This window comes from Lepisosteus platostomus, chromosome 22 (genome assembly GCF_059453375.1).
Source record: "Lepisosteus platostomus isolate fLepPlt1 chromosome 22, fLepPlt1.hap1, whole genome shotgun sequence".
Lineage (NCBI taxonomy): Eukaryota > Metazoa > Chordata > Actinopteri > Semionotiformes > Lepisosteidae > Lepisosteus > Lepisosteus platostomus.
This window is the reverse complement of record NC_142632.1, coordinates 18,168,657-18,311,061: the sequence shown is the minus strand read 5'-3', so window position 1 is coordinate 18,311,061 and position 142,405 is coordinate 18,168,657. Positions and strand designations below refer to the sequence as shown.

The following is a 142,405-nucleotide window of genomic DNA, read 5'->3' as shown; positions in this document are numbered from 1 at the left end:
GGGTCCCCAGCACTGCTGTCACCTCTTCTGTACTCCTCCTATGCTAACAACTGTGTATCTACTGCTGTGAAAGGAATCAAGTCTGCAGATGATCCCACCGGAATAAAAAAAAAATCTGTAGAGGAAGGAGGTCACTGTTTTAATCAACTCCAAACAGACAGCACCCCAGGAACAAGACCCATGAGAACAGGGGCAGAGTATGCAGACTCCATACAGACAGCACCCCAGGAAACCAAACCCATGAGAACAGGGGCAGAGCATGCAGACTCCACACAGACAGCACCCCAGGACACCAGACCCATGAGAACAGGGGCAGAGCATGCAGACTGCACACAGACAGCACCCCAGGAACCAGACCCATGAGAACACAGGCAGAGCATGCAGACTCCACACAGACAGCACCCCAGCACACCAGTCCCATGCGAACAGGGGCAGAGCATGCAGACTCCACACAGACAGCACCCCAGGACACCAGACCCATGATAACAGGGGCAGAGCATGCAGATTTCACACAGACAGCACCCCAGGAAACCAGACCAATGAGAACAGGGGCAGAGCATGCAGACTCCACCCCAGGAAATCAGACCCATGAGAACAGGGGGCAGAGCATGCAGACTCCACACAGACAGCACCCCAGGAAACTGAACCCATGAGAACAGGGGCAGAGAAAGCAGACTCCACACAGACAGCACCCCAGGAACAGGACCCATGAGAAAAGGAGCAGAGCATACAGACTCCACACACACAGCACCCCAGGAAACCAGACCCATGAGAACAGGGGCAGAGCATGCAGACTCCACACAGACAGAACCCCAGGACACCAGACCCATGATTACAGGGGCAGAGCATGCAGACTCCACACAGACAGCACCCCAGGACACCAGACCCATGATTACAGGGGCAGAGCATGCAAACTCCACACAGACAGTACCCCAGGAAACTGAACCCATGAGAACAGGGGCATAGCATGCAGACTCCAAACAGACAGCACCCCAGGACACCAGACCCATGATTACGGGGCAAAGCATGCAGACGCCACACAGACAGCACCCCAGAAAACCAGACCAATGAGAACAGGGGCAGAGCATGTAGACTCCACACAGACAGTACCCCGGGACACCAGACCCATGAAAACAGGGGCAGAGCATGCAGACTCCACACAGACAGCACCCCGGGACACCAGACCCATGAGAACTGGGGCAGAGCATGCAGACTCCACACAGACAGCACCCCAGGAGACCAGACCCCTGAGAACAGGGGCAGAGCATGCAGACTCCACACAGACAGCACCCCAGGAAACCAGACCAATGAGAACAGGGGCAGAGCATGCAGACTCCACACAGACAGTACCCCGGGACATCAGACCCATGAGAACAGGGGCAGAGCATGCAGAATCCACCCCAGGAAACCAGACCCATGAGAACAGGGGGCAGAGCATGCAGACTCCACACAGACAGCACCCCAGGAAACTGAACCCATGAGAACAGGGGCAGAGCAGGCAGACTCCACACAGACAGCACCCCAGGAAACCAGACCCATGACAACGGGGCAGAGCATGCAGACTCCACACAGACAGCACCCCAGGAACAGGACCCATGAGAACAGGGGCAGAGCATGCAGACTCCACACAGACAGCACCCCAGGAAACCAGACCCATGAGAACAGGAGCAGCGCATGCAGACTCCACACAGACGACACCCCAGGACACCAGACCCATGATTACAGGGGCAGAGCATGCAGACTCCACACAGACAGCACCCCAGGACACCAGACCCATGATTACAGGGGCAGAGCATGCAGACTCCACACAGACAGCACCCCAGGACACCAGACCCATGATTACAGGGGCAGAGCATGCAGATTCCACACAGACAGCACCCCAGGAACAGGACCCATGAGAACAGGGGCAGAGCATGCAGACTCCACACAGACAGCACCCCAGGAAACTGAACCCATGAGAACAGGGGCAGGGCATGCAGACTCCATACAGACAGCACCCCAGGAAACCAGACCCATGAGAACAGGGGCAGAGCATCCAGACTTCACACAGACAGCACCCCAGGAAACCAGACCCATGAGAACAGGGGCAGAGCATGCAGATTCCACACAGACAGCACCCCAGGAACAGGACCCATGAGAACAGGGGCAGAGCATGCAGACTCCACACAGACAGCACCCCAGGAACCAGACCCATGAGAACAGGGGCAGAGTATGCAGACTCCATACAGACAGCACCCCAGGAAACCAGACCCATGAGAACAGGGGCAGAGCATGCAGACTCCACACACACAGCACCCCAGGACACCAGACCCATGAGAACAGGGGCAGAGCATGCAGACTCCACACAGACAGCAGCCCAGGTAACACACCCCAGCAGGAGGAGGCGCCGACGGACTCGCTCATGGTGCAGTGAGCCCAGCGGTGTGAGGCTGGTGTCCAGCGCTGATGTGTCCCTGATAGTCCTGTCCCACAGCCTGCGAGTCACCGTTTCTTCCACAAAATACTCCAGCCAGCGCTTTTTAGACTCAAGTTTCTTAGGTTTCTGTTTTTCTCGCAGATTAGATTAAAAAAGCCGCCTGTTGACCTGCTGGAGGTCAGACCCGCTCCGGCAACAACTACTGCAGCTCCGTTGCCCCGGCAACCACGTTTTATTTAACAAAGTAAAATAAACACCGGAGAAAAGTTTGCAAACAAGACAAGAGAGCTCAGAAACCCACAGACACGACGGCAGTGGGTTTTGTTTCTGTGTCGAGTGGATAAACCAGGCAGGACGAGCGCTGCAAACACACTCGAGTACACATAACACAATCAGGGGTACACAAGACTCCTGCTTTTTACACAAACAGGTTCAACAGGTCAATAAAGAGCAGGTCGGCACAGCTGTCATGATGTCTCATTTACAAAGAGTCTGAAGATTTGCTCGTCTCTTCCCAGAGCAGCTTCACTCCGGAGAGCAAGGAACAGCTCCTGCCGAGTCCGTCTTGTAAGACAGACATAGAAATCCGCGACACGGTAAATACACTGACATTGTATAATTAATTCTGATGCTCAATCAAATCTGCGGAACACGTGCGGAGCGCAGTCCAGAACACTATAAAGACTACATTTCCCACAAGCCCTGTGGCGACTTCCTTTTGACGTAATCGATTCGCGTCTTTTTATTTTTAATTATAACAACAATACATGCCGTAAAAACAAGAATACATATAACACAGAGTATAGTCAGGGGTACATACGATAATACATGTACATGTTATGGAAAAAGATTAAACAAGTAATCTTGTTTAATAGTAAACAAAAGCAGATGAGGTCCGTACATGTTTCAAATTGTCTGTACAGACGCATTTCCATCCGTTTTAAAGTGTTTAAACATGGGTCTCCTCTCACAGCATTTCGTTAATTATTATGAAGTATCATATTTTTTTAAATACAAACGATATTTTCATATTACTTTCAATAGGTTTAAAATGTAGTATTATTTAACTTCTTTAAAAGTAATGTCAATATTAGTTTCCTTCTTTACGTTTTCTTTCAGAGTTGCTGTCTCAAACGTCACAGTTATCATCTGTATTGATTTTCAATCTCTGCACAACGAGGATCTGTACAGAGGCGCTATTGGACTCGCCGCCATAGACTCGTGTATCTCTGTCGCCGCCCAGTGGACATTTCTCGAAAGTGCAGTTCTTTTTAACTTTTTATGGTAGCAATAAAAATAGATACAATACAAACAAGAGTATATTTATAGCACATCAATAATACCATCAGGGGTACATAGTATAATATATTTACACTTCTGAAAAAAAGATTAAACCAGGTTAATAAAGATAAGGGCTGATATAGTCTGTAAATACACTTTTACATCTATTTAAAATGTTCTAACGAAGCTGCCTGAGGAAAGAACTTACTGTTTTGATTACATGAATCAGAGATTGTGACTCTGCCTTTAGCTTCCCATTCCTTCCAAACAATTTCAATTTCACACCTCTGGTTGTGCCAGAGGGTCCTCAGTGGAAGAGATACCAGGGTCCCCAGCACTGCTGTCACCTCTTCTGTACTCCTCCTATGCTAACAGCTGTGTATCTACTGCTGACTCCGTGAAAGGAATCAAGACTCCAGATGATCCCACCCAAATAAAAAAAAAATTCTGGAGTGGAAGGAGGTCTCTGCTTTAGTCGGCTGGTGCCGTGAAAACAACCTCTAACTCTATATAACTCCAACTGCCTGTGTCTCAGGAAGCCCTGGTCCGTTTGTAATGGAAAACCATTGAGAGCACTAGAATGACTGATTTCCATCTTCACTCTAGGTCACTGTGCTGAACAGCACATTACTGTATTCTGCATATGATATATCTGTTATTTACACCTTTTCTTTCTCACTTTGTCTCTCTGTCCGTTTGGATCAGGTATTTGGAGAGCACCACCACACCAGCCAAACTACCCAAACAGTTGCTTAGGCACTCAAGTGGACTTGATCAAATTAAACTTTCCAACCTAAACAGGAAAATGACAGTTTAAATGGATTCTGCTGCCTTATTAATCATATTTCTCTTCTAAATTCTTTAAAAATAAAAACAAATATTCCTGACATGATACACACAAATAGCTATTTTTATACTTTCTGGTTATATTTCAATCTTATAAATGAAGCATTTCTTTCCTGCGGTTTGAGGTTGTTAAAGAGAAAGACCCCATACTATCACAACCCCCTTTACAGGCTGGTGAAAGAGGTGAAATGAGGTAGCGGAGGTGTAATTGAGTCGGACAGCAAACTGTCACCTGCTGCTTGCCAGGACAGGAATCTTACAAAGGTCCACTCCTCCCAGGAGGGTCACAGTAACAATGATGATGAGTAACACGAATGATTACAGTTCAGGGCCCCAGCACTGCCACCCACTAAAATAAACATGACACACAAGAGAACCCACAAGACAGTCATGGAAATCCATGACACGATAAACACGCTGAAATGGTACAATATAATTAATTCTGATGTTCAATCAAATCACCGAAACACGTGGGCAGTGCGGGCCAGAGAACTACAGAAACTACATTACCCATACGCCCTGTGGGCGACTTCCTTCTGACGTCATCGACTCGCGCCTTTTGAATGTTATTTTAATTTTGGGTTTATTGTATTTATTTTGTATTTTGTATCCATGTACAATACATGCTTGCAGGAATCTAATTACTGTTGTTATAAACTCATTACAAGCTAATTGTCTCATTTCTTTTTTTTCTTTCTTCTCTTTTCAGCAGCAAATAAACCCATTACTTGATCCCTTACATTTCAAAACGCTCTGTATCAAACCAACAAATCGTTCATAAATTTAAACCATGTTTTTGAGAAACTAGCCTTAAAATCAAAATGACTACATTCATATGAAACACACTCAGAAACAATATCAAATGGTTTGATACAGAGTGCAGAAACAACTGAAGAGAACTACCAGAACTAAAACAACACCACACCACTCTGAGCTGCGCCTCAGATACTGTGAGATGGTTAGACACTACATGCACACCCTAAAGAAGATAGGCACATACACAAACAGACAACTCTCAGACCACAAAAGGCCTGTAGCCAAGACACAGTCAACAACGCTTGACCCAACTGGAGCTCAGACCTGCAGCAAAGCCTGCTCAAACTCCTCAACCTCGTCCTGACGGCCGGCTGTTTCCCTGAGGCCTGGAATCAAGGACTGATCACGCCCGTCTGTAAGAATGGAGACAGACTCGACCCCAACAGGTACCGGGGCTTCAGTCTTGAATATCTGATAACCGGCCCTCCTTACTGAGCACAATGTCCTGCATTAGAGTCAGACTGGCTTCCTACCAAACCGCCACACATCCCATCACATTCACACCTGGGCTCTGATGGCCCATCTGGACCCAGAACAGCAGAGCCTGGCACTGCTGGAGCAGCACTGTCAGACCCGGGCACTGCCAGCCCATCTGGACCCAGAACAGCAGAGCCTGGCACTACTGGAGCAGCACTGTCAGACCTGGTCACTGCCAGCCCATCTGGACCCAGAACAGCAGAGCCTGGCACTGCTGGAGCAGGACTGTCACATCTGGGCACTGCCAGCCAAACTGGACCCAGAACAGCAGAGCCTGGCACTGCTGGGGCAGTACTGTCACACCTGGGCACTGCCAGCCCATCTGGACCCAGAACAGCAGAGCCTGGCACTGCTGGAGCAGGACTGTCAGACCTGGGCACTGCCAGTCAATCTGGACCCAGAACAGCAGAGCCTGGCACTGCCAGCCCATCTGGACCCAGAACAGCAGAGCCTGGCACTGCTGGAGCAGGACTGTCACACCTGGGCACTGCCAGTCAATCTGGACAAGACCAGAGTTATGGTTTTCCAGGAGAAAGCCAGACCTCAGGGAAACGGGTACAAATTCACACTGAACAACAACACATTGGAGCACACATCCAGCTACACATATCTCGGTCTCACCATCAGCTCTTCTGGGAGTTTTGACCTGGCAGTGAAGGCACTGAGGGAGAAGGCACTCAGGGCTTTCTACGCAATAAGAAGGAGGCTCTTCAATGTCAACCCACCAACAAGAATTTGGCTCCAAATATCTGAAAGTGTAATCCAACCCATTGCCCTATACGGCAGTGAAGTGTGGGGTCCCCTCACAGACCAGGAGTACACTCTGTAGAAACTCCTCCTTGCGCAGAGAAAAACAGCTAACAGCGAGTGCAGGGCTGAATTAGGCCAGTACCCACTATTGGTAAACATACAGAACAGAGTAATCAAACACTTGTTACACCTGAGAAACAGAGGCCACAATTCATACCACCACTAGGCCCTGCTGATCCCAGAGTACAGCTGGTCTTGACACCAGTCAGTCTCAGGACAGCACAGCTGCAGCAACACCAATCACAATCATCCAAATGCGGAGGGGACTGCAGTCCAGAGAAACCCAGCATTTGACAAGGACTGGAGGCCATTTCGCACCACAACTGTAGAACAGGATTCTTTCTGCACACCCAGTACTGGGGGCTGTGTCGGAGGCTCCTCACCAGAAGAGACTTGCATTCCTGTTGGCTCCTCTCGTTCTGTGATGATTTTAGACGTCGCATCGGGCAGGAGGCAGGCGCTCTTCGGGAGCTCTGGTCCCGTGCTATAACTCGGACCACGTGTTGGCACAATTGCTTCCTACATCGAAACAGAAACTTCAAACAACAAACCCCAACAAGAAATCTGTGCACACTTGGACTCCTGCTGCAGCTGAGGAGCTGTCACGCACACACCTCCTGTGTGGGTAGTGTTGGCCGTAGGACGTGTTGTTCACAGAGAGAAAAAATACACCATAGCAAGTCAGCACTCAAACAAACCAAAAGGCCAGTTTTATTGAAGTTGACGCAGCTGGCCACACAAACACTCACTGCGTCTCTTCACCAGGTATCAGAAACAAAATAAAGGAACAATCTTTTTATCATATCCACTCGCACCTTGCTCTCATTTCCAGACTCCTAACTTACCACTCCCAACAAACCCCAGTGCTCGCAACACCCTTTAAATAGGATTTGGCCCGTACCACTATGGATACAATAGGTGTAAAACAGAAAATTCACAAGACAAACAACACATAGCACAGCAGTCCGGACTACTTGGACACACAATTACATGAAACCCTTAACAATTCACAGGACAGACATTCATCAGATCTTCTATACCTAGTTGCCATTTTTCGCAATAACATTAGGCTCTGATAACCTCCCCTCTCAGCATTCCAGCAATGTTATGTTCCTCTAGCTAAGCTTCAGGCATATAACCAGTCTCCTATCTGTTTGCAACCTTTTGACCTTTCTGAGGACCCCTCAGAACAAATAGACACTGGCTTCTCCTCTCATGCAGTGCTGTTAAGACTTAAGCTAGTGGCATCCTACACTATGCTTTGTTCCTTTAGGGCCATTTCTCTAAGAATAGTGTTCTCTACCTTTTGATTCCCCTCCTGTCCACAGCTAGAACAACTGTTTGCTAACAAAGACTGTTTATCTGTCTGGAAAGGTCTCCAAACTGTTACCAATTCCAAAAGAAAATCCCCTCAGATACATCTTGATCACTCTCTACCAGATAACACATTTTACAGCAGGTCTGAAACACAAAGGATCTCCAACGACCTTGTCCATGGCAGTCTCGCAACTCCTCCAAATAATTCACATCCTGGGGATGAGCTATTGTCCCCCACTCAACTGGAGTGCCACACCCACTCACACTCAATCTCTCACGAAGACTTGACGCCGTTTACAAGTCTTGAGAATGCCCTGTGAAGCAAAGAACAGGATGTGTTAAGGCTATTCAAAAAGCAAAACTGTAAAAAGGCAGCAGGACCTGACTGTGTACCTCCAGCCACACTACAGCCCTGTGCTGGCCAACTCGCTCCAATCTTTACAGACGTTTTTAAGCAATCATTGTCCCAGTGCACAGTGCCAGACTGCTTCAAATCTTCTGTTATTGTTCCTGTTCCAAAAAAGGACACAAGAACCTGCCTTAATGCCTACAGACCCGTCGCACTAACGTCAGAACTGGCGCGTCTTCCCAACACGTTCGTGTCACAGTGAGGTGACCCCTCAAACAAGAATTATTTCCTGCCTCATATATGACTACGGCACCTAGCAATGCAAACAGGGTGCTAGGGCCCCTCTCCATTACCACAGGTTCTGTTGATCTCCCAGATCCACCAATGCCCACACAGACCAGCGACAAGCATGTGTATCGTATAAGTGACCTTTTTATTTTCTATCCATATTCACCATCAGCCAAAGACACAACGAAAACAGCAGCAACAAAAGGTCCTTCCAAGGGTCATAATGAATCCAGAGGGACGGCAGTCTTTTCTGTCAAGTACCGAAGAGTGGCCACTCGAACGATTCTTCTTCGTACCTGTAAGTAAAGTCTTTGATGGCCCCAGTGAACGAGAGGCCGGTCCCATTTCCCCAGACTCCGTTCAGGTTCCACTAGAAATCCTCCCGCGAACTGTATTCCATTCCCCTCAGTTTGGAGCGGCTAGCCGGGCCGGTTTCTCGCTCCTTGCCTTCAGGTATTAAAAGTCTCTGTACAGTACCTCTGATCCGATGCCACTGTCTCCCGTGGTCGTCAATCGGTCCTTGCCTCCGCGAACTCGCGCTCCGCAGCTTCCCTTGTGCTGCCTGTGTCGTCTCCCAGGTCTGGTGGGAATCGGGAGCCCGCTCCGTTCCGGCTCAGATGGTTTTATTCCTCCCCTCAGCCCATCTCCCTCAGGGGGTTTTCCACTGTCCCTGTCAGAAAGGGGCTTGCCCAGTATTTTACCAGGAGGAAGCTCGTGTGGCTGAAGAGTGTGAGAGTGCCGAGCTTAGGTGTTATGGGCCCTTATCACTTCTTTGTTCACTCTCCGGGTCGGAGAAACCTGAAAAGAGACAAACGTTGTGAGACCATTTATAAGCTCGGTGACCTCGAATTAAACAGAACAATAGCAACACTGTTCTACAAACCTTTCATTGAAAGGGTTTTCAAACACTGTCCCACTTGCTGGTTTGGCAACATCAGTAGCTGGAATTGAATATGCAGCCATTAGTCTGCCTGGCAAAAAACAACCGGTCTCTCCAGTGGTCTGCATACAAGTGAACACACAAACCCCATACTATTAAAACCCCCTTTAGGGCACACTCACACCACAACACAATCAACCCGACAGACTCACCAACACTGGACTGCAGAAGCAGCAGGAAACCCTTGAGAACATGAGCAGAGCATGCAAACTCCACACAGACAGCACTCCAGGAAACCAGACACATGAGAACATGTGCAGAGCATGTGCGCCGTCTCTCAGCCTTTCACCTCCACATGCAGATCAGGACGCGACCGGAGACCGGAGACTCCTCACTCCTGCAGGAGGAGGCGCCGACGGACTCGCTCAGCCCAGCGCTTACATTTCCCCGACAGTCCTGTGCTACAGCCTGCGACTCACCGCTTCTTCCTTTTCTTCTGCGAAATGTCCACAAAATACTCCAGCCAGCGCCGTTTAGACTAAAGTTTCGGCTTTGCCAGCTGTCTCCCTCCCGGAGGTCAGATCGAAACAACTTCTGCAGCACCGTTTCCCCAGCAACCACGTTTTATTTAACAAAGTAAAATAAACACAGGAGAAAAGTTTGCAAACATGCATGCAGGATGAGCGCTGCAGACACATGCTGCTGCCCGGGTCCGTCTTGTGAAATAAACAGAATTTTGCACCCCAGGAACTAGACCCACGAGAACATAAGGAGAGCATGCAAACTCCACACACACAGCACCCCAGAAAACTGGAGCCACGAGAACATGAGCAGAGCATGCAAACTCCACACACACAGCACCCCAGGAACTAAATCCAGGCTCCCAGCGCTGCCACCCACTGCGCCGCCGTCTCTCACCTCCACTTGCAGATCATGACGCGACCGGAGACCGGAGACTCCTCACTCCTGCAGTAACACACCCCAGCAGGAGGAGGCGCCGACGGACTCGCTCATGGTGCAGTGAGCCCAGCGGTGTGAGGCTGGTGTCCAGCGCTGATATTTACCGACAGCCTACGACTCACCGTTTCTTCCTTTTCTTCTGCATAATGTCCACAAAATACTCCAGCCAGCGCTTTTTAGACTAACGTTTCTGCTTTGCTCGCTGATTAGATTACAAAAGCCGACTGTTTACCTCCTAGAGGTCAGCTCGCACCAACTTCTGCAGCACCGTTTCCCCGGCAACCACGTTTTATTGACAAAGTAAAATAAACACAGGAGAAAAGTTTGCAAACAAGACGGGAGCTAAGAAACACGAGGACAGTGGGTTTGCTTTATGTGCCGGGTCGATTAACCAGCGCCGCAGACAAGTGAAATACAAGAAAACATACACACAAGGGAACACATAAGAGAGACAAAGAAATACAAGACACGATAAATACGCTGAAATTGTATTAATATAATTCATTCTAATGTTCAATGAAATCAGCGAAACACATGGGCAGGGCAGCCCAGTGAACTATAGAGACTACATTACCCATAAGCCCTGTGGGCGACACCATTTTGACGTCATCGACTCATACTTTTGTATTTTTTTAGACCAAAAACTACAAGAAAACGTAACGTAGCAGTCGTATTGTCAGGATACATGCAATAATACATGTACATTTTATGGAAAAAAAGATTCAACAAGGTAAATGCAGATAAGGCCCGTCCATGCTTCAACGTTCGTACAACACAGAAACAGACACATTTCAGAAAGACATTCTGAAATAAAATGTCTTTACATCCGTCTTAAACTGTTCAAACGCGGTCTCCTCTCACACCATTCCCTTAATAATTATGTTGCGCAAGTATAATAATGTTTTAAAATACAAACGATATTTTCATCTTCCTTTTCAATGGGATTAAAATGTAACAAATTTATTTCTTTCCGATTTCAAGTCTTTCCGATAGCGCTTTGAGACTCAGCTCCGTGGACTCGTGTATCTCTGTCGCCACCCAGTGGACATTTCTCGGAAGTGTCACCGCCCGCCGGAATTCGGAAAAGTCCCGGGACTGAAGCTGTGTGACTGGACAAGAGCCTGTCTCCCGCCTCCTGCTGAAATCTCAGCGCCGATTGGACAAAAGCTGCTCACAGTCCGGATCCAGTGGAAGGCCGATCCACTCCGGGTTTTCCTTAGCCGGCAGTCCGGATCCAGTAGAAGGCCGATCCACTCCGAGTTTTCCGTAGCCGGCAGTCCGGATCCAGTGGAAGGCCGATCCACTCCGGGTTTTCCGTAGCCGGCAGTCCGGATCCAGTGGAAGGCCGATCCACTCCGGGTTTTCCGTAGCCGGAAGTCCGGATCCAGTTGAAGGCTGATCCACTCCGGGTTTTCCGTAGCCGGAAGTCCGGATCCAGTGGAAGTCCGATCCACTCCGGGTTTTCCGTAGCCGGAAGTCCGGATCCAGTGGAAGGCCGATCCACTCCGGGTTTTCCTTAGCCGGCAGTCCGGATCCAGTGGAAGTCCGATCCACTCCGGGTTTTCCGTAGCCGGAAGTCCGGATCCAGTTGAAGGCCGATCCACTCCGGGTTTTCCGTAGCCGGAAGTCCGGGTCCGGTGGAAAGTCCGATCCACTCCGGGTTTTCCGTAGCCGGAAGTCCGGATCCAGTGGAAGGCCGATCCACTCCGGGTTTTCCTTAGCCGGCAGTCCGGATCCAGTGGAAGTCCGATCCACTCCGGGTTTTCCGTAGCCGGAAGTCCGGATCCAGTTGAAGGCCGATCCACTCCGGGTTTTCCGTAGCCGGAAGTCCGGGTCCGGTGGAAAGGCCGATCCACTCCGGGTTTTCCGTAGCCGGAAGTCCGGGTCCGGTGGAAAGGCTGATCCACTCCGGGTTTTCCGTAGCCGGAAGTCCGGATCCTTTACGATGCACGCAAGACTACGTTACAGATCACCGGAGTACATTACACAGGCAAATAAAGATAAGGTACGCACAGCTTTCATGTTGTGATACTTAGACATGGTTTGGAGACGTTCCCTCGTGTGTATTTTGAATTATTCAAATGCGTGTCGCTTCAATTTGGAAGCGCATCATTTCAGTGCATGAGCTTACCCGTTATATTGGGCGAGATTTCACACGGATAATCAAACAAGAACGAGTTTGCCCTGGAATCCATTCCACTGCCCAACCTGAAAGTCAGAGCATGAGAACGGACGGATTGTATGGCGATTGTGGTGTTGCTCGACCACATCAATTAGGCGAGAAGTACAATCTGCTACTACGACATACGGTCTAATTATTCAATTTTCGATTATTTCTCATCTTTAGGCTATTTATACATCTAATAACGAGCAAGTATAATGATTAAGCCAATGATACATTATATTTTAGATTCGGTTCAGCAGTATTGAGCAGTAAAATAACATCAATTTGTCTACAGGAAATGTCAGAATTAGAAGCCTTCTTTACACCATTTTGCCGATCTGTTCAGAGTGTTTTAACAACAGAACAAAACAAAAACAAACGTAAGGTTTCTGGGCTGCTTTGAGAAAGACAATTATCATCTATATTACTTTTAAATCTATGCACACTGTGTATCTTTATCGGGTCGATTCAATGTACAATTTTGTACTGATGCCTTAACCTTATTATTCATACAAAATCTGTTTGACAATAGTCATGTTTGATTCCACTCACTTTCCCCAAAGAGGTGCTCCAAAATAGTTTGACAAGATATTGTGAGATTGCGAGAAGGATCTGAAGTATTTATTAGTACAAGTATAACTAAATTGTTTTCCTTGTAGTCTAATAAAGGTTGTAAATTCTTCCATAGTTTCTGATGGTATACTGTTAGTTTCTTAAAAGCATCAATACCTCTCTAGGAGTAGCTCTGGTTACGACGGATTGTTATCAGACGTATCACAAACATTATATCTATTCATAAAATCTGCTTGATTCTACATTTCATCATCCACACCAGTTAATTTGTTGACCCCGCTTATACTATTTTAAACCCAGTTTTCAAAGCACAGGTTTATTTTTTTCTCTGTATTCTAGATGATGTATCTATGGGAGGTATGTTTATCTATAAGAGTCCACGTGAGGATAACTTCTTCATGGAAGCTGGCAAGTTTCAGGGGGGTTTCCAGCATCCAAATGACATTCAAGTAAAAAGTCTATACCCGCTAGTTCCTGAATGATTAAATTAGGGAAACATACACCACCTACTTTGCTTAATTTTGTAAATAGTACTCTGTCGGTATCGGTATTAGATGCTCTAAACCCTGTAGCATTTAGGCCTCCTTCTGCCCGTGTTTGACAAATAACAACCATGAATAAAGTTTTTTTTTTTATTTTACTAAGGTAGAGAACATCAAATCACAAAATCACCTTTTTGAAAATCTTAATACCAAGATATTTAATCACATCTTTTACATGTATATTACGTACGGAGCAGACACTTTTCAACAGCCACCAGTTCACTTTTCTGATATGTAAAGAAAGACCAGATACAGAGGAAATGACTTGTAAACGCATTTAATTGCTTTGTCCACCTCTGTGTGCTTTCTCAGAGAGAGAGTTGTATCCTCAGCCAATTGGGAACACCTGTAATCTCTTTATCCTGTACTTGAATACCCTGAAACTATTTGTTATAGGGGTGTAAGCAGTGGGAAGAGGAGTGGGCTCGTGTCGAATTGCCTTACCCGTTCCCAATCTGCAGGAGGTCCCACGACGGCAGGTAGCTGCTCCAGTCGCTGGAGCTCAGTTCGCTATCGAGGGAGGACGAGGGCTGTGGCTCGGGGGAATCATGGCTCCACAGCTCCTACCTGTTGCAGAGTGTTTCTGCCCTGCCGATGGCCTCTGTGTTTTAGAAGGATCTGTCTCTTTTCGCTTGCTTACACCACAGGTTTCATCGACGATAGTGTGCATCCTGAAGCAGTGAGTTATCGGTCTTATTTCTACTGAGAAACAGTTCAAGCACTCACAAAACAATAACCAGGAGACGGTGTATGAAAAAGAATTGTAAGACTTGCAGAGTAGATTTGAATAGACAGTAGACGTCACACTGCGTGCTTGAATATCAGAGATTCAATTCATTCTTTCCTGTAGGTTAACTTCCTGTTTGACATTGTTCCGCTGTCACTTCTTCACAAACTCATAACTCGCCGTGTTCAATTTTGTGTTGAGTTACAGGAACCTCAGCATCAGATGAAATCCTCTTCAGCGCCCCAGGGAGACTGGGGGACTTGCCAGATTTTCAGCTTTATCACTGGGTCCTTCGGCTCAGGGCTGTTGAGCAAAGTGCTCCCCTCTGCTGGAGAGCCACAGGGGCACTACAGAGCGGCCTTGTGTTCCCTGCTCCTGCCCGTGCCTGTGGACGGCCAGTGTGACCGCGCGCGAGACAAAGTAGTGCATTCGTGGTGTAAATACAGAATGTTCACTAGCTGACTGAGGAAAGTTACAGAGACGGGAGTATACGTTCTGAAATAATGTGAACCACTGTTACTACACACAGACAGACTACTTAAAAATCATGTGGCTTTTTAAGGTCGTTTTGTCTGCCTAAAGTACGTTAGATTTGTCACAGCAAAGAGTTTGAATACTTACAGAATGCAGCAGCTAGAATTGTTACTTGGAGCAGAAAGAATGACCACATAACCCCCATACTTCTCTCTCTTCATTGGCTTCCTCTCAGGCACAGGGCGGACTTCAAACTCCTTCTACTTACTTACAAGGCTCTCAGAGGTCAGGCACCTGTCCTGCCTCGCAGGGATGCTGCAGAGGAGAAATACTGTACACAGCATAGTTTCAGAGGCCTGTCTGTCCTGGGCTGGGCACCATGTGAGTTGAATGCTGCATCAGTGCCATGGATCCAAGAGGGGCATCATGGATACAGCTGTCGTTTAGGAGGATTCTGCTGGTCTGCAGAGACCTGCATGGGGTACTGACATACAGACGACGTGATGGATGGATGGATTAATACCCGCATTCATTTCTTTCTTTTTTTTTTAATGATATAATGTTAGCATGCCCAAAGGGGTTGGGCAGCCAGTTGACCTTGGACCCCTAGAGGATTTTATTCTCCTTACTGAGGAGTCTTTGGTTCCTTTCCTCCATTGTCTTCAGTTCTGTATTCACAAAATGTATATTTACCTGCATTGTTCAGCGCCTTGGGGCAACCTTGTTGTGAAAGGCGCTATATGAAAATAAATTGAATTGAATGGAATGACAGAGTCACGGCTTTTCCAGTTTCCTCTCCTATTATCTTCTTTATCTGCACTCTAAAACACAGTGAAACCTTGAACCTTTCAACTGGACCACTGCCGTTCTACATCAAAATGACTTTAACTAGGACGGAGACTTGAATGGGATGAAAAAGGAAAAGGCATTATTTGCAGGAAGAAATTAAACTGTTCCACCTGATCACTTGCTAAACAAAGTGATTCACTGGAGTGGAGGCGGTGAAAGCTTTGTGAATCAACTTACAAAAGGATACATGTAAGAAACGTGGCTCCCATATTTAACCCTTGAAAAATCTATGAGTGTTATGTGGAGGTGAAAGTATTGTTCAATTATTCTAATAAAGCTCACTCAACTAAGACCCAGAAAAGTACCAGAGTATTCTCACCTAAGAGGAAATACTAACAAGTAGGATGCTAAAATGAAAAGCATTAAAAACTGAATGATCTTCAGTAGCTGAAATGATTATTAAGCTCTGGGTCACAGTGCTCCTGAAAAAAAATCAAATTTCAGCAGACACCCAAGGACAGCAGGTGAGCACCATGCTGAGCCAGTGTATAAGTGTATGAATCACAGTTTCAAGGAGCTTTTTTCAGTTTCGTTCCACTGATCGGCCAACACGGGGGGAACTTCAGTCTTACTCGCCCTATTGCATTAAGAAACTGTACAACATTCTCCAATAAGAACTTGCGACCTCACCTAACGAAAAGCAATTTGCGTAGCAGGGAAAGACTGGACTCCCACTGGGGATTTTTGTTTTTCATCCCGATGGTGATGTGCACTATATAGAACGTTGCTGGACCCATGTGCAATTGGTGTCATTTCTAATCTAGAGGTCAAAGCTGTGAAACTTTCAAAGAGATGGAAGATCTCTTGCGAGACACCAATTCACAGAAGGGGCTAATGAGATCTTTGCTTGAAGTCTCATTGTGCTGCACTATTTCATTTTTCAGTGGGCACGACTCACAGGCATCTAAAATCATCTCAGTGACAGACTAAACAGGCCTCTCGCAAAGACTCGGGAACAGACACAGACCTTATCATCTCTGCTCCTCGGGAAGCGTGCAGAGATCACATTAGATGTGTTGCTCAAGCTCTTTATTGTCACGTACAGTAAACCCAGCAGTGTGGTCAGTGCGGGATGTGTTCTGTCCTGACGGCAGGGTCAGCAGCCAGAGGAGACCTGAAACACAAGACGGAGAGGTAAGACATTGATTCCGACAGAGAGAGCTTTCACACCGGATTACTGACAAGAGGAGCAATAAGAGAAGAGTTGTAAAGACACGCCGAAGAGAATATTCTCATCTAAGAGGAAATATTAAGACCATTTATAAGCTTGTGACCTCAAATTAAACGGAAGTCAGACATTTTCAAAGGGAGCAACACTGCGGCACAGTGGTTAGCATCGCTGCCTCATAGCACCGGGGCCCTGGGTTTGATTCCAGGGGTGCTGTCTGTGTGGAGTCTGCATGTTTGTTCATACAAACAGAAACTTCAAACAACAAACCCCAACAAGAAATCTGTGCACACTTGGACTCCTGCTGCAGCTGAGGAGCTGTCACGCACACACCTCCTGTGTGGGTAGTGTTGGCCGTAGGACGTGTTGTTCACAGAGAGAAAAAATACACCATAGCAAGTCAGCACTCAAACAAACCAAAAGGCCAGTTTTATTGAAGTTGACGCAGCTGGCCACACAAACACTCACTGGGTCTCTTCACCAGGTATCCACACAGACAGCACCCCAGGAAACCAGACCCATGAGAACGGGGCAGAGCATGCAGACTCAACACAGACAGCACCCCATGAACAGGACCCATGAGAACCCAGGCAGAGCATGCAGACTCCACACAGACAGCACCCCATGAACAGGACCCATGAGAACACAGGCAGAGCATGCAGACTCCACACAGACAGCACCCCATGAACAGGACCCATGAGAACACAGGCAGAGCATGCAGACTCCACACAGACAGCAGCCCAGGACACCAGACCCATGAGAACACAGGCAGAGCATGCAAACTCCACACAGACAGCACCCCAGGAACTAAATCCAGGCTCCCAGCGCTGCCACCCACTGCGCCGCCGTCTCTCACCTCCACTTGCAGATCATGACGCGACCGGAGACCGGAGACTCCTCACTCCTGCAGTAACACACCCCAGCAGGAGGAGGCGCCGACGGACTCGCTCATGGTGCAGTGAGCCCAGCGGTGTGAGGCTGGTGTCCAGCGCTGATGTGTCCCTGATAGTCCTGTCCCACAGCCTGCGAGTCACCGTTTCTTCCACAAAATACTCCAGCCAGCGCTTTTTAGACTCAAGTTTCTTAGGTTTCTGTTTTTCTCGCAGATTAGATTAAAAAAGCCGCCTGTTGACCTGCTGGAGGTCAGACCCGCCCCGGCAACAACTACTGCAGCTCCGTTGCCCCGGCAACCACGTTTTATTTAACAAAGTAAAATAAACACCGGAGAAAAGTTTGCAAACAAGACAAGAGAGCTCAGAAACCCACAGACACGACGGCAGTGGGTTTTGTTTCTGTGTCGAGTGGATAAACCAGGCAGGACGAGCGCTGCAAACACACTCGAGTACACATAACACAATCAGGGGTACACAAGACTCCTGCTTTTTACACAAACAGGTTCAACAGGTCAATAAAGAGCAGGTCGGCACAGCTGTCATGATGTCTCATTTACAAAGAGTCTGAAGATTTGCTCGTCTCTTCCCAGAGCAGCTTCACTCCGGAGAGCAAGGAACAGCTCCTGCCGAGTCCGTCTTGTAAGACAGACATAGAAATCCGCGACACGGTAAATACACTGACATTGTATAATTAATTCTGATGCTCAATCAAATCTGCGGAACACGTGCGGAGCGCAGTCCAGAGCACTATAAAGACTACATTTCCCACAAGCCCTGTGGCGACTTCCTTTTGACGTAATCGATTCGCGTCTTTTTATTTTTAATTATAACAACAATACATGCCGTAAAAACAAGAATACATATAACACAGAGTATAGTCAGGGGTACATACGATAATACATGTACATGTTATGGAAAAAGATTAAACAAGTAATCTTGTTTAATAGTAAACAAAAGCAGATGAGGTCCGTACATGTTTCAAATTGTCTGTACAGACGCATTTCCATCCGTTTTAAAGTGTTTAAACATGGGTCTCCTCTCACAGCATTTCGTTAATTATTATGAAGTATCATATTTTTTTAAATACAAACAATATTTTCATATTACTTTCAATAGGTTTAAAATGTAGTATTATTTAACTTCTTTAAAAGTAATGTCAATATTAGTTTCCTTCTTTACGTTATCTTTCAGAGTTGCTGTCACAAACGTCACAGTTATCATCTGTATTGATTTTCAATCTCTGCACAACGAGGATCTGTACAGAGGCGCTATTGGACTCGCCGCCATAGACTCGTGTATCTCTGTCGCCGCCCAGTGGACATTTCTCGAAAGTGCAGTTCTTTTTAACTTTTTATGGTAGCAATAAAAATAGATACAATACAAACAAGAGTATATTTATAGCACATCAATAATACCATCAGGGGTACATAGTATAATATATTTACACTTCTGAAAAAAAGATTAAACCAGGTTAATAAAGATAAGGGCTGATATAGTCTGTAAATACACTTTTAGATCTATTTAAAATGTTCTAACGAAGCTGCCTGAGGAAAGAACTTACTGTTTTGATTACATGAATCAGAGATTGTGACTCTGCCTTTAGCTTCCCATTCCTTCCAAACAATTTCAATTTCACACCTCTGATTGTGCCAGAGGGTCCTCAGTGGAAGAGATACCAGGGTCCCCAGCACTGCTGTCACCTCTTCTGTACTCCTCCTATGCTAACAGCTGTGTATCTACTGCTGACTCCGTGAAAGGAATCAAGACTCCAGATGATCCCACCCAAATAAAAAAAAAATTCTGGAGTGGAAGGAGGTCTCTGCTTTAGTCGGCTGGTGCCGTGAAAACAACCTCTAACTCTATATAACTCCAACTGCCTGTGTCTCAGGAAGCCCTGGTCCGTTTGTAATGTAAAACCATTGAGAGCACTAGAATGACTGATTTCCATCTTCACTCTAGGTCACTGTGCTGAACAGCACATTACTGTATTCTGCATATGATATGTCTGTTATTTACACCTTTTCTTTCTCACTTTGTCTCTCTGTCCGTTTGGATCAGGTATTTGGAGAGCACCACCACACCAGCCAAACTACCCAAACAGTTGCTTAGGCACTCAAGTGGACTTGATCAAATTAAACTTTCCAACCTAAACAGGAAAATGACAGTTTAAATGGATTCTACTGCCTTATTAATCATATTTCTCTTCTAAATTCTTTTAAAATAAAAACAAATATTTCTGACATGATACACACAAATAGCTATTTTTATACTTTCTGGTTATATTTCAATCTTGTAAATGAAGCATTTCTTTCCTGCGGTTTGATGTTCAATCAAATCACCGAAACACGTGGGCAGTGCGGGCCAGAGAACTACAGAAACTACATTACCCATACGCCCTGTGGGCGACTTCCTTCTGACGTCATCGACTCGCGCCTTTTGAATGTTATTTTAATTTTGGGTTTATTGTATTTATTTTGTATTTTGTATCCATGTACAATACATTCATTCATTCATTACTCTTGTTTGCAATGCAATGCAATGTATTCTTTGCATTCTTTGCTGTTGAAAATGCTTAAATATATTTAAAATTAAAATTAAAATAACGTATTAATACGAACATTACTAACGGTATTTTAATTAAAAAAACTTTCGGTGAAATTTTGCTGAATGACCACCAAGCGGCGCCATTGGCACATTATTGTAAGAATAATCAATTCTAAGAAATTTTCCAGTTTAATTCCACGGACCAGCCATCAGAGGGGCACTTTACTCGTCCTGCTGCTTCTGTTGAATTAATAATTGCTTAAATTATTGTCTGGTGGTAAGTATTTGTAATATAGGATTGCTCATGTCTGATCTGGAGCACGAGATGGAAGTTTAACATGTGTGATTCACTGAGGTGGAGGGGTGGGAAATGACTGAAAGAAGTCTTGCCATGCTGTATTATTAATAGTAGTAGCATTGTATTGTATTGTCATATTGTCATATTGTCATATTGTAATATTAACACAAATCCTCAGACTCACTAACATCTCCAATAGAACGACAATCTCACACATCAAATATTAGAGGACCCTTCCTTTATACCTAAAAGCTTTCAGTTGTTGGACAATGAAAAGAGTGCTTGCAGGAATCTAATTACTGTTGTTATAAACTCATTACAAGCTAATTGTCTCATTTCTTTTTTTTTTCTTTCTTCTCTTTTCAGCAGCAAATAAACCCATTACTTGATCCCTTACATTTCAAAATGCTCTGAATCAAACCAACAAATCGGGCATAAATTTAAACCATGTTTTTGAGAAACTAGCCTTAAAATCAAAATGACTACATTCATATGAAACACACTCAGAAACAATATCAAATGGTTTGATACAGAGTGCAGAAACAACTGAAGAGAACTACCAGAACTAAAACAACACCACACCACTCTGAACTGCGCCTCAGATACTGTGAGATGGTTAGACACTACATGCACACCCTAAAGAAGATAAGCACATACACAAACAGACAACTCTCAGACCACAAAAGGCCTGTAGCCAAGACACAGTCAACAACGCTTGATCCAACTGCAGCTCAGACCTGCAGCAAAGCCTGCTCAAACTCCTCAACCTCGTCCTGACGGCCGGCTGTTTCCCTGAGGTCTGGAATCAAGGACTGATCACGCCCGTCTGTAAGAATGGAGACAGACTCGACCCCAACAGGTACCGGAGCTTCAGTGTGAACAGTAACCTGGGGAAGGAACTCTGTCGTAACTTGAATATCTGATAACCGGCCCTCCTTACTGAGCACAATGTCCCGCATTAGAGTCAGACTGGCCTCCTACCAAACCGCCACACATCCCATCACATTCACACCTGGGCACTGCCAGCCCATCTGGACCCAGAACAGCAGAGCCTGGCATTGCTGGAGCAGGACTGTCACACCTGGGCACTGCCAGTCAATCTGGACAAGACCAGAGTTATGGTTTTCCAGGAGAAAGCCAGACCTCAGGGAAACAGGTACAAATTCACACTGAACAACAACACATTGGAGCACACATCCAGCTACACATATCTCGGTCTCACCATCAGCTCTTCTGGGAGTTTTGACCTGGCACTAAAGGCACTGAGGGAGAAGGCACTCAGGGCTTTCTACGCAATAAGAAGGAGGCTCTTCAATGTCAACCCACCAACAAGAATTTCGCTCTAAATATCTGAAAGTGTAATCCAACCCATTGCCCTATACGGCAGTGAAGTGTGGGGTCCCCTCACAGACCAGGAGTACACTCTGTAGAAACTCTAATCAATCTGTAGAAACATCCGCCTTGCGCAGAGAAAAACAGCCAACAGCGAGTGCAGGGCTGAATTAGGCCAGTACCCACTATTGATAAACATACAGAACAGAGTAATCAAACACTTGTTACACCTGAGAAACAGAGGCCACAATTCATACCACCACTAGGCCCTGCTGATCCCAGAGTACAGCTGGTGTTGACACCAGTCAGTCTCAGGACAGCACAGCTACAGCAACAATAATCACAATCATCCAAATGCGGAGGGGACTGCAGTCCAGAGAAACCCAGCATTTGACAAGGACTGGAGGCCATTTCGCACCACAACTGTAGAACAGGATTCTTTCTGCACACCCAGTACTGGGGGCTGTGTCAGAGGCTCCTCACCGTTCTGTGATGATTTTAGACGTCGAATCGGGCAGGAGGCAGGCGCTCTTCGGGAGCTCTGGTCGCGTGCTATAACTCGGACCACGCGATGGCACAATTGCTTCCTACATACAAACAGAAACTTCAAACAACAAACCCCAACAAGAAATCTGTGCACACTTGGACTCCTGCTTCAGCTGAGGAGCTGTCACGCACACACCTCCTGTGTGGGTAGTGTTGGCCGTAGGACGTGTTGTTCACAGAGAGAAAAAATACACCATAGCAAGTCAGCACTCAAACAAACCAAAAGGCCAGTTTTATTGAAGTTGACGCAGCTGGCCACTCAAACACTCACTGCGTCTCTTCACCAGGTATCAGAAACAAAATAAAGGAACAATCTTTTTATCATATCCACTCGCACCTTGCTCTCATTTCCAGACTCCTAACTCACCACTCCCAACAAACCCCAGTGCTCACAACACCCTTTAAATTGGATTTGGCCCGTACCACTATGGATACAATAGGTGTAAAACAGAAAATTCAAAAGACAAACAACACATAGCACAGCAGTCCGGACTACTTGGACACACAAATACATGAAACCCTTAACAATTCACAGGACAGACATTCAGCAGATCGTCTATACCTAGTTGCCATTTTTCGCAATAACATTAGGCTCTGATAACCTCCCCTCTCAGCATTCCAGCAATGTTATGTTCCTCTAGCTAAGCTTCAGGCATATAACCAGTCTCCTATCTGTTTGCAACCTTTTGACCTTTCTGAGGATCCCTCGGAACAAATAGACACCGGAGTCTCCTCTCATGCAGTGCTGTTAAGACTTAAGCTAGTGGCATCCTACACTATGCTTTGTTCCTTTAGGACCATTTCTCTAAAAATAGTTCTCTACCTTTTGTTTCCCCTCCTGTCCACAGCTGGAACAACTGTTTGCTAACAAAGACTGTTTATCTGTCTGGAAAGGTCTCCAAACTGTTACCAATTACAAAAGAAAATCCCCTCAGATACATCTTGATCACTCTCTACCAGATAACACATTTTACAGCAGGCCAGAAACACAAAGGATCTCCAACGACCTTGTCCATGGCAGTCTCGCAACTCGTCCAAATAATTCACATCCTGGGGATGAGCTATTGTCCCCCACTCAACTGGAGTGCCACACCCACTCACACTCAATCTCTCACGAAGACTTGACGCCGTTAACAAGTCTTGAGAATGCCCTGTGAAGCAAAGAACAGGAAATGTTAAGGCTATTCAAAAAGCAAAACTGTAAAAAGGCAGCAGGACCTGACTGTGTATCTCCAGCCACACTACAGCCCTGTGCTGGCCAACTCGCTCCAATCTTTACAGACGTTTTTAAGCAATCATTGTCCCAGTGCACAGTGCCAGACTGCTTCAAATCTTCTGTTATTGTTCCTGTTCCAAAAAAGGACACAAGAACCTGCCTTAATGCCTACAGACCCGTCGCACTAACGTCAGAACTGGCGCGTCTTCCCAACACGTTCGTGTCAGAGTGAGGTGACCCCTCAAACAACAATTATTTCCTGCCTCATATATGACTACGGCACCTAGCAATGCAACAGGTTCTGTTGATCTCCCAGATCCACCAATGCCCACACAGACCAGCGACAAGCATGTGTATCGTATAAGTGACCTTTTTATTTTCTATCCACATTCACCATCAGCCAAAGACACAACGAAAACAGCAGCAACAAAAGGTCCTTCCAAGGGTCATAATGAATCCAGAGGGACGGCAGTCTTTTCTGTCAAGTACCGAAGAGTGGCCACTCGAACGATTCTTCTTCGTACCTGTAAAGTCTTTGATGGCCCCAGTGAACGAGAGGCCGGTCCCATTTCCCCAGACTCCGTTCAGGTTCCACTAGAAATCCTCCCGCGAACTGTATTCCATTCCCCTCAGTTTGGAGCGGCTAGCCGGGCCGGTTTCTCGCTCCTTGCCTTCAGGTATTAAAAGTCTCTGTACAGTACCTCTGTTCCGATGCCACTGTCTCCCGTGGTCGTCAATCGGTCCTTGCCTCCGCGAACTCGCGCGCCGCAGCTTCCCTTGTGCTGCCTGTGTGGTCTCCCAGGTCTGGTGGGAATTGGGAGCGTGCTCCGTTCCGGCTCAGATGGTTTTATTCCTCCCCTCAGCCCATCTCCCTCAGGGGGTTTTCCACTGTCCCTGTCAGAAAGGGGCTTGCCCAGTATTTTACCAGGAGGAAGCTCGTGTGGCTGAAGAGTGTGAGAGTGCCGAGCTTAGGTGTTATGGGCCCTTATCACTTCTTTGTTCACTCTCCGGGTCGGAGAAACCTGAAAAGAGACAAACGTTGTGAGACCATTTATAAGCTTGGTGACCTCGAATTAAACAGAACAATAGCAACACTGTTCTTCAAACTTTTCATTGAAAGGGTTTTCAAACACTGTCCCACTTGCTGGTTTGGCAACATCAGTAGCTGGAATTGAATATGCAGCCATTAGTCTGCCTGGCAAAAAACAACCGGTCTCTCCAGTGGTCTGCATACAAGTGAACACACAAACCCCATACTATTAAAACCCCTTTAGGGCACACTCACACCACAACACAATCAACCTGACAGACTCACCAACACTGGACTGCAGAAGCGGCAGGAAACCCTTGAGAACATGAGCAGAGCATGCAAACTCCACACAGACAGCACTCCAGGAAACCAGACACATGAGAACATGTGCAGAGCATGTGCGCCGTCTCTCAGCCTTTCACCTCCACATGCAGATCAGGACGCGACCGGAGACCGGAGACTCCTCACTCCTGCAGGAGGAGGCGCCGACGGACTCGCTCAGCCCAGCGCTTACATTTCCCTGACAGTCCTGTCACACAGCCTGCGACTCACCGCTTCTTCCTTTTCTTCCGCAAAATGTCCACAAAATACTCCAGCCAGCGCCTTTTAGACTAAAGTTTCGGCTTTGCCAGCTGTCTCCCTCCCGGAGGTCAGATCGCAACAACTTCTGCAGCACCGTTTCCCCAGCAACCACGTTTTATTTAACAAAGTAAAATAAACACAGGAGAAAAGTTTGCAAACATGCAGGCAGGATGAGCGCTGCAGACACATGCTGCTGCCCGGGTCCGTCTTGTGAAATAAACAGAATTTTGCACCCCAGAAAACTGGAGCCACGAGAACATGAGCAGAGCATGCAAACTCCACACACACAGCACCCCAGAAAACTGGAGCCACGAGAACATAAGGAGAGCATGCAAACTCCACACACAGCACCCAAGGAAACTGGAGCCACGAGAACATAAGCAGAGCATGCAAACTCCACACAGACAGCACCCCAGGAACTAAATCCAGGCTCCCAGCGCTGCCACCTCTCACCTCCACTTGCAGATCATGACGCGACCGGAGACCGGAGACTCCTCACTCCTGCAGTAACACACCCCAGCAGGAGGAGGCGCCGACGGACTCGCTCATGGTGCAGTGAGCCCAGCGGTGTGAGGCTGGTGTCCAGCGCTGATATTTACCGACAGCCTGCGACTCACCGTTTCTTCCTTTTCTTCTGCATAATGTCCACAAAATACTCCAGCCAGCGCTTTTTAGACTAACGTTTCTGCTTTGCTCGCTGATTAGATTACAAAAGCCGACTGTTTACCTCCTAGAGGTCAGCTCGCACCAACTTCTGCAGCACCGTTTCCCCGGCAACCACGTTTTATTGACAAAGTAAAATAAACACAGGTTTGCAAAGAAAAGTTTGCAAACAAGACGGGAGCTAAGAAACACGAGGACAGTGGGTTTGCTTTATGTGCCAGGTCGATTAACCAGCGCCGCAGACAAGTGAAATACAAGAAAACATACACACAAGGGAACACATAAGAGAGACAAAGAAATACAAGACACGATAAATACGCTGAAATTGTATTAATATAATTCATTCTAATGTTCAATGAAATCAGCGAAACACATGGGCAGGGCAGCCCAGTGAACTACAGAGACTACATTACCCATAAGCCCTGTGGGCGACACCATTTTGACGTCATCGACTCATACTTTTGTATTTTTTATGAGACCAAAAACTACAAGAAAACGTAACATAGCAGTCGTATTGTCAGGGTACATGCAATAATACATGTACATTTTATGGAAAAAAAGATTCAACAAGGTAAATGCAGATAAGGCCCGTCCATGCTTCAACGTTCTTACAACACAGAAACAGACACATTTCAGAAAGACATTCTGAAATAAAATGTCTTTACATCCGTCTTAAACTGTTCAAACACGGTCTCCTCTCACACCATTCCCTTAATAATTATGTTGCGCAAGTATAATAATGTTTTAAAATACAAACGATATTTTCATCTTCCTTTTCAATGGGATTAAAACGTAACAAATGTATTTCTTTCCGATTTCAAGTCTTTCCGATAGCGCTTTGAGACTAAGCTCCGTGGACTCGTGTATCTCTGTCGCCACCCAGTGGACATTTCTCGGAAGTGTCACCGCCCGCCGGAATTCGGAAAAGTCCCGGGACTGAAGCTGTGTGACTGGACAAGAGCCTGTCTCCCGCCTCCTGCTGAAATCTCAGCGCCGATTGGACAAAAGCTGCTCACAGTCCGGATCCAGTGGAAGGCCGATCCACTCCGGGTTTTCCGTAGCCGGCAGTCCGGATCCAGTGGAAGGCCGATCCACTCCGGGTTTTCCGTAGCCGGCAGTCCGGATCCAGTGGAACGGCCGATCCACTCCGGGTTTTCCGTAGCCGGCAGTCCGGATCCAGTGGAAAGGCCGATCCACTCCGGGTTTTCCGTAGCCGGCAGTCCGGATCCAGTGGAAGGCTGATCCACTCCGGGTTTTCCGTAGCCGGAAGTCCGGGTCCGGTGGAAAGGCCGATCCACTCCGGGGTTTCCGTAGCCGGAAGTCCGGGTGCGGTGCAAAGGCTGATCCACTCCGGGTTTTCCGTAGCCGGAAGTCCGGATCCTTTACGATGCACGCAAGACTACGTTACAGATCACCGGAGTACATTATACAGTCAAATAAAGATAAGGTACGCACAGCTTTCATGTTGTGATACTTAGACATGGTTTGGAGACGTTCCCTCGTGTGTATTTTGAATTATTCAAATGCGTGTCGCTTTAATTTGGAAGCGCATCATTTCAGTGCATGAGTTTACCTGTTATATTGGGCGAGTTTTCACACGGATAATCAAACAAGAACGAGTTTGCCCTGGAATCCATTCCACTGCCCAACCTGAAAGTCAGAGCATGAGAACGGACGGATTGTATGGCGATTGTGGAGTTGCTCGACCACATCAAGTAGGCGAAAAGTACACTCTGCTACTACGACAGACGGTCTAATTATTCAATTTTCGATTATTTCTCATTTTAGGCTATTTCTACATCTAATAACGAGCGAGTATAATGATTAAGCCAATGATACATTATATTTTAGATTCGGTTCAGCAGTATTGAGCAGTAAAATAACATCAATTTGTCTACAGGAAATGTCAGAATTAGAAGCCTTCTTTACACCATTTTGCCGATCTGTTCAGAGTGTTTTAACAACAGAACAAAACAAAAACAAACGTAAGGTTTCTGGGCTGCTTTGAGATAGACAATTATCATCTATATTACTTTTAAATCTATGCACACTGTGTATCTTTACCGGGTCGATTCAATGTACAATTTTGTACTGACGCCTTAACCTTATTATTCATACAAAATCTGTTTGACAATAGTCATGTTTGATTCCACTCACTTTCCCCAAAGAGGTGCTCCAAAATAGTTTGACAAGATATTGTGAGATTGCGAGAGGGATCTGAAGTATTTATTAGTACAAGTATAACTAAATTGTTTTCCTTGTAGTCTAATAAAGGTTGTAAATTCTTCCATAGTTTCTGATGGGCTACTGTTAGTTTCTTAAAAGCATCAATACCTAGTTCCTGAATGATTAAATTAGGGAAACATACATCACCTACTTTGCTTAATTTTGTAAATAATGCTGTCGGTATCGGTATTAGATGCTCTAAACCCTGTAGCATTTAGGCCTCCTTCTGCCCGTGTTTGACAAATAGCAACCATGAATAAAGTTTTTTTTTTATTTTACTAAGGTAGAGAACATCAAATCACAAAATCACCTTTTTGAAAATCTTAATACCAAGATATTTAATCACATCTTTTACATGTATATTACGTACGGAGCAGACACTTTCCAACAGCCACCAGTTCACTTTTCTGATATGTAAAGAAAGACCAGAAACAGAGGAAATGACTTGTAAACGCATTTAATTGCTTTGTCCACCTCTGTGTGCTTTCTCAGAGAGAGAGAGTTGTATCCTCAGCCAATTGGGAACACCTGTCATCTCTTTATCCTGTACTTGAATAATACCCTGAAACTATTTGTTATAGGGGTGTAAGCAGTGGGAAGAGGAGTGGGCTCGTGTCGAATTGCCTTACCCGTTCCCAATCTGCAGGAGGTCCCACGACGGCAGGTAGCTGCTCCAGTCGCTGGAGCTCAGTTCGCTGTCGAGGGAGGACGAGGGCTCTGGCTCGGGGGAATCACGGCTCCACAGCTCCTACCTGTTGCAGAGTGTTTCTGCCCTCCCGATGGCCTCTGTGTTTTAGAAGGATCTGTCTCTTTTTGCTTGCTTACACCACAGGTTTCATCGACGATAGTGTGCATCCTGAAGCAGTGAGTTATCGGTCTTATTTCTACTGAGAAACAGTTCAAGCACTCACAAAACAATAACCAGGAGACGGTGTATGAAAAAGAATTGTAAGACTTGCAGAGTAGATTTGAATAGACAGTGGACGTCACACTGCGTGCTTGAATATCAGAGATTCAATTCATTCTTTCCTGTAGGTTAACTTCCTGTTTGACATTGTTCCGTTGTCACTTCTTCACAAACTCATAACTCGCCGTGTTCAATTTTGTGTTGAGTTACAGGAACCTCAGCATCAGATGAAATCCTCTTCAGCGCCCCAGGGAGACTGGGGGACTTGCCAGATTTTCAGCTTTATCACTGGGTCCTTTGGCTCAGGGCTGTTGAGCAAAGTGCTCCCCTCTGCTGGAGAGCCACAGGGGCACTACAGGGCGGCCTCGTGTTCCCTGCTCCTGCCCGTGCCTGTGGACGGCCAGTGTGACCGCGCGCGAGACAAAGTAGTGCATTCGTGGTGTAAATACAGAATGTTCAATAGCTGACTGAGGAAAGTTACAGAGACGGGAGTATACGTTCTGAAATAATGTGAACCACTGTTACTACACACAGACAGACTACTTAAAAATCATGTGGCTTTTTAAGGTCGTTTTGTCTGCCTAAAGTACGTTAGATGTGTCACAGCAAAGAGTTTGAATACTTACAGAATGCAGCAGCTAGAATTGTTACTTGGAGCAGAAAGAATGACCACATAACCCCCACACTTCTCTCTCTTCATTGGCTTCCTCTCAGGTACAGGGCGGACTTCAAACTCCTTCTACTTACTTACAAGGCTCTCAGAGGTCAGGCACCTGTCCTGCCTCGCAGGGATGCTGCAGAGGAGAAATACTGTCTGTCATGGGCTGGGCACCATGTGAGTTGAATGCTGCATCAGTGCCATGGATCCAAGAGGGGCATCATGGATACAGCTGTCGTTTAGGAGGATTCTGCTGGTCTGCAGAGACCTGCATGGGGTACTGACATACAGATAACGTGATGGATGGATGGATTAATACCCGCATTCATTTCTTTCTTTTTTTTTAATGATATAATGTTAGCATGCCCAAAGGGGTTGGGCAGCCAGTTGACCTTGGACCCCTAGAGGATTTTATTCTCCTTACTGAGTCTTTGGTTCCTTTCCTCCATTGTCTTCAGTTCTGTATTCACAAAATGTATATTTACCTGCATTGTTCAGCGCCTTGGGGCAACCTTGTTGTGAAAGGTGCTATATGAAAATACATTGAATTGAATGGAATGACAGAGTCACGGCTTTTCCAGTTTCCTCTCCTATTATCTTCTTTATCTGCACTCTAAAACACAGTGAAACCTTGAACCTTTCAACTGGACCACTGCCGTTCTACATCAAAATGACTTTAACTAGGATGGAGACTTGAATGGGATGAAAAAGGAAAAGGCATTATTTGCAGGAAGAAATTAAACTGTTCCACCTGATCACTTGCTAAACAAAGTGATTCACTGGAGTGGAGGCGGTGAAAGCTTTGTGAATCAACTTACAAAAGGATACATGTAAGAAACGTGGCTCCCATATTTAACCCTTGAAAAATCTATGAGTGTTATGTGGAGGTGAAAGTATTGTTCAATTATTCTAATAAAGCTCACTCAACTAAGACCCAGAAAAGTACCAGAGTATTCTCACCTAAGAGGAAATACTAACAAGTAGGATGCTAAAATGAAAAGCATTAAAAAGTGAATGATCTTCAGTAGCTGAAATGATTATTGAGCTCTGGGTCACAGTGCTCCTGAAAAAAAATCAAATTTCAGCAGACACCCAAGGACAGCAGGTGAGCACCATGCTGAGCCAGTGTATAAGTGTATGAATCACAGTTTCAAGGAGCTTTTTTCAGTTTCGTTCCACTGATCGGCCAACACGGGGGAAACTTCAGTCTTACTCGCCCTATTGCATTAAGAAACTGTACAACATTCTCCAATAAGAACTTGCGACCTCACCTAACGAAAAGCAATTTGCGTAGCAGGGAAAGAGTGGACTCCCACTGGGGATTTTTGTTTTTCATCCCGATGGTGATGTGCACTATATAGAACGTTGCTGGACCCATGTGCAATTGGTGTCATTTCTAATCTAGAGGTCAAAGCTGTGAAACTTTCAAAGAGATGGAAGATCTCTTGCGAGACACCAATTCACAGAAGGGGCTAATGAGATCTTTGCTTGAAGTCTCATTGTGCTGCACTATTTCATTTTTCAGTGGGCACGACTCACAGGCATCTAAAATCATCTCAGTGACAGACTAAACAGGCCTCTCGCAAAGACTCGGGAACAGACACAGACCTTATCATCTCTGCTCCTCGGGAAGCGTGCAGAGATCACATTAGATGTGTTGCTCAAGCTCTTTATTGTCACATACAGTAAACCCAGCAGTGTGGTCAGTGCAGGATGTGTTCTGTCCTGACGGCAGGGTCAGCAGCCAGAGGAGACCTGAAACACAAGACGGAGAGGTAAGACATTGATTCCGACAGAGAGAGCTTTCACACCGGATTACTGACAAGAGGAGCAATAAGAGAAGAGTTGTAAAGACACGCCGAAGAGAATATTCTCATCTAAGGGGAAATATTAACAAGTAGGATGTTAAAATGAAAAGCATTAAAAACTGCATGATCTTCAGTAGTGAAATGATTACTGAGCTCTGGGTCACGGACAGCAGGGGAGTGAATGAGTTGTTTATTTTGTTTCCTGTGAATTATGTAGAATTCACAACGTGTTCCATTTGTACAGGAAAACCATTGAGAGCAGATTCACTTCTTCTGCGCCAGAATGAATGATTTCCATCTTCACTCTAGGGTACTGTACTTTACAGCTCTGTATTGTATTCTGCATATATGTCTGTTATGTATACATTTTCTTTCTCACTTTGTCTCTCTGTCCATTTGTATCAGTTTGTTGGAGAGCACCATCACACCAGCATCACAACATTTATTCTACTGCCTTATTAAGCAAATGTCTCTACTAAATTCTTTTTATATATAAAACATTTTTTGACATGATATACACAAATGGCTAATTATACTTTCTGATTATATTTCCATCTTAGAAATGAAGCATTTCTCTCCTGCAGTTTGAGGTTGTTAAATAGAAAACTGGATCACTCCAGGGCCGAATCTTCTCCCTCTCTTACACTCTCTTACATTCGTTCACGAATGATCACAAGAGCAAACACACAGACTGGCTTCTCACAAAGTGTGTCGATGACACAGTCCCGGTCAGCTTACTAAAGGACCCAGAAAATCACCACGGGCCAGTCTGAACAGTTTCACGGAATAGTCTGTTGACTTCTCTTTGATGTTTCATGTTACAAGAGCAAAACAATACTCACTGATTTGAGGATAATTGCGCCATCCCTCCAGCCTACTGAAATGAACCGTCAGACTGCAGAAGCTGTCAGTGACTACAGGTCCTTGGGCCTGGTCAGAGAAACCTGAGATGAGACAAACGTTGTGAGACCATTTATAAGCTTGTGACCTCAAATTAAACGGATGTCAGACATTTTCAAAGGGGGCAACACTGCGGCACAGTGGTTAGCATCGCTGCCTCATAGCACCGGGGCCCTGGGTTTGATTCCAGGGGTGCTGTCTGTGTGGAGTCTGCATGTTTGTTTGCGCTGCAGGGGACACCTCACCCCCACAGACACAAACTCACACCACAGCCCGATTTTTCCACAACACAATCAACCCGCCAGTATCAGTTTGTGTTCAGTGCTGGGGAGGTGCCTTGTCCTTGCAGAACAAAAACAAGGTGATCAGGACTGACGGCAAGATTCAGGTATTCAAGTACCCAGTAAATCCAGGGCTCAAATGGGGGAACTGTTTCACGAGCTACACAATATCCTCACACACAATGACAGAGCCTTGGAAAGCCGTGTGGAGAGTGAGGTGCTCGTACCCAGCCGGAGTTAAAAGACCACGCATTGAGCAGAGCAACTGAGCGAAAGCACACTATCGATCTACCCAACCCAGAAAAGCACACATCTCTGTGATACAGAGGCTAAGGCAACATGTGAGTAAAGGATTTTGAATCAGCAATTGTGCTGATGAGCCAGTCAGCAATTTTTCAGAAACAGCAAACATGTCGTCAGCCTCCAGGAGCTGCAGAAGATTGTGAGATATAAAGGAGTGAAACCAGGGCAGGAGAAACTGATTCCTCGTGTAGGAAGCTGAGGAAAACGATGCACACCCTGCAGACTGAAAGGAAGACAGCACAAACTATCGGTAATGTCAGCCTAGAAGAAAGTGTAGTGCAGTGTGTTGCAACTAAGTTTTTGTTCAATATTTGTTTTGTCTGAAAGAGACTATTTTGATTAGATACATGCAATACTATTTCTTTCTCATTCTCTGTCTTTTTATGTCTTATTTGGATCACACCATAAAGTTCATAACCCAGCCAGTTGCTTTGGCTCTGAAAGCATCCCTCAGCAGGGACAGCCCTGATCCCCAAACACAGGGCTGCCCTTCCCACTGCCCGTCTGCTCTCTGCCCAGTGGAAGTAGCGTTTCTGCCCCGCAGCTGTGTGAGAGAAGATGACCTGAGAGCACTAACCCACCTCTGGAGAGGGAAGAGTCTCAGCTGGAAGGGAGGAGGAGCTGCCGGGCTGCCGCAGACAAGGCGCTGCTGAAATGACAGAGAAATCTTTTAGAATCAAACGTCACCTGGCTCAGTGTTTAAGCTGTAGTACATGATCACATTATATTATTAAAACATGCAGACTGCCATTTCCATTCTGTACAAACAAAGGGTTTTCCATTGTAGAAAACACCACTGCAAATCCAAAGCGGAGTGCACTGGGACTGCAGTCCAGAGAAACCCATCATGTTACAAGAACTGGAGGCCATTTCACACCAAAACTGTACAATAGGATTCTTTCTGCACACCCAGTACTGGGGGCTGTGTCAGAGGCTCCTCACCGTTCTGTGATGATTTTAGACGTTGAATCGGGCAGGAGGCAGGCGCTCTTCGGGAGCTCTCGTCCCGTGCTATAACTCGGACCACGCGATGGCACAATTGCTTCCTACATACAAACAGAAACTTCAAACAACAAAACCCAACAAGAAATCTGAGCACACTTGGACTCCTGCTGCAGCTGAGGAGCTGTCACGCACACACCTCCTGTGTGGGTAGTGTTGGCCGTAGGACGTGTTGTTCACAGAGAGAAAAAATACACCATAGCAAGCCAGCACTCAAACAAACCAAAAGGCCAGTTTTATTGAAGTTGACGCAGCTGGCCACACAAACACTCACTGGGTCTCTTCACCAGGTATCCACACCGACAGCACCCCAGGAAACCAGACCCATGAGAACAGGGGCAGAGCATGCAGACTCCACACAGACAGCACCCCAGGAACAGGACCCATGAGAACAGGGGCAGAGCATGCAGACTCCACACAGACAGCACCCCATGAACAGGACCCATGAGAACACAGGCAGAGCATGCAGACTCCACACAGACAGCACCCCAGGAAACTGAACCCATGAGAACAGGGGCAGAGCATGCAGACTCCACACAGACAGCACCCCAGGAACAGGACCCATGAGAACAGGGGCAGAGCATGCAGACTCCACACAGACAGCACCCCATGAACAGGACCCATGAGAACACAGGCAGAGCATGCAGACTCCACACAGACAGCACCCCAGGAAACTGAACCCATGAGAACGGGGCAGAGCATGCAGACTCCACACAGACAGCACCCCAGGACACCAGACCCGTGAGAACAGGGGCAGAGCATGCAGACTCCACACAGACAGCACCCCAGGACACCAGACCCATGAGAACAGGGGCAGAGCATGCAGACTCCACACAGACAGTACCCCAGGAAACCGAACCCATGAGAACAGGGGAAGAGCATGCAGACTCCACACAGACAGCACCCCAGGAAACCAGACCCATGAGAACAGGGGCAGAGCATGCAGACTCCACACAGACAGCACCCCAGGAACAGGACCCATGAGAACAGGGGGCAGAGCATGCAGACTCCACACAGACAGCACCCCAGGAACAGGACCCATGACAACAGGGGCAGAGCATGCAGACTCCACACAGACAGCACCCCAGGAACAGGACCCATGACAACAGGGGCAGAGCATGCAGACTCCAGACAGACAGCACCCCAGGAACAGGACCCATGAGAACAGGGGCAGAGCATGCAGACTCCAGACAGACAGCACCCCAGGAACAGGACCCATGAGAACAGGGGCAGAGCATGCAGACTCCACACAGACAGCACCCCAGGAAACTGAACCCATGAGAACAGGGGCAGGGCATGCAGACTCCATACAGACAGCACCCCAGGAAACCAGACCCATGAGAACAGGGGCAGAGCATCCAGACTTCACACAGACAGCACCCCAGGAAACCAGACCCATGAGAACAGGGGCAGAGCATGCAGATTCCACACAGACAGCACCCCAGGAACAGGACCCATGAGAACAGGGGCAGAGCATGCAGACTCCACACAGACAGCACCCCAGGAACCAGACCCATGAGAACAGGGGCAGAGTATGCAGACTCCATACAGACAGCACCCCAGGAAACCAGACCCATGAGAACAGGGGCAGAGCATGCAGACTCCACACACACAGCACCCCAGGACACCAGACCCATGAGAACAGGGGCAGAGCATGCAGACTCCACACAGACAGCAGCCCAGGTAACACACCCCAGCAGGAGGAGGCGCCGACGGACTCGCTCATGGTGCAGTGAGCCCAGCGGTGTGAGGCTGGTGTCCAGCGCTGATGTGTCCCTGATAGTCCTGTCCCACAGCCTGCGAGTCACCGTTTCTTCCACAAAATACTCCAGCCAGCGCTTTTTAGACTCAAGTTTCTTAGGTTTCTGTTTTTCTCGCAGATTAGATTAAAAAAGCCGCCTGTTGACCTGCTGGAGGTCAGACCCGCTCCGGCAACAACTACTGCAGCTCCGTTGCCCCGGCAACCACGTTTTATTTAACAAAGTAAAATAAACACCGGAGAAAAGTTTGCAAACAAGACAAGAGAGCTCAGAAACCCACAGACACGACGGCAGTGGGTTTTGTTTCTGTGTCGAGTGGATAAACCAGGCAGGACGAGCGCTGCAAACACACTCGAGTACACATAACACAATCAGGGGTACACAAGACTCCTGCTTTTTACACAAACAGGTTCAACAGGTCAATAAAGAGCAGGTCGGCACAGCTGTCATGATGTCTCATTTACAAAGAGTCTGAAGATTTGCTCGTCTCTTCCCAGAGCAGCTTCACTCCGGAGAGCAAGGAACAGCTCCTGCCGAGTCCGTCTTGTAAGACAGACATAGAAATCCGCGACACGGTAAATACACTGACATTGTATAATTAATTCTGATGCTCAATCAAATCTGCGGAACACGTGCGGAGCGCAGTCCAGAACACTATAAAGACTACATTTCCCACAAGCCCTGTGGCGACTTCCTTTTGACGTAATCGATTCGCGTCTTTTTATTTTTAATTATAACAACAATACATGCCGTAAAAACAAGAATACATATAACACAGAGTATAGTCAGGGGTACATACGATAATACATGTACATGTTATGGAAAAAGATTAAACAAGTAATCTTGTTTAATAGTAAACAAAAGCAGATGAGGTCCGTACATGTTTCAAATTGTCTGTACAGACGCATTTACATCCGTTTTAAAGTGTTTAAACATGGGTCTCCTCTCACAGTATTTCGTTAATTATTATGAAGTATCATATTTTTTTAAATACAAACGATATTTTCATATTACTTTCAATAGGTTTAAAATGTAGTATTATTTAACTTCTTTAAAAGTAATGTCAATATTAGTTTCCTTCTTTACGTTTTCTTTCAGAGTTGCTGTCTCAAACGTCACAGTTATCATCTGTATTGATTTTCAATCTCTGCACAACGAGGATCTGTACAGAGGCGCTATTGGACTCGCCGCCATAGACTCGTGTATCTCTGTCGCCGCCCAGTGGACATTTCTCGAAAGTGCAGTTCTTTTTAACTTTTTATGGTAGCAATAAAAATAGATACAATACAAACAAGAGTATATTTATAGCACATCAATAATACCATCAGGGGTACATAGTATAATATATTTACACTTCTGAAAAAAAGATTAAACCAGGTTAATAAAGATAAGGGCTGATATAGTCTGTAAATACACTTTTACATCTATTTAAAATGTTCTAACGAAGCTGCCTGAGGAAAGAACTTACTGTTTTGATTACATGAATCAGAGATTGTGACTCTGCCTTTAGCTTCCCATTCCTTCCAAACAATTTCAATTTCACACCTCTGGTTGTGCCAGAGGGTCCTCAGTGGAAGAGATACCAGGGTCCCCAGCACTGCTGTCACCTCTTCTGTACTCCTCCTATGCTAACAGCTGTGTATCTACTGCTGACTCCGTGAAAGGAATCAAGACTCCAGATGATCCCACCCAAATAAAAAAAAAATTCTGGAGTGGAAGGAGGTCTCTGCTTTAGTCGGCTGGTGCCGTGAAAACAACCTCTAACTCTATATAACTCCAACTGCCTGTGTCTCAGGAAGCCCTGGTCCGTTTGTAATGGAAAACCATTGAGAGCACTAGAATGACTGATTTCCATCTTCACTCTAGGTCACTGTGCTGAACAGCACATTACTGTATTCTGCATATGATATATCTGTTATTTACACCTTTTCTTTCTCACTTTGTCTCTCTGTCCGTTTGGATCAGGTATTTGGAGAGCACCACCACACCAGCCAAACTACCCAAACAGTTGCTTAGGCACTCAAGTGGACTTGATCAAATTAAACTTTCCAACCTAAACAGGAAAATGACAGTTTAAATGGATTCTGCTGCCTTATTAATCATATTTCTCTTCTAAATTCTTTAAAAATAAAAACAAATATTCCTGACATGATACACACAAATAGCTATTTTTATACTTTCTGGTTATATTTCAATCTTATAAATGAAGCATTTCTTTCCTGCGGTTTGAGGTTGTTAAAGAGAAAGACCCCATACTATCACAACCCCCTTTACAGGCTGGTGAAAGAGGTGAAATGAGGTAGCGGAGGTGTAATTGAGTCGGACAGCAAACTGTCACCTGCTGCTTGCCAGGACAGGAATCTTACAAAGGTCCACTCCTCCCAGGAGGGTCACAGTAACAATGATGATGAGTAACACGAATGATTACAGTTCAGGGCCCCAGCACTGCCACCCACTAAAATAAACATGACACACAAGAGAACCCACAAGACAGTCATGGAAATCCATGACACGATAAACACGCTGAAATGGTACAATATAATTAATTCTGATGTTCAATCAAATCACCGAAACACGTGGGCAGTGCGGGCCAGAGAACTACAGAAACTACATTACCCATACGCCCTGTGGGCGACTTCCTTCTGACGTCATCGACTCGCGCCTTTTGAATGTTATTTTAATTTTGGGTTTATTGTATTTATTTTGTATTTTGTATCCATGTACAATACATGCTTGCAGGAATCTAATTACTGTTGTTATAAACTCATTACAAGCTAATTGTCTCATTTCTTTTTTTTCTTTCTTCTCTTTTCAGCAGCAAATAAACCCATTACTTGATCCCTTACATTTCAAAACGCTCTGTATCAAACCAACAAATCGTTCATAAATTTAAACCATGTTTTTGAGAAACTAGCCTTAAAATCAAAATGACTACATTCATATGAAACACACTCAGAAACAATATCAAATGGTTTGATACAGAGTGCAGAAACAACTGAAGAGAACTACCAGAACTAAAACAACACCACACCACTCTGAGCTGCGCCTCAGATACTGTGAGATGGTTAGACACTACATGCACACCCTAAAGAAGATAGGCACATACACAAACAGACAACTCTCAGACCACAAAAGGCCTGTAGCCAAGACACAGTCAACAACGCTTGACCCAACTGGAGCTCAGACCTGCAGCAAAGCCTGCTCAAACTCCTCAACCTCGTCCTGACGGCCGGCTGTTTCCCTGAGGCCTGGAATCAAGGACTGATCACGCCCGTCTGTAAGAATGGAGACAGACTCGACCCCAACAGGTACCGGGGCTTCAGTCTTGAATATCTGATAACCGGCCCTCCTTACTGAGCACAATGTCCTGCATTAGAGTCAGACTGGCTTCCTACCAAACCGCCACACATCCCATCACATTCACACCTGGGCTCTGATGGCCCATCTGGACCCAGAACAGCAGAGCCTGGCACTGCTGGAGCAGCACTGTCAGACCCGGGCACTGCCAGCCCATCTGGACCCAGAACAGCAGAGCCTGGCACTACTGGAGCAGCACTGTCAGACCTGGTCACTGCCAGCCCATCTGGACCCAGAACAGCAGAGCCTGGCACTGCTGGAGCAGGACTGTCACATCTGGGCACTGCCAGCCAAACTGGACCCAGAACAGCAGAGCCTGGCACTGCTGGGGCAGTACTGTCACACCTGGGCACTGCCAGCCCATCTGGACCCAGAACAGCAGAGCCTGGCACTGCTGGAGCAGGACTGTCAGACCTGGGCACTGCCAGTCAATCTGGACCCAGAACAGCAGAGCCTGGCACTGCCAGCCCATCTGGACCCAGAACAGCAGAGCCTGGCACTGCTGGAGCAGGACTGTCACACCTGGGCACTGCCAGTCAATCTGGACAAGACCAGAGTTATGGTTTTCCAGGAGAAAGCCAGACCTCAGGGAAACGGGTACAAATTCACACTGAACAACAACACATTGGAGCACACATCCAGCTACACATATCTCGGTCTCACCATCAGCTCTTCTGGGAGTTTTGACCTGGCAGTGAAGGCACTGAGGGAGAAGGCACTCAGGGCTTTCTACGCAATAAGAAGGAGGCTCTTCAATGTCAACCCACCAACAAGAATTTGGCTCCAAATATCTGAAAGTGTAATCCAACCCATTGCCCTATACGGCAGTGAAGTGTGGGGTCCCCTCACAGACCAGGAGTACACTCTGTAGAAACTCCTCCTTGCGCAGAGAAAAACAGCTAACAGCGAGTGCAGGGCTGAATTAGGCCAGTACCCACTATTGGTAAACATACAGAACAGAGTAATCAAACACTTGTTACACCTGAGAAACAGAGGCCACAATTCATACCACCACTAGGCCCTGCTGATCCCAGAGTACAGCTGGTCTTGACACCAGTCAGTCTCAGGACAGCACAGCTGCAGCAACACCAATCACAATCATCCAAATGCGGAGGGGACTGCAGTCCAGAGAAACCCAGCATTTGACAAGGACTGGAGGCCATTTCGCACCACAACTGTAGAACAGGATTCTTTCTGCACACCCAGTACTGGGGGCTGTGTCGGAGGCTCCTCACCAGAAGAGACTTGCATTCCTGTTGGCTCCTCTCGTTCTGTGATGATTTTAGACGTCGCATCGGGCAGGAGGCAGGCGCTCTTCGGGAGCTCTGGTCCCGTGCTATAACTCGGACCACGTGTTGGCACAATTGCTTCCTACATCGAAACAGAAACTTCAAACAACAAACCCCAACAAGAAATCTGTGCACACTTGGACTCCTGCTGCAGCTGAGGAGCTGTCACGCACACACCTCCTGTGTGGGTAGTGTTGGCCGTAGGACGTGTTGTTCACAGAGAGAAAAAATACACCATAGCAAGTCAGCACTCAAACAAACCAAAAGGCCAGTTTTATTGAAGTTGACGCAGCTGGCCACACAAACACTCACTGCGTCTCTTCACCAGGTATCAGAAACAAAATAAAGGAACAATCTTTTTATCATATCCACTCGCACCTTGCTCTCATTTCCAGACTCCTAACTTACCACTCCCAACAAACCCCAGTGCTCGCAACACCCTTTAAATAGGATTTGGCCCGTACCACTATGGATACAATAGGTGTAAAACAGAAAATTCACAAGACAAACAACACATAGCACAGCAGTCCGGACTACTTGGACACACAATTACATGAAACCCTTAACAATTCACAGGACAGACATTCATCAGATCTTCTATACCTAGTTGCCATTTTTCGCAATAACATTAGGCTCTGATAACCTCCCCTCTCAGCATTCCAGCAATGTTATGTTCCTCTAGCTAAGCTTCAGGCATATAACCAGTCTCCTATCTGTTTGCAACCTTTTGACCTTTCTGAGGACCCCTCAGAACAAATAGACACTGGCTTCTCCTCTCATGCAGTGCTGTTAAGACTTAAGCTAGTGGCATCCTACACTATGCTTTGTTCCTTTAGGGCCATTTCTCTAAGAATAGTGTTCTCTACCTTTTGATTCCCCTCCTGTCCACAGCTAGAACAACTGTTTGCTAACAAAGACTGTTTATCTGTCTGGAAAGGTCTCCAAACTGTTACCAATTCCAAAAGAAAATCCCCTCAGATACATCTTGATCACTCTCTACCAGATAACACATTTTACAGCAGGTCTGAAACACAAAGGATCTCCAACGACCTTGTCCATGGCAGTCTCGCAACTCCTCCAAATAATTCACATCCTGGGGATGAGCTATTGTCCCCCACTCAACTGGAGTGCCACACCCACTCACACTCAATCTCTCACGAAGACTTGACGCCGTTTACAAGTCTTGAGAATGCCCTGTGAAGCAAAGAACAGGATGTGTTAAGGCTATTCAAAAAGCAAAACTGTAAAAAGGCAGCAGGACCTGACTGTGTACCTCCAGCCACACTACAGCCCTGTGCTGGCCAACTCGCTCCAATCTTTACAGACGTTTTTAAGCAATCATTGTCCCAGTGCACAGTGCCAGACTGCTTCAAATCTTCTGTTATTGTTCCTGTTCCAAAAAAGGACACAAGAACCTGCCTTAATGCCTACAGACCCGTCGCACTAACGTCAGAACTGGCGCGTCTTCCCAACACGTTCGTGTCACAGTGAGGTGACCCCTCAAACAAGAATTATTTCCTGCCTCATATATGACTACGGCACCTAGCAATGCAAACAGGGTGCTAGGGCCCCTCTCCATTACCACAGGTTCTGTTGATCTCCCAGATCCACCAATGCCCACACAGACCAGCGACAAGCATGTGTATCGTATAAGTGACCTTTTTATTTTCTATCCATATTCACCATCAGCCAAAGACACAACGAAAACAGCAGCAACAAAAGGTCCTTCCAAGGGTCATAATGAATCCAGAGGGACGGCAGTCTTTTCTGTCAAGTACCGAAGAGTGGCCACTCGAACGATTCTTCTTCGTACCTGTAAGTAAAGTCTTTGATGGCCCCAGTGAACGAGAGGCCGGTCCCATTTCCCCAGACTCCGTTCAGGTTCCACTAGAAATCCTCCCGCGAACTGTATTCCATTCCCCTCAGTTTGGAGCGGCTAGCCGGGCCGGTTTCTCGCTCCTTGCCTTCAGGTATTAAAAGTCTCTGTACAGTACCTCTGATCCGATGCCACTGTCTCCCGTGGTCGTCAATCGGTCCTTGCCTCCGCGAACTCGCGCTCCGCAGCTTCCCTTGTGCTGCCTGTGTCGTCTCCCAGGTCTGGTGGGAATCGGGAGCCCGCTCCGTTCCGGCTCAGATGGTTTTATTCCTCCCCTCAGCCCATCTCCCTCAGGGGGTTTTCCACTGTCCCTGTCAGAAAGGGGCTTGCCCAGTATTTTACCAGGAGGAAGCTCGTGTGGCTGAAGAGTGTGAGAGTGCCGAGCTTAGGTGTTATGGGCCCTTATCACTTCTTTGTTCACTCTCCGGGTCGGAGAAACCTGAAAAGAGACAAACGTTGTGAGACCATTTATAAGCTCGGTGACCTCGAATTAAACAGAACAATAGCAACACTGTTCTACAAACCTTTCATTGAAAGGGTTTTCAAACACTGTCCCACTTGCTGGTTTGGCAACATCAGTAGCTGGAATTGAATATGCAGCCATTAGTCTGCCTGGCAAAAAACAACCGGTCTCTCCAGTGGTCTGCATACAAGTGAACACACAAACCCCATACTATTAAAACCCCCTTTAGGGCACACTCACACCACAACACAATCAACCCGACAGACTCACCAACACTGGACTGCAGAAGCAGCAGGAAACCCTTGAGAACATGAGCAGAGCATGCAAACTCCACACAGACAGCACTCCAGGAAACCAGACACATGAGAACATGTGCAGAGCATGTGCGCCGTCTCTCAGCCTTTCACCTCCACATGCAGATCAGGACGCGACCGGAGACCGGAGACTCCTCACTCCTGCAGGAGGAGGCGCCGACGGACTCGCTCAGCCCAGCGCTTACATTTCCCCGACAGTCCTGTGCTACAGCCTGCGACTCACCGCTTCTTCCTTTTCTTCTGCGAAATGTCCACAAAATACTCCAGCCAGCGCCGTTTAGACTAAAGTTTCGGCTTTGCCAGCTGTCTCCCTCCCGGAGGTCAGATCGAAACAACTTCTGCAGCACCGTTTCCCCAGCAACCACGTTTTATTTAACAAAGTAAAATAAACACAGGAGAAAAGTTTGCAAACATGCATGCAGGATGAGCGCTGCAGACACATGCTGCTGCCCGGGTCCGTCTTGTGAAATAAACAGAATTTTGCACCCCAGGAACTAGACCCACGAGAACATAAGGAGAGCATGCAAACTCCACACACACAGCACCCCAGAAAACTGGAGCCACGAGAACATGAGCAGAGCATGCAAACTCCACACACACAGCACCCCAGGAACTAAATCCAGGCTCCCAGCGCTGCCACCCACTGCGCCGCCGTCTCTCACCTCCACTTGCAGATCATGACGCGACCGGAGACCGGAGACTCCTCACTCCTGCAGTAACACACCCCAGCAGGAGGAGGCGCCGACGGACTCGCTCATGGTGCAGTGAGCCCAGCGGTGTGAGGCTGGTGTCCAGCGCTGATATTTACCGACAGCCTACGACTCACCGTTTCTTCCTTTTCTTCTGCATAATGTCCACAAAATACTCCAGCCAGCGCTTTTTAGACTAACGTTTCTGCTTTGCTCGCTGATTAGATTACAAAAGCCGACTGTTTACCTCCTAGAGGTCAGCTCGCACCAACTTCTGCAGCACCGTTTCCCCGGCAACCACGTTTTATTGACAAAGTAAAATAAACACAGGAGAAAAGTTTGCAAACAAGACGGGAGCTAAGAAACACGAGGACAGTGGGTTTGCTTTATGTGCCGGGTCGATTAACCAGCGCCGCAGACAAGTGAAATACAAGAAAACATACACACAAGGGAACACATAAGAGAGACAAAGAAATACAAGACACGATAAATACGCTGAAATTGTATTAATATAATTCATTCTAATGTTCAATGAAATCAGCGAAACACATGGGCAGGGCAGCCCAGTGAACTATAGAGACTACATTACCCATAAGCCCTGTGGGCGACACCATTTTGACGTCATCGACTCATACTTTTGTATTTTTTTAGACCAAAAACTACAAGAAAACGTAACGTAGCAGTCGTATTGTCAGGATACATGCAATAATACATGTACATTTTATGGAAAAAAAGATTCAACAAGGTAAATGCAGATAAGGCCCGTCCATGCTTCAACGTTCGTACAACACAGAAACAGACACATTTCAGAAAGACATTCTGAAATAAAATGTCTTTACATCCGTCTTAAACTGTTCAAACGCGGTCTCCTCTCACACCATTCCCTTAATAATTATGTTGCGCAAGTATAATAATGTTTTAAAATACAAACGATATTTTCATCTTCCTTTTCAATGGGATTAAAATGTAACAAATTTATTTCTTTCCGATTTCAAGTCTTTCCGATAGCGCTTTGAGACTCAGCTCCGTGGACTCGTGTATCTCTGTCGCCACCCAGTGGACATTTCTCGGAAGTGTCACCGCCCGCCGGAATTCGGAAAAGTCCCGGGACTGAAGCTGTGTGACTGGACAAGAGCCTGTCTCCCGCCTCCTGCTGAAATCTCAGCGCCGATTGGACAAAAGCTGCTCACAGTCCGGATCCAGTGGAAGGCCGATCCACTCCGGGTTTTCCTTAGCCGGCAGTCCGGATCCAGTAGAAGGCCGATCCACTCCGAGTTTTCCGTAGCCGGCAGTCCGGATCCAGTGGAAGGCCGATCCACTCCGGGTTTTCCGTAGCCGGCAGTCCGGATCCAGTGGAAGGCCGATCCACTCCGGGTTTTCCGTAGCCGGAAGTCCGGATCCAGTTGAAGGCTGATCCACTCCGGGTTTTCCGTAGCCGGAAGTCCGGATCCAGTGGAAGTCCGATCCACTCCGGGTTTTCCGTAGCCGGAAGTCCGGATCCAGTGGAAGGCCGATCCACTCCGGGTTTTCCTTAGCCGGCAGTCCGGATCCAGTGGAAGTCCGATCCACTCCGGGTTTTCCGTAGCCGGAAGTCCGGATCCAGTTGAAGGCCGATCCACTCCGGGTTTTCCGTAGCCGGAAGTCCGGGTCCGGTGGAAAGTCCGATCCACTCCGGGTTTTCCGTAGCCGGAAGTCCGGATCCAGTGGAAGGCCGATCCACTCCGGGTTTTCCTTAGCCGGCAGTCCGGATCCAGTGGAAGTCCGATCCACTCCGGGTTTTCCGTAGCCGGAAGTCCGGATCCAGTTGAAGGCCGATCCACTCCGGGTTTTCCGTAGCCGGAAGTCCGGGTCCGGTGGAAAGGCCGATCCACTCCGGGTTTTCCGTAGCCGGAAGTCCGGGTCCGGTGGAAAGGCTGATCCACTCCGGGTTTTCCGTAGCCGGAAGTCCGGATCCTTTACGATGCACGCAAGACTACGTTACAGATCACCGGAGTACATTACACAGGCAAATAAAGATAAGGTACGCACAGCTTTCATGTTGTGATACTTAGACATGGTTTGGAGACGTTCCCTCGTGTGTATTTTGAATTATTCAAATGCGTGTCGCTTCAATTTGGAAGCGCATCATTTCAGTGCATGAGCTTACCCGTTATATTGGGCGAGATTTCACACGGATAATCAAACAAGAACGAGTTTGCCCTGGAATCCATTCCACTGCCCAACCTGAAAGTCAGAGCATGAGAACGGACGGATTGTATGGCGATTGTGGTGTTGCTCGACCACATCAATTAGGCGAGAAGTACAATCTGCTACTACGACATACGGTCTAATTATTCAATTTTCGATTATTTCTCATCTTTAGGCTATTTATACATCTAATAACGAGCAAGTATAATGATTAAGCCAATGATACATTATATTTTAGATTCGGTTCAGCAGTATTGAGCAGTAAAATAACATCAATTTGTCTACAGGAAATGTCAGAATTAGAAGCCTTCTTTACACCATTTTGCCGATCTGTTCAGAGTGTTTTAACAACAGAACAAAACAAAAACAAACGTAAGGTTTCTGGGCTGCTTTGAGAAAGACAATTATCATCTATATTACTTTTAAATCTATGCACACTGTGTATCTTTATCGGGTCGATTCAATGTACAATTTTGTACTGATGCCTTAACCTTATTATTCATACAAAATCTGTTTGACAATAGTCATGTTTGATTCCACTCACTTTCCCCAAAGAGGTGCTCCAAAATAGTTTGACAAGATATTGTGAGATTGCGAGAAGGATCTGAAGTATTTATTAGTACAAGTATAACTAAATTGTTTTCCTTGTAGTCTAATAAAGGTTGTAAATTCTTCCATAGTTTCTGATGGTATACTGTTAGTTTCTTAAAAGCATCAATACCTCTCTAGGAGTAGCTCTGGTTACGACGGATTGTTATCAGACGTATCACAAACATTATATCTATTCATAAAATCTGCTTGATTCTACATTTCATCATCCACACCAGTTAATTTGTTGACCCCGCTTATACTATTTTAAACCCAGTTTTCAAAGCACAGGTTTATTTTTTTCTCTGTATTCTAGATGATGTATCTATGGGAGGTATGTTTATCTATAAGAGTCCACGTGAGGATAACTTCTTCATGGAAGCTGGCAAGTTTCAGGGGGGTTTCCAGCATCCAAATGACATTCAAGTAAAAAGTCTATACCCGCTAGTTCCTGAATGATTAAATTAGGGAAACATACACCACCTACTTTGCTTAATTTTGTAAATAGTACTCTGTCGGTATCGGTATTAGATGCTCTAAACCCTGTAGCATTTAGGCCTCCTTCTGCCCGTGTTTGACAAATAACAACCATGAATAAAGTTTTTTTTTTTATTTTACTAAGGTAGAGAACATCAAATCACAAAATCACCTTTTTGAAAATCTTAATACCAAGATATTTAATCACATCTTTTACATGTATATTACGTACGGAGCAGACACTTTTCAACAGCCACCAGTTCACTTTTCTGATATGTAAAGAAAGACCAGATACAGAGGAAATGACTTGTAAACGCATTTAATTGCTTTGTCCACCTCTGTGTGCTTTCTCAGAGAGAGAGTTGTATCCTCAGCCAATTGGGAACACCTGTAATCTCTTTATCCTGTACTTGAATACCCTGAAACTATTTGTTATAGGGGTGTAAGCAGTGGGAAGAGGAGTGGGCTCGTGTCGAATTGCCTTACCCGTTCCCAATCTGCAGGAGGTCCCACGACGGCAGGTAGCTGCTCCAGTCGCTGGAGCTCAGTTCGCTATCGAGGGAGGACGAGGGCTGTGGCTCGGGGGAATCATGGCTCCACAGCTCCTACCTGTTGCAGAGTGTTTCTGCCCTGCCGATGGCCTCTGTGTTTTAGAAGGATCTGTCTCTTTTCGCTTGCTTACACCACAGGTTTCATCGACGATAGTGTGCATCCTGAAGCAGTGAGTTATCGGTCTTATTTCTACTGAGAAACAGTTCAAGCACTCACAAAACAATAACCAGGAGACGGTGTATGAAAAAGAATTGTAAGACTTGCAGAGTAGATTTGAATAGACAGTAGACGTCACACTGCGTGCTTGAATATCAGAGATTCAATTCATTCTTTCCTGTAGGTTAACTTCCTGTTTGACATTGTTCCGCTGTCACTTCTTCACAAACTCATAACTCGCCGTGTTCAATTTTGTGTTGAGTTACAGGAACCTCAGCATCAGATGAAATCCTCTTCAGCGCCCCAGGGAGACTGGGGGACTTGCCAGATTTTCAGCTTTATCACTGGGTCCTTCGGCTCAGGGCTGTTGAGCAAAGTGCTCCCCTCTGCTGGAGAGCCACAGGGGCACTACAGAGCGGCCTTGTGTTCCCTGCTCCTGCCCGTGCCTGTGGACGGCCAGTGTGACCGCGCGCGAGACAAAGTAGTGCATTCGTGGTGTAAATACAGAATGTTCACTAGCTGACTGAGGAAAGTTACAGAGACGGGAGTATACGTTCTGAAATAATGTGAACCACTGTTACTACACACAGACAGACTACTTAAAAATCATGTGGCTTTTTAAGGTCGTTTTGTCTGCCTAAAGTACGTTAGATTTGTCACAGCAAAGAGTTTGAATACTTACAGAATGCAGCAGCTAGAATTGTTACTTGGAGCAGAAAGAATGACCACATAACCCCCATACTTCTCTCTCTTCATTGGCTTCCTCTCAGGCACAGGGCGGACTTCAAACTCCTTCTACTTACTTACAAGGCTCTCAGAGGTCAGGCACCTGTCCTGCCTCGCAGGGATGCTGCAGAGGAGAAATACTGTACACAGCATAGTTTCAGAGGCCTGTCTGTCCTGGGCTGGGCACCATGTGAGTTGAATGCTGCATCAGTGCCATGGATCCAAGAGGGGCATCATGGATACAGCTGTCGTTTAGGAGGATTCTGCTGGTCTGCAGAGACCTGCATGGGGTACTGACATACAGACGACGTGATGGATGGATGGATTAATACCCGCATTCATTTCTTTCTTTTTTTTTTAATGATATAATGTTAGCATGCCCAAAGGGGTTGGGCAGCCAGTTGACCTTGGACCCCTAGAGGATTTTATTCTCCTTACTGAGGAGTCTTTGGTTCCTTTCCTCCATTGTCTTCAGTTCTGTATTCACAAAATGTATATTTACCTGCATTGTTCAGCGCCTTGGGGCAACCTTGTTGTGAAAGGCGCTATATGAAAATAAATTGAATTGAATGGAATGACAGAGTCACGGCTTTTCCAGTTTCCTCTCCTATTATCTTCTTTATCTGCACTCTAAAACACAGTGAAACCTTGAACCTTTCAACTGGACCACTGCCGTTCTACATCAAAATGACTTTAACTAGGACGGAGACTTGAATGGGATGAAAAAGGAAAAGGCATTATTTGCAGGAAGAAATTAAACTGTTCCACCTGATCACTTGCTAAACAAAGTGATTCACTGGAGTGGAGGCGGTGAAAGCTTTGTGAATCAACTTACAAAAGGATACATGTAAGAAACGTGGCTCCCATATTTAACCCTTGAAAAATCTATGAGTGTTATGTGGAGGTGAAAGTATTGTTCAATTATTCTAATAAAGCTCACTCAACTAAGACCCAGAAAAGTACCAGAGTATTCTCACCTAAGAGGAAATACTAACAAGTAGGATGCTAAAATGAAAAGCATTAAAAACTGAATGATCTTCAGTAGCTGAAATGATTATTAAGCTCTGGGTCACAGTGCTCCTGAAAAAAAATCAAATTTCAGCAGACACCCAAGGACAGCAGGTGAGCACCATGCTGAGCCAGTGTATAAGTGTATGAATCACAGTTTCAAGGAGCTTTTTTCAGTTTCGTTCCACTGATCGGCCAACACGGGGGGAACTTCAGTCTTACTCGCCCTATTGCATTAAGAAACTGTACAACATTCTCCAATAAGAACTTGCGACCTCACCTAACGAAAAGCAATTTGCGTAGCAGGGAAAGACTGGACTCCCACTGGGGATTTTTGTTTTTCATCCCGATGGTGATGTGCACTATATAGAACGTTGCTGGACCCATGTGCAATTGGTGTCATTTCTAATCTAGAGGTCAAAGCTGTGAAACTTTCAAAGAGATGGAAGATCTCTTGCGAGACACCAATTCACAGAAGGGGCTAATGAGATCTTTGCTTGAAGTCTCATTGTGCTGCACTATTTCATTTTTCAGTGGGCACGACTCACAGGCATCTAAAATCATCTCAGTGACAGACTAAACAGGCCTCTCGCAAAGACTCGGGAACAGACACAGACCTTATCATCTCTGCTCCTCGGGAAGCGTGCAGAGATCACATTAGATGTGTTGCTCAAGCTCTTTATTGTCACGTACAGTAAACCCAGCAGTGTGGTCAGTGCGGGATGTGTTCTGTCCTGACGGCAGGGTCAGCAGCCAGAGGAGACCTGAAACACAAGACGGAGAGGTAAGACATTGATTCCGACAGAGAGAGCTTTCACACCGGATTACTGACAAGAGGAGCAATAAGAGAAGAGTTGTAAAGACACGCCGAAGAGAATATTCTCATCTAAGAGGAAATATTAAGACCATTTATAAGCTTGTGACCTCAAATTAAACGGAAGTCAGACATTTTCAAAGGGAGCAACACTGCGGCACAGTGGTTAGCATCGCTGCCTCATAGCACCGGGGCCCTGGGTTTGATTCCAGGGGTGCTGTCTGTGTGGAGTCTGCATGTTTGTTCATACAAACAGAAACTTCAAACAACAAACCCCAACAAGAAATCTGTGCACACTTGGACTCCTGCTGCAGCTGAGGAGCTGTCACGCACACACCTCCTGTGTGGGTAGTGTTGGCCGTAGGACGTGTTGTTCACAGAGAGAAAAAATACACCATAGCAAGTCAGCACTCAAACAAACCAAAAGGCCAGTTTTATTGAAGTTGACGCAGCTGGCCACACAAACACTCACTGGGTCTCTTCACCAGGTATCCACACAGACAGCACCCCAGGAAACCAGACCCATGAGAACGGGGCAGAGCATGCAGACTCAACACAGACAGCACCCCATGAACAGGACCCATGAGAACCCAGGCAGAGCATGCAGACTCCACACAGACAGCACCCCATGAACAGGACCCATGAGAACACAGGCAGAGCATGCAGACTCCACACAGACAGCACCCCATGAACAGGACCCATGAGAACACAGGCAGAGCATGCAGACTCCACACAGACAGCAGCCCAGGACACCAGACCCATGAGAACACAGGCAGAGCATGCAAACTCCACACAGACAGCACCCCAGGAACTAAATCCAGGCTCCCAGCGCTGCCACCCACTGCGCCGCCGTCTCTCACCTCCACTTGCAGATCATGACGCGACCGGAGACCGGAGACTCCTCACTCCTGCAGTAACACACCCCAGCAGGAGGAGGCGCCGACGGACTCGCTCATGGTGCAGTGAGCCCAGCGGTGTGAGGCTGGTGTCCAGCGCTGATGTGTCCCTGATAGTCCTGTCCCACAGCCTGCGAGTCACCGTTTCTTCCACAAAATACTCCAGCCAGCGCTTTTTAGACTCAAGTTTCTTAGGTTTCTGTTTTTCTCGCAGATTAGATTAAAAAAGCCGCCTGTTGACCTGCTGGAGGTCAGACCCGCCCCGGCAACAACTACTGCAGCTCCGTTGCCCCGGCAACCACGTTTTATTTAACAAAGTAAAATAAACACCGGAGAAAAGTTTGCAAACAAGACAAGAGAGCTCAGAAACCCACAGACACGACGGCAGTGGGTTTTGTTTCTGTGTCGAGTGGATAAACCAGGCAGGACGAGCGCTGCAAACACACTCGAGTACACATAACACAATCAGGGGTACACAAGACTCCTGCTTTTTACACAAACAGGTTCAACAGGTCAATAAAGAGCAGGTCGGCACAGCTGTCATGATGTCTCATTTACAAAGAGTCTGAAGATTTGCTCGTCTCTTCCCAGAGCAGCTTCACTCCGGAGAGCAAGGAACAGCTCCTGCCGAGTCCGTCTTGTAAGACAGACATAGAAATCCGCGACACGGTAAATACACTGACATTGTATAATTAATTCTGATGCTCAATCAAATCTGCGGAACACGTGCGGAGCGCAGTCCAGAGCACTATAAAGACTACATTTCCCACAAGCCCTGTGGCGACTTCCTTTTGACGTAATCGATTCGCGTCTTTTTATTTTTAATTATAACAACAATACATGCCGTAAAAACAAGAATACATATAACACAGAGTATAGTCAGGGGTACATACGATAATACATGTACATGTTATGGAAAAAGATTAAACAAGTAATCTTGTTTAATAGTAAACAAAAGCAGATGAGGTCCGTACATGTTTCAAATTGTCTGTACAGACGCATTTCCATCCGTTTTAAAGTGTTTAAACATGGGTCTCCTCTCACAGCATTTCGTTAATTATTATGAAGTATCATATTTTTTTAAATACAAACAATATTTTCATATTACTTTCAATAGGTTTAAAATGTAGTATTATTTAACTTCTTTAAAAGTAATGTCAATATTAGTTTCCTTCTTTACGTTATCTTTCAGAGTTGCTGTCACAAACGTCACAGTTATCATCTGTATTGATTTTCAATCTCTGCACAACGAGGATCTGTACAGAGGCGCTATTGGACTCGCCGCCATAGACTCGTGTATCTCTGTCGCCGCCCAGTGGACATTTCTCGAAAGTGCAGTTCTTTTTAACTTTTTATGGTAGCAATAAAAATAGATACAATACAAACAAGAGTATATTTATAGCACATCAATAATACCATCAGGGGTACATAGTATAATATATTTACACTTCTGAAAAAAAGATTAAACCAGGTTAATAAAGATAAGGGCTGATATAGTCTGTAAATACACTTTTAGATCTATTTAAAATGTTCTAACGAAGCTGCCTGAGGAAAGAACTTACTGTTTTGATTACATGAATCAGAGATTGTGACTCTGCCTTTAGCTTCCCATTCCTTCCAAACAATTTCAATTTCACACCTCTGATTGTGCCAGAGGGTCCTCAGTGGAAGAGATACCAGGGTCCCCAGCACTGCTGTCACCTCTTCTGTACTCCTCCTATGCTAACAGCTGTGTATCTACTGCTGACTCCGTGAAAGGAATCAAGACTCCAGATGATCCCACCCAAATAAAAAAAAAATTCTGGAGTGGAAGGAGGTCTCTGCTTTAGTCGGCTGGTGCCGTGAAAACAACCTCTAACTCTATATAACTCCAACTGCCTGTGTCTCAGGAAGCCCTGGTCCGTTTGTAATGTAAAACCATTGAGAGCACTAGAATGACTGATTTCCATCTTCACTCTAGGTCACTGTGCTGAACAGCACATTACTGTATTCTGCATATGATATGTCTGTTATTTACACCTTTTCTTTCTCACTTTGTCTCTCTGTCCGTTTGGATCAGGTATTTGGAGAGCACCACCACACCAGCCAAACTACCCAAACAGTTGCTTAGGCACTCAAGTGGACTTGATCAAATTAAACTTTCCAACCTAAACAGGAAAATGACAGTTTAAATGGATTCTACTGCCTTATTAATCATATTTCTCTTCTAAATTCTTTTAAAATAAAAACAAATATTTCTGACATGATACACACAAATAGCTATTTTTATACTTTCTGGTTATATTTCAATCTTGTAAATGAAGCATTTCTTTCCTGCGGTTTGATGTTCAATCAAATCACCGAAACACGTGGGCAGTGCGGGCCAGAGAACTACAGAAACTACATTACCCATACGCCCTGTGGGCGACTTCCTTCTGACGTCATCGACTCGCGCCTTTTGAATGTTATTTTAATTTTGGGTTTATTGTATTTATTTTGTATTTTGTATCCATGTACAATACATTCATTCATTCATTACTCTTGTTTGCAATGCAATGCAATGTATTCTTTGCATTCTTTGCTGTTGAAAATGCTTAAATATATTTAAAATTAAAATTAAAATAACGTATTAATACGAACATTACTAACGGTATTTTAATTAAAAAAACTTTCGGTGAAATTTTGCTGAATGACCACCAAGCGGCGCCATTGGCACATTATTGTAAGAATAATCAATTCTAAGAAATTTTCCAGTTTAATTCCACGGACCAGCCATCAGAGGGGCACTTTACTCGTCCTGCTGCTTCTGTTGAATTAATAATTGCTTAAATTATTGTCTGGTGGTAAGTATTTGTAATATAGGATTGCTCATGTCTGATCTGGAGCACGAGATGGAAGTTTAACATGTGTGATTCACTGAGGTGGAGGGGTGGGAAATGACTGAAAGAAGTCTTGCCATGCTGTATTATTAATAGTAGTAGCATTGTATTGTATTGTCATATTGTCATATTGTCATATTGTAATATTAACACAAATCCTCAGACTCACTAACATCTCCAATAGAACGACAATCTCACACATCAAATATTAGAGGACCCTTCCTTTATACCTAAAAGCTTTCAGTTGTTGGACAATGAAAAGAGTGCTTGCAGGAATCTAATTACTGTTGTTATAAACTCATTACAAGCTAATTGTCTCATTTCTTTTTTTTTTCTTTCTTCTCTTTTCAGCAGCAAATAAACCCATTACTTGATCCCTTACATTTCAAAATGCTCTGAATCAAACCAACAAATCGGGCATAAATTTAAACCATGTTTTTGAGAAACTAGCCTTAAAATCAAAATGACTACATTCATATGAAACACACTCAGAAACAATATCAAATGGTTTGATACAGAGTGCAGAAACAACTGAAGAGAACTACCAGAACTAAAACAACACCACACCACTCTGAACTGCGCCTCAGATACTGTGAGATGGTTAGACACTACATGCACACCCTAAAGAAGATAAGCACATACACAAACAGACAACTCTCAGACCACAAAAGGCCTGTAGCCAAGACACAGTCAACAACGCTTGATCCAACTGCAGCTCAGACCTGCAGCAAAGCCTGCTCAAACTCCTCAACCTCGTCCTGACGGCCGGCTGTTTCCCTGAGGTCTGGAATCAAGGACTGATCACGCCCGTCTGTAAGAATGGAGACAGACTCGACCCCAACAGGTACCGGAGCTTCAGTGTGAACAGTAACCTGGGGAAGGAACTCTGTCGTAACTTGAATATCTGATAACCGGCCCTCCTTACTGAGCACAATGTCCCGCATTAGAGTCAGACTGGCCTCCTACCAAACCGCCACACATCCCATCACATTCACACCTGGGCACTGCCAGCCCATCTGGACCCAGAACAGCAGAGCCTGGCATTGCTGGAGCAGGACTGTCACACCTGGGCACTGCCAGTCAATCTGGACAAGACCAGAGTTATGGTTTTCCAGGAGAAAGCCAGACCTCAGGGAAACAGGTACAAATTCACACTGAACAACAACACATTGGAGCACACATCCAGCTACACATATCTCGGTCTCACCATCAGCTCTTCTGGGAGTTTTGACCTGGCACTAAAGGCACTGAGGGAGAAGGCACTCAGGGCTTTCTACGCAATAAGAAGGAGGCTCTTCAATGTCAACCCACCAACAAGAATTTCGCTCTAAATATCTGAAAGTGTAATCCAACCCATTGCCCTATACGGCAGTGAAGTGTGGGGTCCCCTCACAGACCAGGAGTACACTCTGTAGAAACTCTAATCAATCTGTAGAAACATCCGCCTTGCGCAGAGAAAAACAGCCAACAGCGAGTGCAGGGCTGAATTAGGCCAGTACCCACTATTGATAAACATACAGAACAGAGTAATCAAACACTTGTTACACCTGAGAAACAGAGGCCACAATTCATACCACCACTAGGCCCTGCTGATCCCAGAGTACAGCTGGTGTTGACACCAGTCAGTCTCAGGACAGCACAGCTACAGCAACAATAATCACAATCATCCAAATGCGGAGGGGACTGCAGTCCAGAGAAACCCAGCATTTGACAAGGACTGGAGGCCATTTCGCACCACAACTGTAGAACAGGATTCTTTCTGCACACCCAGTACTGGGGGCTGTGTCAGAGGCTCCTCACCGTTCTGTGATGATTTTAGACGTCGAATCGGGCAGGAGGCAGGCGCTCTTCGGGAGCTCTGGTCGCGTGCTATAACTCGGACCACGCGATGGCACAATTGCTTCCTACATACAAACAGAAACTTCAAACAACAAACCCCAACAAGAAATCTGTGCACACTTGGACTCCTGCTTCAGCTGAGGAGCTGTCACGCACACACCTCCTGTGTGGGTAGTGTTGGCCGTAGGACGTGTTGTTCACAGAGAGAAAAAATACACCATAGCAAGTCAGCACTCAAACAAACCAAAAGGCCAGTTTTATTGAAGTTGACGCAGCTGGCCACTCAAACACTCACTGCGTCTCTTCACCAGGTATCAGAAACAAAATAAAGGAACAATCTTTTTATCATATCCACTCGCACCTTGCTCTCATTTCCAGACTCCTAACTCACCACTCCCAACAAACCCCAGTGCTCACAACACCCTTTAAATTGGATTTGGCCCGTACCACTATGGATACAATAGGTGTAAAACAGAAAATTCAAAAGACAAACAACACATAGCACAGCAGTCCGGACTACTTGGACACACAAATACATGAAACCCTTAACAATTCACAGGACAGACATTCAGCAGATCGTCTATACCTAGTTGCCATTTTTCGCAATAACATTAGGCTCTGATAACCTCCCCTCTCAGCATTCCAGCAATGTTATGTTCCTCTAGCTAAGCTTCAGGCATATAACCAGTCTCCTATCTGTTTGCAACCTTTTGACCTTTCTGAGGATCCCTCGGAACAAATAGACACCGGAGTCTCCTCTCATGCAGTGCTGTTAAGACTTAAGCTAGTGGCATCCTACACTATGCTTTGTTCCTTTAGGACCATTTCTCTAAAAATAGTTCTCTACCTTTTGTTTCCCCTCCTGTCCACAGCTGGAACAACTGTTTGCTAACAAAGACTGTTTATCTGTCTGGAAAGGTCTCCAAACTGTTACCAATTACAAAAGAAAATCCCCTCAGATACATCTTGATCACTCTCTACCAGATAACACATTTTACAGCAGGCCAGAAACACAAAGGATCTCCAACGACCTTGTCCATGGCAGTCTCGCAACTCGTCCAAATAATTCACATCCTGGGGATGAGCTATTGTCCCCCACTCAACTGGAGTGCCACACCCACTCACACTCAATCTCTCACGAAGACTTGACGCCGTTAACAAGTCTTGAGAATGCCCTGTGAAGCAAAGAACAGGAAATGTTAAGGCTATTCAAAAAGCAAAACTGTAAAAAGGCAGCAGGACCTGACTGTGTATCTCCAGCCACACTACAGCCCTGTGCTGGCCAACTCGCTCCAATCTTTACAGACGTTTTTAAGCAATCATTGTCCCAGTGCACAGTGCCAGACTGCTTCAAATCTTCTGTTATTGTTCCTGTTCCAAAAAAGGACACAAGAACCTGCCTTAATGCCTACAGACCCGTCGCACTAACGTCAGAACTGGCGCGTCTTCCCAACACGTTCGTGTCAGAGTGAGGTGACCCCTCAAACAACAATTATTTCCTGCCTCATATATGACTACGGCACCTAGCAATGCAACAGGTTCTGTTGATCTCCCAGATCCACCAATGCCCACACAGACCAGCGACAAGCATGTGTATCGTATAAGTGACCTTTTTATTTTCTATCCACATTCACCATCAGCCAAAGACACAACGAAAACAGCAGCAACAAAAGGTCCTTCCAAGGGTCATAATGAATCCAGAGGGACGGCAGTCTTTTCTGTCAAGTACCGAAGAGTGGCCACTCGAACGATTCTTCTTCGTACCTGTAAAGTCTTTGATGGCCCCAGTGAACGAGAGGCCGGTCCCATTTCCCCAGACTCCGTTCAGGTTCCACTAGAAATCCTCCCGCGAACTGTATTCCATTCCCCTCAGTTTGGAGCGGCTAGCCGGGCCGGTTTCTCGCTCCTTGCCTTCAGGTATTAAAAGTCTCTGTACAGTACCTCTGTTCCGATGCCACTGTCTCCCGTGGTCGTCCATCGGTCCTTGCCTCCGTGAACTCGCGCGCCGCAGCTTCCCTTGTGCTGCCTGTGTGGTCTCCCAGGTCTGGTGGGAATTGGGAGCGTGCTCCGTTCCGGCTCAGATGGTTTTATTCCTCCCCTCAGCCCATCTCCCTCAGGGGGTTTTCCACTGTCCCTGTCAGAAAGGGGCTTGCCCAGTATTTTACCAGGAGGAAGCTCGTGTGGCTGAAGAGTGTGAGAGTGCCGAGCTTAGGTGTTATGGGCCCTTATCACTTCTTTGTTCACTCTCCGGGTCGGAGAAACCTGAAAAGAGACAAACGTTGTGAGACCATTTATAAGCTTGGTGACCTCGAATTAAACAGAACAATAGCAACACTGTTCTTCAAACTTTTCATTGAAAGGGTTTTCAAACACTGTCCCACTTGCTGGTTTGGCAACATCAGTAGCTGGAATTGAATATGCAGCCATTAGTCTGCCTGGCAAAAAACAACCGGTCTCTCCAGTGGTCTGCATACAAGTGAACACACAAACCCCATACTATTAAAACCCCTTTAGGGCACACTCACACCACAACACAATCAACCTGACAGACTCACCAACACTGGACTGCAGAAGCGGCAGGAAACCCTTGAGAACATGAGCAGAGCATGCAAACTCCACACAGACAGCACTCCAGGAAACCAGACACATGAGAACATGTGCAGAGCATGTGCGCCGTCTCTCAGCCTTTCACCTCCACATGCAGATCAGGACGCGACCGGAGACCGGAGACTCCTCACTCCTGCAGGAGGAGGCGCCGACGGACTCGCTCAGCCCAGCGCTTACATTTCCCTGACAGTCCTGTCACACAGCCTGCGACTCACCGCTTCTTCCTTTTCTTCCGCAAAATGTCCACAAAATACTCCAGCCAGCGCCTTTTAGACTAAAGTTTCGGCTTTGCCAGCTGTCTCCCTCCCGGAGGTCAGATCGCAACAACTTCTGCAGCACCGTTTCCCCAGCAACCACGTTTTATTTAACAAAGTAAAATAAACACAGGAGAAAAGTTTGCAAACATGCAGGCAGGATGAGCGCTGCAGACACATGCTGCTGCCCGGGTCCGTCTTGTGAAATAAACAGAATTTTGCACCCCAGAAAACTGGAGCCACGAGAACATGAGCAGAGCATGCAAACTCCACACACACAGCACCCCAGAAAACTGGAGCCACGAGAACATAAGGAGAGCATGCAAACTCCACACACAGCACCCAAGGAAACTGGAGCCACGAGAACATAAGCAGAGCATGCAAACTCCACACAGACAGCACCCCAGGAACTAAATCCAGGCTCCCAGCGCTGCCACCTCTCACCTCCACTTGCAGATCATGACGCGACCGGAGACCGGAGACTCCTCACTCCTGCAGTAACACACCCCAGCAGGAGGAGGCGCCGACGGACTCGCTCATGGTGCAGTGAGCCCAGCGGTGTGAGGCTGGTGTCCAGCGCTGATATTTACCGACAGCCTGCGACTCACCGTTTCTTCCTTTTCTTCTGCATAATGTCCACAAAATACTCCAGCCAGCGCTTTTTAGACTAACGTTTCTGCTTTGCTCGCTGATTAGATTACAAAAGCCGACTGTTTACCTCCTAGAGGTCAGCTCGCACCAACTTCTGCAGCACCGTTTCCCCGGCAACCACGTTTTATTGACAAAGTAAAATAAACACAGGAGAAAAGTTTGCAAACAAGACGGGAGCTAAGAAACACGAGGACAGTGGGTTTGCTTTATGTGCCAGGTCGATTAACCAGCGCCGCAGACAAGTGAAATACAAGAAAACATACACACAAGGGAACACATAAGAGAGACAAAGAAATACAAGACACGATAAATACGCTGAAATTGTATTAATATAATTCATTCTAATGTTCAATGAAATCAGCGAAACACATGGGCAGGGCAGCCCAGTGAACTACAGAGACTACATTACCCATAAGCCCTGTGGGCGACACCATTTTGACGTCATCGACTCATACTTTTGTATTTTTTATGAGACCAAAAACTACAAGAAAACGTAACATAGCAGTCGTATTGTCAGGGTACATGCAATAATACATGTACATTTTATGGAAAAAAAGATTCAACAAGGTAAATGCAGATAAGGCCCGTCCATGCTTCAACGTTCTTACAACACAGAAACAGACACATTTCAGAAAGACATTCTGAAATAAAATGTCTTTACATCCGTCTTAAACTGTTCAAACACGGTCTCCTCTCACACCATTCCCTTAATAATTATGTTGCGCAAGTATAATAATGTTTTAAAATACAAACGATATTTTCATCTTCCTTTTCAATGGGATTAAAACGTAACAAATGTATTTCTTTCCGATTTCAAGTCTTTCCGATAGCGCTTTGAGACTAAGCTCCGTGGACTCGTGTATCTCTGTCGCCACCCAGTGGACATTTCTCGGAAGTGTCACCGCCCGCCGGAATTCGGAAAAGTCCCGGGACTGAAGCTGTGTGACTGGACAAGAGCCTGTCTCCCGCCTCCTGCTGAAATCTCAGCGCCGATTGGACAAAAGCTGCTCACAGTCCGGATCCAGTGGAAGGCCGATCCACTCCGGGTTTTCCGTAGCCGGCAGTCCGGATCCAGTGGAAGGCCGATCCACTCCGGGTTTTCCGTAGCCGGCAGTCCGGATCCAGTGGAACGGCCGATCCACTCCGGGTTTTCCGTAGCCGGCAGTCCGGATCCAGTGGAAAGGCCGATCCACTCCGGGTTTTCCGTAGCCGGCAGTCCGGATCCAGTGGAAGGCTGATCCACTCCGGGTTTTCCGTAGCCGGAAGTCCGGGTCCGGTGGAAAGGCCGATCCACTCCGGGGTTTCCGTAGCCGGAAGTCCGGGTGCGGTGCAAAGGCTGATCCACTCCGGGTTTTCCGTAGCCGGAAGTCCGGATCCTTTACGATGCACGCAAGACTACGTTACAGATCACCGGAGTACATTATACAGTCAAATAAAGATAAGGTACGCACAGCTTTCATGTTGTGATACTTAGACATGGTTTGGAGACGTTCCCTCGTGTGTATTTTGAATTATTCAAATGCGTGTCGCTTTAATTTGGAAGCGCATCATTTCAGTGCATGAGCTTACCTGTTATATTGGGCGAGATTTCACACGGATAATCAAACAAGAACGAGTTTGCCCTGGAATCCATTCCACTGCCCAACCTGAAAGTCAGAGCATGAGAACGGACGGATTGTATGGCGATTGTGGAGTTGCTCGACCACATCAAGTAGGCGAAAAGTACACTCTGCTACTACGACAGACGGTCTAATTATTCAATTTTCGATTATTTCTCATTTTAGGCTATTTCTACATCTAATAACGAGCGAGTATAATGATTAAGCCAATGATACATTATATTTTAGATTCGGTTCAGCAGTATTGAGCAGTAAAATAACATCAATTTGTCTACAGGAAATGTCAGAATTAGAAGCCTTCTTTACACCATTTTGCCGATCTGTTCAGAGTGTTTTAACAACAGAACAAAACAAAAACAAACGTAAGGTTTCTGGGCTGCTTTGAGATAGACAATTATCATCTATATTACTTTTAAATCTATGCACACTGTGTATCTTTACCGGGTCGATTCAATGTACAATTTTGTACTGACGCCTTAACCTTATTATTCATACAAAATCTGTTTGACAATAGTCATGTTTGATTCCACTCACTTTCCCCAAAGAGGTGCTCCAAAATAGTTTGACAAGATATTGTGAGATTGCGAGAGGGATCTGAAGTATTTATTAGTACAAGTATAACTAAATTGTTTTCCTTGTAGTCTAATAAAGGTTGTAAATTCTTCCATAGTTTCTGATGGGCTACTGTTAGTTTCTTAAAAGCATCAATACCTAGTTCCTGAATGATTAAATTAGGGAAACATACATCACCTACTTTGCTTAATTTTGTAAATAATGCTGTCGGTATCGGTATTAGATGCTCTAAACCCTGTAGCATTTAGGCCTCCTTCTGCCCGTGTTTGACAAATAGCAACCATGAATAAAGTTTTTTTTTTATTTTACTAAGGTAGAGAACATCAAATCACAAAATCACCTTTTTGAAAATCTTAATACCAAGATATTTAATCACATCTTTTACATGTATATTACGTACGGAGCAGACACTTTCCAACAGCCACCAGTTCACTTTTCTGATATGTAAAGAAAGACCAGAAACAGAGGAAATGACTTGTAAACGCATTTAATTGCTTTGTCCACCTCTGTGTGCTTTCTCAGAGAGAGAGAGTTGTATCCTCAGCCAATTGGGAACACCTGTCATCTCTTTATCCTGTACTTGAATAATACCCTGAAACTATTTGTTATAGGGGTGTAAGCAGTGGGAAGAGGAGTGGGCTCGTGTCGAATTGCCTTACCCGTTCCCAATCTGCAGGAGGTCCCACGACGGCAGGTAGCTGCTCCAGTCGCTGGAGCTCAGTTCGCTGTCGAGGGAGGACGAGGGCTCTGGCTCGGGGGAATCACGGCTCCACAGCTCCTACCTGTTGCAGAGTGTTTCTGCCCTCCCGATGGCCTCTGTGTTTTAGAAGGATCTGTCTCTTTTCGCTTGCTTACACCACAGGTTTCATCGACGATAGTGTGCATCCTGAAGCAGTGAGTTATCGGTCTTATTTCTACTGAGAAACAGTTCAAGCACTCACAAAACAATAACCAGGAGACGGTGTATGAAAAAGAATTGTAAGACTTGCAAAGTAGATTTGAATAGACAGTGGACGTCACACTGCGTGCTTGAATATCAGAGATTCAATTCATTCTTTCCTGTAGGTTAACTTCCTGTTTGACATTGTTCCGTTGTCACTTCTTCACAAACTCATAACTCGCCGTGTTCAATTTTGTGTTGAGTTACAGGAACCTCAGCATCAGATGAAATCCTCTTCAGCGCCCCAGGGAGACTGGGGGACTTGCCAGATTTTCAGCTTTATCACTGGGTCCTTTGGCTCAGGGCTGTTGAGCAAAGTGCTCCCCTCTGCTGGAGAGCCACAGGGGCACTACAGGGCGGCCTCGTGTTCCCTGCTCCTGCCCGTGCCTGTGGACGGCCAGTGTGACCGCGCGCGAGACAAAGTAGTGCATTCGTGGTGTAAATACAGAATGTTCACTAGCTGACTGAGGAAAGTTACAGAGACGGGAGTATACGTTCTGAAATAATGTGAACCACTGTTACTACACACAGACAGACTACTTAAAAATCATGTGGCTTTTTAAGGTCGTTTTGTCTGCCTAAAGTACGTTAGATGTGTCACAGCAAAGAGTTTGAATACTTACAGAATGCAGCAGCTAGAATTGTTACTTGGAGCAGAAAGAATGACCACATAACCCCCACACTTCTCTCTCTTCATTGGCTTCCTCTCAGGTACAGGGCGGACTTCAAACTCCTTCTACTTACTTACAAGGCTCTCAGAGGTCAGGCACCTGTCCTGCCTCGCAGGGATGCTGCAGAGGAGAAATACTGTACACAGCATAGTTTCAGAGGCCTGTCTGTCCTGGGCTGGGCACCATGTGAGTTGAATGCTGCATCAGTGCCATGGATCCAAGAGGGGCATCATGGATACAGCTGTCGTTTAGGAGGATTCTGCTGGTCTGCAGAGACCTGCATGGGGTACTGACATACAGACGACGTGATGGATGGATGGATTAATACCCGCATTCATTTCTTTCTTTTTTTTTTAATGATATAATGTTAGCATGCCCAAAGGGGTTGGGCAGCCAGTTGACCTTGGACCCCTAGAGGATTTTATTCTCCTTACTGAGGAGTCTTTGGTTCCTTTCCTCCATTGTCTTCAGTTCTGTATTCACAAAATGTATATTTACCTGCATTGTTCAGCGCCTTGGGGCAACCTTGTTGTGAAAGGCGCTATATGAAAATAAATTGAATTGAATGGAATGACAGAGTCACGGCTTTTCCAGTTTCCTCTCCTATTATCTTCTTTATCTGCACTCTAAAACACAGTGAAACCTTGAACCTTTCAACTGGACCACTGCCGTTCTACATCAAAATGACTTTAACTAGGACGGAGACTTGAATGGGATGAAAAAGGAAAAGGCATTATTTGCAGGAAGAAATTAAACTGTTCCACCTGATCACTTGCTAAACAAAGTGATTCACTGGAGTGGAGGCGGTGAAAGCTTTGTGAATCAACTTACAAAAGGATACATGTAAGAAACGTGGCTCCCATATTTAACCCTTGAAAAATCTATGAGTGTTATGTGGAGGTGAAAGTATTGTTCAATTATTCTAATAAAGCTCACTCAACTAAGACCCAGAAAAGTACCAGAGTATTCTCACCTAAGAGGAAATACTAACAAGTAGGATGCTAAAATGAAAAGCATTAAAAACTGAATGATCTTCAGTAGCTGAAATGATTATTAAGCTCTGGGTCACAGTGCTCCTGAAAAAAAATCAAATTTCAGCAGACACCCAAGGACAGCAGGTGAGCACCATGCTGAGCCAGTGTATAAGTGTATGAATCACAGTTTCAAGGAGCTTTTTTCAGTTTCGTTCCACTGATCGGCCAACACGGGGGGAACTTCAGTCTTACTCGCCCTATTGCATTAAGAAACTGTACAACATTCTCCAATAAGAACTTGCGACCTCACCTAACGAAAAGCAATTTGCGTAGCAGGGAAAGACTGGACTCCCACTGGGGATTTTTGTTTTTCATCCCGATGGTGATGTGCACTATATAGAACGTTGCTGGACCCATGTGCAATTGGTGTCATTTCTAATCTAGAGGTCAAAGCTGTGAAACTTTCAAAGAGATGGAAGATCTCTTGCGAGACACCAATTCACAGAAGGGGCTAATGAGATCTTTGCTTGAAGTCTCATTGTGCTGCACTATTTCATTTTTCAGTGGGCACGACTCACAGGCATCTAAAATCATCTCAGTGACGGACTAAACAGGCCTCTCGCAAAGACTCGGGAACAGACACAGACCTTATCATCTCTGCTCCTCGGGAAGCGTGCAGAGATCACATTAGATGTGTTGCTCAAGCTCTTTATTGTCACGTACAGTAAACCCAGCAGTGTGGTCAGTGCGGGATGTGTTCTGTCCTGACGGCAGGGTCAGCAGCCAGAGGAGACCTGAAACACAAGACGGAGAGGTAAGACATTGATTCCGACAGAGAGAGCTTTCACACCGGATTACTGACAAGAGGAGCAATAAGAGAAGAGTTGTAAAGACACGCCGAAGAGAATATTCTCATCTAAGAGGAAATATTAACAAGTAGGATGTTAAAATGAAAAGCATTAAAAACTGCATGATCTTCAGTAGTGAAATGATTACTGAGCTCTGGGTCACGGACAGCAGGGGAGTGAATGAGTTGTTTATTTTGTTTCCTGTGAATTATGTAGAATTCACAACGTGTTCCATTTGTACAGGAAAACCATTGAGAGCAGATTCACTTCTTCTGCGCCAGAATGAATGATTTCCATCTTCACTCTAGGGTACTGTACTTTACAGCTCTGTATTGTATTCTGCATATATGTCTGTTATGTATACATTTTCTTTCTCACTTTGTCTCTCTGTCCATTTGTATCAGTTTGTTGGAGAGCACCATCACACCAGCATCACAACATTTATTCTACTGCCTTATTAAGCAAATGTCTCTACTAAATTCTTTTTATATATAAAACATTTTTTGACATGATATACACAAATGGCTAATTATACTTTCTGATTATATTTCCATCTTAGAAATGAAGCATTTCTCTCCTGCAGTTTGAGGTTGTTAAATAGAAAACTGGATCACTCCAGGGCCGAATCTTCTCCATCTCTTACACTCTCTTACATTCGTTCACGAATGATCACAAGAGCAAACACATAGACTGGCTTCTCACAAAGTGTGTCGATGACACAGTCCCGGTCAGCTTACTAAAGGACCCAGAAAATCACCACGGGCCAGTCTGAACAGTTTCACGGAATAGTCTGTTGACTTCTCTTTGATGTTTCATGTTACAGGAGCAAAACAATACTCACTGATTTGAGGATAATTGCGCCATCCCTCCAGCCTACTGAAATGAACCGTCAGACTGCAGAAGCTGTCAGTGACTACAGGTCCTTGGGCCTGGTCAGAGAAACGTGAGATGAGACAAACGTTGTGAGACCATTTATAAGCTTGTGACCTCAAATTAAACGGAAGTCAGACATTTTCAAAGGGGGCAACACTGCGGCACAGTGGTTAGCATCGCTGCCTCATAGCACCGGGGCCCTGGGTTTGATTCCAGGAGTGCTGTCTGTGTGGAGTCTGCATGTTTGTTTGCGCTGCAGGGGACACCTCACCCCCACAGACACAAACTCACACCACAACACAATCAACCCGCCAGTATCAGTTTGTGTTCAGTGCTGGGGAGGTGCCTTGTCCTTGCAGAACAAAAACAAGGTGATCAGGACTGACGGCAAGATTCAGGTATTCAAGTACCCAGTAAATCCAGGGCTCAAATGGGGGAACTGTTTCACGAGCTACACAATATCCTCACACACGATGACAGAGCCTTGGAAAGCCGTGTGGAGAGTGAGGTGCTCGTACCCAGCCGGAGTTAAAAGACCACGCATTGAGCAGAGCAACTGAGCGAAAGCACACTATCGATCTACCCAACCCAGAAAAGCACACATCTCTGTGATACAGAGGCTAAGGCAACATGTGAGTAAAGGATTTTGAATCAGCAATTGTGCTGATGAGCCAGTCAGCAATTTTTCAGAAACAGCAAACATGTCGTCAGCCTCCAGGAGCTGCAGAAGATTGTGAGATATAAAGGAGTGAAACCAGGGCAGGAGAAACTGATTCCTCGTGTAGGAAGCTGAGGAAAACGATGCACACCCTGCAGACTGAAAGGAAGACAGCACAAACTATCGGTAATGTCAGCCTAGAAGAAAGTGTAGTGCAGTGTGTTGCAACTAAGTTTTTGTTCAATATTTGTTTTGTCTGAAAGAGACTATTTTGATTAGATACATGCAATACTATTTCTTTCTCATTCTCTGTCTTTTTATGTCTTATTTGGATCACACCATAAAGTTCATAACCCAGCCAGTTGCTTTGGCTCTGAAAGCATCCCTCAGCAGGGACAGCCCTGATCCCCAAACACAGGGCTGCCCTTCCCACTGCCCGTCTGCTCTCTGCCCAGTGGAAGTAGCGTTTCTGCCCCACAGCTGTGTGAGAGAAGATGACCTGAGAGCACTAACCCACCTCTGGAGAGGGAAGAGTCTCAGCTGGAAGGGAGGAGGAGCTGCCGGGCTGCCGCAGACAAGGCGCCGCTGAAATGATAGAGAAATCTTTTAGAATCAAACGTCACCTGGCTCAGTGTTTAAGCTGTAGTACATGATCACATTATATTATTAAAACATGCAGACTGCCATTTCCATTCTGTACAAACAAAGGGTTTTCCATTGTAGAAAACACCACTGCAAATCCAAAGCGGAGTGCACTGGGACTGCAGTCCAGAGAAACCCATCATGTTACAAGAACTGGAGGCCATTTCACACCAAAACTGTACAATAGGATTCTTTCTGCACACCCAGTACTGGGGGCTGTGTCAGAGGCTCCTCACCGTTCTGTGATGATTTTAGACGTTGAATCGGGCAGGAGGCAGGCGCTCTTCGGGAGCTCTCGTCCCGTGCTATAACTCGGACCACGCGATGGCACAATTGCTTCCTACATACAAACAGAAACTTCAAACAACAAAACCCAACAAGAAATCTGTGCACACTTGGACTCCTGCTGCAGCTGAGGAGCTGTCACGCACACACCTCCTGTGTGGGTAGTGTTGGCCGTAGGACGTGTTGTTCACAGAGAGAAAAAATACACCATAGCAAGCCAGCACTCAAACAAACCAAAAGGCCAGTTTTATTGAAGTTGACGCAGCTGGCCACACAAACACTCACTGGGTCTCTTCACCAGGTATCCACACCGACAGCACCCCAGGAAACCAGACCCATGAGAACAGGGGCAGAGCATGCAGACTCCACACAGACAGCACCCCAGGAACAGGACCCATGAGAACAGGGGCAGAGCATGCAGACTCCACACAGACAGCACCCCAGGAAACTGAACCCATGAGAACGGGGCAGAGCATGCAGACTCCACACAGACAGCACCCCAGGACACCAGACCCATGAGAAATGGGGCAGAGCATGCAGACTCCACACAGACAGCACCCCAGGACACCAGACCCATAAGAACAGGGGCAGAGCATGCAGACTCCACACAGACAGTACCCCAGGAAACCGAACCCATGAGAACAGGGGCAGAGCATGCAGACTTCACACAGACAGCACCCCAGGAACAGGACCCATGAGAACAGGGGCAGAGCATGCAGACTCCACACAAACAGCACCCCAGGAAACTGAACCCATGAGAACGGGGCAGAGCATGCAGACTCCACACAGACAGCACCCCAGGACACCAGACCCATGAGAAATGGGGCAGAGCATGCAGACTCCACACAGACAGCACCCCAGGACACCAGACCCATAAGAACAGGGGCAGAGCATGCAGACTCCACACAGACAGTACCCCAGGAAACCGAACCCATGAGAACAGGGGCAGAGCATGCAGACTTCACACAGACAGCACCCCAGGAAACCAGACCCATGAGAACAGGGGCAGAGCATGCAGACTCCACACAGACAGCACCCCAGGAACAGGACCCATGAGAACAGGGGCAGAGCATGCAGACTCCACACAAACAGCACCCCAGGAACCAGACCCATGAGAACAGGGGCAGAGTATGCAGACTCCATACAGACAGCACCCCAGGAAACCAGACCCATGAGAACAGGGGCAGAGCATGCAGACTCCACACACACAGCACCCCAGGACACCAGACCCATGAGAACAGGGGCAGAGCATGTAATTCCGTGGAAGAACAGGGAAGTCCGTGGTGATTGGCTAGGAGCGGTGTCACTCACAAAAACTAAAAGGAAATCCCGCCTTTTCAAGCTAACGGCGGTGATTGGACAAGCCCTGTGCCGCTCATTTGACGTCACTTAACTGCGACGAAACCGGATCTAATGCGTGTTTAGCGCGACAGCTGGTCCGTCGCCCGAGGTCGGTGTGTAGCCGCGGCCCAGGATGCTGTGGTTCCGCTCTCTGCTTGTTAAGCACTGCGGACTCCTGGAAAACCGTATTGCAGGGCAGAGAGTTATTGAAATCCAGACGTCGCTGGAGAGTTTGTTTACTGACGAGTCACCTCACGTTGCTGATTAATTCGACCTCCTTGTGTTTTCTCTGCTTTAACAAATAGTAAAAATGCTATTCAATGCACACAAGAGTACATCACAGATCACCGGGGTACATTATACAAGCAAATAAAGATAAGGTCTACTTATCTTTAAGGTCTGGTTTCCTGGGGTACTTGCTTACCCCTTGATCGCAACAACTTTTACAGCTCCGTTGCCACGGCAACCACGTTTTATTGACAAAGTAAAATAAACACAGGAGAAAAGTTTGCAAACAAGACGGGAGCTAAGGAACACGAGGACAGTGGGTTTGCTTTATGTGCCGCGTCGATAAACCAGCGCTGCAGACACGTGAAATAAAAGAAAACATACACACAAGGGAACACATAAGAGAGACATAGAAATACAAGACACGATCAATACGCTGAAATTGTATTAATATAATTAATTCTAATGTTCAATCAAATCAGCGAAACACATGGGCAGGGCAGCCCAGTGAACTACAGAGACTACATTACCCATAAGCTCTGTGTGCGACACCATTTTGACGTAATCGACTCGCGTCTTTTGTATTCTTTTTTTTTTAAAGAATTTTTTATTAAATTTGTAAAGCATTTACAAATACAAATACAATCAGAGGATCAAATTAGGTACAAGAGGACAAACACAAACAGAAAAATAAACAGTTAACCGCCGTTTATTTATTAATAAAAAACCGAATTTATTATTTCTCACATTTTTAATAGAATTTAAATAGCGTTTCAGCTCCACCTCAAAAGAAATTAAAAAGGGGAGTATTATTAGACCATTTGGATTTATGGATGTAAAATTTACCAAGAATGATTAATAAATTGACTATAAATAAATGCTCTTTTTCCAAATTTTCTACTAAACAGTACAATAAAATGTCAAAATCATTCAATCTAAAAAACACCTTTAACTGCCTGCAAACAAAACTCTGTAAATCCGTCCAAAACAACTTCACAAACCTACACCTAACAAATAAATGCACCAAAGATTCCTTTTCCGCCCGACAAAAAACACACAGATCATCCTGCTCATGCTTAAATTTAAAGAGTACTAATTTCACTGGATAAAACTTATGAATGATTTTAAACGATATCTCTTTAACTTTATTTGTAATACAAAATCTATCAGGAATTGTCCAAACTAACTTCCAGTTTATATTTTCAAACATTGCATTCCAAAAAGACAAACAAGAAGGGATAAGATGGGGTTTACAAAGATTTCTAATATGAGTATTGTTACACTTCTTATCCTTTATTTCCACGCCATCCAAGAATAAATCAGTTGTAGGACCCAAAAGGAGGTCAGTCCTATTAACACTTTGATTTGCTTTTAATAAACCCACTACACCTTCCGGAATGGCGTCTTTTGTATTCTTTATGAGACCAAAAACTACAAGAAAACGTAACGTAGCAGTCGTATTGTCAGGGTACATGCAATAATACATGAACATTTTATGGAAAAAAAGATTCAACAAGGTAAATGCAGATAAGGCCCGTCCATGCTTCAACGTTCTTACAACACAGAAACAGACACATTTCAGAAAGACATTCTGAAATAAAATGTCTTTACATCCGTCTTAAACTGTTCAAACACGGTCTCTTCTCACACCATTCCCTTAATAATAATGTTGCGCAAGTATAATAATGTTTTAAAATACAAACGATATTTTCATCTTCCTTTTCAATGGGATTAAAATGTAACAAATGTATTTCTTTCCGATTTCAAGTCTTTCCGATAGCGCTTTGAGACTAAACTCCGTGGACTCGTGTATCTCTGTCGCCACCCAGTGGACATTTCTCGGAAGTGTCACCGCCCGCCGGAATTCGGAAAAGTCCCGGGACTGAAGCTGTGTGACTGGACAAGAGCCTGTCTCCCGCCTCCTGCTGAAATCTCAGCGCCGATTGGACAAAAGCTGCTCACAGTCCGGATCCAGTCTAAGGCCGATCCACTCCGGGTTTTCCGTAGCCGGCAGTCCGGATCCAGTGGAATGCTGATCCAGTCCGGGTTTTCCGTAGCCGGCAGTCCGGATCCAGTGGAAGGCCGATCCACTCCGGGTTTTCCATAGCCGGCAGTCCGGATCCAGTGGAAGGCCGATCCACTCCGGGTTTTCCGTAGCCGGCAGTCCGGATCCACTGGAAGGCCGATCCACTCCGGGTTTTCCGTAGCCGGCAGTCCGGATCCAGTGGAAGGCTGATCCAGTCCGGGTTTTCCGTAGCCGGAAGTCCTGATCTAGTTGAAGGCTGATCCACTCCGGGTTTTCCGTAGCCGGAAGTCCGGGTCCGGTGGAAAGGCCGATCCACTCCGGGTTTTCCGTAGCCGGCAGTCCGGATCCAGTGGAAGGCCGATCCACTCCGGGTTTTCCATAGCCGGCAGTCCGGATCCAGTGGAAGGCCGATCCACTCCGGGTTTTCCGTAGCCGGAAGTCCGGGTCCGGTGGAAAGGCCGATCCACTCCGGGTTTTCCGTAGCCGGAAGTCCGGATCCTTTACGATGCACGCAAGACTACGTTACAGATCACCGGAGTACATTATACAGGCAAATAAAGATAAGGTACGCACAGCTTTCATGTTGTGATACTTAGACATGGTTTGGAGACGTTCCCTCGTGTGTATTTTGAATTATTCAAATGCGTGTCGCTTTAATTTGGAAGCGCATCATTTCAGTGCATGAGTTTACCTGTTATATTGGGCGAGATTTCACACGGATAATCAAACAAGAACGAGTTTGCCCTGGAATCCATTCCACTGCCCAACCTGAAAGTCAGAGCATGAGAACGGACGGATTGTATGGCGATTGTGGTGTTGCTCGTAATTGAGCTCGTAATTAGAAGATAATCTGCTATTAAGAGATACGGTAAAATTATTTTATGTATGCATCTAATAATTAGCAAGTATAATGATTACGACAATGATAAATTGTATTTTTATATTTGTTTCAGCATAATCACATCTATTTCTCTAAAAGAAATGTCAGTATTAGAAACTTTCTTTACACAATTTTGCAGATCAATTCAGAGTATTTTAACAACAGGGCATAACCAATAGAAACGTAAATTTTCTGGGCTGCTTTGAAAAAGACAGTTATCATCTATATTACTTTTAAGTCTGTGCACACAATGTGCCTTTACACAGGAGCCTGCTGATCAGAGTAGTAGCTGAGGGCTGCAGTTGACAAATTGACTGGACCTGTGGCTTACTTCGTCAGTATGGATAGAGAATGAAGGAGGCAAAAGTGAAAGGGATGATAATGAGGAGGCCTTCACATCAGGTTTTTTAAAGCGAGCATAAAACTGGTTGAGTTTATCTGGGAGACGGGTCGTCCTGCAGTAAAGTGGCAGAGTTTTTTTCCTTGTGGTTGGTAATTTCCTTAATTTTACTCCAAACTGTTCTTGAGTTGTCAGAAAATTGGTCATCTAGTTTTTTTACTGTTGTTGCTCTTAGATTTCCTCACTGCAGAGTGCAGTTCATATTTGGCTGAAATATATTCAGTCCGGTCACCCTTGATGAAACCTTATGCTTCCAACGGCATAGGTCTTGCTGTTATTTTAAGAACCATGGCTTCTTGTTACTGTATGTCTTGAAAATTTTTGTAGGAATGCATACCTCTTCAAAGAAACTTATATAGAATGTAACAGTATCAGTGTATTCATCCAAAGAGGCACAAGCAGAGCTAAATAAATTCCAAGCTGTACATTCAAAACACCCTCCCAGGCTTTCTATAGCTTCTGGGCACGAGACCTTGACTGATTTAACTTTTGATTTTATTTATTTTTTTTATTTTGTTTATAAATCGGAGTAAGCAAAATTATTGTGTGATCTGAGTTTCCAAGTGGTGCTTTATGATAGGCATGATAAGCAGGATCCAATGTGCAGTAGCAGTGATCTAGAACTGGTAGGACAGTTAACTTGCCTTTTGTAATGTGGCAGGTTAGCGTGGTTAAAGTAGGCTATAACTGCGCAGGCTGGATAAGACCTTTCCATAGTAGCAATATGTTGTGCTGGTTCACATACAGTATAGCTCTGCTAGCATAGCGTTTGAGGTGAAATGTAAACACCAGTTAGCACGATTGAAGCAAATTCTCTAGGTAAATAAAACAGGCTGCATTTAATGGGACACTCAAGATCTGGGGAGCAAAACTGGTGTAATATTGAAAAGTTGTTACACCACTGCTGATTTATCATAAAGCAAATGCTTAGATTTACAGAATAAGTTGACTGACCTGTATGCTTCGTGCACTGTAAGACCTGGTGGGGAGTCAGCCGAGTCTGTAAAGGAGTTATCAAACCATGTTTCAAACAGACATAGCGCGGAACATTCGCTGTAATTCCAATCAGTTTGTATGAGAAGCAGAAGTTAATTAATTTTATTCCTTCGAGAGAGGACATTTTGTAGTAGCAGTGCAGGCAAAGAGGGTCGGTACAGAGTGTAAACAGTGGGAAGAGGAATGGGCTTGTGATGCATCCCTGTCAAATCCCTTTACCCATTCCCAGGCTGCAGGAGGTCCCACTTCCCTTTCGCTTGCTTAAACCATCAGCATTTCATCGGCATTGGTGTCCTTCCTGAAGCGGTGAGTTACTGGGCGTATTTATCTTGAGAAACAGTTAAAGGACTGTTAAAAGACTAAAAAAAATAAATAGAAGACATACGATTCTACACAGAAATTCTCCCTCCATCAATATACTGGGAATAAGACTCCAAAATCCACAATTGTAGTGTGAATTGTCATTTTTTTTGTATGACAATTTTTTTATTGATTTCTCCACATCTGTTTACCAGTCACTGCCTGCCTGTGTACCACAGAAAGAGGTCTACAAGTTAATTGTAACTGAAAGGAATTAGAGAATCTTTGAGATGTGTTACCAGTACTCACTTTTTTTGTTAGTCAAAAATCATATGCACATCTTCTCCAGTTTCATGAATGGAGTTTTTCCAGAAGGGGCAAATTAAACTACAGCAGCATTGAAAAAAAAATCCTGCATTAAATTAACACATTTTAATGACTTTCATGCTTATCATGATAAAACTGAATTAAATTCATCTTCACTGCCCCCAGGCTTTATCTTGCACAATTATCTTACCCGTCGTACCCAGTGCATGCAGGGGACCCATATGCCTAGTGGGGGGGGGGGGTTACAAAAATAGTGAAAAATCAGGATTTGGGCAAGTGGTTTATTCAACAAATGTTCATAACCCCCCAACTTGTAAATGATTCACTAGAATATACCCGAGCGATTCTTAGAATCATGAATTCTTTATTCTCTGGCACAACTTTAAGAGGAGTAATAATCCAGGCACACTTGGTTAAACAAATATTTATTTCAATGACAAAACAAACAAATTACTCTATGTACAGTATTTACAAACAAGGCATTTTAGAGGCCTGACATGCTGGTCACCCAGGAAACCCCAGATGGCTACTACGTATTAAACTCCAAATGCCTACAGAGGCCACATAAGCTGCCTTCTAACTAAATACAATGCAACTTGCAATTAAATCTCCATCTGCACCCTGGATGCCACAGAATAAATGGGAGCCTATATCCCTATCCATAAAAATGAACCCTAAGTAAGAAAGATATTTCTGAGGTATGTTTTACCCAGGAAACCCAAGTTCTCTAATAGAACTTGAATATTCTAACAGAATAGCATGCTCTCTCCAACAAGATTCAAATACTCAGCTCCAGTCAGGTTTGGTTTGGATGATCATGAAGTCGGGGCTATCGCCTGGCACAAGCTTCAAGTCCCAATTTCTCCAGACTCCTCTCTCTTATTTCTTCTTCTCCCCTCTTCCTTAATGTGATCAGTCAACAAAAGATCGTACAATCTTCACCCCATTATGTTCCAACAGGAGAATAAACACCCAAGTATACAAAGTGACACTGGAGATTCTTCAAAACAAGGAGAATTCAATGAGTGGCCTAGCAAGAGTCCAGACCTGAATCCCACTAAAAACCTGTAAAAGGGCTTGATGCTTGTGGTTCACTGATGTTCTCCATTCAGCTTGACAGAAGTTGAGCACATCTGCAAGGACAAATGAGTAAAAATCCCCAAATCCATACTAAAGCTGATACAGACATACCCAAGAAGCTCAAAGCTGTAGTTGGCCCAAAAGGTACTTTTACAAAGTCTTGACTCAAGGGACTGAGTATCTAAACCATAAACTCTAATCACAGGTTTTTAACTACATCTGTTTAGTTTAAAAAACTGCACTGGTGAAGGACATAGCTCGATATAAAAATATCAATAAAAACAACTTCAGGACATTTTGTTACAAATGTGACATGCTTTTTATTTTTCTTTCCTTCTTAAAAAACTTGTACATAACACCCTGAATTCAAATATAGGCATTGTAAACATTCAGTTTCCGCTAAATCACACATTTACACAGGCCCGTAAGTAACCTCATTCAGAAGCCGGAAGTATGAACAGTGAAGGTTGTAACTTATACTTTTCCCCTACAAACATTACTAGCCTGTGAAATCAGAACAGCACAGCCTGTGTATTTCAGAAGTCCAACACTTTCTTACAAAGAGAACCAGCAACGGTCCTGCTCAATAGTTCTAGGAGAAATGTCCTTTTTACTGCCAACATCTTTTATGTGCACATCATCTTAATTGTGCACAGCATTTTAAACACACTAAAGAGAAGTGCCATAGGCTATACACTGGAACTTGTATCTTACCCTGAGCATTCTCATTTTCCCTTTCATTTACTGCAATAGAACACTTCCAAGTAACAACTCTGAGGCCATAACTAAGGCAATGCATTGAATAATTATGACAATCATAAAATGATTAAAAACAATATGGCAGTACACATGGTTCTGTAGATTACATTGAAACAATTAGACTAAATTACTTTAGTTACACAGCAGCTCAAATAGATGTTCTCCATCACATGGCTAATGATTCAAAATGAGGTCAGTGAAAGAGCTCAAATATAAATCTCCAGGATGTAAACCTTGAACTAATTTGGAATTATCAGTAGATCAATGTATTGCCTTAGCTTTTAAATATGTAGAAAGAAGTTTTTATTTGTAAGAGAATATTGCAAATGAGACTAATTCACCTCTTTCTCCTGTACTACACTACTACCCTTAGATGTTCAGACTCCAGTGTTGGCAGAATAGTCATCTATGATCACCTACTTTATTTCCCAGTCCATCCCGAACTAAAGCATGATGAAATAAATAATGTATCTTTTAAAGGTTACCAAGCAATACATCATATAACCTCAAATATTAACACTAACTACATTCCTTATGATAGTATTATTTAAGAAAACGTTTGTTCACATCTTTTCAAAGATGAAGGATTTTTAAAACATCTGGAGTCAGAGAGGACATTCACTTTGCATGAGGCAGCTTTCACCTCATTCTCAAATGATGTAACCCAGTACACTGTCCACAGCATTTCAACCCTCCAATCCAGAAACAACCTTTTCTATTTCACTATTCTCACTTAAGAATACAATATTACAATGTTTGAAATACAATGCATTAAAGAGAGGCTTGTTTTTTTTGTGTACAGGGGTAGAATACTCTGCACTGCGCTGAGGGTTATATCACTCAGGAACACAGCAGACTGTGTTGAACAACAACAACAACAATACACCCTCTACAGCCTTTGAACACTTCTACAAGAAACCAAAATCTAAAACATGCCAAACAAAAGGCAGCAACAAGGAAATGTGTTGGTTAGCATTACTATTGTAAATGCTTTGATTACCACACTAACCCTTAAGCATAAGTTATGAAATTACTTACTTATACTGAAACTTTGAGAAACAAAATAGGAAAAAATAAAACTTGTTTGGCATTACTATTATGATTCTATGCTTTCTTGTCTTGTGGTTCTCTACCAGCTGTACCCAGCAGGGGGCGCTTTGTCGTCTTTGTTGCTCTCCAGGGAAAAGGGGGGTATACGCACATCAAAATTAGAGCCATCTGTCCTCTCAATGCGAAAAGTGCCCCTGTAGGAAAAGAGGGATTATCAAGATTTCATGCTCACACTTGTGTGTATGTCACTGCTTGCAAGAGAAGACGAGTGACACAGGCCATTTTAATAACACTCGGATACCATCAGTGACTTGGATTTGATCCCTGTATGGTCTAAGTCATGGAGAGAATATATCTTTATTCGATGACCAATGGTGGTTATGAACATGGCTTGTGAAAAAAAAAATGTACGATGATATTTATATTATTTAAACAGCTATTAAAAGCCTACATCATAAAACATTTAATATTAAGATCAACCACTTTTCTTATGAGCGTATCTCAAATGTTTCAAATCTTTTGGTTCACGCCCATTACTTGTGGATACTGTGTTTGAGGATTTTTGATTTTTCTGTCCCCATCCCACTCTTACAATGGAAAAATTTTAATTCAACTGACATTTTCATAAAAACCAACAGAATTGGCTGGGCAAGCTGTGTATGAATTTGTAATGACAGGACTATGTCAATAACAGGGAAGCATAAAGGAGTTGTAGTTCACATAAAAGGGCTGCTCCACTGACTTCCAAACAGTTGTCAGTAACCAATACAAGAGATCTTAATTCATTCCTGAGAATACAGAGACTTACATTTTTGCACATGTTCTTACCCATCAAAAATAACCTGGTCATAATATTAATAGTGCAACATTAGAGAGGACATCTCACTAAGAAAAATAAAGATCAGAAGAGAAGCTGATAAGATGCAGTTCCTCAGGTTTTTGTGTTTATTGGTTACAGAGTCAGCCATAGGCCAGCATGGAGATACTGTATGAACCCTTCAAAACTGGTGGGTAAAGGGTTAAATCTATGAGCCATTTTCATCAATCACACAAAGTCCACTCTTCAACAAAACAGATATCTGAGTTTAGCAAAAAAAAGTGCAGAGCTTTAGACACTGAGCATGTTAACCAAGTTTACTTAAATATTTTCTTACCATTGTCAATGCAAATGAATCTATTCTTGGAGACTTTAGTTTGGAAAAAACACACTTTTTAAATTTACAGTTAAAACTATTACATTTTGGAACATGAATTAAACCAAGATCTAAAATGGGTAAAGATGGAAAAACAGGAACAATTCAATACAAGAAAAAGATTGAGAGAATGTTCTCTCATTTATCTAGTACTTCAATAAAATCTACTTTCACTCCACTTTCAGAGCCAAAAGAAAAGGACTTGCTGATAAGAAGGAAGACTACTTTCCTGTGTACAGTTTATCAATAGTAAGATATTCCAAAACAGTCTATTTATTCCAGTTTTCAGCTTGCTTTTACCCTTAACATATTCAGTCATAAAACCTTCACCATTTCTCCTATCAGAGGGTCAATTGGTTTCTAGTACTTTCGCAACAGTATAACATTTAATTTTTATCCAGATCCCCTCTCCAGCCTTGGTCTCATGTGTCTGGGATTTGATAAGTAATTAATTGATTGTGAAAATATTATATGAGCCAGCAGCCATATCACCCTGCAACTCACAACTGGCAACCCACTGAAACTAAGCGGGTGTGTGGTGAGCGTTCTGGCGCACTATGGCTGCCGTTGCATCATCCAAGTGGGGCTGCACACTGGTGGTGGTGGAGGGGAGTCCCCATTACCTGTAAAGCGCTTTGAGTGGAGTGTCCAGAAAAAAGCTATATAAGTGTAAGCAATTATTATTATTATTATTATTATTATTATTATTATTAGGAGTTTCAAATTTAAAAAGCAACTAAAATAGAAAGACTTTAGAGCTGACTGAAAAAACAAAAATGACATACTGCGTGCTCATAGAAGATACATAAGTGTAATGGGAGTCTGCTGGGGGACTTTTCAGCAGCAAACTGAAATTTTATGTTGTTAATTTTAGCTTGTGGTACCCTGGTGGACAGCCACAGTACCTGCTGCTTTACAATTTGCCATCTCACCATTATCCCCCCACCACCAAGCTGTGTTCAGTAGCATCATGTCTGTTCTTTAAAACGTCCACAAAATGAGAACAGCAAAGATAACCATTTCAAAAGTGCTTAACAGAAGAATTAAATAGTTCAAAGAAGGGGTCACAGGTGTAAGGAACAGCTTGTCCTAGACCGGAGAGTTTGAGATCCCACCGCTGTGAAAGATAAAGCATCAAGTTTTGTAAAGAGATTTACAAAACCGAACTGTGTATTCGGTTATTATGAGTATTATGACCTGAGCTGATCCCCAGATCTCAGTCCCGCAAATAGGTGAAACTTGCAGTTCAACCCCACACTACCCTCATTGCAACGTCAACTGACTCCAACTCTGCAGGAAAAATGGGGATAGAGCTAGACTGCAAACATTTTAGACCCTTGTGGCACATGAGCCATGTCCTGCTGAAGCTGCTCTTTCTGCTTACAGTTGGCAAACTCATTATTTGCCGTGTTAATAATATCCTGGCCAGTAACTGTCTACACAGATTACAAGTGAAGCAGCAGCACCAGTTTGAAGCCAATGTCCAGAGCTATAAACAGTTTTCTGCCAAGTGGCACTGTGACACATTCTGCTGCTTTGACCAGACACACCAATCAGTGCTGCAGCAAAGCCAAGGCTCATAAAGTACAGAATGGCTCAATATCGCATTGAAAACAATTGCAGTTGGGCTCCTGAGCAAGGCCCTTAACCCCAACTGTTCCAGGGGCATCGTATAAATGGCTATCCCTGTGCTCTGACCTCAAGCTTCAAGCAAGTACGGGTATGCGAAAAAAGACGAATTCCTAATATAAGAAATTGTACTTAAATGACTGAAGCAATTTCATAGAGCAAATAACATAAAAAGATAAAGCTTAAACCAATAGGTTACACTTTTTGTGGCATGAGAACTAAGAGAAGAAAACTGTTTAATGCACTAAATATACTTTTAGAATTTAGATAATGCATGAGGATATCTTGTTTCCCTGAAGGCAGTCTTAGAAAACTTGAACTGTTTAAAGACAAACCTCCATCTATACGTTTTAATTCCCTACACTCTTCAGTGGCTACATTAGCGCTGAAAGTAATAGTTGTTGTTGGTAGAGCCGGGGACTGAAAGGCCGTGTCTACAAATCGTAGATGGCACTGCCGTTGTACCTTTGAGCTTGGTACGTTACTATAGATAATTTAGACTATCAACCAAATAAATATTAAGACCACTAGAAAGATCTGCCTTTGCAAGAAGTCAAAAGGGCAAGTAGATAAATTACATTTCCCCATCACAAACAATATATATTTTCACTTTTAACAACTACACTTTTTCTTGTAATATTATTAGTTATTTTTACATGGTATTCATTAAGCCTTTCATACTTAGTTTATGTACAGTTATCTACATTCACAAAGTCTGCAAGCGCATTCACAGATTAGGGAATACTTAAACTTGAGGTTGTTCATGTTATTCTCGTAGTTTAGACACAAAAGCATTTCTTTCCTCAAGCATCTCTTAAAGGGGAACTCAGACCACTTATTAAATCTCGTCAACAAAATAAATTCAGTGACGTTATAGAAAAATTGTACAAATTTAAATTGAAGAACAAAATTGTGAACTTTGTGAAAGTACTGCAAGTTGCCATGTTGTCACAAACTCACTTTTGAGTTCTCACAAATTGTGATGTGATGCAGCCCTTCCTGCTTATTAGTCTCCATAATGACTAATGTAATACAATGTGCAAGTGAATAAGTACAGGTTGTGCAGCCATTTCACCACAGAAATGTTCCAATGTGATCTGCATGCTGAGATAATTAAATAGTATTTGTCAGCAAAACCATCTTGAGGTTGAAAGCAATATTTCTGTTGGACTTAAAAGAGATGTGTCCTCAAGTCTGCCTGTTTGCAATACAATAGGGCTGCTTCACATCACTGAAAATCTTGGTGCCACGTTCTGAATAGCAAAACATGGCTCTCCGCATACCTGCGAATGTCTTCTATTTTGTGATATAAATTGGAGGTTGTTCCAGTTACTGTGTACATTTACTTTTAGTGTAGTATGAAATGCTCACACCAATGCAGATTCTTTCTAACCCCGAAATATAAAATAGCGTTGCACTTACCCTTTAACAGGGTCAATGTGTTACATTAATAGTCTCCCAAAATGTACTGGGAGATGATCAACCAGGACTGAAATATTTCTAGACTATTCCAGCAGTGGCAGAACCAAAGACTTCCAGTTCTCTTATAGCCACTTCACTTACAGTGAATATGATACTTCACACGATGCACTTTTTTTCTATTCATATGGGATAATTGTATGATGATCTTAGATTTTAAATTGATTAAATACTACATTTCAATAGAGCACATGCCATTTAAGAAATTATATTACAATTAATTGATTACTTGCTTTATATAAAAACAGAAAAAATAAATTTTGATGTTTTATATTAACGGGGATAGCAGTTCCAAATGCCTCTGCGCTGAACAGATAGACAAGAGTGAGCTTAGGTTGTACTAAGAATTATGTTGTGATTAATCCATGGAATGGGATCATATTCTTGCAAGGTCTTATCCCTCAGTGTTTTCCTCTTCAGATGGAATAAGTGGTACTATAGACTTCAAAAACCACAAGACTACAACAAATTACAAGTCTAAAATCATTTTAAAATGTACTATTAAGTGTAAAATGTATTTTTTAACAACTATCAATATTCTTCAGGATCAAATACTTGATGCTGATGTACAGTATATTCTCTTGATTACAAATTACTGCAGACTGGAAGGTGCCAACACAGAAGTTAAATTAGGAAGAAAAACCGCCTTAGGCACAGCAAAAAAGCTGAGCTGTTCAACTTAAAAATGCCTTTGTTTTTCACTCTGACTGAGCACTGATGATCAGTTTTAAGCAGGATCTTCATGGCAGTGTCTAATGAAAAAAACGTTCAACTGTGAGCAAGGTGTTGCTGAGGTGCCTTACCACCCCACCCTCAACACACAGCCCAGAGCAGCACTTCTGAGGCAGCCGTGCCAGCTGTTGGACTCAGGCTAAAGTTGCAAATGGCCCCGGCAGGAAGCCATTGGGCGAATCATCTTTCTTGCTTTCGAGAGAAAATGGTGGGATGCGGACATCGAAGAAGGTGCCGTTGGCCCTCTCGAAGCGATACGAACCCCTGTGGGAGCGAGAGACACAACAGGCACCATCAGAGGCCTGTAGTCTGCTGCCGCTGTGTTCACTAAGCACAACACACCTGTGCCAGGTGAGCACAAAATCAGCCCAGTTCAAAACTGAGTAAGATGAAGCACAACCATCTTAAGTGTTTTAACTGAATTTTAAAAGCCTTTATTTTAACAGCATGCGCTTACAAAAATCAGAATGAAGAAGCCTTGAGAACCTCAGACTGTTTAAAAAATTAACTTTGATTTGCATACAGTGAGTTAGCTTTGATTTACATACAGTGCAAGAACCATAAAATGTGTTGAATGTGCATTTATCTGAAATCATGGATAGGACCTCCTGACCTCTTTTCCGACTCCTGTGTGCTGTCTCTAGAATGGAAGGCAAAGAAGGCTGATTTCTTCATTTCATGCTCAAAACAAAAACTTTACCTCAAAAGGTTAACTTCAACTAAATAAATCACAAATGCAAAGACAGAAGAAATCCATACTTCAGGATAAGTTAATTAACCATCAATCTTTCTCATTTAGTGGTTTGTAGGTGACTTTTTTTGCCACTTTGGAAGGAGCCAAAAGGTTGGGGCTTAACCACCTGACTGGTACGCTATTACCTGTTAAGCACTTTGAGTGGAGTCTCCAGAAAATATAAAAGTATCTATATAAATGTAACTGTCTTTATATAATAATAAAAATACATTAGTAGTAGTAGTAGTATTGCCACCAGTATTACTTCACAAGCCTTATATTACAATGGCTTTACAAGTCCCTTGCTTAATTTGGGTTTACATATTTAATTTGCCAATTACAACAGTCTACTTCACAGATGTAGATCAGGAAGAGTGACTAACTTAAAATTAATTCCCTTCAGAACATCATTTACACAGCTTACTATAGATAGTTGTGTCCCCTTTGATCAAGATTAACCAGGTTTTCAATTCATGTACATACATTACCTTAGATTCTGACATTTTAATTTGAGAATCAACCATTTACCAAAGACATCTGGATTTCACAACTTTAGATCTCATGTCATATGCTTTAAAAGGTACCATATATCCTTCTTACTTATTCAAACTTATATTGAATGTTTCTTAAATTTTTTAAATATTATTCTATTTTAAATGTAAAAATGTCCAGAAGCTTGCCAGTACAACTGAAGTGTTTACAGTCTCCTGATTCAGTCTGGTCCCAGCATGTTCACCACTCTCTGTTTTACACATCTAACCCCTTTATTCTATCCTGATTGAAAGAATAGATCGACGAGTTCCTCAAGCATCATTCAATGTGAAATTGCCGTGCTCAAAACCTTAAGAGGCCATCACATAAATAGACTGTTGGGCTGTTTTTCCTGTAATACAGGAGGACCACCTTTGAGGATCATTTGAGTAATTACAGACAACTCACCATAAGCAAACCAGCACTACACTTGATAATGAGAACTGTGTATACCGACATCCATTACAATCACGAAGGACAACACTAGTTCAAAATGTTTATGAAGCATCTCTTAATGCTCTCTTTCGGACACAGTTGCAGTAAACCATGTCTGCCATCGTTTCTACATGGTGGGGCATGTAGATGATTCAGTACAATGTATTTTAAGTGAAAACATCTGTAATATTACATATATCAATAACTTGACTGTGGTAGAAAACAGCAGGATATCAAATCCAAGATCTCGGCACTACCCAGTCATCCCTGGCCCAGGGATGCCTGGCTGGTCTCAACTGCAATATGAAACCGCTCATTTAGGTTAGAGCATCCAAACAGTGGTGCAACAGGAATCTTTAAAAAGTCAAACAAACTGTCCTTTTCTAGAGAAATAATTAAGATAAACAGAACAGAAATCAGTCATTGATTCCAACTGTCCTACGGATCTTTAGACTTCAACCAAGGTTTCCAGATTGTTCATTTTGATCACACAATGCAGCTTTAAGAGGGTACAGGTTGCTGCAAATTTTCTCAGGAAAAAGCATCCTTCAGATAATTGATTAATGATATCCCTTTTAAATTTGAGTCAATACATTTGAAAATCATTAATTACCACACATTATTCACTCTTAATTGCCATGTCACTAGTATGTTTGTAAAGGAAACACAGAGCTGATAGAAAGCACTGATCTCTCACTTCACGATTATGTTCCAGCACACATTTCAGTCCTTCAGCTAGCTAGCCTCTATTCTCTTGTTTTATCATCTTCATGCTTTTATTATTCTCACCACTACAGATCTGCTAGCACATTTCACAACTGCAATGAATTTTAATGGAATGCAGAAAAATCAGGAAATTCTTCACCAATTCCAAAAGAATTAATCAGCTAATTAATAAGGGAGGTATGTAGATGAAATTGTAAATGGCAACAAACATTAAGTATTCACAAGTTATAAAGGCTTCCAAACAGTTACCAACAATAACTGTGGCACATTTTTTATTTACAAATTCAGTACTGTAAGTACATTGCCGTAAAACTTCAGGTATTAGCAACCCCTGTGTGAAATTGGTTATTTTACCAGTATTCCTTATTACTACACCCTAAGATTAATCAGATTTCCATGCAATTCAAAAACAAAATCCTTTGCTGAACAAAACTGATTCAAAGGGAATTTGCCAATTCTTTTGTATGCAACTATATTTCAAAACATTTTGCATCATGAATACCAAAAGGATATCATGTAACTCCTCCGCAATGAACAGTGCAGGTCACCAAGGTACCTAGTCAAGACCACATAAGGAATGAGAACTCCGATGCACCTGCTGACTAGTGCTGGGCGATAATTTGATAACGATAATTATCGCGATATAATTTTAACAAAAGTTCGATATATGTTTATGCTTTGCGCATGATATGCGCATGAGCACAAAATACTGCGCAAGTGCGCGTGCGTGTTGCAGACCGGGCAGCTAACGGGGTATTGTTAACCCACACGGTGGTGACTGACAGGATTGTAGTTAGAGTGGAGAAATGAGCAACACTGAAGAAAATGCAGTGCTGCCAATGACCAGCTCGAAGGACGATGACATCGTCGACAGAAAAGGTCATTCAACTTTGGTAATTTGGAGATATTTCGGCTTTTTACGATCAGACATAAAACAGAGCACTTTAAACTTCGCAGTCTGTCTGAGCCATCTTCTACAGTGCCTTGCGAAAGTATTCGGCCCCCTTGAACTTTTCAACCTTTTGCCACATTTCAGGCTTCAAACAAAGATATAAATTTTTTATTTTATGTGAAGAATCACCAACAAGTGGGACAATTGTGAAGTGGAACGAAATCTATTGGATTTTTGAAACTTTTTTAACTAATAAAAAAATGAAAAGTGGGGCGTGCAAAATTATTCGGCCCCCTTGCGTTAATACTTTGTAGAGCCACCTTTTGCTGCGATTACAGCTGCAAGTCGCTTGGGGTATGTCTCTATCAGTTTTGCACATCGAGAGACTGAAATTCTTGCCCATTCTTCCTTGCAAAACAGCTCGAGCTCAGTGAGGTTGGATGGAGAGCGTTTGTGAACAGCAGTTTTCAGCTCTTTCCACAGATTCTCGATTGGATTCAGGTCTGGACTTTGACTTGGCCATTCAAACACCTGGATACGTTTATTTGTGAACCATTCCTTTGTAGATTTTGCTGTATGTTTGGGATCATTGTCTTGTTGGAAGATAAATCTCCGTCCCAGTTTCAGGTCTTTTGCAGACTCCAACAGGTTTTCATCCAGAATGGTCCTGTATTTGGCTGCATCCATCTTCCCCTCAATTTTAACCATCTTCCCTGTCCCTGCTGAAGAAAAGCAGGCCCAAACCATGATGCTGCCACCACCATGTTTGACAGTGGGGATGGTGTGTTGAGGGTGATGAGCTGTGTTGCTTTTACGCCAAACATATCGTTTTGCATTGTGGCCAAAAAGTTCGATTTTGGTTTCATCTGACCAGAGCACCTTCTTCCACATGTTTGGGGTGTCTCCCAGGTGGCTTGTGGCAAACTTTAGACGAGACTTTTTATGGATATCTTTGAGAAATGGCTTTCTTCTTGCCACTCTTCCATAAAGGCCAGATTTGTGCAGTGTAAGACTGATTGTTGTCCTATGGACAGACTCTCCCACCTCAGCTGTAGTTCTCTGCAGTTCATCCAGAGTGATCATGGGCCTCTTGGCTGCATCTCTGATCAGTCTTCTCCTTGTCTGAGCTGAAAGTTTAGAGGGACGGCCAGGTCTTGGTAGATTTGCAGTGGTCTGATACTCCTTCCATTTCAAGATGATCGCTTGCACAGTGCTCCTTGGGATGTTTGAAGCTTGGGAAATCTTTTTGTATCCAAATCCGGCTTTAAACTTCTCCACAACAGTATTACGGACCTGCCTGGTGTGTTCCTTGGTCTTCATGATGCTCTCTGCGCTTTCAACAGAACCTTGAGACTATCACAGAGCAGGTGCATTTATACAGAGACTTGATTACACACAGGTGGATTCTATTTATCACCATCAGTCATTTAGGACAACATTGGATCATTCAGAGATCCTCGCTGAACTTCTGGAGTGAGTTTGCTGCACTGAAAGTAAAGGGGTCGAATAATTTTGCACGCCCCACTTTTCATTTTTTTATTAGTTAAAAAAGTTTCAAAAATCCAATAGATTTCGTTCCACTTCACAATTGTGTCCCACTTGTTGGTGATTCTTCACATAAAATAAAAAATTTATATCTTTATGTTTGAAGCCTGAAATGTGGCAAAAGGTTGAAAAGTTCAAGGGGGCCGAATACTTTCGCAAGGCACTGTATGTGTGTTTTATCACACTGCAGTATTTAATTTTTCTGTTAAGATAGATAATACTTTATTAATCCCGTATGGAAATTGATGTGATGTGTTACAGCAGTCCAGCCCAAGACAAACAAAAACAGACATCAGAATAGTTATAAAACAAAAGAACAAAATAAATAAATAGGTGTGTGCAAAATGTGATGACCATAGTCACTGTAAAAACAAAATATGTACAAAATGTGCATAGGTTTATACAGACGGATTGTCCAAAAAGTCCAATGGAGCAAACATGCTGTCCATAGACGAGCAAATGAAGGGCTAACAGTCCTAGCCTAGGGCAGCGTTATACACCCTGACAGCCGGCGGGAGGAAAGACCTGCGGTAACACCGTAGCTGGAGCAGTCTGTTGCTAAAAGTGATGAGAGGTGTTGTTCATGATGGCTGTGAGCTTGGTCAGCATTCAGATATTTATTTTGTAAATTTTACTCATGCATATTTTGACATAAAAAAAAAGACTTGAATACTCTCTACCTCAGATTTGTTTAATGTTTCTGCTGTTTGGCAAGTGTTTGTTGTGTTTTTAAAATAAAGAGTTGTTTAATTTACCAATTAACTGTCTGGTTTCTTCAACTTTCACTCAGTAGAAAAAATCTGCCTTTAAACTTGAAAGAAATAATGGATTTGACATTTATCGTGATAATTATCAACATCAACCGATATTAAAAATTTTATAGTGATAATGTTTTTGGCCATATCGCCCAGCCCTACTGCTGACCTTCTTTATTTGATATTCTTCAAGCTCAAAAGAACCTGACAGGAGAGGCAGCACCAAATGTAGCATCACTGCAACCCTAAAGGTGCCTAGCAAGTCACAGGAGCTACTGCTTGCCAGAAAGCCCAGACAGCCGTGTCTTACCAATCCAAACCAGACCTTATTGGCACTCAGCCCACTGTGTACTATCATGTGGGGGATACCAGTCAGTCTTTAGTCTCTAAAGTCAGACTCCTTAGCCTCTGAGCTGAAAGCCAAACCAGTGTGTGATCAATAAAGGCCTGATGCTTGACTCTTGGCAAACAATACACATTTCACATTAGTTCATCATAAATATACACGGTACTTTTTAATGAGATTCTCTGGGGGAGTATCTGATATATTACATAAAGTATGTTGCTAAATAAGATTAGTCCTTTTTTTCCCCAAAATAAAATCGGCACTGAACAAATTTCAGGCAGGATCGTTTCAAAAGTTTGTGTGACAATGACAGTGATTCTTACCACATGTGGCCACTGGGAGCCTGCAAGGAGACATGGCTGCTGTACTGAAATGCTGGCTGATCTTTGGACAATACTGGTTCCTTAAGAAAACAAGAAGTAAAATGACACATTCAGCTTTCTTCTTGCACAGTCTGAACACAAGCTTCCAGTTTCATCCACCACTCTAACAGCTCCCCTGATTGTTCCAGAGCCAAGGCAACACCACTCCATCTGCCAACATTGACACTGGAGTTTCCATTGCTTCAGCAAACACCTTCATCCAGGAATCAGCAAATACAATGATACAAAACAACGTTTAAATAATAAAACACTTTAAAAGGGTGTTATTTTATTGTTTTCAGAAGCTGACATATTATGCCGAGTTAATGTCCTCAAATGATTTATCAAGGGAAAAAAAATATTTTCTTGAGTTTATATATTTTGAAAGAATAACGTAAAGTGTTTTTTGACAAAGTACCATAAATTGCTGAGTTTATGGAAAGTCAAAATAATTTCTTCCTAAAAATCCTTCCTTGATTGAGACACTTAGGAGGTACTTCAATCAATTCAACAACCTCATAGTACAGTGGTTTCTAGTTCCAATCCTGTAGGACCCTCTGCTCCTCAGGGTGTTTGCTCTAAGTTTTTAATGAAATGCCAATGAAATTCAATTTAAGATTTGAGAAAAAATAAATATTCCATATTCATAATTTGTTTTCAGCTATTTAGGGGATGACATTGATTGAAATGTTGAAGTGATATAAACTCTGCACTAATTTGTGAATGTTATCAGGTGTTTTAGAAGAAATGTGACTAATTTGATTTAAGCAGAAGGTCCTTTGCCTGTAGGAGGGGCTGATGCACTCTCATTCCCACTTGTGTCTGTTCATCACAACTGATCACTTGTCAAGAGCTTTAGTCAAAAACAAGGAAGCAAATTCTTAATTAGCAAGTTGAGGGGAAAATGTAAAAAATGCTGTATTCTGAAGTTAATGTAAACTGTTGAATCCCAGACTGGAGGTGTAGAAATTAAAGTCTAAAAAATAAGCAGATTAATTACAGTTACCAAACCAGGAGATAGAGGGGTCCCACAGGACTAGTTTTGAGAACCACAAACAATAGCACAAATAAATGTGTCCTATCTAGTCCTCTGTGTCGTCTAAAGTATCTAGGATGTCCTTTTGCATCACTAAGGAAAGAGCCCAATACTAATTTCTCTAACATGCTGAGCATAAAGGAGTGCATCTGAGCTAAATGTAAATTTGAGCAACAGCCTGCTTGTGTTTGTATATATATATGCATTTCCTAAACGGATAAAAATGAAGAACTCAGTTCATACTAACCCTTCCTACAACCCCTCGACCCCTCACAGTCTCCAGGGTCCCAGACAGGCTGAATATCCTCCAGTGTCTCTCCCTCAGCTGGACCACTTCATTCCCCAGGTTTTCCAAGCGGATACAGTATCGCCACTGCAGGTCAAGGGGGCAACACACAGACTCTGAGCCAATGCAGAAACAGAGCCCAATGCATCCAACAAAGCCTCTGAGCAGGTCTTGTTCTTGTTGGTAGTTCTATTCCACCATGAAGAGGTAAGTGGGAAAGTGAAGAGGGTGTATAGATGTTTGAGAGGAAGAAGGGTAAAAAGGGCACGATGGGATTTCAGGACAAATGAGACTAAAAACAGGCAGGAGCGGAGTGGCAGAGAGAACACGTAAGATTTGGGGTTTGAACTGGACGTATACAGCAATAGCGGGGCGAGAAAGAAATGGAAAATAGCAAGAGAAAAGCGAGGAAGACAAGAATGGCGAGAGTACAAGCGGTGAAATGGGGAAGCAGGCCGAGGGGGAATTACTACAACCAGGTGGGGGATTAGCAGAGTCTAGAAAAGGAGCTGTGTAGAGCAGCAGGTAGGAAGGGGCAGATTCTGCAAATGTTGCTCAAGAGCAAGAGGCAGAAACATACCAGAGGTGGAATGTGTTGGGAAGAGGAGAGGGGTCAGTGTCTGACAGAGAAGCAGTGGGGAGAGGGTGGTCTTGAAGTAAATAGGAAAAGTGATGGAGATGTCCATAGAGGGAGAGAAATGAAATCACGGCAGGCTTTGAGAGGTTATGTTTAAGATGATGGGAATGCATTCAGGAGGAACTGGCTCTTGAGACAGATAAGGGAAGAGAGACTGTTTGCTTAATTGAACATTTCTATAGGCCTTTGACCTATTCTTTCTAGCTGTGATCCGATTTCAGAGTCATTTATGAAACCAGATCAAGAAGAAACATGGTTATTGTTAGGCATTTAAAAATAACTCATTTTACCTTTAATAAAAATCTGTATGTAGAAGATAGAAAAAGTAGTCTATTATTCTTTTAGCTTGAGTGCTTGCTTTTCTTGACAACATGGACACGTGTAGTTAACATATCTTCAGTTATTAAATTATTTAATTATAAAAATGAAATTAAGATTACCTAAATTTGTAAATGGAAAGACACGCAGCATTGCACTATTTCTCTAAAGTGTTTAAAAAAACATGCTCCTAAAACACACTTCTGCACAGGGCAGGGTACAGCTGCAGGACGTACACTCAGAAGGCCCAGATGCAACTGTACAGCAATATACTGACAAAAAATGCGGAGTATTTTAGGGTTACGTATGGAGTATGGATACGGAGATCTCTGGAAAAGAAAAAGGCACTCACCCAATAAACATGTGAATTCTGAGCTTCCTGAGGAAAAAAAAGCAAAACAATTAGCACTAAATAATACTTAGAGCTAAGCCTTAACTTTACAGCTGTTTCCACTTCATCTGGAAAATAAGTAAATATATACAGTACATCTAGTGAACACAAATGTCCTTTAGAGTTTACAAGAAAAATGTAAGAACATATGAATGCCTAAAGTTTCAAGTTGGATAAAAAGAGAGGGTTTGTTTGGTAAACACTACCAATTCACCAAACTAATACATTTAGGCCAAAGGGAAGCTGCTGTTAGATTACTTATCAAAGCTTTTTCCCCGAGCCGAAATGAAGCAGAAAACGCGGGGCTCAGGACTTCCCTTCTGCTTTCAATACAGGACACTGGTAACTCTCTGGAGAATGAAGTACGAAGAGCAGGCTGGAACAGCTCTCTTTGCTAGGAGAGTCTGTCACAGCAGAAACGAGGAATGTCCTTACCCTCATGCCCATGTAGAAGGGTATGACAGTGACACGGATGTTCTCAGTTGTCTCTCGATGTACGTCCGACAGCTCCAGCCACGGATGATTCTTCTCCTGCCAGGCACGCAGTGTGTCTCTTGCGATGAAAGGTGGGGCTGTTCAACAAGGAGGGGGCCACATGAGCAGCCTGGTACTCATTATTATCACACAGTCAGTCACTGGTGATGGTTTCAGCTGATGTAGAATCAGGACGCCTTGTTTCTTTCACAAGTTACAGGATTCACACCGTGATGCTGGATACCATAAGTAAAGCTAATACATTTGCAGTGGAAGTTGGATTCAATGTTATGTCAATAAATAAATACCATCATAAGTAAATTTAAAAGGCTACTCTTGAAATGAATGTATACCTTTCTATTTTGATTTTTTTTTTAATACTTACTCACTTACGAGCAGGAAACAAATTTGACTCATCAACTACTGCCCCTTTGCACCACACAGGGAGAATGAGAGGCCCTTTACACTCCTTTGACATGCCCACCTGTCAGAACCGCTAGGCATCTGACTAAGCACAACAGTGCATGTCAATTAGCACCAACAAGAGGAGCAATGAGTCTCACTGATGATTCTGCAAGCTGAGAGATACATCACTTTTATACTGGATGCTGAAAAGACATTAAACTGTAATGACAATGGGCAAATTGCCAATGGAAGTCCCAGTTACAGTAGGATGATTGAGTTCAAATTAACTAAACAATGTTTGGAATACAGGGCTTATCACAGGTCCTAATGAGTTCTAAGCAAAAACTTTCAACTAGAATCCTCTAGTGCCTCAGACCGCTACTTAAAATAACTCTTTATTTTAACCTAATATGGCAATAAAGGCAATAACTTGTAACCAGTTGTTCCCGCTTTTTTATAACGTGCAAAGTGTTTAACTAATTCACTTCCAAGAAATTTGTAGAGTAGTAGAAAGCAAATATGAAACTGCAATTCACTGCAGTACATTACATTTAGATGGGTTGTACATGAGGAAGCGCTCAAACAGTTCATGCTGAATGGGAATCTGGTCTGTAGAGCTATAAGGCAGAATGTCCTCGTGACTCACGTAGTCTAGACCTGTAGAAACAGAGAGGAAAATACACAGTAATGAGGCTTGTGCTGTATACCAACATAAGAAAATCGAGTCAAGATTTTTGCCATAGTGAAGCAAAATAATATTACAACAAAACTCTCCTGGGCCTTTGTATGGCAGAAGAACAGAACGTGCCATCTGTTTCACAAGAGTTAGAAATGTTTGCATCCTAACATGTCCCTTAATACAGGCTAATGATTTGTGTGGCTGAACTGCATGGTCCGCAATTAACACCAGTCGTTACTAAGACTAACCACCTTCCATGAATTATCTCAGTGTACACACAATACTCAAATCACAATCTTTATATTGCAGTAAAAAAATATTTTGAAACAAATCACAAATTTTCCCTGACATTTTAAAAGTGGAATTGAAACATTAACAGCACTGCTATGTGCAGACAATGCACCCCTATTTGTAACATACACAATGTTTTCTCTTTTAAAATGTTATCAATTTTAAGAGAACAAAATGGATTCAGCAAACAAGCCCATCCTCCCACCACCCACCCCTTCCTCCTGCAGAGGCCAGAGTACCTGGAATGGCATAGAGAGCCCTGCTGTCATCATGGTTGGCAAGAAACGTCACCGCTTCAGTCTGAGATCTCTGCGACTGGAGAAAATGGAAAAAGAAGACGTTCAAAATGTCTGCAACATCTCCAGTACATGTCTAATAAAGGCCAGACCTTTTGGATGAAGGCTTCTACAGGTGTTGGGCTAGACTGAAGATTAATCTAACTGTTAAAGTTGGGTTTAGGGTGAGATTTGAGCAAGTTACAGTTGGAATTTATAGTAATTAAAATGGGAATGGGTTCAGTTTAGGATTAGAGTAAATTATATACACATACTATACCAGAGAAACATCCACACATATACAGTATATACACTGGGCATCACAAAACATGACATCCAAAAGCAATTTCTTAAAGTTATCATCAACCAGGTGTAAAAGTCACAGGCTAGTTGATGAATATGGCCTCCACTAGAAGTAATACATATGATTTGAGTAGATCTTGGACAAATATTTATGCATGTTCTTGACTCAAGATGCATTGAGCCCTGGATGCCATATACTGTCCAAGCTCACAACTTTCACCACCTGTGGCGACTGTTTTCTCGCCTGCTCCGTCTTCGTCCGCCTGTTTTTTATATTCTCGCCACCTTAGTCTCTTTCGCACCTGAAGAAGGCTCAGCATCTGAAACATTGCGTTTCTCCTTCCTATCTTATGACGTAAAGTTAACCTTTACTCTTTTGCAGCGGATGCAGCTGCTCAAGCACATCACATATATGTTCCCAAATGTTGCCCAAATCTGGCATCTACAGCACAACTGTGACACTCATCTCACAAGAAAGCCAGTTACATGATCAGCACAAGGACACGTCTACATGCCAGCAGGACACTGCAGGAAAGGTCCCAGGACCCTCAACATAGCACCTTGACTTCAGGTCAGCAACAATCACAAGTAGTTTTCACTACAGACCAAGACTGACACTTGCAACCCCCAACAAAAGATCTGTTGAACAGCATATAATAAATTCATGCACAGTTTTTTAAAGGATTTTCTCTAAATTTAGATCATTTTGTAGAGGTTTAAAGGATGTAATTTGTTTTAATGGGATAATATAGGTGATGCAGTTAAGAGGTCGAACTGCAATAATTTCTCCAATCACATGCTTTTGTGGTCTGTTCTGTTATTTTGTTGAAATTTTTTTGTTTAATCAAGGGGCCCAAAATACCTTAAAATGAAGATTACCTGTACCATTCTGTCTTGTGGATCAAATACCTAAAGCAACTGTGTTTTATGTGATAACAAAAACAGTTTTGGAGAAATAAAAAAAGTGTGAGGATAGATACATACTATGTAACAATATATTTAAAGTGGATGGTTCTAGTTTGGTTCAGTCTAGAGTTAATGAAAGTGTCAATAGTAAGATTGGGTCAGAGCTACTTAAAGTATGGAGATCAGATTTTAACCTTTGAAGTATAAGGTTACTAACTTAAGTGTCTGGGTTAGACGAGAGCTGGAGGAGTTGTGAAAAAGGTACTTACTATGTGAGGACAGTCCCTGGTGTCGATCAGAACCTGGTAGTAGGTGTGCGTCTTGCCTTTGACTTCCTTTGAACCATGATTGCCTGGGGTTTCTGGTTTGCTTTAAAACATCAGAATTGTAAGGCATACGTAAATGTACTCTGAATATTCAATACTGTTCATGGTCCATACATGAGTTGGGCTGGGTTCAACTAACAGATAATCCTTATGAATTAAGTCTGATATTTAAAATGACTGTACTGCCTTCAGTCATGCAACACCGACTCATCACAGCAGTGGGACTCCTTGAGTAATCATGTCCCTTCTGTAATCTTGCAACCCGTCCCCGAGAAGCAGAAGGGAGGTGTGTCACAGGGCTCCGTGCTGGCAGAGAGCTACTAATGTGGTGTCGCCCCCTTCTGAAATCAAGACAGTGTAAACCCTGCTGCAACAGAGGAGCCAGACTTCAAGTGTATCGTAGTTAGCAGCTGTCTACAGAGGGAGCTGTGCATGCTTGGAGGCTGCGAGCAGCCGGGATCACATCCTGGCAGGGAGAGCAGCGCTCGTCACAACCGCAAATACAATCATGTTGAAAACAAAAAAAAATTTAGCATATTTCTATGAGAACTATGGCTACCGAAGCAAAAATCAAAGCAGTGAGAATTTTCTATTGACTGGGAAAGGCCTATATAAGTGACATTTTACATTGTTGTTTTAATTGGAAAATTGAGGAATACATAAATAAATTACCTAATATTTTGCAGGGAAATAGAAAAAGCTATGGATACCTTTCTGTGGCTGGTGGAGTCACATCCCGATCATACAGCCTGGCATGCCAGGGAAACAGCACTATCCCTCTGTACCCAAACACACTGTGTAGAAATAACTGCAAGACAGACAGCCAGTAAAATATTGAAGCTCTCAAACAGAGACAGAACAGCAGAACAACACAAAGGGGTTTTGAGCTCAGGTGCTTAGATTTTATCTACAGCAAAAACACAATAAATGCACTCTTGAAGACTATAAAAATGCTTACAGAACTCAGTTAGCTGTCCAAGACAGCACTGAGTTCTCTGCCTGCACTCCAGGCAAAGCTCTCCAATAGCTGAGCCTCTTGGGAACCATGACAGAATTTACTGAACTGAGTCAGGCAGTGGAAACCCGGGTGTTCTTACCTGGCCTGTCTCATATTTGCCATGCTGCTTTGGCGCCTCAAAAACTCCCACTGTCTCTAAAACTTTGCCCTCTGGTCGGTTTCTGTCAAGCAAAGTTCAATTAGTCAACAATAAACAAACACCTCTTGAGCCTGAAAGATCATTAATAAGCATTCCTGGATCAATCATAAACATCAAACGTACAGCAGAAGGTAAAGCAGAAAAACACTTCAGTTTGATCCTTGTATGCACATGTGTGCCTGGGTTTTACTGAATACTGTGCTCATCTTAATGCAACACCAGATCATGTGTGATCAAACTGTTGTCTAATCATTAATCTCAGTTACTGCTTCCTGACATCACTGATATGATTCTGTCACATTTAACAAAAGAGGGTTACAAGCGATGGCACACCCCTCCACTTTAAAGATGTCAATTTGCATCGTGTATCATTTACACAGCAAACATGGGCACATCAAATTGATTCCACTCCTTTGACTACTGCAATGCTCTACTCACTGGGTTCCCTAAATCTACATTGAACAAACTGCAGTATGTCCAAAATTCAGCAGCCAGAATCCTGGCCAGGTCTAGTGCAAGTGATTACATTACTCCCATCCTGGAGTCCTTGCACTGGCTTCCTGTCAAATTCCGTGTGGACTTTAAAATACTCATGCTCACCTATAAGGCTCTGCATGGCCTGGCACCTCAGTAACTGAAGTATTATCGCCCTACTCCCCACCTTGTAACCTTCGCTCTTCTAATTCTGGTCTCCTAACTGTCCCCCAAGCCCGTCTACACTCTATGGCTTACAGGGCCTTCTCCTGTTATGCCCCCAAGCTCTGGAACTCCCCAATGATCAAAGAGTCACCTTCTCTAAACTCCTTCAAATCCAGACTCAAAACCTTCTTCTTTAGAAGAGCGTTCACTTAACTGGTTCCATTCTTTACCCCTCTGCTCCTACTTTACTTATGTACCACCATCCACAGTCTCCCCTGTGTATTGTAATTGTGTTTCATCTTGTGTATTCTTTTTTTATTGTATAAATAAAGAAGCCACCTTTAAAGACGCTATATAAAATAAAGTGTATTATTATTATTATTATTATTATTATTATTATTATTATTATTATACCATTACAAAAGGACCGAGATGATTAAAACAGGAGTATTTGTAAGTGATCTATCAATTAAGCAAATTCTTTGTTAAATCAAATAGGTGGTTGGACCTTATTTGTTTTATTCTGATTCTTGTTCAAAATGAATTAACAAACAAGCTGTTAAGCTGAGCACACTTAAAAGTTTCAGGCTTTCAGAAACTGGCAATTCAGTCCTTATCTATAAGACACACTTGACAGGAGCTCTACAGGCCACTCTAGATGTTCAATTTAAAAAAAATGTTAAGTATCTCAGAAGACCTTAACAAGCAAATACACCATACAGTAAATGCCCCAATAGTTAAGCACATAAATAATATGTAGACCTTGTAAAAGTTATATGACATTAAAAACCAACAAAAGCAGAACTACAGGACAAAGGATCCACTAAGTTTGGAAGAGTTTTCATAATTGAAACCTGTAGCGAAAAGGTTTAGGTTTGTTTCTAGAGACACCTAACTTAGTCGCAATGGACCTCCTCGGGAAAGTTTCATCTTAAAAGTGAAAGCTTCTCATTTACTTGTACAACAGCGATACAGGAAAGTCTAACTTTTCAACCCAGTTTAAACGGACTGGAACAACAATAAGTGAACGTTCTTAATCAAAGATCAGTTTAGCAATCAGGAAAGTAATTACTGTATAAAATACATACTGTAGCATTAATTAATTATTATATTTTGTCCAAATAAAGGAAATAATTAGGAATCGCTTGCTTTACCGGAACAAAATAGCAAACTACGGTGTTCCAGAATAAAATCAAGGCATTTCGTAACTCAGCGCCACATGGTAAAAACCTGGAAAGCCTGCACCAAGCTGCAATCGGTTACCAGTAGAACCTCATATTTCTAAACACGGCGTAGAAGGGGCAAAGCTCAGTCTTAGTAGATCTGCCGAGGAAATAAATTCCCGACCCTGGAGATCACGAAACCGTGCAGTTTGCTGGACAGATCACCGCGAATACACACTACAGTGGAGCAATAAACTGACCATGGCTGCCCAGATCTAGAAGTACTGTTTCCTAACGGCTTTTAGGGGGCATATTTCAGCAGATTTCCGTACAGATCCTACATCAGGGGAGTCTTCCCCAGCTTCCGCGTAACATTACTGTTGTTTCTGGCGACTGTTACTGACCAGAAAAAGTATACGTCCACTACACAAACATGTTACTCAAGCACACAAGTCTTACCTTGACGACAGGAATCGTGCCTGCTGCGTACTAAACAAACTACAAGTTGAGCATGGTAACCGAAATTTGTTTACTTCGTGTTTGCTACTGTATTCAAAACTTAAAACTCTGATTGTGTGTTTCTTATTGTACTTTGCCACTGATGACAGCAAACCCCGTCGGAGCACGCAGGCCGCCATCTTTGTTTCGGACACAGCTGCGCGGCCTGTTCTCGGTCAGGCTGATCAGTTGCTCAGGAAAAGCCCCAACCGATTCAATCTAAATAAATCTTATTCATAACCAATCCTGTGTCGTGGCTATGTTATCCCGTGAAAATGCATTTTCACAATTAATATATAATTCATCGAGTTTTTATTATTTTACGAGATTAACCATAATGCACAGCGCCACGAAAAAAAAAAGCCAAAGCTCTAGTTGATAAAACTATAAATTCATTATAGTTTAGTATAATTTATACATTCATTATAGTTTGAGATTAAAATAAAAATCTACTTTTAAAACAAAAACAAAATGAACGTTTAATCAAATCGTGTCTGTGACGTCATGCGGTGAGGGTGCAAACGGGTTCGAACACATCCGCCTGTAGTGTTTTGATTTTGGGAATGTAGGCTGTTGGTTTAAATTTGATTAATATTAATAGCGCAATTTATTGAGTCTGTATAAAGTAAACGTTACAAAGTTACATATAAACTAAAAAAACAGCAGCTCATATCTAGAGTAGCCAGAGTTAGAATAACTACTAATAAACTTCTTATGATCTTCGTTGGTATTAAGGGAAGAGAAGGTACACGTCGTCTTTGTATAGTTTGGAAACATCTTCTAGGAATAACAGACAAGATCATTTACTTTTTTTAAATTTCTTCAAATCAAAAGTCCTGATTGCTGTTGTCTATCAGGGTCGCGTACAGCGGAAAAAAGTCTATACCCTGAAAATGGCTTCTTCGTTCGTTGTCGGGGAACAATCGAGGTTAAAAATAAGAGATTTAATGAAAAAGGAGAAGTATCTTCCTGTAGATTTGCAGGCAGAACTGGAGAGCTGCCTTGGACAGGGACGGCAAGCGACAGTCTCTTTTACCGTGGCCAGAAGACTCCAAAGATGTTTAAGAGATCGAGGTAAGCAGACACCTGTCACGATGACACGTTTTGCGAAATGCATGCTCGCTATAATCATGCCAGTTCAATAAATTACGATGTGCACCGCAACAGGACTGTTTGTTTTCCTACCCGAATAGCCTACAAGTCTAATTTAGAACATTGTGTCGGGCTTGCTCACATTATTTGAAACAATAAACACTTTACAAATTGCCATGTATGCTTAGAACAGTGCATTTAAAATTTAAATGGTGTGCTTTAGAATTTTAATATTTTTCCTTGACAACTTTTTTACTGCTGGAGAACCTCTGGTGTTGAAAAGTCCTACTCAATATTGTAGTGTTTAGCATTATTTCTAGATGATATTTGTGGTTTTATGTCCTATCCAGGTGTTTTCCTCCCATGTGCCCTATGCTTTAGGTCATGGGCTAAAGAATGCAATGCTTTCCAAGATTATGGGTTTTCTCATGATGGATGGATGGATTAATACCTCATATTAATTTTAATTTATTCCCTCAGGAACTCTAGTGTATCTTCATGAGCTATTTGAAGACAGTGAAGTTTACTTGCCAGAAATACAGAAACCTCCTAGGGTATGAACTTGTTCTTTTTCACATAGCAGATTTCTCACAGGCCTGAGCAAAACAAATACTAGCTTGTGCAGTTTGCAATTGAGTCTCTGGCATTATGCATGTTTCAAGTTATTTATTTTGGTGAATAAATCAAAGTAAAAACATATTTCCATCATGGAAAAAGGAAACTACGTATAAATTGTAATTTCTGCCAGCACTGATATCATTATCTCCTGGTTTTCTTCATTTTTTCTTAGAATTTGTCCTATTTGTAGAAGATTCCATCACTGTTGTTCTGCTGACAGTTGAACAGGTATACAGGCCTCTAGAAAATGCAGAACATTATCAGTCTTGTAATTAAAGTTTTCAAAGGGTCTAGGAATCTGACCCCAAAAGAGTATGATTTCAGCTTTAAACTGCCAAAAGGAAGATCTTTTGTAGTCGTAAGCTTGAGTTTTGCTTCTAGTGTTTTTATTATTTATGTTTTGGTGGAACGTTGTAGAATCCAGAGCTTGTGGCCCGACTAGAGAAGATGAAAGCCAAGCTGGCCAATGAAGAGTACTTAAGAATTACCAGGAATGTCAATTGCCAGGTAGAGGGCTCCTCTTTGGTTTTACGTTTTCATGTTCCAGCATCACCTTACAGAAGAATGATAAGTTTCCCCTTTCACTTTGTATTTCAGTCCCACCAATCTTGTGTTTCCACAGTTCCTATCAAGCCACTTGTCTTCTTCTCACAGCTGTATGAAAGCTCGCTTGCTGGAACACTGATTGTTTCCCATAGAAATGTAGCCATGGGCTGGAGCTGACATCCAGAATGTTCACTCGAACACATCCAGAGGAAGCACTGTGTAGTGTCATTGTTCAGAGTACTCCAGTGTTCCCCCTTAGTTACACTAGTATATGTACAACATTAATTGCTCTACAGTGCAGCTTTCATGCTACAATATCATGATGTTCTTATGTGTAAAGTTTCTGTGGATAAATGGAGCTGACCAGAATATGGGATATGTAAGCAAATGGTCATAACAGGGAATTTAGAAAGTAATCCAACTTATGTCCTGCCATTTCTCATAGGAGTTAAATCGACAAGGATCTTTAGCTGACTTTGGAAGACAAGGTTTGCATATTTTCTCCTCTCTGATTGGAATACTGTTATCTGACTGTGGTTGAAAAACTGTTAGTCCACAAAAGGAAATTTTGTGACAGGATAACTGATATACTTCCTTTCACTGCTGTAATTCAGCAATAGCATGTGAAATGTAATTTGGTGTAAGTTTGTCTACAACTTGATAGCATGTAAGTTGTTTGCTTTAAAACTGGGTCTATAGTAATTTACATATTTCTTTATGTAAATGTAATGTTATCTTTACGTTTGATTTCAGTTGTATGTATAAAGAATTTACACACAGTAATCTTTTATTTTCTGGCTCAAATACTAAGGATGTAACTATCATTTAATTTTACAATATTATTAATAGTATTTTAGCAAAACGTATATGAAACTGAGTCAATACTGCTACTGTGTGAAAACTATGATTCATATATTGGTCCATTAACATGCAATTGGATGTTTACACGCATATCCTAAAGCCTAATCATCCTTGTTGGTTTGCAGTGCGGTCCATGAAGACTGTGGTTGTCACCATCTTCAATTTCTTGGTGACAGTAGTGGCAGCGTTTGCTTGCACCTACTTGGGCAGCCAGTATATCTTCACAGAGACTGCTGCGGTAAGAGACCAGTCCTCTTCACAAGCTGCCTTGTACAAAGTGCAGCTAAGTTGGTCTTTAAATATCAGCCTGCAATCTGCCTGAGGTTCCCTGTGCAGCTTAATCCCATAATCATTTGCATTCCATAGAGTCATTGGGAAAATGCTACTAAGATATAAGACAAACAGCCATGTTTTTTTATTTTAATATATTTTACTCTAAGGGTATACTATCACTATGCACTGTCCATAGTTTTTGGTTTTAGAACTATTTATATTTACATTTTATCTCCCACCTTGTATTGTGTATATTCATATACAAATGTGATCTATGTCAGAATTGTACTTTTTTTCTTTGTCTAGTTTGGAATTATTGTACATTGCTATCTGTAATGCACCAGTGGTTATAAGTTCCAATTACAGAAATTATATTTCATGAAATTCAATTGCTTTTGAGTTTTTTACAGCAAAACCGATGTGTTAAAACATTGAAGGACTGATATAAAATAAACTGATATAGCAAGAGAGTATATAAGGGTACTGTTGTCAAGCAAAATTGCAGTTTGTCTTTTGCTTTTGGAACCCAGAGAATAGTAATTTTAAACTCTCATTTCTACACCAGTATCATGTTACATTTCTATCCTGTTGCTTTTCACAGAGGGTCCTGTCTGCTGTGATTGCTGCCTCAGTGGTAGGTCTGGCAGAGCTATATGTGCTCGTAAGGACCATGGAGGGAGAGATGGGCGAGCTATAGGCCTTTTTCTCCAGCAGAAACACAATCAAAAAAGGAAGGTTTCTTTCTGTTTATACAATATGAATTGTTCTAATTTGACACACTTCTAAGCAATACAAGCATCACCAATTTCTAATGTATTTATATAAACAATCATTAATTTATTAATTGTTTGTGGAATGTAGTAGAACTATGTACATAAAGTCTGAACTACTGTCTTCATTACTTCAGAATAAATTACATTGCATTTTTTAATTACTTTGTCTTGTTTCAGACTTTACAGCAATTTACTCTTGGTAGCCAAATGTGACTTTAATTGGGTTACATTGCATACACTTCCAATTAATTTGCTCATTATTCTTTTTTTTAAAAGCAGTCTGCGGTTGCCACATATATCTGAGACGTTTGAAAAATAGAAGTGGTTTTGCTGTGAGCTTTTTTTTAAATGCAACAAAGACATAAATTTAAAAGATACAACAGAACCTTACTATTTAAAACAATAACTAACCATTCTTGTATTTTAAGTGGATAAACATGTCCAGGATGTTTTAAATATACTTCTTAGCATATTTTTAGAGAATCTTAACGGGGGGTGTTTGTGATTATTAGGTTTTCCATTCACCCGTTTCTACCTGCTTTCCCATTTTAGAACAAGCAAACAAAAAAGATTTTCCTCATAATCAATACTAGTTTAAAATCTACCTTTATTTATTTCTAAATTATGGAATTTATCACAAGATTCAATTACCACAAAACAGTGGCACATGTAATTCCTCCCACCTACCTTGCACACTGAACAACTGAAAGAAGTACCAAATTTGGTGTCATTTTTTTCCTTTCAGACTTTGCTCTATATACTACTAAACAGAATCTATGTGGTCATTAAAAATCCCAGCGCGTTTCTAGAACAGAGTAGGGGTGTTACACTGGTGTCATGGCCAAATTTCCCCTTGGACTTTACCAATCATGACCTCCTAATAATCCCTATTATTATTGTTGTTGTTATGATGAGGTATCAATTTGCCAGGGTGATTTTAAGAACAGCTAGAAAAAAAACTCACAACATAGCAGTCCCCTGGAACCAGGGCTGAGCACCAATTCCTTTGAGGTCTCCCATCCTAGTTCTGACTGGACCCGGCCTTGCTGAGCTTCAGCGGTCTGGTGTGATTAGTTTACCCACGGTTAATGCTGCTGCAAGATACTTGGCACTGAAGCAAAGAGTACAATGGGCATTATTTTGTCAGCAGTAATCATATCTCTTCCATGCAAATAGATACACTGTATATTAAAATGTAAGTGGGATGCAGAGGGATGTTAGTATCAGGTTGACCAAATGTACAAATGTACACTGTTAACTAATCGTGTAGCAATATTCACTGTTAATATTTGAAATAAAGATTTCTGCTGTCCTGCTACCCTATACTCTATGAAACTCTTCGGGTTTTTTTTCTTTTTAATAATACAGTAGGTAGACAGTTGCTGTATAACCCTTCATATCGGTTTAAGATTAAATGATGTAGCTACATCTGGAGTCAAAAAAAGTATCTCTCAAAGAATTTAAATTTGACACCCGGATTAAGGTATTTTCAAAGATTATTTGGTATTAGGGATGATTATGATATGCAGAGATCACTGTCCAGCAGGACTTCCAAACTGTTAGGGATACTGTGATATCTTCATAATAATAACAACAGATATGTAATACAGCAGTGAAAACCTTAAATCCAGCTAGAATTAAAGATCTGATAAGCTGATAGAACTGGAGCTTTAATTTTAATTTATTTTTTTATTTGCTTTCTATCTAAAAAATCTTTCTGTTATAAAAAATAATTATTTGCAGCACAATCTCTTTCCACAAACAACCATTTTTAATCTGGACTAAATTTCAAAAGATTACACTCCCTGCAACAATAAACAAAACTACAATCCAGAAGAATATGAAACAGTTTTGTTACTCAATCCATTTTGACCCTTTCCATAACAATTTCTGAGGTGAGTCTGTGATCCACAAATACGTGTTTGAGCACCTGTGCATGAAAGTTATCCAATGTACTGCCTTTTGAGTAGCGACACTGGGTGGGTGTTCCAGAAGCCGTGACCATTACATCCTACCAAATTATTAAAGCCAATCTTTTTATGATCTTGTACATGGTATTGGGTCTGTTACTTGTGATTTAGTCTCCTGAGCATGTCACTCATACCCATAGACTACAGTAATTAATGCAGAAGGGATCAGTTTACAACAAATAACAACACATAATTAGTTTACAACAAATAATAAACAAATAATGTTTAAAATATATATTAAAATTCAATAACAAAAGTTAAAATAAATAAAAATATTACATATTACAGAAAAGTCAGACAAGTCCAACTAACACATCCTCCTTGAACCTGAGGTTTTACTTACATTTTTTTGGTGATCTTTCTCCTCTTCTGTGATAAATTATTTCAAAATCATTAATAATTAGATGTTCTGTATATGATTGCTCTGGGTATGACAAAATAGTAAGAATCCAAGTGAGAATCTTCTGGTTGATCTTTACTTGCATTTAATAGCCAATTAAAATTAAATTGTTATAATATTTAAAAATAGTGAGAAATATAACTACACAAAATAAACTAAAACTTTTCACAGGTTTCTTGACCCTTGCCTGATTCTGTCTCTACTCTAAATACATCCTAACAGAAATGAGAAAGGCTGGCATAAGGCAATATTCACAAAGCCAACTTCAAAATTCTACAGTTTGCATTGATGATATGTAAAGGTGTAGTTTCTCAATTTATCTTGGGTATCTCAGAAAATGAACAATGTCCAATCAGTTTCAAAGTGAAACCATACAAAACCCACAAGTACCAAAGTCTTGAAATTGGAACATGTGAGAAGTTCAAAGACAGCAGTAGTTGTGTCCTCCAAGTACAAACTGATAGGCAGAAGGCTGGCAGCATGACACCATGCTTCCAGCTGAGCTTCACCTGACCCTCGTAACACAGGAATGCAGCCTGTAGGCTGAAAATATGATGCAGAACATGAAGGAAACCTGTAAACAGGTTGTCAGACTCATACCAGTGCAGAGGACAGCAGAGTTGGATTTGGTCTGACGTCAGAGAATTATCCTTAGCAGCAGTTCCCATGTTTCTGGAGAGTAAATGTATTCATTCTTTGCAAGATCTCAAAAATCCACCAGGTTGGTGACTATGGCGGCGTTATAAATGAGATCAGAGATGTAGCTCAGGGAGGTCTGCTGAGCACTGGAATTGGGGTCCTGCCCCTGGGGGACATCCCAGTAGAATTGCTGAGGGTGGGATGGAACAACCTGATCCACAGGGACCTGGGCAGCATGTGGATCCATTACAGGGTGCATGACATGGGGACCCTGCTGGGGTTTGATGCAACTATAACTAGGAGCTTTGTAGAGCTGGTTGAAGTCACCCCACTGTGTGCTGGGGGCGGGTTGGTCCTGCAGTCCCTCTGTGCCAGTGAGAAGCTGGGAAAGATGGCAGTCATCCCAGTGCAACAAGTCAGGGAGGTCCAGGGAGAGGTGAAAATCAGGATGCTGTGGCTGGTGCTGTAGTGGGGGCTGCGACAGAGCCTGCCAGTTGTTGTACTGTTGAGACTTCAGAGGTCTTGGACAATCTGGGTGTTGTCTGTGGCTCATCTCTGCTTGGCTGTGGTCCACTGCTCTACTCCCTGCCTCCCCAAGCAGTGGAGGGGTAATGACAGGGCTGAAGGGAGAAGGAATCAGCCGATTGGCATTTCCAGACTTTTTCAGGGGCCTGATTAGCTTCCCACTTTTTATGCTTCTAGCTCGTCGATTCTGGAACCAAACCTGAGGAAGCAAAACAGAATCTAGTAAAAAAATTACAGCGTGTGATCCCCTCCCGCTGAACAGGAAATTGCTAACAGTACAGAATTACATCCAGGGGGACATCCTTATCTAAATCAGACTTGTATATTGAAGTATTTTGTCACCAAGGCTGGCTAACATGCAGGCAGCAATTGTTTAGGCCCGTACTTTTCAAACTCAAGGTATCCCCACTACAAGACATCTGGAAATTGATGAATGAGGATACATTGGGTAGCAAGGCTTACAGGGTGAAAATGTGAGCTTTTATTTTTGTTGTTGTAAACAATTAAGGAACAAATACTTATTGCATCAAATGTGTATAGAAATCATTTTATCTGATATAATTTTATCATAATATCTATTGTAAAAACCCTGAGTAACACCAGCTTTTCTCCAGGTTACACTGGTGGTTAAAAAAAATTAACAGAACTGACAACATGAAGCGTCTCTTTACAAAAGACTTGTGGAAGTATAGAACATGTCCTGCTGCATTGTTAAAGCTGATAGGTATGAAGCTGCCCATACCTTTGTTTATTCTGACTGACTTGTAATGTTTGATTAGCAGGTAGCTGGTATTTAAGAGACATCTGAGCGGTTATTCTTCTGCGGGTGTAGCATTTCAGTCATGAAAGAAATTGATCCCTTTTTCAATTCTGCTTTTTCTTTTCTTTTTTTTTATTTTGCACAATGCCTTGAAATGCTAGACATTGTAGCTTTGAATATAAAATGTTAGTGACTGATCAGTTACTACTACTACTACTACTACTACTACTCTTTCTTGGTAAGAAATATGCCCAAATTGATGTAGAATATTTTCATAACTAACGTACCTGGTAAAACGGATTAAATCTATTTTTGTGTCAGAAATTTAAAATTGAATAAAGTTTTTTTTTAATCGAAAACCTAGTAAAACCTATTCAGTACCAGCTTGTTCTTTAACCGTTTCGAGCAAGAAAAATAACTGTTTGTAAATTGCGATTACACATTAGAAACAGTAGAACAGATGATCACCTGTATTTTGCTCTCCGGCAAGTGCGTGTACTCCGCCAGGCGCTCTCGGAGGGTGATGTCTGGGTAGGGAGTTGAGGCAAACGCTTCTTCTAGCTCGGACAGCTGAGCACGACTGAAGATCGTCCTCTTCCTCTTCCGCTGACCTTCGGCCACCCCGCCAAGAGAACTGTCCAGCTCGGGAGACGACCCAATGGCCTCGGACCTGGAGTCTTATGAAGACATAAGGCAGCGGAGGGAATCGCGAAAGCGTTAAATCGAGTGGATTCTATACATTTTAATCATTATAGCGAACGTGTTGAAAGAAAAATTAGAGAAATAGACATTATTAGGTGAGAAGACAAACTGAAAAAGTTCAGGAACAAATTTATTTTGAAAAATGTCTATACAAATATATAACTCAAAGGTGAACATGAACTAAATGTTTTAAAACCTATAGAACCTTTTTAACAAATACCTCGTTAATGTACAACATAGCACTAATAATGCTAGTTGTGACATAGGGCTAGAAGAAGTAGAAAAAGAAAAAATAATTACTTGCGCTTTGCTGTTTTTTGTCTTTGTGAAGTAAGTTAAAATCCATAGTCTTGTCTTTCGTTGGCTTTCGGCTGCTGAAGAATACGGGACCCATAAATTGTGCCATCCTCCGAAAGGCTTTTCCAGCTGCTGAAGTGGCGAGTAGCGAGTAACTGGAAATGCCCGTTGCTGTGTGCAGGTCTGTTCTGTCCAGATGACCCGCTCTGTCCCGGGAGCTTATATCTGAGCGCCCCTCAGGCTCTGCCCAGACAGGTAACACCCGCGACCACCACAGGCATCTCACTCGCTGCAGTGGTGATGCAACGCAAGAGAGACGCTTTGATCACAACAGCCCCCATTGTTATGCATTCAACCAATCAGTCAAAGAGATTAAACGTTTTTTTCCTATGATCCTCCAAAAGGTGTATCGTTTAAGTGTTCAATACACGATCTGGGGACAAGCCGCGATTTCCCCGACAGGAAGACCTAAATCGCTGCTGTCTATTGCGTATCCTTCTTTATTCACTGTTGAACACATACCTCTGCGTGACTTCATTTTTTTAAGTAAGCAAAACATGTGAATACTTCAACAGAGACCGTGAACGTCACAGGATATGTGTTGTGTGAATAATGTTTTAACTTGTAATCGTAGCATACTTAATATGACCATAGAACCCCTCATTTCAGTTCAAATAACTTTTGAAGAATTGTAAATTCCGTACCGTTTTAAATCTTAACCTTAACGCTTTAATGTTTTTCTCATTCACTTTAAAATTTACCCTTTCATACATTCAACTACAAATACCCCTTATAGTGATTTTAAAGCGTTTGGTTTACAAACACCACACGTACAGTTGTTTTTGTTTGTTAAATAATAAAGTCCTATCCAAACATTCACTCTGATTATTTTATGCCTAAGAAATGTGTTAAAGTTTACATTTTATGCTTAGGGGGAAATTTTAAATATTCTAACCTCGCCATCACTTTCTTTAAACTATATCTTGTCCGAGCAATAAATAATCTTACCTACCAGCTTGTAATCGAAAATGATGTATTTGTAGTTTTAGGCTAGTTAAGGTCTTCAAGGATTATGACTATTAATAGAGTCATACATTATCTTTGATATTTCGGTGTTATTAGAATTTTTTAATGTGTTTGAATAAATTACGCATATAATAATTTACAAAAAAGCGAAAGATTCAGACGTCTTGCAGTACCGCTCCAGCCTCCACTGTATCGTCTAAAAATCGATAAATTGCTGTAAAACGTTGGTCCTGTTATTCAGCCGGTCGCTAAATTCAACACAGGAGCCTAACCCGCAGACAAGGGACTCAATGTAGACTTCTCGTACAGTATTTTTAAATAAAATGTCTGATCTTATTTTTTCTAAATGCATTGTTTAGCATGGGTGACTACACATTTCATAAGCTTATTTTATCACTAAACACGATTACAGCACTAGTGCAATCCAATACATTTTGTAATGTCTTCGGTATTTATAAACTTTTTGTTAATAATAAATTGCAGACATTTTATTGTCATGATTAAATTGATCATCGATCAGATGCCACATAAAGACAGTCAGTGAATCTGTTTTTGAGGAAGAGGAAGCTAATGGCTTCAGGATAATCGGATAAACGTTCTATAACTCAATGTCCAGGTATAAAATCATAGAACATCGGTCAGTGTAAACATCTTTTAGAATTTATTAAACTATTGAATTGCACATAAATTACCACCCAAAAAAACAACAGTATTAATTTATGGGACTTTCATTATAGTTTAAAGACTTTGTTTAAAGAACAGTTATTGGTGTTACTTTCTTAGGTAGGATGAACTATTTACCGACTTGACAACACAGAAAAAAGTGAGAACAGAGTTCTTTCGAGTTTAATGGCTTGACAAGTGTCTTTTTACATTTGAATATCCGAAACAGACGAGTCTAGGTGACAGCCGGGAGAGCCAAAAAAAGCGCGGTTTCAAATAAACATACAGTCCTGGCCCCGGAAATATTCGAAACTCTTCACACTCAAACCTTTTTTAAACAAAACATTATATCGACTTCTGTACTGAAAGCACTATAATTTTATTTAGAATAAAATATTTTAACTTGTATTTAAAATGATTTCCACGCAATACTTAAAATGTATCACATTACTATGTTTACATTATCTCCACAATAAAGTCTTTGAATTGAATTAATTTAATTGCCCCTAAGAGAATTTGTCTTGCACGTCAAAAGCTCATAAACATATAACATAAACCACAACAATACAACAATACCATAATACAAAACTACATTCTACAACATCGCTCAATCAGAACTCTTCCAGTAGACATTGTTTTTCATTATTCAACAATTGAATGCTTTTAGGTATAATACAAGTAATGCTCTTATAGTCTTTATATGGGGGATCTGGTACCTACTGCCAGAGGGCAGGAGAGTATACCCTAAAACAGCAAATGAGAGAGGTCATCTAAGATTTGACTAAAAATATGTCGCTACGTCATATTTTATTTAGTCTAAGAAGAATGCACCGGTAATTTTGCCACCAGTCCCAAACACACTCTTGTACCTATTTTTGTTCTTCAAAGACAAGGATCTTCCCTGGCTCTGAATACAAAAGAATGCCCTGAATAAAAATCTTAGAAGAAGTGTCAACATTGTGTTTTCTACATTAAATCTCTAACTTCCTTAAAAACCCAATATTTGTTACGCCTTTCAATACCTTGACTTTCTATTGGTGGTTCAATTCAATTTATAATCGCTAAAAGTGCCAAAGTACTGTATTTATATTAATTTACCTTTTTAATTTCCATTAACAGTTACACGCACCATAGGAATATAACTTATTTTCTAAGATCCTTTGTGTAGTTTGCGTTTAATACCACTGAATTATCCTGACATCAGTTGTGATCGTGAAAAAGATTTATCTAAATGTCTGTAATTGGTTTCATCAGCATCCAAAAGTTCAATCAAGGCAACATCATCTGCAGACCTGGTAATCGAACAGTTGTCACTTGGGGCTCCTGGTGCTAACGGGAACCCTCCCCCGAGCTCACTCGGAAGTACTGTCGCCGATCAGTACGAAAATCGTATATCCACCGAGTCGGTGATGTTCCTCCAAGGCTTCCCTATCAACTTGCTTGCCTGAATAGTATTAAAAGCCAACGAAAAGTAAGCAAAATGTATGTGCACTAGGATGGGGTTTAAGTGCAAGGTCACAGAAACTCATTTCGCCCAGTAAGCAAACCGATAGGGTCCTTGAGTGCGCTGGTTGCCGAATGAAGATGAAACGAATTTATTCAAAACATTTCATGAACTAAGTGCTACTGGGCGGTAGTCTTTTAATTCAACAGATGACGAAGAGTTGAGAGATAAAGAAGAGTTCTCTTATTCCGTTATGAGTTTCAATTCATTGACATTTCTAATGGACGTACTTAAAAGAAAAATAAATATGTACAATTATAGCCTGGTTTTGTGCTGACAGTCCGCATTTTTTTAAAACGCATTTAAGCGAAATATTTTTCATTAATGATACGATCAACTAACTGTATACATTTGTAAACTTATAAAACACACAGGAGACAAATATTATTTCATATAAAAGGTGAAAAAATAGATAACGATATAACTAAGGAAACACATTCATTCGCACGGTTACCATAAAAGACTTATAGAGGTCAGAGCGATATCTGTGTGTTTAATGGCCCGATCGCGCGTTTCCTTTAAAGCTTAACTTCCAGCACTTGAATAAACAAGAGTACTTGACACCCCGGGGACAACATCCACCGCCTGAACAGACGGCCATTGAGGACGTTCTCTTGCCCGGCATTCTCTCGTTAACATGGACAAGATCCACAGAGCCCGAGCGGTCGGCTGCTGAAACCGCGGACAGGAGGTTTAACTTTGAAAAACATGAATAATGTTGTACCCTGATGGTGTGGGATTCTAGCAGATCTTCGTATCATTGTCTTTTATTCTCCCCAGAGCCTCTTATCACGCTGTGAGACCATTTACCCCTTTATAGAGTAGAAAGTTTTTGTATCTTCTTTATATTTATGTATGTGCCTGCTTTTATTTTCAAAGTATCAGATGAAGTCGAGACACTCAAAGCCCAGAAGGGTTTGGGTGAAATACATTTATTACCATTACATTAACTAAAGACAGCCTCTGGATAATTTCCCTGCACTTAAATTGTTCATTATCCCAATCACAAAAGCACAACGTGTTAACTTCTTTAAGGACTGATATCTTCCAAAGAATTATTTATTACATTAGATCAAAAATATTTTCTCTACACATGTAAATAAGACTATTCCATTCCAGTCTTCATAACTAAAGTTTTGCAGCTGCCTCTGAAATAAAAAATCCAGTGGAGTGTGTAGTAAAAGAATGTGCACGGTGATCCTGGCAGTTTCATGTACCTCAAAGTTTCTAAAGAAAAAAAAGTCCAGATATGTTATCGAATTGTAAAAGGTTAAGTATTTCCAGGAAATTAGTTTTTTGAGAGGTAAGCCCATGTTAATAGTTAATAGTTAATCTGCATCCGAGCAGCTGAGCTTTCAGGAAATGTCTGGAGTCTACAGAGTAACAAGGTCTTTAACTAGGGAAGATTGTTCGTGTACTAGGAGAAGAATGACTAAGGTACCACAGCCTGCACACTGTGAAACCCAAAGCTTTCAGTGCTGCTCTGCTCTCTTTCATGTGTGCGCTGCGCTAGTTAAAACATACAATTAATGGCCTAGAGAGTTCAAAGACAAGTCTAGGAGTGAAGTAGAGAGCAGCCACAGAAAAGCCAGTCTCTGCTTCTCAGAGAGTGAGAACTCAACACAGCAGATCGTCCATTATTCGGTGGTGCTCTAGTGGGAGGTGTGTGTGGGGAGGTGGCTAACTGCCTTTTCAAAAATGCTAGATAATTGCATGACTTTTTGTACTAATTTATTTTTGCTCATTCCTACAAAATTGTGTCTTGAGGTGTACACATTTATTTGTAGTATTTTGATTTGATTTATGGTATGAAAATATTAGTAAAAGAACAGTGTGGTTAAAATACACAGACTACATACAGTTAACAGTACAGTATTGCAGAAATGGTGCTGTAAAGTACACTTTACATTAACTTGTTAAATGCAAAGTACATTATATTTACTTCCAGTATCAGTTTTATGATAAATAAAATACTGTAAGCAAATATCCTTTCGCCATATCAGCCCCTGAATGACAAAACATTTAGGAAGCCAGATTAACAGTTGCTGAATAACTGACAATGTACTGTATCTTTAAATGTTCTTCTAGAGCTTTAAACTTACTTTTCTGTTATATGAAACTGTCAATACATTAGCAAATTCACGTTTACCACCTCAAGATTTATATCTGGGTCACAACCTTCTATAATTTTTTACAATGAATTCCAGTTTCCTCCGGAGTTTGCTTTTGTTGTCTCAAATTCATTCTATTCCCACACAAACCTAGTGGGGAGTCACATCAACTTACAAAATCTAAAAGAAGAAAAAGAATTCATTGGAAAAAAGTAATTCCTGCCATTTTCCCTTTTAAAGAAATTATCCAAACTTGAAGAGTCCACATTACCACTGTGTCCTGAAGACTCATGCCACACCTGCTCTCAGAGGCTCCTTCTCAGCAGTCAGCAGCTTTTATATTTAAAGGGTCCATATCTCAGGCACAATGTAACATTTCTGCACACTCATATCTACCATGTGGACTCCAACTTCTTTGGAAAGCAGAAGTGTACATGAAGGAGTCCAATCACATCAGGTCAATCATATCCCAGAATGCAAGGCTTTCTGTTGGCCGTTGGCTACCGCCTCCATCTAGAAGAAACAAACATAACATTTTTTTAGGCAATGAGTTCAACTTCATGAAGAACACTGCTGAACAGTTTAATTTTTTTCAGTACTTACATTCGGAGACATTTGTCTTTCCCTCCACTTGCAACTCTCTGTCCATCAGGGCTCCAGTCCACAGCAAACACCTGACAGAAACACAGCACTCCAGGTCACAACGCAACACAAAGAAACTGAACAGAGAAGGGACAGTTGTAAGAGAAGCTCACAGTGAAATTTCTGCCATAATTATTAAATTAAATTCCTAGTAAAACTACAACAGCTGCCAGTAAAATTGAAAACACTTCAAAACCGTGTCGGAAGGTTTGTGCAGCATTTTGACCCCTGGCTGACTCATTCTAGAGCTTGTGGCTTTGTAAATTGTGCGTCTGCCGCGTGTCCCTGGGGTCCGCAGCGCGTGTGAGCCTGACCTCGTCCGCATGCCCCGGCAGATCCGCCACCAGACGGCTGGCCTTGACGTCCCAGACCTTCAGTGTGCTGTCGCTGCTGCCGCTCACCAGGAGCCGGCTGTCCGCCGACCAGGAGATCTGGTACACAGCCGAGACGTGGCCCCGCAGGGACTGCAGGTACCTGGGGACAGGAGGGAGAGTTCCGAGACGGATTTATACACCAGGCTCTCAGCCTCGGAGGAGCAGCAGAGCAAGGGGAGGCTGGGAGTTTAAGAGAGAAGCCAGGGTGTGGGCTTTGACAACATGGCTGTACAAGCACTCACTGTTGGCCTGAACAGCTCTGTTTTATCTCCTGGAAACAACACAGCTGCACAGAGGTATTTGGGTCCACCATGTGAAATCACCAGAGGCCTCCCGACTGATCATCGCGGGGTATTCAGATACAAGCCTGAAATTTCACACACTATTTATTGGGCACAATGACATTATTTTTTGAATGTACGAAGCAAATCTGAGATGGTCAGTTGGGAGAATTTTCTTAAATCTAGTGATCTGAGGCGGATTTACCCATTTGTGAAACCAAGACCTGGGTGCAGAAACAGCCTGAAAAAGTCTAATCAAGCAAACAAGTTAATTAAAAGGATTAGCTCAGATTAAATGAAAATCAGAAGTTAAAGGAGTCAGGACCAGGCCTGAATGTAGATTATTCTGAGTTGTCTATAGGTTCAGTAACTTGCCGTCTGGGGCGAGGTAGGTGCTCTGTGAAGGGAGAAGACAGAAGCTGGGGGTGAACGAATGAGCGGTTCTTACTTTCCCGTCTTGCCGTCCCAGATCTTGATGGACTTGTCGAAGGAGGCGCTGGCAATGAGGCGGGTGTCAGGCGAGAAGAGCACCTCGTTGATGAGCGCCTGGTGTCCAGTCAGCCTCCCCACAGGCTTCTTGTCCTCCGCTGGGTTCCACAGGAAGAGCGTGAAGTCGTCTGAGCCAGACACCAGCCGCTCCGGACCCTGGCCCTGGAACAGAGAGGCGAGCAAGACGTGCAGTAAGAGCAGAAGACATCAAATCTCACACTGGCTCCCTGTGCAGCAGGCGACTGGTCTCTTCACACTGATTGCACTCGTGTGTATTTGCCCCTGTTACATCATGTGACAGTGAGAAGTGGGAAAGATTAATCAATGACCTGTTTGTGATCCGTGCTGCTACCAAACATCAAAGAAGTACAAAGTATAATTTAACAAACAATATTTTTTATTTTCGGTGAAACACTGTTTCAAATGAAAGGTGAAAATGTGATTGCCTGCAATGTTAGATTTATTTTCAATAGTAGAGAAGTCAAAGGAGATCTTTCTAAAAAAAAATCAGAACTGGAGGTACTTACTCTGATTTGATTATATCTCTTCAGGGCCTTTTCCTTCAGTTCCTCCACTGTAAAAAAAAGTACAATTAAAAGAAAACTGAAAAAAAAAGTTGGAACCAGAAGCGTGCGATAGGGACATGCCAAGCAAATGTTTTCTTGACTATTGTGTGACATATTTCTTAAGAAAGAGTTCCACCCCTGAGGGCTAGAAGGTGCTAGAGGCAGCAGGTATCCGACATCAGACTTAATGCAAGCATAACAGGTTATTATTGGGCATTTCAAACATCACTTGCTTCAAATTAAAACTGTTAGAAGACAGCAAGTATACCATTACCCCTGTAGTTCATTCAAAAGTCAAAGTACTTTTAAATAAAATACAATGGGTATGGGAAGGAACTGCAAGGAGACTATTCAGGAACACCTGTATTCGCACTTCTCCATGTGCAATGGGGCAGGAGAATGGAAATTTCACACTCACAGGGGCCGCTGACATCCTGGGGGTTGATCTTGGCATCGGCAGGCTCAAAGGCTCCGGTCCGCAGCACGTAGTCCGTGCTCAGCGCGAGTGTGTTGACCCAGTGGGCGTGACCCAGCAGAGTCCGGCACTGCACCCCCTGGTCCACAGCACAGTAAAGGACAAGGCTCTGTTATAACTACAAACAGCAGTGAAAACTTGCAGGAATCAAAGAGCTCATTTAATCTAACGGAGCTCAGTAGATTCCAGAAATGTGATTTTTAAAGGCATTGTGACTTCTGCTAAAGATCCCAGCACAGAGTGACTCAGTAATATAAATTATGCAATTATAATTTTCTTTGTAAAAAATGCTTTCTAGTTTCTATGCAAAATTAACCTGAATAAGGTTTCAGTTATGTCTTAATGTTCTACTCTCTGAAGCTAAACACAGAGATCAGGTGTGCAGCACTGGGAAATGCAGGGCAGTAGGATGGGGGCTGGACAAGTCTGCCCTGTCCCATGTGGTGCAGGAACTCCAACAGTAAGCCAAGTTGTCAGGCTGCTGGCGATTCCTAATCTAGCAAGAGTGAACTAGAACAGTACTGACAATTTCAAATTAAAAAAATTAAAAGCTTCCATTAAAATCCTCTTATCTGTCTTTAACGAGAAAAGAGAAATTTTATTTTAATCCCTAATTACATGCTTCCTCAGTTTTAACGCTTTTGTTTTATTTTCTACAGCAAGACTTGGTGCCCCACCCCCACTTACATCCTGCGCCCTCCACACTTTGATGGTCCTGTCCTGGGAGGAGGTGAATAACAGACCGTCACCCCCCCATTTCACACAGGTGACTGATTGCGTGTGTCCCGTCAGTATCTTGTCGCACCGGCCTAGTACAGTGTCCCAGATCCGGACAGTGCAGTCTTTGGAGGAACTGGCCAGGTAACGGCACTCTGCATTTCTGATGGATACAGGAAAGGATTTGTCATTTGTTTCGCAAATTACTATTACAACCACCAATGGCAAAAAGAACCTACTAAACCATAAATTCATATGACAGTAAACATTCTGTGATCCAACCATGATCAACTGGATTCATCTTAACATCTGTGAACATCACGTCTGTAAGCAGGATACAGTGTTTGAGCCCATAAGGACAATGGAACAATGAGATTACTACCTCATCTCAATTTATCTGATGTAAAAATGTGACACTATTGTCTAATTACAGCTGTGAGAATTTAGTCCTGTCCAGCTGCCTGGACAGAGTGGCCCAAGCATAACAGACACACAGGGGTCACTCACAGGTGGAGAGGCTCCCAGGACAGCCATGTGATCCACTTGGTATGTCCAGTCAGCACTTTTCCGACCTGCTGTCCTGAACAGGGGTCCCACATGAAGATCTGAGGATTGCAAGACAGCACAGCCCGAGAAGTTTCATGACACAGCAGCTCTTCACAACACTTTTAAAACACAGGTATCTGCTCAGACTAAATACTGAATCAACTGAAATGTATCCCAGCCTTTTTTAAAATATTTGATAATTATTCCTTTTCTAAGAAATCTTTTTTTTATGCCTGGCATTTGCAGCTCTCGTGTTTGCCAGGATCTGCTGAGATGTGGCAGTGAGACCCTACCTGGCTGTTTTTACACCCAGATGCCAATTTCTTCCCATCAGGAGACCAGGAGATGGCCAGAACCCAGTGTTTATGTCCTGTAAAAACCAAAGCACGGATCACAATACAGCACACAAGAAGAGCACTCACAACATTCACTTGTGAATTTCTAGGTAAAACAAAGAACACTACACTTGTAATCAAGCTGTGTTTAACTCACAACGGGCAAAAGAGTGACCATTCGCAATTCCTGAAACTAAGTTCTTTGAAATGTGCTGTTACAAAATATTTGTTTTTTATTCAATCATATAATTAGTTTTTATAGAATGATTGTGTTTCTGTATCTATGTGCTTTTAGTTTATTAGAAGTCATGCAGAGTGGTGTACAGCTAAATCTAAAGTCATAAGACATCATAACGTCTGAGGAGGGAACAGAAGGAAGGTAGCAATTTAAATGCTCAACAGAGCACGGGTCTCCAATACAGGCAGCACCTTAGCTAGTTCCCAGTCTGAATACTTGATTATGAGGCATGATGGACAGAAGTCTGAAGAGGACACTGATAAGCACTGAAAAGACCTTTGCAAATTTCAAATTTAACTTAGGCTGCACTGGGATGCAGTATCAACAAAGTGTTACTAGAGGGCGCCAAAGTGTCAGTGATTACTAGATAGTCTCACTGGGTGATAAGTAGACTATTGGCAATGAGATTGAAAAACACATTCTTGTATGGGTTAATTAGAGGTGTACTGGTATATAAAAAAGTTGCACCAATAATAATGGCAATACGGAGTGAGTAAGAAGAACTTTAAGAGTAAGAAATCCATGGAGTTTTCATAGCAGAGAGAAGAATGTTCACGAGTCCTTTCGTTGGACTCCTTCAAAACCTCTCTAACACATCCTCTTGCAGTTCTACAGAACCAGGAGATCCAGTGTGTGCAGAAGCCCGGGATCTCCCTAGCCAAGGGTGGGGCCTGACCTCTGGCAGTGAAGTGGGGCGTCTCGGTGGTCAGGTCCCAGAATCGCACAGTGGTGTCTCCAGAGCCACTCGCCAGGTACCTGAGAACAGCACAGTGACAGTCAGCAGGAGTGCCTGGAACTGAATCACTCGTATTACAGCCTCCCTGGACCAGGCACACCGCACTGTGGGACCACTGCACCAAGCACAACATCCAACATGACGATTCTTTTCTGTTCAACGTTGACCGGACAAAGGAAGTCAAAGATGAAAACCTTAGAACACCGACAGCACTGTACTCCAACCCCAGGCAGGGTTTATAGGGTCCTTCACTAACTGACTGAAAATGGACTCTTAACATTTTTACTAATGAAGCCAATATTCTGGACAGAAAGCCAGAAGAATCAGCAGCTCTCCACCACCAGGAGGGGAGAACACAACCATGCTGCATCCTGAGTTCCAAAGGAAAACATCACGCCAAAGAAAGGAAAAACATTAAAAACCTTTGTAACAGAAGTATTTTTCAAGGTGTTTGAGGCATTTCCTCTATTGCATATGAAAGCCGGGAGATTTTAGAGCCTGTGTAAAGAGAGGACAGCACCAGCCAGTAGCTGGCAGAAGAGCAGGCGAGATGGTGACAACACTCACTTTCCTGTGGGGCTGAAAGCCACAGAGATGACAGCTTCAGTGTGACCCTCCAGGGAGCTGGTGCAGCGTGTGACAGCTCGCACCCTGAACACAGCCTGGGGCTGATACACCACGTCCAAGACCTGCTCTGTCTCCACAGCCTGGCCAGCCAGGCAGCTTGCCAGTGAGGAGATGATCTCGGTCTCGTTCACGTAGAACGCCAAGGGCAGCGGCTCCTCCTGCAGGAGAAACACAACGGCTCAGCGGCTGTGGTAGAAACACAAGGAAACGAGGGAACTCGGGCCCATGACAATCCTGCAGAACAGCTTGAACTCTGCAAAACACAACCTTTTCTTAAAAAAAGGAGGAAAACTTTTTATCTGATATAAGAATGTATTCAAATACAGGGTTGAATACAAGAAAACCTACTCACTAAAATATATTAAGACATAAGTAGTTTATTTTGCTCATTTGTGTGTTTTTCATTAAATATATAATAGCTGTTAATATCTGGGCATAGAAATCAGAACTTGAATTTTTTTTGCCCAACCAGGTGATGTTAACTCCTTTATTAAGAAAAAGGGCTTCTAGACTGGTACCTTCTGCAGCAGCGCATTGCACACCAGCTGCAGTTTGTCCGGGGTGATGTCAACTGGTACATCGAAGGGGGACCCCAGTATCTCCCCACTCTCGTCTTTGAACTGGATCAACAGCCGCTCGTTGTCCCCGCTCATCGCGTACCTGGACCCAGGAATACAGTCATTTATTCAGCCAAAGCTCGCCTGCACACAGCAGCAGATCCCACACGATCTTAACTCTATTTCTAAGCATGTGAGAGGAGGTAAGACTTAATGTGGCCGTAAAATATCAATACTAGAATCATTAGAAAAGCAAATACTTTAGATGAAAACACTTCACGTTCTTCGACTTTTTTTGGAAAATGTATTTTTTAGGTCCTAATCCAAATTTCAACATTTCTTTCAACGTTTTTAAAGATAAAGCACTTCTTTTTACGCCTCAGTCTGGTGAATTCTTCCACAAGGGCTACACAGGAGCATAACGCGCCTTCAGACTGGACTTACTAATGTACCACAAAATAACAACCGAGAGGAAGAGACACTATATTAACAGCAAATAAGTCGACACAATAAATGGATTGAAAACCGCGTGTTTACTACGAAGCACAGATCAGTTCTCATACCTTGTCAAGCTTTGCAGCGTGAAACTTCAGACACGCAGCAGCGCTTTCTGATGACGACAGAACCCTGCGACAGGGAGAAGGGCTGTTGAGGTAGTCATCGACGGGGGAGTCTGGAAACAGTTGTCACAGGCATCATTTTGCAGCTACAGAGTTGTACGATTAACTAATGTTCTTATTTTTGCATATTATGCCCTTTAACCTGTGGCAGCCTATTACTTTTCACTAAATACAAACTATATTTAAGTACTTTTACTATATATGACTGAAATAAATGCACGCTTCCAGTACTAGGCATTAGTTCACTGAAACTATCAGGGGAATGAACAGCTCAACCATACTTGGATTCTATGCGTTAATATTTGTAGTTACCAGGGCAAACACCAGGAGGAGTGAAACCATGGTGCTAAATATAAATTAAAATGAAATACCAATAATAATAGCATTAATGAAAACAACGTATTTGTATATAATTTTAAGTTTATGTGAGTGGTGTTTGTTTTATCTGTCAGATACGGAGTTTAAACGAAATAATTTATTTTCCGTTTATATTAAAATGTACTATAACTTGAATTCACTTAAATGAAATATATTTCCTATGCTGAAGTTCTAAAGCTACATTAACTTACGCAATTTGAAAACACGAGCAATATGTTGTACTTGTAGCTTTGAGAAATGTACTTTTTCACTAAATGTTCACTTCAATAAATCTCAGCTGCATAAACATATAACAGAATTCGCATGTAAAAATAAATCATACTTCTGTAAGTAACATAGGATAAATCAACTAAATGATTATTGCAGTCTACACAGGTGTAGATTCGATAGCGCAAAAATGCAGATGACTACACAAATAGCTGAAATGACTAAAAACAGTGCAGCGCCCTCGCCGCGGTGCAGGCTGGGACCCCCTGCCGGGGGACGGACTGAGGGTCCGCAGACTGACCACTAGCTGACCCTGGCTATGCAAATAGTGGTCAATAAGAAATCTGTACATAGTTGTTGTTTACCCCGTTTCTTCTCAAGACCCGTATCCACCCTAACACTTTGGACGTGTTCCCCTTGCTGCCCTTAGTGCGCTGGTAGCTGGCAGATGGTCTGGAATACGGTGTGCGCTCTCTAAAGCCATGTCTTGTTCGTTTCTCGCACGAATCACTTGAATGCTATGAAAACTCACTCCAGCGTTTGTGAATATGTATTGTGTTAGTTACTTGCACAATTGTTACAGAGTATTGTGAGGAATATGTTCGTGTCTACTAAAACCTAAGTTTGAAGCTTGACTAGCATTGGACTGATCGCGTACGGGGTGTTTTAATGATTTCGCAGGAAGTCCGTTTTCTGTGCTATAACAGTCGATTTTGTTTCCGTCGTTTGCTTTGAGCCTTCAAAACTAATCCTACATCCTATATTATTTTTTCTTTTTATTTTATTGCAATACTGAGCAACTAAGATGAACATCTCTCCTCTATCCGGACCATTATGTTCTTTTAAATAAGACCGTCACCTAGACAATATTGCCACACAATTATGATGAAAAAGATGGCAAGATTCTGTATGATGGCTGATGGACTGGGCCCTTAAAACGTGCAGGTTTCACCCAATAGCTGTGTTTAGATTTTGCCAAAGATATATCAGACAATTTTCTAAAGACAATTCAAACCAAATTCACTTCCAGGAGGCAATAGAATTGTACACAGATGAAAGACATACAAGGAAATAACCACAATACTCCAGAATGTAGACAGTATTTAAATGGAGACAGTATCAGTGAACGTTAGCTGTACCTATGTACAACATTTACCCTATATACTGTATTATGCACAGTAGTTACACTGTGGTTCACAGTAAGCACCTGAGATGTATCCTATCATCTCGCAGCAGATGGCAGCCAAATAGCCCAACAGGTCAAGCTGTTAATACCCCCACTCCAACAACAGTCCAAAGTGGGGTGTGGGGCCCATGCTCTCCCCCAAACTGCCCCCCATCTTAAACTAGTTTCAATAAGAAATCTGTAATCAAATCAAATCAAAGTCTATTTATCAAATGCACAACAATACGGCGTGCAGCAGTAGTTGCTGGCAATGAAATGTCTTAAGAGGGGATGAGTGCTCAAACTTAAAAGAGGGCTCATTCATAAAAAAGGTTTAACAAACAAAAGGTATTATAGTTAATGTCTGCAAGAAATTGTATGGAAAAACTTTTTAAAAGAAAAGCTTAAAAATTAAGAACAGCTAACACAAGACAGATACAATTAAAAATAATAAAACATTTTTATTAGCATTTGTCACTACGAAAATAGAGCACTTCTGGTTTTCCATATAGGAATATTACAGATCAACATTGCACACTAGAAAGCATTTTAAGTACATTACAGCAATATATATAAATAGTGATTAGAAAAAAACATTTAAAACAAAAAGACAGGCCCTCAGTATTGTAAAATGTAACTCTGCCGTGACTCCTCTGTGCATTTGGAAGCATTAAGCGGCGAGTGGCAGCCTGAGAGCCTGGGTGTTGTGGCTCCAGACTCCTCAAGAAACTCTCTTACACTCATACTCCATCACTGCAGACAATACAGCAAGGATGACTGAACATGGAAAGATATCCACTCAACAGCATGTTAGCAATACATTTAAAATAATATAATTTTGCACAAAGTGACATATATCTAAAGATAAAATTAAATACAACTGTGCAACACGATAGTCATTCTTTCTTCTCTATGTTTAAGTAGATCACATTCTTCATTCTCAACAGGATTAAAACAAAGACCCTGAAATGAATTGCTTTTAAAAGAAGGGAACAGCAGTTTATGCCTGTAACTGAAAAGGGCATTGGAAAACAAAACTTTAAGAAACACAAATTTTGTATTTTGCAATTTGAAATCAGTGTCTCTTATATTCTACATTTTAAAAACAAAAGTAAAGATTTTGAAGGTAATTCATGGGGAATGCAAACAAAGGTGAGGCATGAGATCTGGGATCTAAAATAATCTGGAGGCTATTTTCAGGTGAATAAAAACCCCTGGAAAAACCCTGAGGTTACACCCCTGCCCCTTGAACAGTGCAACCACGTCATCCCCCATCCCACTCCCAGAATGCCATGGTGTTCTGTGGTTGTGACAATGCCTGCCAGCACTGGTGAATGTATGTGGGGAGTGGTAAGAATGTCTCCTCGCAGCTAAAATCTTAGCTGAAGGAGGCTGAAATCAGTTTTCAATTAACAAGTATTCCTTCTTCAGAATTGATGTGTATGTACTATTTATAATGAATGTCTCTGAAGCATTTATATACACACTCATTGCCAAAATATTCATTCACAATGCATTCATCAAATAACATTATGGTGCATTAGGAGGAGGAGCTCAGAAGCTCACAGAAGCACCAGAGAAGACTCTTCCTAAGCCTCATGTGGAGCCAGTCAGTGGCAGTGCTGTGCCCCTGAAACAGACATGCTGGACCCTATTCAGGCCTTTTCAGACTGTGCCGTCCTGTAGTGTACATACACGGAGAGAGTGCGCTGTGACGGTGTGAGGGAAGAAAACACCATTCGAGCACTGAGATTTGGGGTGAGTGGCTTAGCCGACAAAAACAGGACAGATCTCTAGTGAAGTAGGGGAAGGGTTCTCAGAAATCTTGGTTGGAATTCAAGCTGGTTGCATTTTCCAGACCACCGATGTTCTCCGATGCCAGTCCCTCTTCTATGGCAACCTTAGACTCGTGGATCTGAGCAGAACATACGTTCACACGTTAGACACAGTCCAAGCCGGCAAGACTGCACGGGCTCAGAACTCCTTAAGGAGACCAAGTTTCATTTTAGTCAGGAATCATGGAGCGTTAAAGGAATGTCTTATGTCCATGAACTTCTAGATTTAAATTTGCTACGTTTATATAAAGAAATGTAAAACAAGTAAGGAATATTTTGAAAACACACAGGCTCTTGTCAACCACGAGGCTAATGCCACAGCCCATGTGTGCAAACCGAGGATGAACTGCAGGGCATCACTGTCCTGTTTAAGCTACTGTAGGGTCTCATTGGATCATATTTTTAAAAGAAGCTTTAAATGACTGCAAAGGCAATGCATACGACGTCAGGAATTCTGACCTTGACCTGTCTGTGTGGTGATGAGCAGAGAGGAGAGGATGGATCTCACCTGGAAAGGGGCACTGATCCCAATGATGCACTGCAAGTTACTGCTGTAGTAGCACAGCAAGAATTCTCCACCCAGCACCGGGATCTCATTCATGCCCACATACACCTGCACAGGAGACAAACCACCACAGGTAAATCAGGGACAATGACCTTCACAGTGTGCCTGTATATGGTGTATAAAACACAGTGAGGGAATGGTCAGAAGCAACACAGCATTTCCAAAAGAGACTGGTAAGGTCCTGCGCAATGGATGCTTTGTTGATTTGTTAGAATGACAATAGTAAAGATTTCAAATAAATTATTAATTACATCTTAAAGACTGAGGCTATCTAATGTCAATTCCAGTTTGAATGCTTAATGTATATTTCAAGTGTTTTCTTGAAACCATTTGCATGGAGTGTCCATTTCATCCTTACATTCTAACTTGCACAGCAGTAGAGTAAATGTAATTCTAATTAATGTTACGTGAATTCTCTTACTTTTAAATCAAAACTTTTTTGTTGTTGTTGTTTAAGTCAGGCTCAACTGATACCCAGGCAGTTGGATACATGTTGCTGCACTGTAATTTTTTATTAGTACAGAGGTCATTACATTTAGCGAAGTTACCATGGGCAAGCAGGTCATTACCTGGACAGCTTCTTCGTTGTACAGCACTTCATCATCCTTCACCCACACGTAAGTGACGTAATCGCTGTAGCTCCTGAAGCCCACCTGTAGGGGCGACATCTCAGTTCTGGCACCTGCCGTTTCTAATGCAGCCCTCCCTCCACTAACACAATGCATTGATTTGCAACTTTCCTCTCAAAGACAGTAAAAAATTAAAATGATAATTCACTTTGTTGTGCTTCGGAAATTCAATATCAAGCTTCCCTGTTTAACGGTCTTAAACTGAAGTTCGGGAGGTGTGACAACAATAGAGCTGTTCTAAAACATAATTGATCTTGACACCCTTTCTCAAAAGCTGTGTGTGTCATACACAACCCCCTCTTATCTCATTTCACCCCTGTCCTCCTATGCAACTGTCCCTTGGTCCACTCCTCTCTCTGCTGGGGTCCAACCCTTCATGTCCTGTGGTCAGCTGGCTGTTAAACCCAATCTCATTCCACCCAAGTACCCAAAATAAACATCCTCAAACACATCTAATTCTCGGGGTTATTATTCCTCATGAAGTGTAATGTACAAGCGCTGGTTAAGCCATGGAATGATGAACAGAGCACAGGCAGCCTGTGCCCAGGATGAGCTGAGGGCTGACCTTGTAGAGCCCGATCCAGTCCCAGGTGCTGCTGGGGAAGGGCTCCAGGATGCTGTAGGTGATGAGAGCATCTTGGTCAGCGCTCCACTCGCCCTCCGCACACAGCTGCACCAGCGGGGTCTGGAACATCTTCTTCAGCTGGGGGTGGAGACACACCAAATCTGTAAGTGTTCTGCTACCTCCTTCAGGCTGACAGTCCCCCTAGTTTACAGTAAACTTCTTACATGCAATGACAAGACATTTAATTTATCAGTAGCTCGTGTAAAGTATTAAGGGATTAGCAGCTCTGTAGGAATTGGATGAAAAAAGGTTTCTGAAATAATGTCACAGTGTGACCAGGAGATTCAGAGCTCTGCTGGGGCCTTGCAAAGTTATATTTTTCAAGACAATGTAGAATGACTACACACCCATAAAAGCATCACAGACAGGATAATTCCTTAGGCTAAGATGGGGCGGAGCGGTGGCTCTGTGGCTAAGGATCTGTGCCTGTGGCTAGAAGGTTACCGGTTCAAATCCCACAGCCGGCAGAGGAATCCTACTCCGTTGGGCTCCTGAGCAAGGCCCTTAACCCCAACTGCTCCAGGGGCGCTGCACAATGGCAGACCCTGCGCTCTGACGCAAGGCTCTCTCCCTGTCTGTGTGTCTGTGTGTCTCATGGAGAGCAAGCTGGGGTATGCGAAAAGATAATTCCTAATGCAAGAAATTGTAAGGGTTAATAAAGTGATGTTAAACATTTTTGGGTGTTTTATGAAATGACTAGAAAGTGGACTTACAACTGGAAAATAGAAGGATTTTAAAGAGATGTGGGTGTCTAAATAAAAATATCCGGCCATTCTGGGATTTAAAGAAATGGCTGAAGATCCCTGGGCCATTAGGCAGTTAGCAACTGAATAAGCAAGATTAAGCCATTTATGCTCTTAGATTTTTCTCTTATCAGGGTGATCTCACATTTTGCAAGTAGCCCTTAAAATCAGATTCTCACCTCCAGAATGAAAGTGCCGGTGACTGGTTTGTGGTCGCTAATGCCATAGCTCATGTGACTGGTGTAGGAGTCTAGAGTCACCTTGACTGGAGATACCAACTCCTTCACTTGTGTTTGCTCCTCCCCTTTCCATTCCTCCTCTTGCTCCTCCCCTTTCACATTAGTCTCCGCCTCTTCAGCAGCATCCTGGTCACTACTCATCACCCGCCACAGTATCCGGTCCGTCCAGGCTGGCTTCCTTTTCTTACCACTGTCAACAGGAACAGGGGGCATTTGAGAGTGCAGGGATGGCTGGTAATGTCTGGGAAGACTTGAATGAACTTCAAAGTTTCTTATCCTTGTATGAAAATTCTGCAAACTAAGACTAAATTATTACCAATTTTCTTCTAAATATAGCCTGAAACCAGTGCTTCTGACTGGTTGTCAACCAATCATTCATGCATTTAGATAGTTCCCCCCATCTGGCTTGGTGATGCAGGCACATTCTGGTCGTGACCACTGTTAGTGCAAGCAGAAAATGACATGCACACTAACTGATAGAAACAGCTGTTCCATTCTTTTAGCAAAAGGGTGCCTTATGAAAAACACACTTCCATCCCAAAAGAGGATAACAGGGACAAGTGAGGGTGCTAACTACCCCTCTTGGAGTGGGAAAAGGAGGGTCCGAAGGTTAGTTTGGAATCAGAAAGGCTCATTCTATACCTAAGAATACTGCCACATAGCACCACGTGCTCCCTATGCGAAAGAGATACTCTCAAGATCATTATTAAAAATAGTAATATTATAAGGGTCTAAAATTTCTCTAACTGTAAGGCAAACAATAATTATTTTAATCACTAAATTATTTAAATTTAACACACTGCTTTATAAAAGGCTTTGAACTACTGTATATTTCTGATTTTAACTGGAGTATTTCCCTCATAATTTTATTTTAATTTTGTTTTTCTGAAGGCATACTTCAGTACAGTGTCTGCTTATATAACGTTATAAAAAAGCTGAATTAAAGGCGTTGGTCAACACATGGTCAGCTGAGCAGGTGCTACTGCAGCTGCACAAATCCACCCAAAGGACAGCAAAACAACTGCAACCTCTGCACTGAAGTAAACACCAAGGCAATGTACCATTGCCCTTTAAAGGGATTGAGAAGGTCTTTCTGGGTCCTTTGGAGCCTTTCATTCTATGGGCAGTGTTCCTGGGGTTCAGTATTTCCTGCTGGTCTAGCAAAAAAATTGAACTGGTTTTCTACTTTAGCACAAATTGCACTGTGTAAAGTCCACAGAGATACGAGAGGGATTCAAGAAGAACTTTTTAACTCTTACTTAAAACCCAACCACGTCTTCTGCTCCCTGCAAAAAGAACACAAGTTAATATTTTATCAGAAGCCAGGGTCTCACAATTGGAGCAGTAGGAATACAACTGTAAAAACTTTGGATGTAAGTTCAAAATGACAACTTGATTTTTTTCTGAGCACCTACTTCACAAGTCATCACTTAAATCCAGGGCTGTGTGTCTCCAGATATGAGAATAATGAGATTCTACTATTGTACTCATTTTCAAAGCTGTATAGTCCCTATTACCCATCAACATTGATAATATTTGAAGAAACACTTCATCTGGTTCCCTAACAGGGCTAAGGCTGATTTGCCACCTGCCTGTAAACAACTAACATTCAGAAATAAAAAGCCAAGCACACACCCCTAACAGAGAGAAATTACATTTAAAGAAACCTTGCATCTGAGTGTCCATGGCTGTCAGATTGTCTTGACAGCTGATTAGTGTTTGCCCTAGCTTTTTAAAGATATAGAATAAATAATGGCTAAAGCTGTGTGCTTGGTAGGTAGTAAAACTGCGCAAATAAAAATCTAAAAGAATGTAAACTTGGGCTGCATTGTGGCGCAGTTGTTAGTATTGGTTCCTCACAGCACTGGGGCCCTGTGTTCAATCCCTGGAATGCTGTCTGTGTGAAGTCTGTATGTTCTCCCAGTGTTCATGTGGGTTTCCTCCAGGTGCTCTGGTTTCCCCCTACAGTCCAAGAACATACTGGAAAGTTAGTTAGCTTCTGGGAAAACTGGCCCAAACTGGGAAAACTGTGTGAGTGCGAGTGTCTGTGTGTGTCCTGTGATGGAGTGGCGTCCTGTCCACGGTGTAACTGCCTTGAACCCGTTGCTTGCTGGGATAGGATCCAGCTCCCATGCAACCCTAAATTAGATGAGGCACTCAGAAAATGGATGGATGGAATGTAAACTGTCAAACAGAATTGTATGTCTAAAAAGCAACAGAGTGACAGCTGGGCCTCCTAACACTCTTAGACATTTTTCTCTATGCCAGCAGGCACAGCATAAACAGCCATTGTCCTAGAGACAGCCCAGCCATGACATGGTGGCCTCTGATCATCGTGATGCACTGACATGAGACGAGTGCATTCTAGGGGTTACTGAGGCTGTGCTGTTATCCAGGAATAGATGCAAGACACAGCTACGTTACAGGGCATCAAACTAGGACAGAGGTGTGTAATTTAGAGAGGTTTGTATAAAATACATCCAGTGAAGCATGAGACAATGTGCTTCCCTGTTGAGAACTGTCAAATAACATCATGGCTAGGGTCCTACTTATTGTACAATACACCAGACATTGCAGATGACACATTATGTGGTTTCTATCCCAGTTTCTAGCAGTGCATGGGGACTTCGCACAGAACCCAACACAGAACTGCTGTAAACTTTCAGGGACTGGTCTTTTTCTTCCTGACTTCCCCCCAAAACTTGATCAGTAAGTTCACATCTATATCCTCTGTGTGCTGATAAATCCAAGCTCTAGTTTGTGCTAGATCAGAAAAAAAGCAATAGCATTTGATAGTGCATGAGATGAATCATTGCATCACTCAGATCACTCAGGGGAGAAAAAGAAAATTATAGTACCACTAGTAATTATAGTACCACTAGTGCAGCTTGCTAGCTCATACAAGCACCATGATTTTGTTGTGTTTCTATATGATTGGAACTAGTAGCTCAATAGATTTAAAAGGCAGACTGTACTCTCAATTTAGAATTTAAACAAGTTTTATAATGCCAATAGGTGGCGATATCTACAGACAAAAGCTTACAGAGGCAGTTAAATGACACTGAATGAATAAGGGAAAACTGACATCAAGTTGTAACTGTGTCTTATCAGCATGTCTACAGTAAGTATACAGATACACCCGTAGCTCAGCAGTACCCTCAGCCTACCTGGTGTCATAAGTCTCCGAGTGCAGGTCATACTTGTAAGTGGGCTTGAATCGCAAAGGGCCCTCTTGGAACTCCCTCAGGAAGGCCTCCTTCTTTTTCGCCATGTTCAGCTACAAAAAGACAGATCAGTTTGAAATACAAAACACACAGAGACCAACACATTCCCAAACTAACAGCCTGGAGATGTAGCCAGTACTAGCGTTATTCAATAATTGGCTTGGTCAAAACTCACATGGCCCTAAAGAAAATCCCCAAATCCCATCACAATATCTAAAGAAAACCTTCTCCTCTAATCCAGTCCTGTTTAATACCTGATACCTTAGGAGACAATGTTATACCGGAGAACAACAGAGTCCAAATTCCCACATTTCTAGTCGGTCTCACAGTGTCAGAGGCCTGCGTCTGGGCTCAGTGTCTGAGCCCAGTGTCCGTAAGACACAGCCCACCTCTGAGCAAGTGCTGCTCACCTGGTCCTTCTCCCAGAGTAAATGGAAGCGCTTGTTGTTGATGGCCTCTCTCATGAAGTGCATGCCATGATCAGCAATGCGAAAATTCAGATCTCCAAACCAGAAGACCACCCTAGCCAAGACAAAGACAGAGAACTTTAGAAAATGCTACAAAAATTTAGTGTTCAAGTTTCCATTCCTTTTCCTTTCAGTTTATAATTGACAAGTATCCCCCCTCACTTATTGTAACCCAGAAATCAGGTGCCACCACACAGACCACCTACTTCCCAAGTGTCACCTTAGTCAAGCACCACTATGAGAAGACATGTCCAGCTTATAATGCAACAGCCCCTCACCAAAAGCCCTGTTTCTTACTTGTGGTCGAGAATGTTTGGCACATTGTCCGTGTCAAATGCATGCGTTTCCAGGATGTGCTCAATCTCGTCCACACGCTGACTGGCGTTCTCCATATGTGCCATCAGGTGGCAGTTGAGGAAACAGATCAAGTGACCATAGAAAGACATGCGGACAGACACACCTCCTTTATTCCCCTGTTGAAGGCAAATCGACAGTTCTCAATACTCAGTGCAACCAGGCAGGGCTTTGTTCCAGCAGGTAGCAGACAATCTGATTAACAAGGAATTAGTCAACACTGCACTGCAGAACTCGCGAAATGTACTTGAAAATTAAATGTTTTAATAAACAAAAATCCCAGGTTGAACACATAGGTATAATACACAAGACACAGAGGAATTATAAGAAAGTATCCCATCATTCTGTTTGTGTTACCAATGCATTTCTGAAAATCTCAAGGTATGATGTACAAATGTGCACTGCATATTTCATTTTGACCTCTGAGATTTTGCATCACCACTGTTAATATGAATGAGTACACTGGCTGCGGTGTCTGACCAAGACAATTCCCAACTCAACATTTTTAAGACTCGTGGTAAACATGCAATACTGCTGAACAGCATGCTGGAAAGACAGCAGCAGTCAGCAGGCAGCCCTTCACCTCCCCTTCTGTTCATCTGCATCAAACTCATGAGTTGAGTTGTAGAACTGGACACCAGATTACTTATAAGCATGGCAGAAAATTTAGATTTTTTATATTGTTTCAGTTTTAACTTGGTTTTATCATTTGCTGGTGCCTGAAGGCAGGAATCGCTCTCTTTCCTACCCAGTATCCGTAGATGCCGGTGCGGGTGTAGCTGGCCTGGATGTCCCGGATGAATGTGATGTGCGCTTGCTTGGCAAAGAGGAGCAACAGGAGTCCCTGCATGCGGATGGATATCAGCTGCATGAGAAGGGACAGACAGGGTTGGGGGACAATGAGCTTGCCTCCATTCTGAAATCAAAGCTATTAATCAAAAAGTGAGGTGAAGAGAAAATATTTATTTTCAAGACAAATGTATGTGAAGTTATGGGCTCAACATGAAACAGCTAAGCGAACAACTGGCCATTGGCCATTCATTGAGTCACAGCACAACATGGCCACTTGGTCACGAAAGATTCCAAGGCACTGCTCACACAAACAGGAGTATGCACCCCGGTGATCTGGCTAAATGTCACTGTGCTCAAACAGTCTGGCCTCCCTAAAGTTCCCCCTGGTGCAGCAGTTCCTCACTCCTAGCCTGGATCTGCTCCTGCAGAGCAGATGCTGAGCATCACCCACGATGGAGGAGGAAATGGGTCTCCTTTAGTATGAAAGGGGATAAATATGTGTGAAAATCGATTATTATAAATTGGCTTTATCACTGGTTCCCAACTAATTGCCTGAACATTTCTGTTATGAGACAGCATGTGCTCTGCTTCTCACTAACTGCTTTGCAGATTCTAAGCTGTCCAGAAATAAAGCAAGCAAACAGGTCTAGAGTGGACATTGAAAGGAAGTGGTCCCTTTGGAGAAAAGTCTGTTCTTAATGACAGACGAATCTCCTGGGCACCTGTCAGCTGTTCAGGTCCCATTCTGGGTACTGGTAGTGTACAGCGCTTCAGCACTTTAGGGTTGACAGGTTCATTCAGAAGACAGGAGAATGAGAGAGATCATACAGGCAAAAGAGCAACTCCATGTGCTGCCAGTATGAACTGCAGGGAACTCTAGTGTGAACTACGTTAGCTAGTATTATCCCACTGTTCCTTTCAAGCAAACAGAGGTTTCCAGATAACAGAGGACACTACAAAGACATACATGTTCAGACACTCTGAGAATAAAAAGTTTAATAAAAAATGAAGGCTTAACAATATTAATTGGTTTGGACCACAAATGAGACTCTGTTTGATAAACAAACCATGCCCTCTCACTGTATTAACAGCCCCCTAATGAGGTGGATGACAATGCCTTCCATTGTTCAGGAAGGCCAAGTCAGCAGCGAGAGATACAGCACACACATGTCTCTGAAAGACACTGAAGCTGCTGGGATGGCAGCCTGGCCCAGTACGGCAATGAAAAGGTCCTGCAACAAGACCATTAGTTTCAGCCTTGACTGGAGATACAGCTTACAGCCTGTCAGCAGTGTCAGTGTTCAGGAATTTTATGTTTTTGCATTTTGAAAAAGAAACAAAGTCTTCATGTGTGAGAGGAGAAGACCGCTTTGTTACAGCATCATAGCTTTCCCTAACTTGCAGGCACAGATGGTGCTACACAGAGAACTGGCATGGAATTCATTTTTACTTTCTTCATCAGTTTTTTACGCTCATGTTTGAAGCTCTAGAACTCTAGAAGGTGTGAACTGAGACGGACGCTGCAGAGAAGAGTAAAAGGCCGAACCTTCACATATCCCAGCGGGGCCAGCGTGTCCATCAGGAGGCGACTCCAGGGGTCCTCAAACGTCATGTCATTAATAAAATTCAGAAGCCTGGAGTTGACTTCCTGCAGCCTGCAGAGAAAACACAGAACAGCTGCCAAAGGCACCAGTGATACCAGCCTATGCCACCCGCATCCAGCATGCCGGAGTGCAGCTCTAGGCGGGCACTCTGCACTGGCAGCTCCTGAATGGGTGCACACGCCTTTCAGGGCTTCTTTATTTTCCTCTTCGAACATGACTGAACATGTCAGATGTCAACTGACACACCAGAGACCTGTGTGAGGACTTTGTTGCCTTCTGAGCAGTGATCAGAGGTATTATTCTCTTCTCGGGCATCAGCAGCTGTGGTTGAGGTAAGAGTACAGTACTGCATGTCTCGGGCTGAATATGTTAGAAACATATGCCTAATTCTTAGTAAGAAAGGATTTTCTGCAACATACATGTCTGCTCTGTCTATTTTGTTTTAGTCTTTAACTGGGACTTAATTTTTATTCTGTGACTTAAAGTTCTTATTGTTAGCTATGACTGTACTGTGATACTGGCAAAACTGATGCCCTTATAGCTGGTGTTAAAAAAAGTCAAACGGTAACATAAAATGATACATAAAGTAGAGGCTCATGTCACTCTGAAACAGAGCTTTAAAATAGTTATTACAGAGAATAAATTGTGTGAATTTCAAGGTAGGATGTTGCATGTTTTGATGTTAATGGAGTCTCTATGTGGCATTTAATTTTGCTTTGTACAACAAGCTGTTTTACTGTTGTTTGAAGTAGGACCATTTGTCACACACAACAGTCCTGTAAGCAGGGTGCTGACAATACCATGGAGCAGATCTCAAGAGAAAGTGGTCTTAAAGGAATGGCAGAAACTGAATAAGCAATACTCCTTTAAAAGGAGAACAGATTTTGTAATTGCAGTAGAAAGTGATGAAATAGAAATGTAGATGGGAAGAAGCCTCTTGCAGGATGTCCCACCTGCTGGACACTCACTCACCCAATCACAAACAAGTCAGCAGGTTTCTCAGAGTCCAGCTCCAGCAGGGAGCTGACATCGCTGGGGGGGGCAGCAGTCCCCACATTCCAGGTGACCATGTGCAACCTGAGAGAGAGGAGCAGAACCACAGCACCGCTGGTACATAAAGAAGGACACATTCCAGACATGGACAACTTGCATTGCATTGGTTCAGAGGAACATCGCTGCACTGCGTCTCCAAAGGCTATAAATAGCATCTCAGAAATTTTACAAAAACATCCAACAAGAGTCCAGCTGGAAACCACATTACTCCATCCCCTCCTCACTATGAAAAATCAGAGTGATGTGCCTGTAAATTTATGATACGTATGACTGAGACATTTGACTAGAGACTTTCCCATTTTGTTTTTTAGTATGTCTGCACCTCTCGCATCACATCAGTTAAAGCATTCTGAGTACTGAAGTGGAGGAGGAATTTGTGCTCATTGCCCTGGTTGTCCTTCCCTGGACTATCGGAAATACATGTGAATTTCTGGAGCTTTAAACCACTCTCTCTCCCCCCAGGACGCCAGGGAGCAGATGGTAACAGCCAAGGCACCTGAAGCGCTCCTCCTCGCGGGCGCCCCGCTTCCCGCAGAGCAGAAAAGCCTCATTCAGGGTGCGAGACACCTCCTCCTGCAGCTCCTCGTCAGAGCTCAGGTCCTCCACGCAGGTCATGAGCTGCACCACGCGCTGGCGCAGGAGCAGCCTCCCGCTGGTGGACACCGAGGCTGTGCTGGCCATGCTGTCGGAGCGGGCACGCAGCCCCGGGAGCCCCTCCGCATCCTCCATCCGCTGGCAGGCTGGGTCGGTCAGGGCGAGCTGGCAGTGAAGCTCCACACGCAATCACACACTGCCTCCCGGCACTTCTGCTCAGACTATCCGATTGCGGCAGCAAGCCAGTAGCAATGCAAAACAAGCCGATCGATGAAAATTAAGATGATTCAATTACTGGTACAAGTGTTCAGTGAAAAGTTCTTAAAAATATATGAATGAGCTACAATCAATGGTTCCAGTATGAATCAGCAACTGCAATTCAAACAACAGTTTCTTGTTCTCTTTCTTGAACTTCTTTTGCATCCAGAATAAAATCCTTTCCAAAGTTCTTTGGTCAAAAGGTAATTTCTTGCAGTTTACAAAGCTGTAGTCGGACGTTTCAGAGCAGGTGAACAAGTCCTCCTTCTTTCAGCACGGGAGGAGCTCCAGCACCAGGACTGGCAGGCCCAGCAAGACCACCAAAAAGACAGAAGGAAAAACACCAAAAGACCAACTTCCTAATGAAGTAACAAGTCCACTTCTCCTTTAGGTCCAATTGTGCTCCTCAAATGAATTGGTGAAAACAACAATAAAACTTAAAAGGATGTTCTGCCTCTCAAGTGGAGGATTATTTAAATCTCCAGGAACCCACGTGACAGAGAGGCCTTGGTGACCAGAGGCTTGCGAATGCGTCTGTGCTGGGCACTGGCTGATTCCAGCATCACTGGCCCATTGTTAGGAGACATTTGAGCTCTAATCCGGTTAATATTCCAGTGAGGCAAATAATGATTTGTCTTGTGCGTAAGAGTTGGACTCTATAACACCAACAGTCTTGCTCTCCAAGCCAAATCACGACAAAAGGGGGTCTATCCCCCTCTAGCCCCAGTCTAGCCCCAATCCCCCACCTAGCCTCTTAACATGCTATTGGTCCACTGTGGTGGTCAGGCCACAAAATACATTAAAATTAAGTCAGCAGGTTAAAAAGGGCATTGGCAAAGTAAATAACTGTCTGAATTACATTTGATACCTTTGGCTTATTTTCAATGTCACTGAAGAGTTATCAGAATAACTTTCGCCACAGCATCCATTGGCTTGCCCAGTACAGTATGGAATTGTTCAAAATTATACCAAACTGGGCAACCTTAATGTTTACTTTAATTCTTATTGGAAAATTAGATTCTCTTACAATTACTTTGCTTAAAATTGCATTTTAAAAGAAGGTAACTACATTACATTATTCAGAGAGTAGTATCTGTGTATGAATTAGATGTAGCATATGCGTCATGACTTAACAGACTATCCCCATTAACAGACCACCCTTCCCCCAACAGAATGTTAAATTTTGCTTTTACTGTATTAACAGGACTCATAGATGTCATAATGCCCTGATTTTAGGTACATAGGTGCAGAAAGAAGTGAAGCAAAAGATCAAGATGGCCCATTTATCCCATCATACTTGTTTTCTTTTGCTAGAATAAAGCTAACAGATTGCTGGGACCAAGGCTGCACCAATCCAAAACCTTTCCAGAGCTCTCAGACAGCCACAGGCCTGCGGTTCAGCTCACTCCTCACCCCCCCGTCACCCCACTCCTTCCAGGACAGCTCTGGAGCTGAAGCACACAAAGAAGAAAATCCGCTTTCCCCTGTGACAGCAGAGCTCTGGTTCTTAATTGGCATAACTCCTGGCTAATGAATTGAAACTGTGCTTGGAGTGCTCAGATGTCCAGAAAAAGACTGTTACACAAAACCCACAAATACCTCTTTCACAAGGACTTTAATCCCCTCAGTTCACTGGATAATTCTGTCACAAGGTGCTTCCAGCATTCCTGAACATATCACAACAGAGGCATTCTTCAGATCAGGGGGCCAGGAGCAGGGTGAGGGTCTGAGCTCCAGTTCAGACCATTTGAACTTGCATGATCTGTTCAGCTGGCCAAACTCCGTCTCCATTAGTCAGGACCAGTGGATGCAATAGTGACATTCTCAATCTTCTCAAATTGCTATAATTGAGAGCACTGCAAGCTGCATTCTGACATATGTATGTAGAAAGATACAAGGACAGCTCCCACTAGAAAAAGCCCAGCACATTTGCGAGATGAGGTGCAGATTTTGTGAATAATATAAAACGTAATTAAGTTAATATGAACAGTTACAAACAAGAGGAGGACACCCAGGTTATCTTGTCTCTCTGTTAGTCCCTAACTGAAGGATCAAGCTGTTTTCTAACAGAAGCCAGGGTATGGGCTTCAACAAGGCTGGGTAACATGTTCTACATTCCCACAACCCTCTGGCTGAAGACATACCTCCTGTCCTCAGTTTAAAATGTACTTCCTCGTAGTTTCTGCTTGTAGCCTCTGTATCTTCACGTAGGGTTTGCATTTAATTGTTTATTCGGAAGAAATCTACTGGGCTGATGTTGTCAATGTCTTTGAGGATTTTGAACATTTGTATCAGGTCGGCTTATTGTCTTCTCTGTTCAAAACTGTAAAGATTTAGTTCCTTTGGCCTGTCAGTGTAGGAAATTTCTTTGTGATCTGGAATGTATCTGGTTGCTCTTTTCTGGACAGATTACACAGAAGCAACATCTTTTCTACAACATGGTGTACAAAACTGTACACAATTTTCTAAATGAAGCCATGCTAGTGCATTGAAGAAGTTTAACATAACATCCCTTGATTTAAATTCTGCACTTTTAAATTAAAATATATATTCTTTCATACATATTTAGGATTTCCTTTTTATTCCTTCTCCTCATTGTCTAGAAGATATAAGCAGAACCTGCATCAACACACACATCTGTCGTTTACATCAGTAGCCTCTTCTATCTCAGTTTCCCATTTTGTATCTGCAAGTTATCTTCTTGCTGCCTACACTGCCAAACCCTGCCTACCTCTCCTATTGTCACTTGGATTCAACAAGGAGTGGCAACACTTGCCAACTTGGGTGGACTTAACTTGACCAGGACACCCTCATCTTGTCGTGCAAGAGTGGCCCCTGTGACTGGCCAGGGCCTGCGAGTGTCCAGTGTGGTCTCCGAGGAGCGCTCGCTCTGCTGTAGGCTCCACAGTTCGCGCTGCCTGACCAGGCAAAGGAGCAGAAACACGCGCTTTCACAGAGCACGCTATGAGCACCCTCACTCCTCTGATCTTGGACTGTATCGGTGAGTCAAACTGATTATTTCTGTGATCGGAAGTGCATAAACAGAAAATTATTGACAATTATAATTTTTTTATCAATTCAGGAACAGTCTCACAAAACATAATATATATTATATATAAATAATAACATATGGAAAAAATGGCAAAAAAGTTCTCTATTGGTCCAGCCTGAATAGTAGGACTGATCTTTCCCATTTTTTCTAATTTTTTCTTCTTTCTACAGCACCTACCAGTTACTAATCCCTAAACTCCGTATGTATGTGGTAAGAAGCTCTATATACAGTCCCGGGCGGCAATACCCTAACAACCCCAGAGCAATGAGCACCAGCTTCGCACCCGTGACCAAGAAGGAAGAAGAAGTGAGAGCAAATGAAGAACTAAGAGCACAGACTGTGTTCTCCAGCAGTGAGGGATCAGGTATTTCCTCATGGCGACACATGGGTCCACACCTGACCAGCTCTGAGCACCAGAACCCTCTCACTTCCTGGAAGCAGGTTTCTTATGAGGTAACAAGTTACAAGAGGAAAGAGGTCTGCAGCTTCAACCATCCATGTCAATCTTCCTGTCGATGCCTTTTCCAAGGCAACAGCAATGGAACTAAAAACTCCCCACTGCTCTGGCAGCTCCCCAGGGAGACAGGGCCCTGAGCATAAGGGTCTCACAGGGGAAAGACCAGGTTTCTGCAGCCAGGTGTGAACCTGCCCTCAGGACGTGCTGAAGACACCTGGAGCATGAGGAAGGTCATCAATTGGCCATTTTACCCAAATAGTTCATGTGATTGATAGTAGATGTTCAAGCTGGGGATCTCATTCAGCTGTTTCAGACTCCCAAAGCCTTTTGTCTGATCAGATAACAACATTCAACATCTAAGGTTAAATAACCATAATTAGAATCATGTATCATGATCTACACATTGCAGAAACACTCAGCTCTCACACTGGCATCATTATCATCCTCACCCCTAAACGTACCTGAAAGTGTCCATCTTGGCTGCAGTCTTACTGCTGATCTTGGCCTGGAACAGAGAGTTCTGGGTCTCTGACGTAGGGCTTAAATGCATCCTTGAGCCTGTGAAGACACACACCACATCAGCTCACGGATGCAGCTTCATCATTCCCAGGGACCCTGCAGTCACACAGTCCAGTGCTCTGGGAGAAGCCTGAGAAATCAGTGCTGCATCATTTGCACTGCTGACAACTGAGGTGTGTGCAGATACCACGAAAGGGTCAGGCTCAATCTGATGTTTCTGTGCTGTGTCCTACAGCCCTAACTATTGTGAAATATTAATATTTTGAATGCAGTACTTCTCTGTATATTACAAAACACTATTTGAAAACAAATGATGGAACAGACAGCTAATTCATAAAAAATATTAGCCACATCCTGGATTTTCTCTGTGTCTAATCGCCTTTTCTAATCCTTCTGATGTCTGCTTTTCACAGCCCATCACATGCCTGGACCAGAACAATCTGATCAATATGCTGCATGTCTTTTTCAGAATCGCTTCCCCAGAATTCCTTCTTATACAGGGCTGACGGTAAAGGTCTGCGCTTTTACTGTGCTCGTGATACAGGCACTCTCACGTCGTCTCCCATTATTTATCGGGCGTCTCCATCTTCCAGGGCTGCTGTCAGAAAAGATTTTATATGTTCGTGATTTTTTCCGCTTCACTCCAATGCTGATATAGCTGTGCCATATCTATCTATGGAACCAGAACATTAATAGCACGCTGTTTAATCATTTTATAATATTTAGCGTTATAATTCAGCCCTTTAATATTTAAATCCAGAGACATCTTGAATGCCTGGTTTATGACAAGTGGAATTCTTTTTAAAACAATTTTTAATTAAAAACTGTTCAAGTACAGTTTTATTTAAAAAATCTTTTTTACCAGCCTATGACGTTCACAGTAGACATCTGTTAATCAAACAGCGCAGACCCACATCTGCGTGACACTGGAACACTGACAGGACGCGACACGACACGGAAAACACCTGTGGGTACGAGTGGTCTACAGCATGAACAACGAGAGCATAATTATAGATCTTCGCGTTGTAGGAAACTTAAATCATCCTGATGCCACTCTCCATAAATACCGGACTTGCAATACACGAGCTGACACGTCTTACCGTCTTAAGAGTTCCAGTTTTAACATCAGTCAACTGGTAAAGTGCCAACAGCTTCAACATAGTAGCGTTCCTACTATAAGAGCATGTGTAAACACGCAGAGCACAATCACGCATCCCACGTTAGACTGCAAACGACCGTGTTTAACATCATTATTACTATCCACATTAACACTAAGCACTGCGCTGCTTCGCCTACGTACGTCACTGTGAGATACTGTTATTCCCATAGCTGAGTCAGGCTGAGCCAAATAAACGCGGAAAGAAAAGAATTTCATGCTGCCCGTTCACTCCACGATTTCCTTTATTTTAGAAATAATCTCATCTTTCAGACATTTACGACTTCTAGGTAGACGTCGCAAAATAAGTTTAAAGGCATCTCTGACAGCACAGATTAGCGCATCAGTTGACTAATCACGTATTTACAGCACCGCCCCTCCTCTCCGATCAAATACAGGCTAAACGGATCCGCCAGAGAGGCATCAGTTTCCTTCTATATATTTTCCTGCTAATCTGAACATGGTCGATTCACAATGTTTCAATTACCATAAAAACAAAACATTAAGTCATACCGTGCGGTAATAATGAGCCAGCTACGCCAGTCACGCTGTCCGAAAAACAAACAGGTGCATCTGCTGTGCCTACTGAGTGACCGGGCGCTTGCAGACACAGCCTCTTGCTGCCAGCCCGAGTGCGGCATGAAGACGCTGGAGCTGGCTTCCTATTTGCGGTGCCGTTCACAATAAAAGTCCTCTAAAACACGCTAAAACTCCTGGACAGTGTAAAGTTGCATTTCTGGCAAAACAACAATTTGTGCATCCTCAGAACTGGGTGGAATGCGATACGAAGGCTCGCAGCTAATAGAAAATGACCGGTCTTCAGTCGTTTTTACCTCCTTGCTAATGTTTTTGTGTTTTTAGATCACTTCCTCTTGGCAAATTGGTACAGTGCTGGACAGGGGAAAGAGTCGCCTCTGACCAAACAAAACTGTGTACATCTCAAAACCCTTTTTATCGTATGGGGAAAAAAACAGTTTAAAGAGAATGACAATTTACAGGAGTATAAATGAAAGAATAGTTTGCTGGGTCAGCTTCAAAGGAACAGGTAAAGGTTTAGTTCATGCTGAGAGGAAAAGAAAAGAACATTTCGGCTGCAGAACCTTCTTCAGATTTGAGGGCGTAAATGAAACGAAACGTAGGCATCAGTAGAGGTGATCTGCAATACAAAAAAACATGAAAAATTCCAGAGAATGTTAAAAAGTTACAAGTAACCTAGACGAAATTACTACGCAGGTTTGTTTTAATGTTTTTATTTTTTAAACACAAAAGGGAAATACAACAAACAGGGGTATATACATACAAATGTCACAACGTGATAGAACAAAGGTACCATCAGGTGAAGGAAAGAACAAAAGAGAAAAATTAGTACGCAGGTGTTTGCTTTGCTGAGCGCTGCTGTACTCGTTACTGAGGACTTTTACTTTGATTGAAATTCGGCTGTTTACAAACATTTCCGGTTCATTCGCGCTGCTTAATGGTGCACGTTTCACGACCTTGATGACGCTATATGTACTCTACTACATACTTTTTTGTTATTGTTACAATAAAAAAAAAAGTTTTAACAAATATCTTCACGCCGCTTTGCCTGCTGTCACTGAGCAGGAATTGTGAGGTGTTCCGGGTCACGCAGCTGGGCGGGGGGTGGAGTTACGGATTCAGGAAATTGAAGGAGAAGTTGCTGTATTAGTACTGTAGGGAGTTTTGATCTTCGAATAACAGATATTTAAATTTACAGAGTTGTGTCTTCAATGTCTTGCTTTAAAAATGAATATTGTCTCCCTGGCATAAATTAAAGTAAATCTAAACCTAAAATGAATATTACACTTCCTAATGTTTTGCAAAATGGGCAGTGGATATTCCGAGGGATGTGTTCACTGAGTAGCCTGTAGTTTTTGTAAAAAAAAAAATTTTTTTTGTAACTTTATGTGATATTTTAGAATTTATGCGGAATAATCAAAACTTCATACCATTTACATTATTTGATGGTACTAGTAAAGTTGGCCCATGCCTCTCAAGAAATCAGTGAAAGTTATTAGAACATCAAGGAAATGCAACCTGTGCAATATTTCCATTAGAAAACCTATATGTTTTTTTTCTCTTACCATTTTCTGTATACTTCCTTACCAGTTTTTCAAAATATTTTGAAAACATCTTTGCTTTCAAATTTAAAAAATCAAATTGTAATGCTTTATTGAGAGTTGGAAACTCCTGTGTTATAACACACTTAGACGAAATGGCAGCACACAAAGACCAGACCTGAATGAGCAATTGGTGGTGAACACAAACTAGTAAGAATTCATGGCTGATGGCTGGAATACTAGCACCACCCAAAAAAGAATAGTTTGTTTCATACTCCCACTACCTTTTGTGTAAGGAAATGCCTCCTCATCACAGTTTTAAATGCACTTCCATATAGTTTCCACTTGT

The 142,405-nt window shown here is 43.1% G+C and overlaps 7 protein-coding genes and 8 long non-coding RNA genes across 20 annotated transcripts; 4 read left to right on the top strand and 11 right to left on the bottom strand.

The window, feature by feature from the left end:
* Positions 1-8,726: 8,726 nt before the first annotated feature.
* Positions 8,727-14,875, bottom strand: LOC148643738 (uncharacterized). Its single transcript, XM_088616610.1, has 4 exons — positions 14,832-14,875; positions 14,164-14,229; positions 9,960-12,397; positions 8,727-9,398 (listed from the first exon to the last, which is right to left on the bottom strand). Exons 1-3 carry the CDS (start codon positions 14,873-14,875, stop codon positions 11,587-11,589), a joined length of 921 nt encoding a protein of 306 aa, XP_088472736.1. The 3' UTR covers positions 8,727-9,398; positions 9,960-11,586.
* Positions 14,876-24,120: 9,245 nt separating this feature from the next.
* On the bottom strand, positions 24,121-25,799 carry LOC148643737 (uncharacterized). Its single transcript, XR_015929058.1, has 2 exons — positions 25,349-25,799; positions 24,121-24,788 (listed from the first exon to the last, which is right to left on the bottom strand). It is a non-coding gene; the product is annotated as an uncharacterized LOC148643737 (long non-coding RNA).
* A 1,373-nt stretch (positions 25,800-27,172) lies between these two features.
* LOC148643736 (uncharacterized) lies at positions 27,173-30,390 on the top strand. Its single transcript, XR_015929001.1, has 2 exons — positions 27,173-27,488; positions 29,889-30,390. It is a non-coding gene; the product is annotated as an uncharacterized LOC148643736 (long non-coding RNA).
* A 1,095-nt stretch (positions 30,391-31,485) lies between these two features.
* Positions 31,486-36,831, bottom strand: LOC148643735 (uncharacterized). Its single transcript, XR_015929002.1, has 4 exons — positions 35,819-36,831; positions 33,706-33,770; positions 32,483-32,584; positions 31,486-31,587 (listed from the first exon to the last, which is right to left on the bottom strand). It is a non-coding gene; the product is annotated as an uncharacterized LOC148643735 (long non-coding RNA).
* Positions 36,832-42,175: 5,344 nt separating this feature from the next.
* On the bottom strand, positions 42,176-48,324 carry LOC148643734 (uncharacterized). The gene is made up of 4 exons (XM_088616592.1): positions 48,281-48,324; positions 47,613-47,678; positions 43,409-45,846; positions 42,176-42,847 (listed from the first exon to the last, which is right to left on the bottom strand). The coding sequence occupies exons 1-3, from the start codon at positions 48,322-48,324 to the stop codon at positions 45,036-45,038; spliced, it is 921 nt and encodes a 306-aa protein (XP_088472718.1). The 3' UTR covers positions 42,176-42,847; positions 43,409-45,035.
* Positions 48,325-57,569: 9,245 nt separating this feature from the next.
* On the bottom strand, positions 57,570-59,257 carry LOC148643733 (uncharacterized). Its single transcript, XR_015929003.1, has 2 exons — positions 58,798-59,257; positions 57,570-58,237 (listed from the first exon to the last, which is right to left on the bottom strand). It is a non-coding gene; the product is annotated as an uncharacterized LOC148643733 (long non-coding RNA).
* Positions 59,258-60,599: 1,342 nt separating this feature from the next.
* On the top strand, positions 60,600-63,861 carry LOC148643732 (uncharacterized). Its single transcript, XR_015928999.1, has 2 exons — positions 60,600-60,930; positions 63,331-63,861. It is a non-coding gene; the product is annotated as an uncharacterized LOC148643732 (long non-coding RNA).
* Positions 63,862-64,956: 1,095 nt separating this feature from the next.
* LOC148643731 (uncharacterized) lies at positions 64,957-66,055 on the bottom strand. Its single transcript, XR_015929000.1, has 2 exons — positions 65,954-66,055; positions 64,957-65,058 (listed from the first exon to the last, which is right to left on the bottom strand). It is a non-coding gene; the product is annotated as an uncharacterized LOC148643731 (long non-coding RNA).
* Positions 66,056-67,171: 1,116 nt separating this feature from the next.
* LOC148643730 (uncharacterized) lies at positions 67,172-68,300 on the bottom strand. Its single transcript, XR_015929019.1, has 2 exons — positions 67,522-68,300; positions 67,172-67,228 (listed from the first exon to the last, which is right to left on the bottom strand). It is a non-coding gene; the product is annotated as an uncharacterized LOC148643730 (long non-coding RNA).
* Positions 68,301-74,477: 6,177 nt separating this feature from the next.
* On the bottom strand, positions 74,478-98,368 carry poldip2 (polymerase (DNA-directed), delta interacting protein 2). Of its 3 annotated transcripts, none has more exons than XM_088615942.1 (11): positions 98,061-98,361; positions 95,740-95,821; positions 95,353-95,450; positions 94,586-94,685; positions 93,072-93,147; positions 92,412-92,519; positions 91,419-91,555; positions 90,945-90,971; positions 89,599-89,724; positions 88,277-88,356; positions 74,478-77,151 (listed from the first exon to the last, which is right to left on the bottom strand). In XM_088615942.1, exons 1-11 carry the CDS (start codon positions 98,237-98,239, stop codon positions 77,037-77,039), a joined length of 1,128 nt encoding a protein of 375 aa, XP_088472068.1. In that variant the 5' UTR covers positions 98,240-98,361; the 3' UTR covers positions 74,478-77,036. The 3 variants fall into 3 exon arrangements, with proteins under 3 accessions (XP_088472068.1, XP_088472067.1, XP_088472069.1); XM_088615941.1 differs by lacking the exon at positions 74,478-77,151 and adding an exon at positions 77,875-82,254 and having other exon boundaries at positions 98,061-98,368; XM_088615943.1 differs by lacking the exon at positions 74,478-77,151 and adding an exon at positions 82,608-82,630 and having other exon boundaries at positions 98,061-98,364.
* Positions 98,369-98,600: 232 nt separating this feature from the next.
* Positions 98,601-103,587, top strand: vma12 (vacuolar ATPase assembly factor VMA12). The gene is made up of 6 exons (XM_088615946.1): positions 98,601-99,173; positions 99,672-99,745; positions 100,227-100,316; positions 100,801-100,843; positions 101,342-101,454; positions 102,091-103,587. Exons 1-6 carry the CDS (start codon positions 98,993-98,995, stop codon positions 102,184-102,186), a joined length of 597 nt encoding a protein of 198 aa, XP_088472072.1. The 5' UTR covers positions 98,601-98,992; the 3' UTR covers positions 102,187-103,587.
* A 427-nt stretch (positions 103,588-104,014) lies between these two features.
* On the bottom strand, positions 104,015-112,314 carry LOC148643727 (homeobox protein SEBOX-like). 2 transcript variants are annotated; one of them, XR_015929043.1, is made up of 4 exons: positions 107,559-112,314; positions 107,025-107,233; positions 105,233-105,995; positions 104,015-104,656 (listed from the first exon to the last, which is right to left on the bottom strand). XR_015929043.1 is itself a non-coding variant. In XM_088615944.1 (3 exons), exons 1-3 carry the CDS (start codon positions 107,662-107,664, stop codon positions 105,339-105,341), a joined length of 972 nt encoding a protein of 323 aa, XP_088472070.1. In that variant the 5' UTR covers positions 107,665-112,314; the 3' UTR covers positions 104,015-105,338. The 2 variants fall into 2 exon arrangements, 1 of the variants encoding a protein (XP_088472070.1); XM_088615944.1 differs by having other exon boundaries at positions 104,015-105,995.
* Positions 112,315-112,457: 143 nt separating this feature from the next.
* Positions 112,458-120,109, bottom strand: nle1 (notchless homolog 1 (Drosophila)). Its single transcript, XM_088615940.1, has 13 exons — positions 120,006-120,109; positions 119,404-119,545; positions 118,826-119,043; positions 118,199-118,278; positions 117,243-117,319; positions 116,911-117,008; positions 116,374-116,566; positions 115,630-115,765; positions 115,173-115,219; positions 114,605-114,807; positions 113,816-113,975; positions 113,463-113,533; positions 112,458-113,372 (listed from the first exon to the last, which is right to left on the bottom strand). Exons 2-13 carry the CDS (start codon positions 119,536-119,538, stop codon positions 113,360-113,362), a joined length of 1,431 nt encoding a protein of 476 aa, XP_088472066.1. The 5' UTR covers positions 119,539-119,545; positions 120,006-120,109; the 3' UTR covers positions 112,458-113,359.
* LOC148643726 (uncharacterized) lies at positions 114,700-117,310 on the top strand. The gene is made up of 3 exons (XR_015929044.1): positions 114,700-114,836; positions 116,346-117,082; positions 117,196-117,310. It is a non-coding gene; the product is annotated as an uncharacterized LOC148643726 (long non-coding RNA).
* Positions 120,110-122,253: 2,144 nt separating the features above from the next.
* LOC148643724 (inositol polyphosphate 5-phosphatase K-like) lies at positions 122,254-140,278 on the bottom strand. 3 transcript variants are annotated; one of them, XM_088615939.1, is made up of 14 exons: positions 139,923-140,278; positions 138,765-138,861; positions 133,862-133,966; positions 132,832-132,940; positions 131,242-131,358; positions 130,437-130,612; positions 130,083-130,194; positions 129,616-129,725; positions 127,708-127,734; positions 126,389-126,638; positions 125,407-125,544; positions 124,782-124,865; positions 124,156-124,260; positions 122,254-123,727 (listed from the first exon to the last, which is right to left on the bottom strand). In XM_088615939.1, the coding sequence occupies exons 2-14, from the start codon at positions 138,851-138,853 to the stop codon at positions 123,629-123,631; spliced, it is 1,521 nt and encodes a 506-aa protein (XP_088472065.1). In that variant the 5' UTR covers positions 138,854-138,861; positions 139,923-140,278; the 3' UTR covers positions 122,254-123,628. The 3 variants fall into 3 exon arrangements, with proteins under 3 accessions (XP_088472065.1, XP_088472063.1, XP_088472064.1); XM_088615937.1 differs by lacking the exons at positions 138,765-138,861; positions 139,923-140,278 and adding an exon at positions 134,439-134,671; XM_088615938.1 differs by lacking the exons at positions 127,708-127,734; positions 138,765-138,861; positions 139,923-140,278 and adding an exon at positions 134,439-134,671.
* Positions 140,279-142,405: the final 2,127 nt, after the last annotated feature.

Coding starts and splice junctions, on each gene's coding strand:
- vma12 (XM_088615946.1), top strand. CDS start 98,993: ATGGCTTCTTCGTTCGTTGTCGGGGAACAATCGAGGTTAAAAATAAGA. Junction 99,174..99,671: donor AAGATGTTTAAGAGATCGAG/GTAAGCAGACAC, acceptor TTATTCCCTCAG/GAACTCTAGTGTATCTTCAT. Junction 99,746..100,226: donor AAATACAGAAACCTCCTAGG/GTATGAACTTGT, acceptor GGAACGTTGTAG/AATCCAGAGCTTGTGGCCCG.
- LOC148643734 (XM_088616592.1), bottom strand. CDS start 48,324: ATGCACTACTTTGTCTCGCGCGCGGTCACACTGGCCGTCCACAG. Junction 47,679..48,280: donor GTCACACTGGCCGTCCACAG/GCACGGGCAGGA, acceptor CTCCCTCGATAG/CGAACTGAGCTCCAGCGACT. Junction 45,847..47,612: donor CTCCTGCAGATTGGGAACGG/GTAAGGCAATTC, acceptor TCTGTAACGTAG/TCTTGCGTGCATCGTAAAGG.
- poldip2 (XM_088615941.1), bottom strand. CDS start 98,239: ATGGCGGCCTGCGTGCTCCGACGGGGTTTGCTGTCATCAGTGGCAAAG. Junction 95,451..95,739: donor GCAAATATGAGACAGGCCAG/GTAAGAACACCC, acceptor TCTGTCTTGCAG/TTATTTCTACACAGTGTGTT. Junction 88,357..89,598: donor GTCGAGGGGTTGTAGGAAGG/GTTAGTATGAAC, acceptor TGTTTTCTTAAG/GAACCAGTATTGTCCAAAGA.
- nle1 (XM_088615940.1), bottom strand. CDS start 119,538: ATGAGCGGGGACAACGAGCGGCTGTTGATCCAGTTCAAAGACGAGAGT. Junction 117,320..118,198: donor GCCCCACTTCACTGCCAGAG/GTCAGGCCCCAC, acceptor TGGTTTTTACAG/GACATAAACACTGGGTTCTG. Junction 115,220..115,629: donor CCAGGATGTCAGCGGCCCCT/GTGAGTGTGAAA, acceptor TTTTTTTTACAG/TGGAGGAACTGAAGGAAAAG.
- LOC148643727 (XM_088615944.1), bottom strand. CDS start 107,664: ATGGCACAATTTATGGGTCCCGTATTCTTCAGCAGCCGAAAGCCAACG. Junction 107,234..107,558: donor CAAAAAACAGCAAAGCGCAA/GTAATTATTTTT, acceptor TGTCTTCATAAG/ACTCCAGGTCCGAGGCCATT. Junction 105,996..107,024: donor TGCCGGAGAGCAAAATACAG/GTGATCATCTGT, acceptor TTGCTTCCTCAG/GTTTGGTTCCAGAATCGACG.
- LOC148643724 (XM_088615937.1), bottom strand. CDS start 134,671: ATGGAGGATGCGGAGGGGCTCCCGGGGCTGCGTGCCCGCTCCGACAGC. Junction 132,941..133,861: donor GCTGACTTGTTTGTGATTGG/GTGAGTGAGTGT, acceptor TTTTCTCTGCAG/GCTGCAGGAAGTCAACTCCA. Junction 129,726..130,082: donor TACTCTGGGAGAAGGACCAG/GTGAGCAGCACT, acceptor GTCTTTTTGTAG/CTGAACATGGCGAAAAAGAA.
- LOC148643738 (XM_088616610.1), bottom strand. CDS start 14,875: ATGCACTACTTTGTCTCGCGCGCGGTCACACTGGCCGTCCACAG. Junction 14,230..14,831: donor GTCACACTGGCCGTCCACAG/GCACGGGCAGGA, acceptor CTCCCTCGATAG/CGAACTGAGCTCCAGCGACT. Junction 12,398..14,163: donor CTCCTGCAGATTGGGAACGG/GTAAGGCAATTC, acceptor TCTGTAACGTAG/TCTTGCGTGCATCGTAAAGG.